Raw genomic sequence first — 144179 nt, 5'->3', positions numbered from 1 at the left:
TAAGGGTGGGCAACCCTATGACTCTTTTGCGAACTACGCGCTCTGCGCCCACAAAATGCGGATTCTTTACATCGAAATTACAATATTTGATCAAAATCTAGGCTCTAAGCCCCAAAACTTCCCTTGGGGGATCCTGCACCCAATAGGCCCCTAACACAAACATCGTGACTCGCCCTTGAGTCACTCTATTGGTGCGGAGATATTTGCTCGAAGACCTCCCAACTCTAACTGGATTGCTGCAAGTTCAGCAGCACACTGAGCGGCGGCCTACTATACTTCCTCGACTTTCATTACTCCGATATCCATGGCTTCTTCTCGTGTTGCCATAGTGTGATTCCACAAATCCCTCAACGTCTCGGGTAATTTCTCAAATAACGAATTCGCCTTCAGAAGTTCAAACAAGTCTGGGTTCGTGAATGTCTATGTGCGCAACAACTCAGTCCTCAAATTGCCAAGTGTTATTTGTTGGACAACCCTTTGTAATTTATAGTGCCTTTTGAATTTGAATTCGACTGTTCCCCCCACATTTGGTCCATTAATGCTCGATTGGCAACAGATTTTCAAGAATCTAGCCCATAAATTTCACCTTAAATGCTTGTCGCCCACTCCATTTGGTTTCAAACCAAGCATCCCATCATGAATAGTGATTATAACGGTCACTTTCCATCCGACCCTTGCGACAGTGTAGCTACCCTTTCCTTGTCACGGACCCTGTGACACTTCGCTACTACGCGCAGTCCTAACATCGCATAGTCCCCGGGCAGAGTATTTTATAGTCCCACGCCTCTTTTCAGCTACCTGGAACGCTAAGACTATGTTTTTTTCGGCTAGTCATATGGTCGAGCCCCTCTGTATGTCTTCAAACAACTGTCATTAAATTTTCCTTGGAAGAGTTCTCCATTTAAGTTTACCAACTGCACCGCGCCACCATCTGTGATCTCCTTAATAACCTATGGTCCCAGCCAATGCATTCTGAGCTTCCCTGGGAATTTATCGAACTTATTATCATACAACAACACCAAATCATTCACCTTGAAGGTGCGCAACTTAATATGTCGATCGTGCCAAGCCTTTTCGCACTGCTTTTGGACCTGCTAGTGAAATCCAGCCAAAAATCATTCTTCCTCGAGCTCCTCCAACTACGCAAGGATATCCACGATCCATCATACCTATGAGCGTTGTTATGCACAAACTAAGCACGATATATTCCATAGGCATTATGGCTTCCACTCCATAGACAAGCCTAAAAGGTGTCTGTCCCGTCAGTTTCTTGCATGTCGTCCTATAAGCCCATAATATTACAGGTACGTGTAGGTCCCAATCACTTCGTTGTGCATTGCATACTTTGGTCAGCACGGTCTCCAGTACTTTTTTGAATGCTTCTACAATCTCGTTAGCCTGTTGGTGATATGGTGTGCTCTTCTGATGACACACCTGAAACTCTTCCGTGAGCGCGATAATTGTTTCGTTCAGGAAGTGCGTACCGCGATCGCTCATTAAGATCTTCAAACATCCAAATCGCGTCAGTACGTCTTCAAACATAAACTTTGTGGCAGTTGTGGATGTGCAATCCTTCACCAGCTACACTTCTGCCCAACGATTCAAGGACTCTGTCGCAGTGATAATATATCTTGCGCCTGTTTTTCCTTGAGGTTTGATAGCTCCTAAAAAATCTATTGCCCACTTTTCGAAAGGTTGCAACATCATTTGTGGATTCAAAGGCATTTCGTCCTTCCGCGATGGCTTAGCTATTCTTTAACATACATAACATGCCTTGCGATGTGCTTTTGAATATTGATGAAGGGTTAGCCACCACAACCCGGCACGTAGAATCTTTTGCGCGGTTGCTCTTCCTGCATAATGTCCTCCCGCGGCACCCCCATGAGCGTCCATGAGGATGTTGCTTCATTCAAATTCAGGTACATACCTTTGTAGTATTTCACCATTCCCCATCTTGTATCTATGCCCAGCAATGACAGAGAAATCTGTCGCATGCACCATTAATTCGTTCTTCTACTAGACAGAGTATTCTTTCAGTGTAGTTCCAGTTGTTAGAAAGTGAATTATATCTTCAAAATGTCCATCCGCTACGCGCACAGCAAAGAGTTGTGCGTCGGGTAATCCTTCCTCCAGACTAGTAGGTTCCTCCCCTGTCTCAATGCACGACAGGTGCTACGGTCCCACGTTCAATCATCCAGGCTTCACAACAACTTCAAAATCATATTCTTGGAACAATAAAATCCATCTACATATGTGCCCTCCCAATACAGGCTTATTGACCAAGTACTTCAGTGCGGAATGATCTTTATACATCTTAAAGTGTCCTCCTAGCAAGTAGCGTCGATACTTCTAGAGCACATACACCATAACTAGTCCCTCGCGCTCAGTGGTGGAATAGTTCTTCTTTGCTTTAGATAATCTGCGACTCGCGAACACGATAGGGTGATCCAAGCCTTCTCCACAATCTTGTGTTAGTACTGCCCCCAACTCTATACACAACGCGTCAACATGGACATGAAACTCTTTCTTCCAGTTCGGGAAGACCAGAATCGGTGCAGTAACCATCTTTTCTTTCAATACATCCAAGCTTTTCTTACAGTGATCGTTCTAGCAGAACGTAAAATCCTTTTTCAATAGCTTTTCCATCAATGCAGTGATCTGGGCACAGCCTTTAATAAACTTTTTGTAGTTCCTCGTATGCCCCAGAGTAGCGAGCAATTGTTTCGCACTCCGCGGTGCTTCCAAATTTAGAATCACCACGATTTTCGTGGGGTCTACCATCAGCCCTTGTTTACAAGCCACATGCCCCAACAGGTTCCCAAAAGGAACAAGGAACAAACACTTCTTGAGGTTGAGCGCAATTTGGTATCTTCGGCATGTATCCAGCATTAAGCACAAGTTCGCTACATGGCACCTAACTAGCCCAAATACAGTCCAATCATCAAAATAGACCTCCAAGAATATGAATATATTCCCTGAATGATGCAAAAACCACACGTGAAAAGATAGCAGGGGCATTCTTCAATCCAAACGGCATGACAGTATATTGAAAGCAACCCCACTCACTCGTGAAGGTTGTCTTGCTCCTATCCTCCAGTGCGAATTTGATCTGGTGGTACCCTGAGAACCCATCAGTGAAATAATATGCTTCCTGACCGACTACATTGTCCAACACCTCATTCGTGAACAGAGTTGGGAATGGATCATGTACACACGCGTCATTCAATTTTCTAAGATCCACGCATATTCTTATTTCGTCCTTCTTCTTCTTCTCTTGTACCACCATCGGTCTTACCCAATCAGATTCCTCCACAGGCTCAATGATGCCTATCGCTAGCATCTTGTCTAATTCTATGTGGACCTTCTCCTTGTATTCCAGATTTAAGCGATACGGCCTCTGCTTAACTGCCTTCGCGTCAGGTTTTAATGTGATCTTAATTACCCCTAAATCTCTGATTATTCCCTTCAAATCCGTAAACTTGGTCGGGAATAAGTCCTGATATTCTTGGAGTAGTTCAGCGACCTTATCCACCGTCACACCATCCCAGTATTCTCCAATCTTCGCGAATTTAGGTTCCGCTTCCGTACCAATATTCACCTACTTAGTCTTCACTGGTGCAGTTATGTCAGGGTTCTCGATCTGTGGTCCCTGAACCTCGCAGTGGCCTTCCGTCTCTAGAATGTTAATTTTCCGCGGATCTTCATCTTCCTCTTCATAAATTACATTATAACATTTGTTATAGACATTTTTGTGCCTTACAGCATAGAGCATGAAATGTCAATAATCTGAGGGATCCAAAGTCCCTAAACATGTTGTTCTTACCCTTAGAGGAACAAGGTCAGCAAACCACAGCACTGCAAATCAGTTCTCCACTGAAAAACACTCAAAAACAGGTCAATTTTGGATCAAAGCAGCTGCTCCACTAAGCATCTGCGTTGAATGACAAAAGCTCCATGGTGTACCTGCGCTGCATAGCAAGTGCAACAAAGGCTACCTGCGCTGGGCGTACTTTGACATGTGGAGGAATCTTTTCTCAATGTGCCAGTGCCCAGGAAGCTTCCAAAATGACACTTGGATCAGAAGATTCACCTAAAGATGAGTAAAGAGGTTCTAAAACTCCAAGTGGAAGGTAGAAACTCCGAGTGGACTCAAGGACTGAAGAACAACTGGAGTTGAAGAGGACAACAAGTCACACATCAAGCTGACTTATCTTCACTCCAAAACTCTATATAAGGATCTCATCCCATGGGATCTAGAGGCCGGAATTTTGTGCAAAGAATTGCTGTTGGTTTACAGTTGTGAGTATTGGGTGATTGCTTGAGGGAGGTGAAGAGGAGATTTCTTTCCGTCGGGAAGGTGATGCTGGATTGGACCTCTCACGGTTGTATCACCGCCTGAACCTTACTTCCTTATATTAATAAAGCATTTGAGGTTCTTCTATTCGCATGTGTTTCAATGGTGTATTGTCTTACTTGCGTATTTGATTTATGCTAATCCTTGAATCAATTATGAATGCATGCTTCTTGTAGTTTCCTTTTCTTGTCTTGTTCGCAGGATCTCGTGTAGCTGGGCCCATGAGAAGACTCGGAGCTGGGAGCAAGCGGCAAATAGAGGAGATTGGATCGACCATTTGCGCAAGACATCGGTAAGTGGATCCCTTCCTTTCATCTCTTGCATGTCATAAAGAAGTAACTTTAGATAGCTTTGCTTCAGCTGTTGCTAAGGAACTATCACCCTTAGAGTGGGATAGGGTCATTCCATGTTGGATACTTTTCCCCACAACAGACTGGCGACTCCGCTGGGGAGCGTGTCTTGTTGGTAGCTTGTGTTTCTTGCTATTCATTTCCTAAACAAAGGGAGTACCGAATCGAACTGCATTCGAATCCTTCGAATGCAAAGTAGAGGGCAGCTACTCTAGCTCAGTGTTGGGCATGTTTATGATTTGAAGAGCTAATCCACAAGGACTCTTTTTAGCTCTTTGTGATAGTGTTCATCTTCCTTTAATCATCCTCTAGTGTATACTTGACTGATAGCCTCTGATTTGGCCAAAAACCATTGATTTTTGAGCAAACTGTGACCCTGAATCTGAGAGAGACGAGAGTTGTCTCTTCAGTGCAGCTGCAGCAAAGGCTACCTGCGCTGCAACGCAGGTCCCGAAGGGGCTACCTGCGCTGCATGTCAGATTAACAGTGCAGCACCTGCACTGATCCAGTTTTTCCTTGTGCAACTGGGGTTCCCCACTGTCTGTTACCCAATTTTCAATATTGTTTTTGCAACCTGTTGTCAACCTGTATACCCAGCTGAAACTACCTTTCTTTGCCTTCATTCCGCCTCAGTTGTATGAAGAAACCGTGATTGTTCTTATTGTATTTCTTGCTTTCATTCACAGTTTCCCGTAGCGAAAGTGAACTAGTCTTGCTGTGACCTCTTGGATCTAGACCTGTGATAAAGTGTCGTTGTGATTCTAAGAGCTAGTTTATTGTTGTTCATAGCTGCTTGAACATTTGCTTTCGTTATATGGTTCGAATTTCAATATTTCTTGTGTTGGAACGAGTGAATCTTAAGCTGTTCTTTTGATTATTGGACAAAAACTTGTTTGCTTTCGCTTGAAATTGAATTCGAAATTATACAACAACTTTCTTTTTGTAATACATCAACATTAAGGAAGAAGAAAAGAAATACTTGCATTGTGCATGTGCATTTTGACAGTTTGCATGTCGATTTAGGAAAGTGCATCAGTGTGTGCTCTATGATCTGTTTGAAAAGATGATGTCTTTCTTTTCCCTCAGTAGTTAAGATTTTCATAAGTTGAAAGAATTGAAAAAAAGCTTGCTTATCATTCTTAGACTGCATTTAGGAGTTGTATCATACATCACGTGGTGATCCATAAAGGCAAACTGCTAAGCAAGATCAACCTAAAAAGAACTGAATTTATCTAACAACGCTTTGAAACATAACGAAACACAGTAGAGGTCTAGGTAGAGACGTGAACCGGTGTCGTTAAACATAGTGACTGTCGATCTCTACGAAGGTGGGTGATTCCTCCTGAGGGACGATAGCACTAATACGGACTTGTGCCCCCGCGTACCGTCGCGTATATTGGGGGACCCCTATAGGAACAAAAGCCTTTATCCATAGGAAGCCATGTCGGCCGCCCTACTGATCGCGATGCAGTGAACACAGCATTCACGAAGATCGACCACTCGTACCGTAAAACGTATTCTGTGGTTTCGCGAAAGGTTTGGCACACCCTCTGCCTAGAACTCCAGAGTAGTTTCTTTTGGCCTTTTTCAAACTCTATAACTGAAAAAGTCCATCCGAGCATTTGTCACTTCGGGCTCGTTAATACATCGAAGGAGACTAGAGTCATCTTTAGCTTTTTCTCGACTCTTAAAAAGTGAAAAAGCAAGTTGTGTCTAAAGCGTCGTCATATAAAATTCATTCTAAATGGAACATAATCACCCCTTATTCCTGCGTTGATCTTGAGGTTGAGAACATGGAGCACGCCAACCAAGGGATTCCACATGATGGGACCCCTAGCCCTTTCTCCTCTTGGGGAGAAGTTGGTGCGCCCCACATGGCCACATTGTCGCTTCCAGGACTGACAATTGGCCTGCCAGTTTGGCTATTCTCAACCACTGTAGTTCGGACCACCACGGTTCCTGAACAGTCAAGTCAACAGTTAGACCAGTCTAGAGATACCCTCCAGCCTTCCACTTCTTATAAGCCTTCCTCCGATCCTTCTTCTTCGAAAGGTCGAGCCGCCGAAAGCGGAGCTCCCATAGAAAAGAAGAAGGAAAAGAAGAAGAAAGAAAAGAAGCAGAAGGAGCCAAAGGCGCCTGGGGGCAAGCAAAAGGCATCTAACAAAAATCCACACACAATACGGACCGGGCCCAAATCGCCATGTGTCATATGTAGAGAGGACCACCTCCACCGTGATTGTCCCAGTATTCCCCGGATACTAAGGGACTGGTCCCCTCGTTTGCCAGTTCGGAAGCGTCAACCTCTGACAACCAGGTTGAATGCTTACCGTCGACCAACGAAAGTGAAGGTCCTAAACGACGAAGGGGAATGAGATTCCCCTGCGAACTGTGTGAAGGCAATCACACCCTCCGCCGTTGTCCCTTTTTAGACGAAGCCAAGAGAGTTTTGGAAGATCAACTAGTGGCACCGTTGCTACTTCCTCCTGGATACCAAAAACTCGCGCCAAGTCCTTCGTTGGTTGAAAATACAGCTGCCCCGCTCATAGGGCCAGCTGAAGTTTCAGTCACTGAAAGTGAACCTACTGAATCCGGACCGGACAAAAGTCCAAAGGTCGAAACGGCAGTTGACCCGATTCTCCTTTCAGAAGTTTCATCTTCAAATACCACAGTCACTGAGGATTCATCTTCAGCTGACACCCCTACCGAAGAGAGTAAGGATGACACCGTCCAGATTCTTTTCGTCAACACCGATTCTGATGAACATCAGGGCATTGTGCCCACTCCTTTATCGCAGGAAGGAGCATCGTCAGGATCATACCCAGTCGTATATTCGGTCCCACCACCAAGCAACCTGGTTGTGTCCTTTGATTGGAACCAACTAGGCAGACCCCGGTTACCAGCCAGTATACCATTTAGAATTATAGTCCAAATATACAAAATGGTGATGGCTGGGACTATCATTGATGAAGGGGCATCTGTGAGTATCCTGTCCTCTATTGCTTGGAAAGCACTGGGTTGCCCAGCGCTTTTGCCTGAGATAAGGAATCTCTCGGGTTTTGACAAAGGAACCAGTCGACCGTTAGGGATTCTACCTAATGTGCCTATTACATTGAAAGGGAAGGCTGTCAAGATGAGTTTGATGGTCATCCAAGGACCCTTGGATTATAACCTACTCCTTGGATGAGACTACATATATTGCATGGAAGCAATAGTCTCCTCACTCTTTCGAATAATGTGTTTTCCACACGAAGGAAGAATGGTCAAGCTCGTAGACCAACTTTCATTTCCGGGATCACACATCGCAAATAGTCACATACCTATCCTGAATGGTCTATTTGATCAAGAAAGGTCTCCACCTCCGGTTCTTCTTCCTGATGAGTGCGAGTAATTCAGGAAAGTAGGGCCGAAACCCAGGGGGCATGCATCCTAGTCTGCTGGGGTCAGAGAAAACCTTGGGTGTAAAGTAGAATTTCTGCGGGAGAATATGACTAGTCCGTACCCCGTCTCCTCCTTCATCTTCGTAAAACAGAAGAGCCGGCAAGAGCTCTCATGCAGAGGAAGGGGTAGTTAGGAATGGGGTTGTTCTGGAAAAAGATTCTTTTGTTAAAGTTAAGTGTGTGGCGGAGCATCGTCATTCACCTTTGTCTAAATAAGTAGGCTCTGCCAAAGAAGGGGATCCGTTTGCGGCAGCAAGTAGTAACCATCTTTGGGTAAAAGGCAAGCCTCACCCATTAAAACAAATGTTTTAAAGGATAAGTAGGGGCAGCCTCCAAAGAAAGAGATTCTATTGCTGCAACAAATTGTAACCATATTTGTGTAACCTAATGATAGACATCGCCGAAGAAAGTTTCTGTTTGAAAGGATTAGCAGAACGATCTTTGGATAACCTGAAAGAGGAAAGCCTCACCCATTGAAAACAAGGGTTTTCGACGGACAAGTAGGGGTGACCTTGAAATTAGACTTACACCTGGGGGCATGCAAACCTCTTGGAATGCAAGCACGGGCGGCTATTTTGTTTTTTAGTTTTTTAGGTCCTCCCTTTAAACCTGTAGGTCTAACCCGTTAAACTCGTAGGATTAGCCGATACCCAGCTTGCATAAAGAGAGGATATGGAGCAAAGCGTAGGGAGATGAAGCTCCTTAAAAAATAGCAATCTTCCAGGAGACCTTCCTACTTTATGACTGGTAAAAACGAGCAGTTTTGGCAAAGTTCATGCTCGTTAAAAAATAAACGCAAGATCCGAGCAGTTTTAACGCGGACTTCATGCTCGTTAAAAAATAAACATAAGCATATGAGCAAGCTTTCCCCCAGAGTTCAAGCTCATCCAGAAAAAATGAACTGGTAAATAACCATTTGAGACCGTAAATTCATCAGCCATAAAAGCCTTGGTCATGTTTGTGCGCCGTCACCTCCACTTTTCATTTGGCTGATCATTCACATCCACCTGATTGTTTACCTATTTTGAGGAACAGCTGCGAAGAGTGATTTCACCTAGCCATCCTTGTGACACTGCCGTGATTGGAAAATTCCAACCTGTACCTGGAATCTGCTGCTATCCCTGTTTATCACTCATTCCTCAAAATACGAGTCTTCTTTGAGCTCTTTTCACTGACTCGTAAAATATGAAAAGTTTGCCGATTTTTGGCCTTCCAGCTCGTTAAAAGGACCGGAAGAGCTATCCCTCCTCTAGATTTTAATCTTTTTGGACCTGAGGGATTATTGCACAAAAAGATCGAGCGCTTGTCTAGTTCGGCTCGATAAAGATATCGAACATTCATCCCTTCTGTATTGTTTTATACTTTTTCGGACTTAAGGGATTAGATGACGAAAAAGGACCCCTGGAGTCCACTTTATGTACCCTTTTCAGACTCTCTAAAAATGAAAAGGACCGAGTTGTCTTTGTCGCTGGGCTCGTTAAAAATATTAGATAGCGACAAACTTGTCTTTAGACGAGAACGAGTTTCCCTATCGTTAAGCTCGTTAAAACATAGCGATGGGCTTGCCCGAAGGGCAGGTTATAGAACAAGCATATGTTACCCTCCTCAAGCTTGACAAAAATAAAGAGGTACTGGTCAGAAATGACTGGGGAAAATTGGGAAGAACCTCAAAGCTTAATGGTAGCAAGTCGCTCTTGAACATGACCCTTTTGCCTCCGTAAATATCGGGTTGGGTTATTATCATTCACCGGTCCCTTCACCATGGTCTCGCCATACCATCCATACATGGGGTAATGCTACCGATCCATCACATCAGTGTCGTTATATGTTCAAGAGATGTCATTCAGAAAGTGTCAACCGGGTCCCATCCACTACCATACATCATCTTTCATCCTTCCATGACCGCCACCCTGAATCATATTTCACAGATCGTTTTCACCATCATCACTAGCTCCGTTCCGTGTCACTGATGTGGGATTCATTAAGGCCCTCCTTTGACGAATCACTTCTTGTCGACATCAGCTCACTATCCAAGAAGTTGATCTAGGAACACCCCCTCAGTACTTTGAAGCTTGCATGCCTCAATGGCAAGTTTCTCACTTCCGGCGATAGGTATACATTAATGACCTTCGACCGGGAGACTTTGCGTGGTGTTCGACGTCAGATCCTATATTCACGCCACGTGAATTGTGCTGCAGTACCTTGAGGGTCATCATCATTATCGGTGATTCCTCTCGCGCTCGTTAACAGTTTACATTATTGACTGGTAATCAAGCGATGTCTTTCCATGTTCGACTTCAAGAAATTCTCACATGGATCGACTTGTACTAGAGTGAAGATCGGACAAGTTTGAAGACCCCGGATCTAGTTTCATCCATCCGGGCTGCGATATATATTCAGGAGATAAAAACATAGACATGTGCAGCAGATGATCATCCTACTAAAAGGATGATAATTAAAAGCAGAGAATTATCAGTCTATTATCAGACGATCGTCTGTTTATGTACAGCAAATGTATTTATAAAGCTGAGCATGGGAAATGCCCGCATCAGCTAGATCATGAAAAGAAAGTATGAAAAGATAATGTATTGTATTGTATTTTGTTACAGGTCACCTCCCGACGATTGAATGAACTTCAGATCCTCCTAATAAAGCATTTCACCCGATAAACGACCTCATACTTTAGGGGGCAACTGTTATAGACATTTTTGTGCCTTACAGCATAGAGCATGAAATGTCAATAATCTGGGGGATCCAAAGTCCCTAAACATGTTGTTCTTACCCTTAGAGGAACAAGGTCAGCAAACCACAGCACTGCAAATCAGTTCTCCACTGAAAAACACTCAAAAACAGGTCAATTTTGGATCAAAGCAGCTGCTCCACTAAGCATCTGCGCTGAATGACAAAAGCTCCATGGTGTACCTGCGCTGCATAGCAAGTGCAACAAAGGCTACCTGCGCTGGGCGTACTTTGACATGTGGAGGAATCTTTTCTCAATGTGCCAGTGCCCAGGAAGCTTCCAAAATGACACTTGGATCAGAAGATTCGCCTAAAGATGAGTAAAGAGGTTCTAAAACTCCAAGTGGAAGGTAGAAACTCCGAGTGGACTCAAGGACTGAAGAACAACTGGAGTTGAAGAGGACAACAAGTCACACATCAAGCTGACTTATCTTCACTCCAAAACTCTATATAAGGATCTCATCCCATGGGATCTAGAGGCCGGAATTTTGTGCAAAGAATTGTTGTTGGTTTACAGTTGCGAGTATTGGGTGATTGCTTGAGGGAGGTGAAGAGGAGATTTCTTTCCGTCGGGAAGGTGATGCTGGATTGGACCTCTCACGGTTGTATCACCGCCTGAACCTTACTTCCTTATATTAATAAAGCATTTGAGGTTCTTCTATTCGCATGTGTTTCAATGGTGTATTGTCTTACTTGCGTATTTGATTTATGCTAATCCTTGAATCAATTATGAATGCATGCTTCTTGTAGTTTCCTTTTCTTGTCTTGTTCGCAGGATCTCGTGTAGCTGGGCCCGTGAGAAGACTCGGAGCTGGGAGCAAGCGGCAAATAGAGGAGATTGGATCGACCATTTGCGCAAGACATCGGTAAGTGGATCCCTTCCTTTCATCTCTTGCATGTCATAAAGAAGTAACTTTAGATAGCTTTGCTTCAGCTGTTGCTAAGGAACTATCACCCTTAGAGTGGGATAGGGTCATTCCGTGTTGGATACTTTTCCCCACAACAACATTCTAGTGCGTAACTCAACTGAGTATCCCATTCAAGCTGAATCAATTCTACCGGCTCATGTGGTATCCTAAAGATGGCTTCTTTTACCTCTTGTAGCACTTCATCAATACTGTCCCACCCATCCTCAAAATTGAAGGTCATCACGAACCCTTCGCGTAGGATATCCCATTCACCCATCCCATGGCGAAGCTCTATTTTTATATACCAGTTCATTGGTATAGCATCTAGGGTTCGACAGAATAGGTGCACCTACTTGAGTTGTGGCTTTTCTCCATAGGCCTGCATCCACTTGGCTAGATGCGTGCGTGGATCATCCTGCCCATTGTACTTATCTATCAGTCGCACCGTAGGCTTCCCAAATCATGTGCACATCATTCTCCTACATTCACGCCAGTCGTCAAAGCTCCCTTAGTGCGTACCCCACCATCTCGTGGGGTTAGCACACAATACCCAGTCCAAGGCCTAGAATCGTTGCTTTTCCGGCACCTCCCTTTCAAATTTATTCAAGAAGGTATCTACCTCACTTAGACCATCATAAGTAGGTAGATCTCTTACTTCTATCAATACGCATTGCAACAACCTTGTCATCATATTACAATTTAGTGTAGTTACCTCATGTAACCGATTTTGTCATCGCTCTATCTCGTCATCAGAATCTGAAGTACAGGAGCTCTCACGCTCCCATGAAATCCGCCCATCCGCAGTGGGATTTACCAGTCTTTCTCTTCTGCTGTTATCTTGTAGATGTAGTCCAAATCATCATCAATTTCATAGTCGCGCACCAACTCCGTATAGCGCGATCCTTCAGCAGGGTCCAAGGGTATAATTACGTGTAGTGATTTCTTCTCAAAAAACATCTTATGCTTCTTCAGATTAATTACCTTGTTCATGTCAGTGGCCCAGTCAATTCCCAAGAGCGTTGGATAGGGATTGCTATCATTAACAATCTTTATTACTTCAAAGTCGGCCAGCGTGCTCGCTCCCTCAATATCCACAGTTATTCCCTGCAATCGCCCCATGGGTATTATTTTCTGTTGGTTTGCCATTCTTAGCTGAATTGGAGACCATTGTAGCGTAGGTCACCCCATTCCCTCCCATTTCTACTTGTTGGGTTGTGTTATATTCTTTCCACGTAGTTAACCAGGGGTTTGAAGGGCACCCGTAACCCCAATTTATGGGGTTTGGGGCAGCGACCTGGAAAATTTTGGTTTTGGACCCTATGTTAGGTTGGGCAGACCCACCTATGGTTTTGTGCATGATTTTAGCACATGTTTTTTGGACATGATGGTCTTTCGGTCCATGGTATTGGATGCAATGGTTTTTGGTCCATGGTATTGGATGTGGTGGTTTTCAGTCCATGGTATTGGATGCTTCGGCATGCCTTTGTAGCTGAGGGGTTTCGCTCGGGCCTGTGGTAGACCCTGTTTAGTGGGAGATATGTGAGACTGATTCTGTGGTGAAAAGAAGATGGCAAGTAGTGGAAAGATAGAGATCGAGAAATTTAATGGTCAGAGTTTTGAGTTGTGGAAACTCAAGATGGAGTATCTGTTGGTGGATAAAGACCAGTGGATTGTGGTAGATCCGGGTACTAAACCAATGGGAGTGTCCAATGAAGAATGGAAGAAGTTGGATCGAAAGGCAAAGAGCACAATATGATTGTGTGTCTCAGATTCAGTATTACTGAATGTATCAGGGGAAGCTACGACGAAGGCTTTGTGGGACAAGTTAGGGACTTGGTACCAAACTAAGTCTCTGGTGAATAAACTATTCCTGCGGAAAAAACTGTATAACCTAAGGATGAAAGATGGAGACTCGGTGACAGAGCATCTAAATGCATTTAATACTATGGTAAATCAGTTAGCATCTTTTGATATTAAAATTTTAGATGAAGATAAGTGCATCAGTTTATTGTGTTCTCTACCAGATTCGTGGGATAGTTTGGTTATTGCAATAGTTAACAATGCAATTGCCTTGCATTTTGATGAAACAATCTCATCCTTGCTGATGGATGAGATGAGACGAAAAAAATATGGAGAGCCAAAATGGTGATGCCTTGTATGTAAAATGGCGGACCCAGAACAGAAACAAAAATAAGTCATCGAGTGGGAGATCTAAATCTCCAGGAAAACCTGTAAAGGTGGTGTGCTGGAAATGTGGAAAGGAAGGGCACTACAAAAGGGACTGTAAATCTAAAGCTCCTGACAAAGGAAAGGGATCTGATGAGGCTCCTTCTGCAGAGGCGAAAACCACCTCAAATGAAGGTGGGGATGTGTACTTGGCTTCTTCAAGTACAAATGTAGATCATGAGCCATGGTTGATTGACTCAGGTGCGTCCTTTCACTTCACTCCCCATAGAGAGTGGTTCTGTGAGTATGAGAAATATGATGGTGGTGATGTCTTCTTGGGGGATGACAGGAAGGCTAGAATCGTTGGTCGTGGAAAAATAAAGTTGAAGTTGCAAGGTGGAAGGGTTAGAACGCTTCCAGGTGTTCTACATATTCCTGCATTAGCCAGAAATCTTATTTCTGTTAGCAAGTTGGATTATGCAAGTGTAAAAACAGTGTTCGAGAAGGATACCTACAAGATGGTTTGGGGATGTTATGAAACCAGCTCAAGAAAAGATAGAAAAGATAGATCAACGCCTTAGAATTCAGCCTCTTCGAGGGGGCAACCTCCTTTACATTACATAAATGAAAATTCTTCGATGATTCAAATGAAAATACCTCCTTTCTATATATAGGAGTCTAAGGGGTCATAATATAATCAGAGCCAACATAGCAATAATAATGTAAGGGCACAATAATAACAATAGTGGGCTTCTATGGGGTACAATAGTAACAATATGGGCACTATGTGGGTACATCAATATAATAAGAGGGTTGTACTAATAACAATAAGGGGTTACACTGGTAGTATAGGGGCCTAACATGCCCCTCTCCTTCAAAAAGCGTTGTCCTCAATGCTTGAGTAGTTCTCGATGCTTCTGTATAAAATTCTTGTCCTCCCATGTGAAATCTTCAGTGGGTAAGTTCTTCCACTTGATGAGATACTCTGAAATTGATCGATTTCATAGCTGTCGAGTTCTTGTTTCTGTGACTACTCCAAGTTCCAATATGATTTTTCCCTCCTCTTCAATTTCTGGCAATATCGTTTTCCCATTCGGTAAGGTCGCCATTTTTTAAGTGCATGTAGTATTGCCAAAATTTTGTTCTCATAAATAGCTTGCTTGAGATGTAGCAGTAAAAATACCCAATCACCTACATCAAAACATTTTTCACTACGATGTTGATCTACCTGTTGTTTCGTTTGATTTTGCACCAACGTGGCGTTATCCTTTAAAAGTTGGAGAACTTGTTGTTGATGCTCGATGTGATCTTTCACTGCTTGAACCTTTTTCTTCTTGATATGTCCTTCTATCTCTAGAGTTTGAGGAGTGATAATTTCTTCCAATCCTTTACAAGATATGGTCGGATTCATTTCTTGATGCTCATGTGATCTTTCACTTCTTGAGTATTTTTCTTCTTGATATGTCCTTCTATCTTGATAGTTTGAGGAGTGGTAATTTTGACCAATGAATTACAAGATATGGTTGGATTCATTTCTTCTTTCTCGATTTGATCTTTCACTTCTTGCACCTTTTTCTTCTTGATTTGTCCTTCTATCTTGAGATTTTGAGGAGTGGTAATTCTTGCCAATGCTTTACAAGATATGGTCTGATTCATTTCTTCTTTCTCTGGGGTGGGGTCCTGGCGTATATCTTCTTCTTTTGATGTTTCTTTATCCTTTTCTTCCTCCTCTTCATATTCTATGTAAAATAATTTCTTCTCAGCACACTTATGACCTTTAGTGCACTTGCTATCACAATTGTAACAAATCCCTTTTTCTCTTTTTTCTTACAATTGTTGTGGTGTAACCCTTGTAGGTTGTGGAAGGCTAGGAGAAACAACACTCCCATCTTTATAGTTGTGAGGGGTATGCTTCCTGGTTTCCATAATTTTGCTTTCCACTATGTCACAAAGCCCTTTTACTCTTTCCAATTGTTGTGGTGGTTCTCTAAAGAAGGTGTTGCTCTTTGTATCCTCATAATGTGCTATCATTTCCTCCGTGAAAATTGACCACGTAACAAGTTGTTTATGAGAACAAAGCCCTTCATACCATAAAAATTGATCTGGTTCTAAATATGAAGATGCAATACATACCTTTTGTAACAGTGGTACACCATGTAGGTGATTGGGTATTTTTACTGCTACATCTCAAGCAAGCTATTTATGAGAAGGAAATGTTGGCAATACTACATGCACTTAAAAAATTGCGACCTTACCGAATGGGAAGACTCTTCAAGGATGAGGATGTGGAAGCATTGTTTTGTGCTATTTCTATTATCCAACCAGATTGGATAAACGAAGAAAGGGATGAATGGAAGAATGAAGAAGTATGGCCACTTATTCAAAAGTTGCAAAATATCCCAATTCAAACAATATTGCCAGAAATTGAAGAGGAAGGAAAAATCATATTGGAACCTGGAGCAGTCACAGAAACAAGAACCTGACAGCTATGAAATCGATCAATTTCATAGTATCTCATCAAGTGGAAGAACTTTCCCGCTGAAGATTTCACATGGGAGGACAAGAATTTTATACGGAAGCATCAAGAACTACTCAAGCATTGAGGACAACGCTTTTTGAAGGAGAGGGGCATGTTAGGCCCCTATACTACTAGTGTAACCCCTTATTGTTATTAGTACAACCCTCTTATTATATTGATGTACCCACGTAGTGCCCATATTGTTACTATTGTACCCCATAGAAGCCCACTATTGTTATTATTGTGCCCTTACATTATTATTGTTATGTCGGCTCTGATTATATTATGACCCCTTAGACTCCTACATATAGTAAGGAGGTCTTTTCATTTGAATCATCGAAGAATTGCTCATTTATATAATGTAAAGGAGGTTGCCCCCTCGAAGAGGCTGAATTCTAAGTCGTTGATCTATCTTTTCTATCTTTTCTTGAGTTGGTTTCATAACAGGGGAGCGCTGGTATTGATGCGGGGAGTTCGAATTGGAACTCTGTACAAGCTGCAAGGTAGGACTATTATTGATGGATGCAATAGTTCTGTGGTTCCTGAAAGTGGAGCAAAAAATCTAATGGTCTATAGAGAGAAGACCATGATGTGGCATCAAAGTATTGGAAATATTGGAGAAAAGGGCCTTCGGATACTTCATGCTAAAGGTATGGTAGAAGGTATGAGTAATAGCTCTCGAGATTTTGATTTCTGTGAAAATTGTGTATATGGGAAGCAGAACTAGGTGAGTTTACCCTCTGGTAGTAAGAGGGCGAAACAAATATTAGAACTTGTGCACAGTGATGTGTTTGGACCTGTGAAGGTTCCATCACTAGGTAAGTATGTGTAATATGTATCATTTATAGATGACTTCTCAAGGAATACATGGATATATTTCCTTAAGAAGAAATCTGAAGTCTTTGACAGGTTTAAATAATTTAAGGCTCTGGTGGAAAACCAGAAAGAGAAGAAGATAAAGGCGTTGAGGACAAATAACGGTGGAGAGTTTTGCAGTAAGGAATTTGAAGAATTCTGTAAGAAGTGTGGTATATCACGGCAGAAGACTACTCCATATACACCTCAGCAAAATGGAGTTGCAGAAAGAATAAATAAGACGTTGATGGAAAGGGCAAGAAGCATGCTCAGTGGTGCCGAGTTAGGACAGGAATTTTGGGCAGAGGCGGTGGATACTGCATGTTACCTGGTCAACAGGTCACCTTCATCAGCGTTGGAGGATAAGACTCCACAAGAGGTATGGACTGGTAAGAAACCCTCTCTTTCACATCTGAGGGTATTTGGATGTGATGCATATGTACATGTTCCAAAGGAGAAACTAACCAATTTGGATAGTAAATCTAAAAAGTGCATCTTTATTGGGTATAAGGATGGTTTAAATGGTTATAAGCTTTGGAACCCAGTCACATGAAAGGTTGTGTACAGCCGAGATGTGGTTTTCAGAGAGGTGAAAGATGTTATTAAACATGAAGTCCAACGAAAGGAACTTGAGAAGATAGAGTTTGAGCTAAAGGAGGAAGAATCAGAGTCTACAGCAGAGGAGGAATCAGAAGATGAAGAGCCACAAACTTCGGCTGTGAGAAGATTAGTTCGAGAAAGAAGGCAGCCTGAAAGGTATAGTCCATCTGATTTCTGTTCAAATTTTGCTTTATCTATTACTGACGATGATCCCAGAACTGTGAAGGAATCAGTATATTCAAAGGATGGAAAACTCTAGAAAGAGGCCATGGTTGATGAAATGGCATCTTTGCACAAAAATGAGGCTTGGGATCTGGTGGAGTTGCCGGCTAGAAGGAAACCCATTGGCAGCAAATGGGTGTTCAAAAAGAAGACAAATGCAGAAGGAAAAGTGGAGAAATACAAAGCTCGGTTGGTAGCAAAAGGTTATTCCCATGTGCCGGGAATTGATTTTGGTGATATTTTTTCTCCTGTTGCCAAGGTAACTTCTATTAGATTACATTTATCTGTTGCTGCTACTTTTGATTTTGAGGTAGAACAGATGGATGTGAAGATAGCATTTCTTCACGAGGATCTGTAAGAGGAAATCTACATGAAGCAACCTGAAGGCTTTGCAACGAAGGGTAAGAAAGAACTGGTATTCAAGTTAAAGAAGTCTCTGTATGGGTTAAAACAGTCACCAAGGATGTGGTATCAGAAATTTGATACATTTATACGGGGACTTGGCTTCACCAGAAGCAAAGCAGATCACTGTGTGTATTTTAAATTAATTGGTGACCATGTTATTTATTTGGTCTTGTATGTGGATGATATGTTGCTGGTTGGAAATGACAAAGAAATTATCCAGGATTAGAAGACCCGATTATCCTCCAAATTCGACATGAAAGATCTTGGTGCTGCAAACTATATTTTGGGAATGGAAATTAAAAGAGATCGGGCAAAGAGGAAGCTCTGGTTAAACCAAAGGATGTATGTCGAGACAATACTCCAGAGGTTTAATATGTAGGATAGTAAACTGGTGAAGGTTCGTATTCCTATAGGTGTGAGGTTATCTGCTGAACAATGTCCCAAGACATAAGAAGAGGAGGAGGACATGCCCCGTGTTCCATATGCAAGTGCAGTCGGTAGCTTGATGTATGCAATGGTCTGTACTAGACCAAACATTGCACATGCAGTGGGAGTATTGAGCAGGTTTATGTCAAAACCAGGAAAGGAGCATTGGATAGCAATGAAACGGGTTTTCAGGTATTTGCGTGGCACTAGTGATTATGGTCTGTGCTACCAAGGAAGACCAGGATTGGACAGAGTGTTGGATATTCGTGGCTTTGTTGATGCAAACTGGGCTAGAGATCTGGATCAAAGAAGATCTACAAGTGGGTATGTGTTTAACCTATTTGGAGGTGTAGTCAGTTGGATGAGTAAGAAACAATCTGTAGTGGCACTATCAACTACAAAGGCAAAATACATGGTAGCCACTCATGCAAGCAAGGAAGCAGTTTGGTTGCAAAGATTGTATTCAAGTATGGGGTTAGTACAGGAAGCTATAAGGATAGACTGTGACAGCCAAAGTGCAATTTTCTTGGCAAAGAACCCTGCATATCATTCAAATACAAAGCACATTGATGTTCAGTATCACTTTGTGAGGGATATGATAGAAGAGAAAAAGGTGTTGCTGGTAAAGGTGGACACTTTGAAGAATATTGCAGATGCATTGACAAAATCTGTGAGCTCTGAGAAGTTCTCTTGGTGTAGAGAGACAATGGGCATTTCAGGGCTGGGAAAATGACTAAGCTCTCTTGTGGCCCCCTGTGAAAAGAAAACGACAAGTGGGAGAATGTTGGGTTGTGTTATATTCTTTCAACGTAGTTAATAGGGGGTTTGAAGGGCCCCCGTAACCCCACTTTATGGGGTCCGGGGCAGCGCCCCATAAAATTTTGGTTTTGGACCCTATGTTAGGTTGGGCGGACCCACTTATGGTTTTGTGCATGATTTTCGCACATGTTTTTTGGACGCGATGGTCTTTCGGTCCATGGTATTGAACGCAATGGTTTTCAGTCCATGGTATTGGATGTGATGGTTTTCGGTCCATGGTATTGGATGCTTCGGCATGTATAAATATGTATTGTAACATTGAAAGGAACATAATCAAAAATCAAGCTGGTAGTCTCGGTTTTGGGATCCAGGGGAAATCTCTGTGTATATGTGTTTTATGTGTTATGATCTCGCATTGTTTATTTTCTGTGTTTTAGAATTCATATGTAGGTAATTTCTGTACGGGGTTAAAACCTACACTGGTTCGAAAAAACATTTGCATCTGATCCCAAATCTAGAATTACTTGATCCATCTCATATTCTCTGATCTGCATAGCTAGTCTCATCTCTCTTCCAGTTCTTGTCTTATGCTTTCCGATCTTCCAGACTACACGCAGTTCTCCTGGCACGGTCCCAGCACATCTGTTAATGAGTTCCTTTAATCCTTTTACAACCTTACTATCACGCAGTAACTTCATACATGTTTCCAGGAACGTTGTGAGCATATATGGGTCCATCTTTAGCTCCAGTTTATCTTTGCTTCCTGAAGTGGAGGAATCAGCGAAGCTCTTCTTAGCTTCCATGAAGGTTTCCCGAGTGCACTCCAAATCAAACTCCGCTTCTTTCATCAGAGCTTTGCAAACCCAAGTACTATCTTCTGGTTGTTTTCCTTTGTCATCTCCCATCACGATTCCACTTCAGAGCACAATGTTCACATTCGGATCTTTCGTGCACGGCTCAGACCTCATCATCTGCAAGTTCTGAGCCGGGGGAGGTGGTATCGCTCCTTTGTCGCGTATCCTAGCTATCAGTGTAGGACAGTCTTTTGTCTCATGATCAAACAAGGTGCAATACAAACATGATGGGCACGTTGGATTCATTCAATCATGGGCATAATGTCTTGGCCCTCTGAAATTGTAGCATACCAACTGTCTGTGACCTCTTCCAGGTCCTCCTTTGCCTCGTCCTCATCTATGCCCCTGAAATCTTGTTCGCGCCATTCTTACTGTATGGTCAAGGGGCCGCGTTTCAGCCTGAAATCTATAGGTGGAAGTTCTATCCATCATTAACCCATAGCTTCTACAAGTGTGCTCATCGTGTCCCACTAACCTACAAAAGTTGGAGAACAACTATTGCGAATTTTGCGTATACTTCTGTAACAAGTGACAATTTTCCATGGCATGTTTTCCAGCTATTTGACAAATCGTGCACCACAAAGCAGGCACCACGCAAGGTCCTACTTGCGCCTCCAACCTTAGAGGAATCGATCCTCCTCCTGCGAGGTAATTTTTGAAAACCAGGCAGTGGTCCTTGTCATGACCCTGACCCTTGCATTTTATGCACCATACCTCTTCATGCACTTCTGGTTGAGTTGTCCTATCCTGTTTCAGACTCTACATCTCAAGGCATAAATTCTTCAGTTGCACGTCGATCTATTGAACTCGTAAGTTAGGATCCTGCATCAGGGTCTCATGTAGCCTCACAGAAATCTCTAAGGCCTCTACCTAAGTCGTTATCTTCTGATGTGATAGCCCACTCTTTAAATGTGGCATTAGCGAAGCTACAAACCACTCGCGATGTTGTCCATTTGTCAGATTCATATTCGCTTCGCGAATCGTACATTTCAGCCTTTGATCCAGCTCCCAAGGAGTCTCACCTGGTAGCATCGTGATATCTTTGAATCCAATGATCAACTGTGCTTCAGACTTTAGCCTGATAAATTCTCTATTTAGCGCTACTTGGATGTCCGCAATTCCCACATTTGGATTATCATTGGAGTGCTTAATATACCAGGTCAGCGCGCAGTCCTGCAGAGCACTAACTAGTGTCGCTTTCCTTATTTTCTCATCTGTAACTCCTCGTGCTTCCCATACAACCCTTATCACAAACCAAAATTGGTCTAGATCCTCATTTCCCAATCCTTTGAATATAGGCAACTTCATTGTGCTTTCCATATTGACTCGCGATGGTGGTGGAGGTAGTACGAGTGAAGATGGAGGTGATGGTGGTGAAGTTGGTGGCGGTGTGCGTGGAGGTGGTATTCACGGAATTATTTGCCTTATCAGATGGATCACACTTCATGGAGAGACCTTCATGAGCTCTTCCTCATCCCTCGCAAAGGTGAAATCAAGGGGCTATTTTCTGGTCCCTTATTTCCTTCATTCCTCTAAGCTTTTCCACTTTGTGTAGCTGATCCAAATTTAAACAGGAATGCAACAAAATATAGAGATAACCATATACACAAAGATGCAGTGGAAATAAGACTTCATTTCATTAATGGAAAATACTGAAATATGCTTACAACCAGAAATGGAAATAAACCAGTTAGGGCGATGGTAGCTTATCTCTGAGACGAGATGTGGCGGCTACATGCCTCTGAACTATGTTACAATGAGTCTTGAAGGCCTATTTATTGTTGAGAAACAATGGAAAACCCTTAACATCCTAAAACCTAACCCTAGAAGATGAAACGCCAAATTGTGGGCCCTGTTTTGGGTAAGTTGGTACATCAACTTCCCAGGGTCGTAACTTTGGCACCCGATCTCTGTTTGACGCGTACAATAGCTTGTTAGAAAGATCTATACGAGCACTATAACTTTGGGAAGAGCAACATCCATCCATGGACCCATGTTGCTCCCATATTTCCCAAAAAACGTCGTTTAGGGCCTCAAAATGGCTCCGAAAGTTCAGGACCCAAACAACTGCTAAAAATAGTAAATTGTGCTACAATTACGGAAACTGAAAAATTGAAAGAGATAGTTGTGGGGGTCTAGATGGGATAGGTGGGTGGCCACCAACATCTACCTGGATCATTCCTCCCCCCTTAGGAAGAAATGGTCCCCATTGTGTTTAGTTTCACCCTGAAATGAGGAAGCTTCTGCTGAGCTGGGTCTTTGGTGAGCTATTCTGCAATCTTTGATGTGTCCAGTAATGGTGGGAAGCATGGTCGGTGACGGTCCACATTGAACACTCGGTGCAAATGAAGGAATGGAGGAATGTTGTGCTCCAAAGCATTATTTCCCACAGCCTTGGTAATGGTGTAAGGACCATGTCGATGTGGTCGGAGCTTCTGATGGGCTCTTGTAAGGCGTTCTTTTTGCAGATGTAACCAGACTTTATTTCCCACCTGAAGCTTGTGTGTTACCCATGTGGGTGAGGAGAAGTTGTTCCTGTGTTCTTTCATGATCGTATCCCTCTGTTGTCGTTGTTGTGTGGAGGAACCTTCATGGGGGTCATGGATGTGGTGACGATCTTCCCCTTACTTTGGGAGAGAACCAGACAGATGAATTTCCTAGTCCGGGAGATGAGCTTGCTACCTTTCTTAGCAGTGATCAAAGAGGTGGTGGTAGGTGGGGCTACCTTCGGTATCCTATATAATGAATCATCCAAAGAAATAATGACAGCGCGAGGCCTTGACTCATACACAACATGTCGCCTCCACAAATATGGCTGGCCTAATAATACATCACAAACATCCAGAGGTTTAACATCACACAATACCTCGTCTGTGAAGGGCTTGATGCTGTAGGGAAGGCGACACTGCTGGCGAATTTTGAGATCTCGTCCTTCATGAAGCCACCCAATACTGTACGACTGTGGGTGTGGTGTAGTCGATAGGCCCAACCACTTCACGACCTCTTCTGAAATGAGGTTCTTTTGGCTGCCACTGTTGACAATGAATTGCAGTGGCGAACCCTTCACCCACATATGTGAGTGGAAAATACATTTCCCCTCCTCTGGATCTTCGGGCTCATTCTTCTAGATCTTAGCGATGGCAACAGTGGCGCTGCGATCCGCATCAATGATCTGCTTCCCTTTTCCATTCCCTTTGTCGGGTTCTGGCTTAGGGTCAGAACATGCATCTGATTCAGAAGCCTTCAACTCAGCCACCAGCGACTGCTTGGTCCAACAGTCAGTTGTATTATGAGCGGGACTCTTGTGGAACTCACACCACTTTCCTGTGTCCTTCTTCGGCTTTGTGGTGTTTTTCTTTTCTTGCGGCTCTAGCAGGTTGTCTTGGGTCACCCCGCCTTGGCTTTGTCCTTTGGACTTCGGATTTGTAGATCCAAAGTCTCGCTTCTTTGTTTGAACTTTTGCTCGATTTTGATAGCGTATCGGTATGTCGTGCCGAGTGAGGAGATGTTTAGGAACTCCATCTCTTCCTAGATGTATCTCTGTAGGCAGCCGTGGTATTTGAGTACCAGATGTAGATTAGAATCTTTGATACCCAACTGTGTGCGAAGGGTATGAAAATTTTTTGTGAACTCTAGCACATCTTGGTCCCTTCCCTGCCGCAGCATGGTCCACTTTATGTATTTGTCCTCGTAGCTTTTCACAGGGTAGTACTGCTCCTTGATGGCATCCTAAAATGAATGCCAAGTGGGTGTGGCTAGAAATAGTGAGCCCGTACTTTCATTCTTCTGCTCGCAGTAGGTTTCCCACCAGTCCTTGACGTGGGGGGCTGCTTTGAGTAGAGTGAACACAATCTTTTCCCGACTCGAAAATTCATGAACAAAAAAATACCCATCTAGCAGATTTAACCATTTATCTACAGCATCTATGTCTATTTGACCCTCGAAGATGGGGATTCCAAAATTAACTTGTACCTTAAATGGTGTGGCATTTCCAAAGTAGCTGTTGGAAGCCGATGCGTCGCCTCTGGGTAGCCGTTGAAGGATCTAGGCAAAATTGTCCATCATCGCATTCCTTTGTCGCTCAAGGGCTACTCCAAGTAAGATTTTGATAGGATCTCCTACCCCCTCATCTTTCTTTTCATCTGCCATGGGAGGCCAACAGGATTTGCGAGGCTAGTCTTGCAAAGGTTCAACCAGTTCAAGCCCTAACTCCTTATATCCCAACCTCGTTGGGGACATGCAAAGAAAAACAGAGAAAAAGCAGACCGCTCTGATACCACTGATCCGGATTTAAACAGGAATGCAACAAAATACAGAGATAACCATATACACAAAGATGCAGTGGAAATAATACTTCATTTCATTAATGGAAAATACTGAAATATGCTTACAACCAGAAATGGAAATAAACCAGCTAGGGCGATGGTAGCTTATCTCTGAGAAGAGATGTGGTGGCTACATGCCTCTGAACTGTGTTACAATGAGGCTCGAAGGCCTATTTATTGTTGAGAAACAATGGAAAACCATTAACATCCCAAAAACCCTAGAAGATGAAACGCCAAATTGTGGGCCTCGTTTTGGGTAAGTTGGTACATCAACTTCCCGGGGTCATAACTTTGGCACCCGATCTCCGTTTGACGCGTACAATAGCTTGCTAGAAAGATCTATCTGAGCATTATAACTTTGGGTAGAGAAAAATCGTTCCATGGACCCATGTTGCTCCCATATTTCCCAAAACACATCGTTTAGGGCCTCAAAATGGCTCCGGAAGTTCAGGACCCGAAAAACTACTAAAAATAGTAAATTGTGCTACAATTACGGAAACTAAAAAACTGAAAGAGACAGTTGTGGGGGTCCAAATGGATAGGTGGGTGGCCACCAACATCCACCTGGATCATTCCTCCCCCCTTAGGAAGAAATGGTCCCCATTGTATTGAGTTTCTCCCTGAAATGAGGAAGCTTCTGCTGAGCTGGGTCTCTGGTGAGCTGTTCTACAATCTCTGATGTGTCCAGTAATGGTGGGAAGCATGGTCGGCGACAGTCCACATTGAACACTCGGTGCAAGCGAAAGAATGGAGGAATGTTGTGCTCCAAAGCATTATTTCCCATAGCCTTGGTAATGGTGTAAGGACCATGTCGGTGTGGTCGAAGCTTCTGATGGGCTCTTGTAAGGTGTTCTTTCTGCAGATGTAACCAGACTTTATTGCCCACCTAAAGCTTGTGTGGTACCCATGTAGGTGAGGAGAAGTTATTCTTGTGTTCTTTCATGACTGCATCCCTCTGTTGTCGTTGTTGCGTGGAGGAACCCTTTGTGGGGGTCATGGATGTGGTGATGATCTTCCCCTTACTTTGGGAGCGAACCAGACAGATGAATTTCCTAGTCTGGGATGCTTGCTGCCTTTCTTAGCAGTGATCAAAGAGGTGGCAGTAGGTGGGGCTACCTCCAGTATCCTGTATAATGAATCATCCAAAGAAATAATGACAGTGCGAGGCCTTGACTTATACACAGCATGTCGCCTCCACAAGTATGGTTGCCCTAATAATACATCACAAACATCCAGATGTGTAACATCACACAATACCTCATCTGTGAAGGGCTTGATGTTGTAGGGAAGGCAGCATTGCTGGCGAACTTTTAGATCTCATCCTTCATGAAGCCACCGATATTGTACGGTTGCGGGTGTGGTGTAGTCGGTAGGCCCAACCCCTTCACGACCTCTGCTGAAATGAGGTTCTTTTGGTTGCCACTGTCGACAATGAATTGCAGTGGCGAACCCTTCACCCACATCTATGAGTGGAAAAGACGTTCCCCCTCCTCTGGATCTTCGGGCTCATTCTTCTAGATCTTGGTGGTGGCAACAGTGGCACTGGGATCCGCATCAATGATATGCTTCCCTTTTCCATTCCCCTTGTCGGGTTCTAGCTCAGGGTCGGAACATGCATCTAATTCGGAAGCCTTCAACTCGGCCACCAGCGACTGCTTGGTCTGAAACTCACTTGTGTTATGAGTGGGACTCTTGTGGAACTCACACCACTTTCCTGTGTCCTTCTTTGGCTTTGTGGTGTTGTTCTTTTCTTCCGGCTTCGACGGGTTGTCTTAGGTCACCCCGCCTTGGCTTTGTCCTTTGGGCTTTGGATTTGCAGATCCAAAGTCTCGCTTCTTCTGTTTGAACTTTTTCTCAATTTTGACAGTGTATCGGTACATCGTGTCGAGCGAGGAGATGTTCAGGAACTCCATCTCTTCCTAGATGTATCTCTATAGGCAGTCGCGGTATTTGAGTACCAGATGCAGATCAGAATCTTTGATACCCAACTGTGTGTGAAGGCTATGAAAAATGTTTGTGAACTCTGGCACATCTTGGTTCCTTCCCTACCACAGCATGGTCCACTTTATGTATTTGTCCTCATAGCTTTTGAAAGGGTAGTACTACTCCTTGATGTCATCCCGGAATGAATCCCAAGTGGGTGCGGCTGAAAATAGTGAGCCCGTACTTTCATTCTTCTACTCACAGTAGGTTTCCCACCAGTCCTTGAAGTGGGGGGCTACTTTGAGAAGAGCAAAAATAATCTTTTCCAGACTCGAAAATTCATGAACAAAAAAATACCCATCTAGCATATTTAACCATTTATCTACGGAATCTGTGTTTATTTGACCCTCGAAGATGGGGATTTCAAAATTAAATTGTACCTTAAATGGTGTGGCGTTTCTAGAGTAGTTGTTGGAAGCCGATGCGTCGCCTCTGGGTAGCCGCTGAAGGATCTGGGCAAAATTGTCCATCATCACATTCCTTTGTCGCTCGAGGGCTTCTTCGAGTAAGATTTTGATAGGATCTCCCGCCCCCTCATCTTTCTTTTCATCCGCCATGGGAAGCCGACAGGATTTGAGAGGCTGGTCTTGCAAAGGTTCGACCGGTTCAAGCCCTAACTCCTTATATCCCGACCTCGTTGGGGACATGCAAAGAAAAACAGAGAAATAGTAGACCGCTCTAATACCACTAATCCGGACTTAAAAAGGAACGCAACAAAATACAGAGATAACCATATACACAAAGATGCAGTGGAAATAATACTTCATTTCATTAATGGAAAATACTGAAATATGCTTACAACCAGAAATGGAAATAAACCAGCGAGGGCGATGGTAATTTATCTCTGAGAAGAGATGTGGCGGCTACATGCCTCTGAACTGTGTTACAATGAGGCTCGAAGGCCTATTTATTATTGAGAAACAATGGAAACCCTTAGCATCCCCAAAACCCTAGAAGATGAAATGCCAAATTGTGGGCCCCATTTTGGGTAAGTTGATACACCAACTTCCCGAGGTCGTAATTTTGGCACCCGATCTCCATTTGACGCGTACAATAGCTTGTTATAAAGATCTATCCGAGCACTATAACTTTGGGAAGAGCAACATTGGTCCATGGATCAGTCCATGGACCGATGTTGCTCCCAGATTTCCCAAAAAACATCATTTAGGGCCTCAAAACGGCTCCGGAAGTTCAAGACCCGAAAAACTGCTAAAAATAGTAAATTGTGCTACAATTACGGAAATTGAAAAACTGAAAGAGACAGTTGTGGGGGTCAAAATGGGATAAGTGGGTGGCCACCAACATCCACCTGGATCAGTAGCCCTGAACATCAAGGTAACTACATAACCCTCTTTTCGTACAATAGCATTTTAATCCAAGTATTTAAAGACTTTACGTACTTACCTCACGGTCCTTTGAGAAAGCATCACTCTGCCTCGCTATAGCTGACTGAGGTGTCGACTGCAAACTCAGTAATGAATCCTCCTATAATACGATCGAGCTAGTGATGAACGGCGCGCACGATCTTATCCTTTGATGCTTCCAACCTTCGCACTAACTCTGGGGTCCACACAATAGGACCGTCAAGTTTCCACCTTCCTTGGCTATCTGCTAGCTTCGTGATCCACTCGTATAGCTCAGTAGGGAAGGACGTGAAGAAGATTTTATGGATATCCATGTACAGGTAGCAGTCTAACCACTCTTCTTTTGATAGTCACGAGTTCTTGTTCTCCTGTGCTGCGAACTCGTGAATTCTTTTGTCCAACCAGCCTTCAATTTCCTTCTTAATTGGATTCCAATGATACTACATTAGACATCTCTATGCAGATTCTGGTCCCGACAACAGAACCATTTGTTGGCTTATGGGATCTTGACCCAGGTTCAGAGTTATTTAGCCAAACAAATCCATACACTACTGGCCCTTTCAGCAACAACCCGTGGAGCGCAAACTGAAGTCTCACCCGAAGCAGTATGGGGGGATGCTAGAACCAAGTTTCTGCACCCTTGAGATGTCTGAGATGTCGATTTAGTCCAACTAGATCTGTCTTCACGCAGGTCGTTTCACGCACTGTTCAAACTTTCAATACCTTCGCGATCTGTTATAATCATCTTTCATGCAGCGCTAACCAGGGGTTGAGATGCTTCGCACTGCTAGGGCAGCGAACTGCACTATTTCCCCAAAATACACCGTGTGTATTACTTATCTTCTTAATAGATCTTAGTTAACTTCGCGTAAACAGATATTCTATCTTGCATTCACTTAATCAATAAAATTATACATATTTGCGCATCATATAAGTATTAGAAGTGAATTTCATACCCAAGATAACAGATGCATAAAACAGGAATTAAATACACAGAAATGATAGGAAACTTCTCTTTATTAATACTTCCAACTGTTTCAGACTCGATTCGCCCTACGCACTCAACTGCAGGGGTCTGCACACTTAGCTATGTACTACTAGGCCTCTTCGTACGCAGCTGCAGATCCTTCTCCTACTCTACAACCCAAAACTATACTTTGCTCCCAAATCTATCTCGCATACATCATATGTCCATCTTTTCTTCTCAATTGATCTCTTAACTACTTAGAGCCTCGCTCTATTTATACAATCCCATGGTCCGTGGACCATGGGTAGATCTCTACAACCGACATTACAATAAAAAAACTATGGGTGGACAACCCTATGACTCTTTTACAAACTACGTGCTCCGCGCCCACAAAATGTGGAGTCTTTACATCGGAATTACACTCTTTGATCAAAATATGGGCTCTAAGCCCCAAAACTTCCCTTGGGGGATTCCGCGCCCAACAAAGGTGTTACTGAAGACGTTGGGTTACTAGAGGAGTTATATTTAGTACACATGGTGTTATTATGAGTGTTATTTCCCTCAAGAGGTGGACCCCATTGGAAAATGGACTCCCAAAAGGCTGCTAAACTCTAGGACCAAAGGATGCACCAAGAGGAAAACATTTTGGACCAAAATTTTGACCAAAGAAGCTAGGACATATCGATAGGGATAAATGACCCAACAAGAATTACAAGGTTTCTCTCCTATGTGAGTTCCCAATTAGACCTAACAACATTTGGGATAAGAGACCCATCGAGATTTTGGTTTGGCAACATTGTTTTTTGGGTGTTGTGAGATATTGAAAGATTACCACAATAGTAAATTTGTGAATTAATGTCTCACTATCTACTTGCAAAAATAAAACTACTATAAACTAAATACACATGGAAAGAGAAATGAGGACGGGAAGAGATGAGTGAATAAACATAACAATTGCTAAATCAAGAAAACAATTATTTGATTTCTCGGCATTGAATATTTAACTTATTAGTAAATAAATAATAGTCATATTTTATTCTAATCAGTACTCATTGAAGAAAGCTGTGATAAATAAAAAGTGACAATATAAGAAAAGTTATTTAGTTCACACAATACTCTGTTAGCTAGTAGTAATAAATCTCATAGAATGCACACGCAAATGGATCTACTTAAGATAATTCAAAAGAAGAATAATAAGATATACCAAGTCATAATTCCTACAGTGGCCTTCTCAATATTCTCAATACTATTTTTCAATAGATTCAAAATACACCAAATTTCTAGATCCTACCTTTTAAGATCTACAAAACTTTACAGAAGATCAAAAATCCTTATCACTAGGAGTGTTAAATCATTTATAGGATACATTGTAATTTCCTCTTGGGACTTTTGGGATTCCCTAGGGTAGTTACAATATCTTCATATTCTTATTATTTTCATATATAATTGAGAAATATTATTTGTAAAACTCCTAGGAAATGAAGCTAACACTTGCTACAAGATTGTTGGGCCATCAACTCAGACCCCCTTGAATTCATGAAGATATGCTATCCTAATTCGGTAATATGATGATATCATTTTGATTATGTTAAGTAATATCCCTTCCATGGTGACATGGTACTTATATGTGTCCTCAGAGAAGGTTTGTATATATTTCTTCAATGGCACCAATAATGAATTGAGGATTGTTTGTCGTTTGGCAGGTTTCACAAGGTGTTATTTGAGGTTGTCCTTGGTGAGCTACTTTGTGAAGACATTAAAAGATAGATCATTGGCATCAACATTTCTTCCAACTCTCTCACAACTTCTTCATCTAGCCTTGCTTCTCCTTAATCCCCAATAGCTAGCAACCTATTTATCCTTATTAAACTTTTATTGAGGAGTAATTCTACTTATATTAAGCAATAGATATGGAGATGTCTCTCTCCATATTTTCTTGAATCTTAAAGGCACTATTGACAGTAATGGATTTGTATGTTAATTCTTATTCACTAATTATGGGGACCCTTTGTGGGTCCTAGTAGTATTCCTTATGCTATCATCTAATTTATTTATTGCACCCTAAGGTAGAGTACTTCTTGCCTTAGCTAGCTCCCATAGCGGAAATATCTTGGTGGAAATTTTTTGAAGTTATTGGAGGTATGGGAACACTTTTTTAACCATAGTTTCATAGGAATCATGCAATTTATAATTGCATGCCCGATAATATTCCAATTTTGTGCCCTCCCACTCTAAAGTTCCTTTTTAGCTTTCAACAAATTGACATGTTGTTCGAATTTTGTTATGCAGACATCCTTTAGCTTTAATTGCTCTACAATATATTTCAGATTTATATAAATGGTTGAGAGAAGATTGTTCCTACTAAGACCATGGGCAATGGGCCTTTCTAAGTGTCTGGTATGATGGTACTTTCCATGGTGACTAACATTGGAAGCAAATGAGGAGTTGATAATGTCTTCTCATAATGTTCCACTGTCATATTTTGAGCAGGATCATACTAGAATTTGCCCAAGTTAAAAGCTTTTCTTATTTTAGTTGGAGTGATGCCCGTGTTTGTAAATGTTAAGTGGCCTAGACCTATGACAATGGGAGTTGCAAGATAAACAAGATCAATTCACATTGCACTTGTTCCATGGTGGGTATAGTGTTCCCCACTTTCATATTGAGTTTTGATGGCTTCTTCTTTAGCTTTATCTTTAGCTTATTGTCGTTGTTTCTTCTCTTCTTCTTCTTGTTTTTTCTTTTGTTCCTATTTTCTTCTTTATTCTTCTTCCATTCATGTATTGTCCTCTTCTTTCCTCAAGAGTTCAAGCTCATGTGAAAATTTCATCTTTTCCTCCTTAGCCCAAGTTTTGGATTGGTACTTCTACATGTACTTGCATGCTTTGCAATTATCTCTCACTACGGAATTAGGATCATATCTATGGAATGTCAGATCCCTAAAATGGAAAATATTTAGAGCATCATATCCATATTTGGCTTATTTGATATCTTTTAGTTGATATGATCTCATGTAGAATGGTGTGTGTGGCCATGGAGATTTCTTGTAACATGAGAGTTCTCCACCTACTCCTGTGTACACTTGATATGTTATTTTATGCAGTATTACCCTATCAATTATAAACTTGGGAAAAAGGTGAGGAAGCTTGGTTTCTCCAAATATTCTCATATATATTTCATCTCTATCCACGAACTAGTCTCCAGTATGGGAAATACTTGCTTGGCCTTTTCTAGCATGCATGGGGTAGATACTTTAAATAGGATCTCATAAAGGGGCATCAGGAAGGTTTATCATATCTTGGTGTAAGACTAGATATAATGGGACTCCCATAAAAAAATTGCAATATATATGAATTGTCTCCTCATAGACTATCCATTTCCATTCCATTTTCAAGAACATATGCTTTACACAAATGAAATATAAGAGATAGGATTCCATGAAAAACTAAGGGTTATTGATCCGTCCCTATATATTGGGTCTACCTGATGTTTTCCTTTAATTAAAGTGAAATGACATCCAACTAATTGAAAATATGTCATTTGATTTTCGTGGAGTACATCAAGGGAACCCACCCTCCATAGAATGTTTCTACATTTGTCTGGACATATATTATGCATAACATGGAAGCCACCAATTGAAAGGGAGTTGTTAATAGATTTGGAGGGTAATCTTTGTTCAGCTGGGACCTAAAGCTTCTCTTATGGATCCACCATGTCTTTAGAAATTCTTTGGGAAGAATCTTGAAATGTTTTAGCTAGTCCTCATCCAGGGTTATTTCTTCATAGGGGAGCTTATAGTACATATCAATATCAAAATAACTGAAAGAAATGAAGGGTTTTCCATGATTTTCCCTGATCATGGCTTCTTTAGAGTCAACATGTTTTATATCCATTTGATTTCCTCTGCATATAAGAGGATAGGGGGATAGACAACCTCCTTATGCAGCCAAGATCTTCTAACAACAATGTATACCTCTGAATCCATATTGTCCTCTAGGAGGTTATATTTCTAGAATAACTGATATACTTCTAACCATGAATATGTTGTGTATTGGTCAATAAAACATGGATTGTCAATGAACACAGGACCAAGTGAGCTATCGGGTGACTCATCATCTAGGATCTCAATCATGGGGTCTTTGCAAGCCATATTTTGTGAAATGTACATGGTTTCCCTAGATGAACTATTAAAACAACAACACTCATTATAAATATTAGCTTACAACCAATAAATAAAAAGAGATTTAAGATCTTGGATTGAGGCCATCAATTTTTCTCTTGTCTTATAATACTTCTTTTAAACCAAGTCAGAGGCCCTAGGTTTTTGTGGAGAGTGGAAAGAAAGGCTAATAAAGAGTGATCAGGGAAAGATTGAATGACACTGTAACCTTAGAATAATATTACATGAAATCACAATCTTGACAAGGATGGTTTCATGTCGCACAACAAAAGTTCTTTTCTACAATACATAATGGTAAGGATTTGGTTTCTGTGAATTGGACTCATGCTCATGTGCCCTGGAGAGAATCAACAAGTGTGTGGGTGATTGAGGCTATGGTTAGCCTTGAATGGTGAATGTTGGCTAGAGGGTGCAGTGATGTGGTACATGGGAAAGAAACCCTTGGTAATTGGATGAGTTAAAGTCCAAATAAAAATAGAGGTGGGATGAAAAGGTAGTGATGTATGAAGAAAACATGAATCTAAGGTTTTTATGGCAATGAGAAATTGACCAGGGACTATAAACAAACTTGTGGATGCTAAGAGTCAAAATTTGAGGCCCAAATATGAAATATCATGTTGTGATTAATGAGCTGGGGGTGTGATATTTTTTTACATGTTGAGGGAATTTGTTGGGGTAAATTGTGGGTCATGTCGGGCTCTTCAAGTGCATGGTATGAGGAGAAGCTAGGGCTCAATGGGTGAGAGTACTTAGTAGCACAACAATGGGGTTGAAGAGAGCACCTATATTTTCCTACTAAGGAGACAGAAGGGAGAAAGAGAGTTGGTAAAGTGAGAGGAAAATCAAAATCTTGGGCCATCAACCTAGCTTTGTCTTATACGGGGGGAGTTAATGAAAAAGAAATTCCATTCATGAAATAAATAAAATACTCAAACTAAAAATAAAAAAATTGAGAGGGAATAAATCAACCCATACATGAGTTTGTGATGTAACTGATGAGTTGTTTTACACCTAGTGTTGATGAGAAGTGATGAAGATTTTTCTCCAATAGAGGTTTTAACCTCACAAGAAAGAGGAAGAGCTAAGCGATGTGAGGAATGGTAGCAATATGTTCTCTTTATAATAAAAAAATCTCGAGCCTAGGCACTAAACAGGAGGTAATAAATGCCTCTTAACATTTTAATTTCACTAGAACTCAAGCCAACAATAATATTATAAAGAGGATGAAGGAGACAAGAGAGAGAGAGAGTGTGTGCATCGTTGAGATGAAAAACATAAAGGTCATTGGAATCGTGAACATCATGGCCCTATATCACTAGAGAGGAGTTTGTAAAGTAAGTGTTGAGTTAAGTCACTTTTTGGAGTGTCACGTCGCTAAGATGACCAAGTTCGGGGTGTTATATCGCTGAGATGACCAATTTCAAGGTGTCATATGTTAGAGAAAGCAATTTTTATGGTCCTATATTGCTAGAGAAATCAAGTTTGAAAGGTCTAAAGCTAGGTTAAGTCATTTACTTTATTGTTATGTTGCTAGAGAAACCACCTTCTAGAGCATTGTATCGTTGGAATCAACAACATTAAAAAAAAAAAAAAAAAAAAAACTTACTTGAAATTTATCTTGGATGATGAAAATGATAAAGGAAGTGTGAATTAAACTAAGGAAATAGTCAATCAACCTTGATAGGGGTGATGAGACTCTAGATTATGTGGGACCCTTATTCTCCACTAACTTTCAGTGACACTTGAGAAAAATAGGGGGTTGTTGTAGCTACTACAACAATATCCTAAGGATAAAATGCATTTCTAGGGATGTTTCCCCTAGCCCCTTGGATATTCCAAGGAAATTGTGTATTCCCTTAAAATGGTGACCCCCTAAAGGTTAACTTCCTTGTGGATTTGTGAAACCACCAAAAAAGTTTGTGCCCCTGGTTGTGTTAGGAAAACATGGATCTACTAATAGAATTCCAAACAAAAGGGAACCTAGCATTGGGAATGAATGAACTACCTATAGAGATACCAAGGCTAAGGGATGGGCATGAAGACCTAGATGTAGACACAAGGTTCAAACATCTAACAATGGACGTGAGTATACTACTCATAGTGGGACTAGATCCTCTGTTAAATGTGAGTGAAGGGAGCACGATTAATGATATCAATGCACCTTTTTTATATGCATTAAAGGGTGGAAAGAGTGATTTTGGATTAATTTTTCAATAGGAGAAGATAATTTGATTAGGTATGGTGAAAACAAAACATGTGGTAGAAGAATGTGTGAAAGTTTTCTTAGGGGAAGCTCCAATGACACTAGGTGTGGAAACATTATGTTTTTCTATCTAGTGTACACCTACCATAATATATTATTGGTACATGCCATTTTACTAAAATTATCAGGTCAATTCTACACCCCCGCCTAGGAAGATGGGTGAAGGGATATGGATCACTGGAGGATGAGAACAAGGTGGTCGACTTTTATCAACCGCTTCTTGAACTATGAGTTTGACCCCATGAGAACCAATTATAGTGGTCCCTGAGGTAGTCAATTCTATGTCAATAGTGGGTTTAATCCTACATCTACGAATAGGTTTAACCTCCTCCCTGAGTGGGAGATAATGAGATCGTCATGGAAAAAACTCAGCGACATTGATAATAAAAGATGTGCACATTAAAATAAAGAAATACCTAAGGCCAAACAGATTTAAACAAACAACACACATCTAACAAATCTAAGAGACAAGCAAGCAAACCAGGTGGAGCAAAGGAGTTTTCCCTCAATTGGAGCTTGGTTGATGATGACCCAAGTCAATTATGAAAAATATGGATGTGACAATTACCCTAGCCTCCTACTTAATGACTCACCACTCAGTGCAAGTACCCTTAATTATGTGCAAGCACCCTCTGAAGGATCCGAGTGAGTGATGACCAACGTATGTCCCAAGTACAACAAGCATGCCCCACTTGTTGTCACATGTGTAAGGTCCCTAATATTATGGCTATTATGGTTACTAGCTACAACCATCTAACTTGGGGGAGGAGTCGTGGGTCAAGTCCACACACAAAAGCAAGGTATTGAGCCCACAACCTCTTGAAAGAGACCCCATATATGCATAGACCACACCATTGAGACCCAGAAAATGTCTATATGGCACAATAAGTTCATAACTATTAATTAATTAATTAATTAATTTAAAAAAATCAAGTGATTAGGCTCTTCTCTTTGATTCAAATTTAAAATATTTCCAAGAAAAAAATTATATTCAATGGTTGGGTCCATATAAAATAGAATTTGTCTTTGATAATGGTTTTTTGAAATTGAAGACATTTAATAATGAAAGAATCTCACTAGTGGTGATGGCCATAGGTCAAGATTATAGCACAAGTCTATATCAAAAGAGAGATTTGTTAAAGTCTTAAATAAACAATCAGAACTTCATATTGTGATTAAGGAGACTATGACACCTATTACCATTTCTTGATTTTTCATGTTGTGATAAAAGGAGAGAAAAAAAAATATTAATATTAATAATAATAATAGTCTATTTGTGAAAACCTTTTTAAGACACAATTTGATGGAACATTGATTGAAAATCACTTTAGACAATATTTTATTAAATTAAGGGATTTCAAAAAAATTCTCCACAATAAACATTTCAAATCCTTATCAAGATTCATCTTTTGTCTTAAAAATGAATAAAAATAAGGATTTGACACATCAACCATCAAATATGCCTACTAAGGAGAATTCTCTGAAAAAACATACAATCTAATGATACATCTCACATGAAATTAAATCAGACAATATTTTCTTAAAAAATATATTAAAATTCAATAGTGAAAAAAAATTAAAGCTACAATTAAATTATTTTTTTATCCAAAACCTACCTTTTAGTCCATTGTTTTATTCTTTTTGTGCAAAAATGCTACAAGTTTTGGGTATTCATAAGTTGCAAACTACTACAGTTTTTCATAAATTATTACAAAGTTAAAAAAAATGGTCTATTGTTTTATTCTTTTTATGCAAAAATGTTACAAGTTTTGCGTATTCCATAAGTTGCAAACTACTATAGTTTTTCATAAATTATTACAAAGTTTTAAAAAATTAGTCTATTGTTTTATTCTTTTTATGCAAAAATGCTACAAGTTTTGGGTATTCCATAAGTTGCAAACTACTACAGTTTTTCATAAATTATTACAAAGTTAAAAAACTTGTATTCCATAAGTCGCAAACTACTACAGTTTTCATAAATTAAAAAAATAATAATAATAATAATAATAAATAATAAATAAATAAAATTAGTCTATTGTTTTATTCTTTTTATGCAAAAATGCTACAAGTTTTGGGTATTCCATAAGTTGCAAACTAATACAGTTTTTCATAAATTATTACAAAGTTAAAAAACTTGTATTCCATAAGTCACAAACTACTACAATTTTTCATAAATTATTACGAAGTTTAAAAAATTCCATTGTTAAAAAAATAATATGTTCTACAAAACAGTCAATTGGATGTAGCTCCGGTGATTAGGAAAATTATCACCCCACTTACTTTTAATCCCCATGTGACATGTTGAGCTCATAATGAGAATATTTTCATAATAACTTAGAGCATTATTATTTTGAGAATCCAACAACTGAAACATGTGAATTCCTCACATGAAATGGAAAAACACTTTTTTCACGAAAAAATAAATAAAAAAGAGCTATAAAATAAGAAATACACAAGACATTTAGATGTTCACAAACTTGTATGAAGATATAAGAATTTCCTGTAGAAGAAGCAAAAAGGAAAAATCTACAGACTTTTTGGGAGGTTGGGCTGAGAGATCAGAGATTTAAAAGGTAATATTTTCGTTTTCTGTTTATTTTTTTTAAATTGAAAATATTTGTAGTCATAGTGTTATATTTTTACAATGAAGGCGTTTCTTTTTGAAATTGGTCAAGCTAGGCATTGTCTACCTTTTACATCTCCATTTGACATTTGTTCGTCTATTGTTTTTACATGGGTCGACTTTAACTTAAGAAAAAAAAAAAGAAATTACACAGCTTGTTGTAAAATGGTCCATTTTGCTAAATAAAAATTTTTCTTATATATAAATGAATGTTATAAATAATAACGAGGAACTTATCATGGAGGAACTTATTAAAATTGAAATAATCTCAAATTCCTAGGAAATTGGTGGGTGGGGAGCCACATGGCACAAATCTAATTTTTTAAATTTATTAAAAGTAATGGACCATTTTGCTAAATAAAATTTTCTTATATATTTACACTGAAAGTGTCCCTTTTTTAAATTGGTTAGGCTAGGCATTGTCTACCTTTTTCATCTCCATTTGAGATCTTGTCTATTGTTTTGACATAGGTCAACTTTAACTTAAGAAAATAAAAGAAATTACACAGCTTATTGTAAAATGGACCATTTTGTTAAATAAAATTTGTTTATATAATTGAATGTTATAAATAACAATGAGGAACTTATTAAAATTGGAATAATCTCAAATTCCTATGAAATTGGTGGGTGGGGAGCCACATGGCGCGAATCTAATTTTTTTTAATCTAATTTTTATTAAACTCAATGTAACCTAACAAACTTAAACTAAATAACTCACTTTCATTTAAACTAAATATTTCTATTTAAAAAATATATTATAATTATTTTTTTTTTAAATATATTTACTTTTTAAGTTATTTATTAAAAAAAAATTATAGTTAATCAAATTCACTTTTAATTAGCATTATTAAAAAAAAAATCACATTTAAATCTTTATATTAATAAAAACTTGATAACCTTACTTTTTACAATTATATTACATATTTAAATTACTAAGAAATAAATATGCATCACTATAATATGACATTGAAAATAAAATAAATACAAAAGAGTTCTTATTTTATTAAAATATAATGAATTATCTTCATCTTAGAACTAGGAAAGGTACAAGGGTTTTACATAGGTTGATTATGATAGGTGTAATGTGCAGTCAAATAGTTATTTATATATCATAAATAAAAACTAAATATATTCATTTTTAGGATGTGGTTATGGAACTTTATGTTTAAAATCCATGATACCTATGATGTAGTGGGGAACGAACATCTTAAATTTAATTTGATTTAAACTAGTCAAATATTTATTTATATATCATAAATAAAAACTAAATATATTCATTTTTAGGATGTGGTTATGGAGCTTTATGTTCAAAATCCATGATACCTATGATGTAGCGGGGAACGAACACCTTAAATTAAATTTGATTTAAACTAGTCATCATGTGCATTTTACACTATTCTCATGCCAGCATATTAATAAATATGATAAGATTTACATTAAATTGTGTCTTTTTTAAATTTTCCTTTAAGTGTTTTAAGGGATTTTTTTAGTTAGAACGATATAAAATGTTTAATTGAAAAATTAAATGGGCTTAATTTTGATTTTTTTCAACCAATTTATAACTAGATCATAACTTAACCAAATTTTTTATATAATAGGAAATGTCTAATTTTTTGGTCAAGTTCATGTAAAAAATTTGGCTCTAGGGATCCATAACTCCCACACAAAATTGCTTTAACTAATTATGATAAAGTCCCACCTTAAATTGTGTTCTTGGGTATTTTTGTGTTTACTAATGACCATCCTTGACATAAAGACTTCTTCACTAGCGTTAACTTACATGGTCACCAGTTACTGTGGGACTCCACCAGTTGTGCAAAGGCAACCTTAATTACTTATGGAAAGATGAGAAAGAAAGAAAATTTTAACATCCACAAAGCTAAAGATAGCCTATGGGACCTCTTTTAGAGTGCAAAACTTGAAAAAAAATGTGCACCTCAAGAGATTTAATCCTCTTCAAAATGGATCTATTGGTACTATATATGCATATAACATGTGTAACTTTTCATTTTTAAATTGTATGTTGAATACATAAATGGATATGATGCTTTGAAAGTTTACTTGGACACTTGGATTGTGTAAACTACACCACAAAAATTTGCAAATACAACAAATATTTGTTAGAGAAAATTTAAATTTAAACTTAAAACTAGAATTAATGGCTCCAAGAAAATGGCTTCAAATTAATTTAAATTTTTTAAAAGGAAATAGCTAAAATTCTAAAACAAACCTCCTTCTTTAAGTTGATTGCAGAATATCCTCAAATCTGAAGATCACTCCAATGAAAGATGCTATTTATTTAATCTCATTATCAACACACTCTGACTTTAGTCATTTCCTTTGTGCAACTACATTTTTTGTGCGTCAATGCCCAAAAAACCTATTGTAATGTTTCTCCTCATTACCTTGCATATGAGGACCTATGGTAATTTTTCTCCTCATTACTTTGCATATTATAGTTGTATATAATATTTTGACATAGTGGTATGATTGGAAAAAAATTATTTAAGAAGTGGTTCAAGCAATATCTATCAACAGAGATCCGCACAAGTGTGATACTATTGCAAGCTTGAACGCATTTCTTCACCTCCATCCTCCACTCTTTAAATTGTTATCTTTTCTTCGTTACAACATTTTTACAATAACATCATAAACATCTTTAGTTTTTTTATATATCTTTACACCTTTAAAAGCAATAACTAATCCTATAATTCCTCAATATGATAATCATACTACAATTATCCAACTCTGTTTCAATCAATTATCATGATGACATAGTCATATCATTACCACGATATACTGCAATTTCATAAGTTTGAATCATTTTCTGTGAAAACCAATTTGTGATATGTATATGCATGAATTGGTTATAAAAAACCGTGGCGGAATAATCTAAGATCTCATAACCACTTGTTGATTAACCCTTGGTCCATTTAAATTTTGTTTTCTAATTTCCATTCTCCACTCTATATATCACTGACCATAATCTATTTTCGCTACTCTCTATTCCGAAACCCTAGTTAGACAATCGAATTGAGCCAAATTCACATCATCTATTCATCTTCCGCTGTACTATTTGAAGAGGCATAGAGGAAAAACTATCCGCCAAGAGCCGAAAGGAAGTAAATTTCTAGAAGCATATCTAGAATGCAGTGAAATTTTCAAATGAGGAGGTTAAATAAACTTCTTTGAGAAGCTTGAGGGATATAATGAGATGAAGGTAGTTTTGGAATTCGCAGAAACTTCTGATGAGCAAGTGCATGGGTTGTAAGATTATCAATACCAATTTCAGAGGAATTTATTGTTGTTGCTATAGGTTTGCCCCAAATTGGGGAATGATGGTTTAAAAACAGGGTTGTGGAATCTGCATGGAAGCAGTTTATATGCCATAATCAACCAAGTCCAAACTACAGCAAGGGAGCAACACGGAAATCAGTCATTGATCCATGGAAATATGTATTATATGCCATAATCAACCAAGTCCAAACTACAGCAAGGGAGGTACGTAACATGTGAACGAAGGTACAATTTATTCTTCTTATACCACATTAGGATTTTTCTACATTTAAAGGATGGTTAGTTGGTAAATTTTACCATACTTCTTTTGGAAAAGCATGACACAAATGGCTACTTACGTTCAAAAACAACTTGAAAATAAAGAAAGAAGCATATACCATCATGGTTTATCGTGGTTTAATTAGGTTGATTACAATAGAGAAGTTACAGAGATATAATCTAACATGGGATAGATTTATTGAAGAAAAAAGGGTTTTGGACTGATTCTGCTTCAAGAAGCAAAAGGGTCATATCCTAATACAAGAAGAAAAGGCAGAACGAGTTTATTTTTTAAAGAGGATGTGTCATCATTAAGCAAGAAGAGGTTTTCTCTTTCAAAGGTGGAAGTGCCATCATCAACTAAGAAAAGGGTTTCTAGTGAAACCCCAAGTACAAGATGATTCACAAGAAGAATGATAAGGGCTCGAAAAGTGAATAAGCATGTAGCAGTAGAGGTGTAATCCTTTGATCCAAAGGCTACACAAATTTCGTATACTCCTGAAATAAGTTTTGTCAACTCTCCAAAAAGACCATCAAAATTTTCAAAAGTAAACTCACGAAGTGAAGAAAAACCTCTAATTGAAGAAAAAGATGCAAAAATATTCCATACAAAGATACAGATGGCAGAGATTCTATACGAGACACAGACATAGAATTTAGGAAATTGAAGGAATAGAAAAGCAGAATTTATAGTTAAAAGTCCTTAATGAGCAACTCCGTATTGCAAACAGTAGACTGATAAGACCGTAGAAAATGGAAAACACAAAGTAGAAGATCAAAGAAAAAATGTAGAATTTTGACAGTTGAAAATAGAAAACACAGAAATAAGTTGAATAAAGTCAAGAGAAGGAAAAGAAATACTGTTGCACAATCAAACATGGATATGTTATTAACTGCTATAGAACAAAAGAATTCATTTCCTAACACAAAGACTGAAAATCTGAAGTCACCAGATCCAGATAGGATGAAATCAGCCCCGGACATGACTAATTAGATCTTAGATGATATTATTACAAATACGCTTGCAATTGCATCAGGTAAAATCAGTTTACAACAATGGGAAGGAAAGGATGAAATGTATAAACTAAGAGAGATAGCTAAATCAACATTTCATTAAGAAAAAGAAGTGGAAAGGAAAATAGAAGATCAAAAAGCATGAGGTACGCTGTACAGAGAGCCAGCAGACTTAAGAGAAAGAAGTGGAAAGAAAATTGCAAGATGTCCAAGACAAATTGAAAATCAAGGAGCGTGAGGTACAAAGAGCATGTAGACTTGCTCTACAAGCTCTACTATTTTGCAGGAACGAAACCCTACAGGGTATCAAATGTTCAATATAGCATTAACAAGGGTTCAATTGTACCTAGACTCCTTGAGAAGAAATGGAACCAAATGGATGGGTTACAATTCACTATTCTTTACTATGGTGTCCTGCAAAAGTTTTAGGCCCATTCAAACATGGAACGAGTTCAGAGAAATAGCTACTCGAGTAGAAGTTGAGAAATGTATGTGATATTATGAAAGTATAAAATTTGGTGTTGGATACCTAAGTTGTTAGGGTTGGTGTGAAGAAATATGAATTGTCACAAGGAGTCCAAGGGAACCTGGAATATGAACAGTCACCTGAAATTATATTTATCTGTACAATTTGTTTAATGAAATACAACACGTGCCTTATCTATCTTTGTCTTTCAGTTTTGTGTGTGCTAACAGTGGTATCAAATCGTATTAGCTCTACACTTGGGCATTCTGCCATCTCTTTTTGTCAGGTTGCAAACAGGTTGTTTCCCTAACACTGCCTACGAACCTAATGTGCGTGTTTGTTTCCTTGCTCTACCACTCCCCTTCCCCAGTCTCATTTGTGCCCGTTTATTTTCTCCGCATTCTCTTTCTTGGATGCTCATTCTCCTGTCTCTTCCGCTCATCCACCACGCCATCTCTCATATCTGTCGACTGGACACGGGAAGTGTTTCACTCTTCGGAGTCAAGTTTTGCTGGGACCATGTCTTTCCTTCCATATGACGGTATAGGAACATCTATTCAATTTAATGAAATGGGTCCAGGGCCCAGATTGAGTTGTGGAAACCCTCTATCTACAATGAATGATTTCGACCGCAACTCATAGTCCAAAGTAATGCAGTCGTTATCTAATGCATTGACACAACAAAGGTAAACGAAGAAGCGTTGGGCACAGGGGATTTTGCCGATATGTGTAGAAGCGTTGGGCACCTAGACACATTAGTGGCCAATTTACAGTCATCCCGCAGCTGCAAAGCTAAAGTCTAGTTTATAGTTGCCCACAGATGAGGATCTAAGTTGTCCTTTATTAGAACGCAAAGGATCTGCCTTTTGTTCCAAAAATGTGTATTTCATATGCAGTCTGAGCAATTCATATTTGTTGTAGAATCTTTATGACATTTTTTTGTTGCATGTCTTTGGAGTCTCATCTCCTCCACTCTTTCCAATTATTCACTGAGATATTTCGCTTGGATTTGACTATACTAGCTTGCATATCTGTGTTAGGCCTCAAATTTCTCGTTGGTTCCTCAACAAGGGAACTATCTACCCTTTGTGTGCTCCTTACTCATCGGCTCCTCAAGTATGGCACAAATCTAAATCTTAGTCTTTGATAATCCACAGAGCTTCAACTAATTGTTCTTCCTCCTTGATTTAACCAATGGTTAATCGATCTTTTGACAAATGAAGTGGCATTTATCTAAACAACAACTTGAGTCCAAGCTCTCTCACGCAAGCACAAGCGTTGTTAATAGTGCAATTATGTCTGTTGCCACAGATTCCACCCTTGGCTCTCTAAAAGATGAGAATTCATTCTTCTCTCTATTGTGAATCCCGAGGCATTTCCTAAAAGCCCCAGATGCCACTTGGTTGGAGATCATGTCCAAAATGCCTTCACTAGCCAGAATCCGACATTTGTCTAGTTCTATCCTCACGGTGAAGCTCACTTTTTACTCTACAATTACGTATGGCCTCATATAATCATCTCCTGCACCATGGCGTAGGACATGGCAAGAATCAGACTTAAATAATGTTGTTTTTGCAAGCTAACTTTTGTGACATCTATTCTATTTAGAAAACATGGAGATGATAGAAGAGGAATCAAAGCATCGAATTCACATTCAATTGTGAAGAAAAGTTCAACTCCAGCAGCAATTGTAACTTGTAAATAGTTTCTTTTCGTAAGTTTATTTATACATTCTTGAAAATTAATGAATTGCATTGTAAATAGGTGTATTTTCGGTTAAATCCAACACCTTTTATTTCCAAAGCTTGAACTGTTTGGAAATTGGCTCAAATTGTTGAGTTATTAGAGTTACTCAATACTCTAATACACTTTACTATTGATAACGCAGGCAAAGAAACTCTCATCAATGCTCGAATATGTTTACAAAATGCACAGGAAAAAATCATGTTTTTTCAGCTTGACTCATAGCGTCAACGAGATGAGCTATAGCAAAGGAATCAACATTCTATGGTTTTTGTTCAAAACAATTATGTATTTGATATTGATTCCCATTAGCAGCCAACACTTGATCATATCAATGAAACACAAATTCAAATGAAGATGAAAAAGTTCCACTTACACTTCCCAAGCCCATTATCATTGTTTGGGTAGAAGTCATCAACAAGCACAGAGGATGTCTCATATATGAAAATGAAGTGACCTTTCACATTCTAGACTCTACAAACAAATCTAGTTTCAGAGTGTTGGGTTTCTTCAAGAAATATCATCTTCACCTGCTCCACACCCACTTCAAACTCTCAAACACCAATATTGTAATTAAGTTGGCCACTTGAAAGATCAATGTTTTGATCTTCACCCTTGTGAGGATTGTGGAGAACATATTCATCGTTCAGACAGATATTTCAGACACAAGACCTGTGCAAAAGAAAAAATTCATCTTGGATGGATTGCTTCTTGGCAATGATCTTCAGCAGCCAAGAAGATATATCGGTCATAACATAGAATTCATTCTTCAGTACTAACACATCTTGTAGTGGAGAGATTTTCATCTTCTCACCTTGTATCTAACAGGGAAGGAATTGATAGTTAGCTACTAGTTTCAAAGTCATATCAAGCAAGCTTGAGCCACAGCTTAAACCATAGCTTGCACATAGAGCCTAGAGCCAAAGTCAAGCAAAGTCAGAGTTAGATTTGTAGCAGAGACAAACTTGTGTTCCATGAGCGTGATTTGGTTTTTGATCCTCAAACCACCACTTGGTAGAAGACTTATTGCTTCTACTAAACAATCGTTCTTGGTCATCTTTAAACCATCATCAGGAAGCACTTCCATTTCACAGAAGACTTCGGCTTCTAGCCAGATTCAAAATTGTTCCCATAACTACTTCAAGCCAAGTTCCAAAGTTGGTACTTAGCCTTAAACCACCACTAGTAAGAGACTTCAACTTCTTATACCCATTTGCTTTGTGTTTTTTCTTAAACCACCATCTTCAAAGAGCACATACATCCATCAGTGGTTATCCACCTCTATATTCGAGCTCTTTTCTTGGACTCACATACACCCCTTTGAATTAAGAGGGGGAATGTTGGGACACTCAATCTGTTAGAGTTGGTGTGAAGGAATATGAACTATCACAAGGAGTCCAAGGAACCCTAGAATATGAATCCAGTGGTCACCTAAAATTGTATTTATATGTACATTTGTTTATTAAAATGCAACACATACCTTATCTATATTTGTCTTCCAGTTTCATGTGTGCTAACATTTGGGCATCTAGCCTACAATTGGAGCCATTTACATGCCAGGCTCCCCAAAGATATGGAATAATTGCACAAGGGACACACAACATCTTTAGTGTGGAGGAAATGTTTGCACTTTGAATTGTGTCATTTTTTACTGCAAACTAATACTTGTTTCCATTATTCTCCAACGTTTTGCATTTAATAAGCCATGTACCATCACTTTTCATTTCATACATTGGAAAAAAACCAAATGTGATATATTAAAGCAAAAAGAATTTATATTTATTTTTTCCTAAGTTTAAATGGTTTCAAGTTGCAAAAAAGATTTAAGTATTATTACCATATTGGCTCTGCTTCAAGATCTTTTGAAATTTGTAGCAATCGTTTGCACTGATACTAGCATAGCATCAAATAGGAAAAGGACAATATGGGCAAATTCCACATTCTAAGGAAATGGTTTCTTGTCCCTCGAGGATCAAGCCGTCATATATAATTCGATCAATTCAAGAAAGCCAATTTACAGTGAAAGCAAATCCAAATGTCAAATAACAGAGCATATGCAAAGTTGACAATGGTTTCCAAATTGCATGCAAAGTCATCAACAATCTCTAGATCATGCACAGAATCACTAGCAACATCAAATTGTATGTGGATCTATTTTCTTCTTAAAGTAACACAAGGTTTGAGAGTTGGGCACCAAGTGTTGAAAAATAAAATTACATGGCACTAGAATGTTGACCATTGGATAATCCAACGCTCCCTCTGTGTTCCGTGACATGTGCTTAACCGCCTCTCAAGGATCCATTAACTTTGGCAATGTCTCTGTTTACTAACACCTGCAGGTTTTGGGATAATGACAATCATGATTCCAACAATTGGTATTAGAGCCAAAGGTCTCGAGTTTGAAACACCCTCAGCTCGCAATGGAGGAAGATTATCGATGTTACACATTATTTTGTCGCATATATGGCAAAGGATGTTGTACCCTTGTCCTTCACTATCTGAAGTATGATTACCAACAATCCATGAAGAAGATGGAAGAAACACCTCTATAGAGAAGATAAGAATTTTATGAAAATACTTTAAAAAACCATATTTTTTAAGATCAACACAAGTTTAACCATTATAGCTGCGACGACATAGGCTGCATAGCTAACTAATTGCGTCGACAACACACTTTTTTGCCTTACAAATTATGTTGGTCTTTTAACGTGGATAAAAATTAAAAAAGAACAAGAAGCTTCTATTCTAGAAGCCTCGTAGAGGTATCTTTCCATATGGTGTGGATATGAGCTCACATCCCTAGCATAGTGGATCTTAACCTCCATCTCTTATCTCCTCTTACCCTTCTCTAGTCTATAAATTCAATGGACTCTCATGGAGAAGGGGTTGGATTTTTTACTCTTGAAAGAACTTTGGCTCTCATACTTCCATTGTATCTTGCTAAAGTATCCAACCTATGATCATACTACTTTTGAAGGCAAGGCTTGGAGTGAATACAATTAGAAGGAGCTTCACAACATCAAGGCATTGGTTGTAATCTGCTTCCATATTTCATTAATACAAATACATTTTTATTTCCCACATTTATTGTTATAATGATTGGTACAATATTCCTTGATCACTTGTATAGGTTATGTTAAATCATTTATGTATCATGTGCTTTGATTATTTAAAGGATTTAATAAACTAATAAAACATTGAAATCATGAGATACTGGAGCCAGAGACATGGCGGAAAATCCCTGAAGCCTGAATGTATTATCTCACACGCTCACTCTCTGTACAAAATAATGAGAATAATACAATATTAATACATCAAGAGTATGTCTCAAGATAGTGTGTCTCTCTTGGACAACCAATCACTTTGGTTGAGTAAATATCTCAACCATCCACTAATTTAGGAGCCTAACTAGTTGGAGAGAATCACTCAACCAACTAGATCTAAACAAACTCCGAAGTTTGAGGAACTGACTCATTCTAGAATAGACAAGTAGGAATTAATCCAAGTTTTATAATTTTAATTATTTTTAATATTTTGGACTTATTATTATTTTTATGTGAGAGTGGGGCTAACATTCCCCTCCTCAATCATAAGTCCAAAGTAAGAAACTGGTACTCTCTCCAAGTCCTCGTGTTGAAACTGTTGAGTTGATCCTCAATGAAAAAATGCGTAAAAAACCGCCAAAACAAGATGCCGAAAATTCCAATATGAAGAGAACAAACCAATAAACATGAATCAATTACAAGTCTGATACATCTCTGAAAGTTTCTTGACAACTTCATCAAATGTCAAGTTGCAATGCAAAAGGATCCATTTTTCCTTTGCTTGGTCCACTGACCATCAAAGTGAACAAAAGAATGTCCACAAATGCTCTCAATCAGCACATCCCAATCGCTTGTCCACCGACAAAATTTTGTTGACGCCCATTGGCATATTTGTTGAAGTTCAGATTCCCAGTAACTTTCCCACTGGAAAATTTGACGATGCCCACTAGTTGCTTTGATGATGTTGTTGAAACTGCTCACTGGGTGCTTTTCATGATGCCACTGGCTAATTTTGTTGATGTGGTCGAAACAACCCATTGGCTGCTTTGATGACGCTCATTGGTTGATTTTGTCGATGTTGTGAAAACGTTCAGTCTAACAACCACCTTCAGTTCCATTATCCTTTTCCCCCTTTGTCAACTGAAAGGAGAGACAATCATCTGCATTGAACTCCCCCCCTTAAGGTGTAAGAGAGTTTCTCGGGAAACTTTACCTCGATCTTAAGTAGATTATAGGACTTATCCAGTTTCTTCATTTCTAGATTCCATCTCCAAGGGTTTATCCAGCCATAATTAACTGTCACTTTAGTCTATGTTTGACATTTCTCAGATAGATGAGTTTTCTTGCCACAATGGTGACAAGGATGGAGGTCAAAACATGTACTCTTCATATGATCATTTCTCTTACAATGGTTACACTTAACAAGATTCTGGGCATTTTCGATAAAACCTACTCTTGCAAACTGAATTGGTTTTGGGAAATCTGGAACATACAAAGTGTTTTCTTCGTTGTATCCCAAGCCATGTCGATCTTTGTTGAAAGAAATTTCTTCCCAAGGTCTGATCACCTTTTTGTAAAGATCATTTTCTTGTTGTTTTTCACATCTACTGTTGTTGCTGACATTCTGTGCTAGATTCATTAAAACATATGTAACACACTGAGCATCAATCATTTCTATTAACAATTCATATGTATCACATTTTGCATCAAACTTGTCAATTAGATCTTTTGTACTACTAGTTGCATTATTTAGTAGTACAACTTGTTGGATGAGATCATTTGTGTCACAACTTTCATCAACATGGTGGATTAGATCATTTGTGTCACAACTTTTATCAACTTGTTGAATGGGGTTATATGTTTCATAACTTGCATTTGATGTTTGAATGAGGTCTTCTATGTCACACATTGCATCTATTTTCTTTGTACATCTTGCATCAAGTAGATCTTGTTTTTCACTTTTAATGAGTTGTTCTTTCATATCTAGCTCAATTTGAAAATATTTTGTTGCTTCTAATGTGTTGTTCATCTGATTAATTAAGTTTTGATTTTGCTTTAACTTCCACTCAAGCACTTCAATTGTGTTGTGTAATTCATGATTGCACTCTTGCAATTCTTTGATTTGTAGTTCTACACTTTTAAGACGTTTTCCTCATTTACCCATTTTGATCTTTAACACGCTCATTTGTACTTGTTCGCTTGATTATCACGCTCGCTTGATTATGTGACCTTGGGGTGTCAGATACCACCGAAAATGCACCCAAGAGAATGTTTATAATGATTTAATGACTTGATTTACTCACTTGAAAAATGACAATGATTGACTCACTTGACTTAATGATTCAAGGCTTGGCTGTCGGGTTCAACCAAGAATGCACCCGATACAATTTAATGACTCACTTTGACTAATTCAATATCAACTCAAATTCCAACTTCAACTCATTGCATTAATAATTGATCTTGACCTTGACTTGATAAACCTTATACTCAACTCATGACTCACTAACCTTTTAGACTTGCATGACTCTTCTGAAACAAAAATTCGACATGCACTTTATATTCTTTTGAGCTCCAAACTTAGTTCAACCAGACTTTGTACATCAATAGAAACTCATTTTGTGACTAAATCCCAACCCCTTGCATCTACAATTTGATTTCAACCTTGATTTCAATACACTTATATATATATATATATATATATATATATATTTGCCCTCTTTACACAAAACCTTTAAGCAACTCAAAGTAATCTTCATGAAAGAACTTAAAAGAATGAATTGAAGTGCTATGAGTTTACGAATTTGTTGATGGAGCTCTTCTACGACCTTTGCTTGTTGATGCACAAACCTTCACGCAAAGTTGTGCAATAGGGCTTTTCTTCCATGTTGATCATGCAGTTCTCAAAACAAATTTAGTCCAACATAGGTTCTTCCATGAGTGCAAATTGGTCTTTAGTTGCTTCTACACTACTAGTCATAGATTCTTCACCATAAATCTACTCGCTCCACACTATAATTGAATTTAATTCTAGAATTGCCTTCACATTGCCTGAAAAACCGCCAAAAAAGTTGTCGAAAACTCCAATCGACTAAAGCCAGAGACATGGCGGAAAAGCCTTGAAGCCTAAATGTATTATCGCACACACTCACTCTTTGTACAAAATAATGAGAATGATATAATATTAATACATCAAGAGTATGTCTCAAGATAATGCGTCTATCTTGGACACTCAATCACTTTGGTTGTGTAAATATCTCAACCATACACTAATCTAGGAGCCTAACTAGTTGGAGTGAATCTCTCAACCAACTAGATCTAAACAAACTCCCAAGTTTGAGGAACTGACTCATTCTAGAATAGGCAAGTAGGAATTAATCCAAGTTTTATAATTTAAATTATTTTTAATATTTTGCACTTATTATTGTTTTTATTTGAGAGTGAAGCTAACATTATTGGTCTATTGGTGTATTTGCATATCTTGGCTTGGAGCATTAAAGACGAGATTGAATGCTACAACAAACGATAGTGAGGAAAAACATCGATAAAACAGTATGAATTATCCATACCATTCCTTGCATCTATGATTTAATGGTAATGAACCTAGAGAAAGTTTTATGTGTTTGTTTGTTTGTTTTGTTCTAGACTTGGTTTCCAAGTCTAAGGAGACTTGACGTGTTTGCAACATAAAATTTGTCCATCAACAGTTGAATATTGGATAATCCAGCACTTCCTGTGTGTTTCGCGACATATGCTTAATTGCCTCTTGAGAATCCATTAACTCTATCAATGTGTTTTTATACTAATACCTGCAGGTTTTGGTGTAACGACAATCGTGATTCCAATATAGAAGCCCTATAATCATCCAAATTACAGGCTTTTAGTTACAATTGTAATTAAATTAAAAATCCAATCAAATCTTATATTCATTTCTGGTTAAGAACTCTATATGCTATATAAACAAAGCAATTTGTATGAAACCAAAGAGTTATTCTGTGAATACTTTATGAACATAGAATCACTTGTTTGTTGTTAAATACAATTTCTCAATCTTCATGAAGTACAATTAAATTAAGTTTAAATATAATAATTAATCCTTTAATTTGGAGTGAATGTACAATGTTATTTATGAAAAGGAAGGACTCCTTGTTTGCTAGTAATACATTCGTTTTAAGCATTTTCTTGTTTTCATTTAGTCTTCGTTTTTTTGTTCTTATAGATTGATCATTTAAAATTGTTGAGGATGATACACAGATATTAATTGGCAATTCACAATTTTTAACTAAGTTGTATTCTATGCTAAAAACATAGCATTATTTCAAAAAGTTTCAAACCTTGAACATTAGAATGCAATCTAACATTTCAATAATTATGGATAAAGTAGGATATAATTCAATGAAGAAATAGCAATGGTTGTGAAGTCGATTTATGATTTATAATTTTTTCATTAGTTAAAAATCCAATTCTTAAGATATATTAATTATAATTTATAATAATTATGTTTCTACATTAGATATGGTAAAGTAGGCATTTAGGTTACATATACAATAATGAATTTCACTCTAAAATAAAGTATTAAACATATTTAATTAGTAATAGGCATATTTAAGTTTACATCATAAAAACTTTGAATCTTCATATATTATGTCCAATATTTCATAACATTACACACCCAAGTTGATAACTAAATGAACATTGCTTAGATGTGTTGATTTTGGAATAAACATGGCGTATATAAATCAACCATGATTCTAAATCTATGAAATATCATGACCTTAAAACTTATAAAAGCGGAGTTTTTTTATTAAAAAACTCTTTATTAAATTTTTGAAAGCATAATCAATAAATTTTTAGACATATTGATTGGACTACAATAGTCCACTGGATTTTCAAACAATGCTATTATGCCCTCATACTGCATTTTTTTATTATAAATCAATGCATCATAAATAGTATTAACCAATATTTGGCACTCGTCAATATTAACTTAAAGGGACTAAATCCCATGGTAAGGAATAAAGAGAACACCAATGACCAAAGTTCAATACCAATGAACATTTCTTTGGCCCTTGAAAGTAATGGTTGACCGTGTAAAATTTTGATTATAGTCGACAAATCAAAGCCCACCTCCTTGTCCTCAAAGCTAATCAATTTAGACTCTTTATGAGTAGTGGTCTAATCACAATTTGTTCAATCCCAACATGCATAGTCTAGAAAATAATTGCATCCAAGACTAATCAAAACCTTTAACAAGCACTCGCAATGCATCGCTCCTTGAAATATATGTATCAAGATCACCATTATATTATCATCTATATATTTTGTCTAAAATATTGTGTGTGTGTGTGTGTGTCAATTGGATGTGACTCTTAATGAGTTGTGGTCTAGTCATAAGTTGTTGACCCAACTTCAAAGTAAATCCCAACATGCATGCTCTAGAAAACAATTGTAACCAAGACCAAGTGTATGCCTTAGCAAGCATTTACAAACCATCACGACTTGAAATAATTGTAGCAAGATCACCATTATATTATCATCTATATATTTTGTCTCATATTATAGTGAATATACATGTTTTGGTCATCGAGAGACTCATACAACAAGTCTCGAAGCCATTACAAGGATATACTTATTATGAGTTCAACATGTCTTGAGCCCCAGTTGAGGAGGTTCAGCGATTTTTCTTCCAACCACTCAAGCTATATATATAACATTTCACATGTGGGAATTGAGCTTGGTTGGGGAGGTTAAAAGATATTCTTCCATATATATATATATCATACAATGACATCCAAGAGGTCATTGTTTGTTACCAATGTTACTAAGTATTTAGCTAATTGTGCACGGACAAGGACTTATTTCAATTTTCAATTTGCATCCCCTAGATTCAATGCACTAGTCTACATTAATGAGTTTATTAGGAATGCCATCTAAAAATGTAAAGTATCACTTGAAATTTCTTAAATAAGATTTTCCTTCGAAAAAAATATCACAATGATTGCTGCCTCAATTGGTAAAAGTGAGGAATGCCATCTACCAAGTTTTAGAACTCACCAAAATCTCAATGTTGTCTTTAAGCACGATGTAATAAAACTTCCCCCAAAATAACTTGAAAAAAAATCACTTTGTTTCTGTGTTTTACATCCATTTGAACAATATACACATCACATTTCGAATCCGTCGTGTGAGAGCTTGAACAAATTAGAAACGCTAAAGCCTATCAACACTTTCTATTTAAGTAAATATACTCGCTACAAAACTTGAAAACTAGGTATAAGCATTTTTATTTTATCCAACATGCAGTAAGCAAAAAAATAGATGAATACGAACGACCAAAGCAAAAAATATAGATGAATACGAACGACCAAACAGCAATATTCTAGCAACCAAACGACAAATACCATCATATGTCTACATATGAGAAAACTTGCAATATTTTAAATATAACGTTAGAGACTAATGAAATAGTGCAACTATGATGAAATTGTCCAATAATAATGAATATTTACCAATTTTAGCTATGAAAGAAGATTTGGCAGAAAACCCTTGGAGTAACCATAATCCATGGATGATAAACAAGATAAATATTCAACCTTATTATAAAACTTATCTCTAATAAAAAAAAATCGAGAGAGTCGAACTCATGACTCCAAACCTTGAAAGAGAGAAAAGTTTCTGACCACCTAAAGTAACCTCGAGACTATCCCCTTACTTTTACTTATCAACTTAGTAAATGTTTAAATTATAAACTCACAAATCACCAGCCTAGTCAATGTCAATAGTAGAATAGAAACAGAAACCAAATAGGCAAATATAGCCTTGTCAATGACAATACGTTATAGAAACAGCAACCCAAATAAACAAATATAAATTGTAAATTGACAAACCACCAACCTCCTAAACCAAAATGATCGAAATTGATGACTTTGATTCCATTCCAATGAAATAAAATCACCAAACACAATCAAATTTATTTGTAGGCCACTGAATTTCACATTTTACCTTTCAAATTCGGTGAACACGGTGTACAGTATAGGTTAAAAGAGTAAAAATCAAGCAAAACAAAAAGCCAATGAAATCATATATACGAAGCCTCTAGCAGTAATGATTAAACCGGCGTCAGCCGCGATTGCATCCAATTGCTAACAAACTGAGGTACATAGGCCTTCAAAATGAATCTTCTGCTTATCTTCAGTCCCAGCATAGCATCCATGCTGATGTGACGCTGGAAAGAAATGGATTGACAAGAAAATGTTAATTATATAAAACCTAAGTCACCTGGTTGGAGCAATGTAATTCGAAAAAAGTTCCTCCATGCATGTCAAAGATAAAATTCACCATTTTCACATTTTGGTTTTAAGTTTTATAAATAATTCGGCTTCCATCATTAAATTGCCAGCAATTGAAGTTTGATAAAATTCGACCTTTATCCAAAATAATTGGCCAACGCGCTGACCAAATTTAAAACAAAATGGGATCAAAATAAGTTTACGTTTCTTCTGAACATGTATAAGCAAAACTGCCGCCATGGGTTGCTTTATGATTCTTGGTCTTTTTGGAATATGTATTTTTTTTCCATGATCGTTACTGTGTAATTAGTGCACTTTAATTGCGTTTCGTTTTCCACAGTATTAGGCCAGCATATAAATTGTTAAGTGTTCGTTGTGAAACCAACTAGCCATAGTTTAACTATTCTACATTTTAAAGTTTTTTTGGTATATTTTTAGTCAGATTTACATGAAATTCTATGGATATTTGTCAAAATTACAAATTTGGGTAGTGTAATCTGTACTGCAAAATGCAATCCAAGAGCTTCAGGAATTTTTCAAAATGCTGAATCTTATTTGCATATTCAAAAATGCATTTTAAATAAGCAAAGATGACAATCTCACCCACAATTTGTATCACCTTATTCGAGCTAAAAATACCCAAAATGTAGAATAATTAGACAAAACCTTTTAAAGTCACCTGAGAAAAAAATGATGAACCGGACACCATTAAACCACATTTACTAGATATATGCATCGCAGCCTCGATAATGCGTGAGGTAAGGGAAGACCAGAAATAATGCAAAGCAGGAACCAGATACCATTATACCACATTTATTAGATAGATGCATCGTAACCTCGATAATGCGTGAGGCAAGGAAAGACCAAAAGTAATGCAACGCAGATCAAATGCAATCATGATAAGAACAATAGACGGGAATATTTCACTGAAAATGGTTGAGTTTGCTAACACATCTCGAGGTATAACAAAAGCTTACACCAAAATTCAGCTCTCAAGAATGTTCCCCCTATACAGAGAGATCACCTACCTCAAGCAAACGGGTGCTGGAAAGGACAACAAACTCAAACCTTTGAATTTTGCTCTCGAAAGAAATGCCTCTCCCCCACTCACCTGGGGCATAAATTAGCTGCCTCATATAGACAGGTCATGGACCAGTACAAACTGTGTACAAACCTATCATCCAATAATAAAGAATGCAAGCCGACCATCAATTAATTCTATATAGCACTGGAAGAGCCACAAAACCTTGCTTCAAACTCTGGGAATGCTCAATTGAAATCCAGAAAAGCTCGGTTCCTTTTGCACTCTCTAATTTCTTCCCAACCTACAAAATGATCTTGTTTTCTAATATGCATGGAATACAAAGGAACCTCTAACTTCTTCCCAACCTACAAAATGATCTTGTTTTCTAGTATGCATGGAATACAAAGGAACCTCTAACTTCTTCCCAACCTACAAAATGATCTTGTTTTCTACTATGCATGGAATACAAAGGAACCTCGAGTACTCCTGATCAAATGAAATTTTTACAGTAAAATGGTAACAATTTATTTACCACAGCCAAGGCATCATTGAAAACCATCAATACCATCATGCGCATTTCCTCTCTTCTTTTCCCTCCAATTCTCACCCCACATTTTAGCTTCAGCAACTGCTCGCTCACGGTCGACAGAAGTTCTGGAAGTTCTCCCAGCACTTCCAGGGCTATCTGTCAATCCTTCAGATCTTCCAGACTCTCCGAAGTCTCCATCATGGCCTTCTTGAGAGTGAATAGCATCAACCAAGCCATTGGTAGTCCTCTTCCAAGCATCCTTCGCCCTCTGATCAGGAGAAGCCTGCGCATGCATGATCAGATTCCTCGCATCACCGCGCTTAATTGTTTTATCTTTTTCTCTTTCTTTGTCAGATCTGTCACTCGGCTTCGGCTTCTTCTCCTCCTTTTTGTCACGGGAAGGAGTGGGAGGAGCAATGCGAGAACTTTGAACAGGATGCACCCCAGGATCATATGTCTGAGATGCAAGGTAGCTAAGAGCTGTTACAACATCAGCAATCAGGGGACGGGTAGCAGCTTCCTCCTGGAGGCACATTGCTGCCACAGCCAATGCTTGATACAAACCTCTCATAGGATAGCGGCCTTGAAGCAATGGATCAGCCATCTGTGAAAACTTTCTGCGGTCTTTAAATAACGGGCGTGCCTGTCCGATTCATGAGAAAACAGATGTAGTATTAGTTGCAAAGTTCATTTTGCTAGCAATACAGAGGAAACAATAGCTAATTCAAAACTCAATTTTGCAGCTGTTACAAGGGCACAACCAGGCTGTGTTAGCTTTCTAACAAAAATACACACAGCAACAGCCTCAATATAAACAACAGTAATGCGTTTACCCCAAACCCATGAGCTCAGTCGTGTAAAGACAACATACCCAAGTAACAAGATTGTGCTCCCCTGCTGCCCTGTTATTGTCAATAGCTTTCCTTCCTGTGATTATCTCCAATAAAACGACCCCAAAACTGTACACATCTGACTTTATAGTCAACTGACCAGTCATAGCGTACTCTGGTGCACAATATCCATAAGTTCCCATCACTCGTGTGGAAACGTGAGTCTTATCTCCAACAGGTCCAAGTTTGGCCAGTCCAAAATCTGATAATTTAGGATGAAAATCTTCATCCAACAAAATATTAGAGGATTTCAAGTCTCTGTATATAACTGGTGGATTGGCTTTATCATGTAAGTATTCCAACCCTTTTGCAGCACCTGCCGCTATTTTCATTCTCCTGTTCCAATCCAACGGCTCTTTATCTGGTGAAAGATCTGCAAGATGTAGCAGATTTATTAGGTCCATTGATAAGGAGATCTCCCACATAAAGTGGCTAAGTAAACCAATGTTAAAAGAGCATACAAAGGGAAAAACATGGGGTATTATGATAAATCCCAAGTGCCAAAGAGTACGATGCTAGAAACCAAAATACCATGCAGATGGTCCTCCAGTGATCCCAGTGGCATGTATTCATATACTAAAAGCCTTTGATCCCCATCAGCACAGTATCCAATAAGGTTCACTAGATTAGGATGATGAAGCAGACTAAGCATCAGAACTTCCACAAGGAATTCCCTGTTACCTTGCAAGCCATTTCTGTCAAGTTGCTTTACAGCCACAACCTACTCCATAATTGAAAAGAATTAGTGCTTGAAAACCATCATTTTGCACCATGTAAGTAAAAGCAGAGTACTGTTTATCTCAATCACCTGTCCAGTGCTGTCAAGCCTTCCCTTGTAGACTCTTCCAAAACCACCTTCACCTAATAAGCACTCAGGTCTGAAATTCTTTGTTGCTGCAGCCAACTCACGGAAAGGGAATGTCTGAGCGGCAATATGTCCTGTTCCATCATTGGGAGCCTCCCTTTTGCTGTCACATGAAGACTTGGATTTTGCCTTATCTGCAGCGTAGAGAAAATGGAGCATTAATTCAATAGTAACATCGCGCTATCCAATTTTTAACCAATACTTCCATCTAATATCCACCAAAAATTTACATTTTTGTTCTGTTATGTCATGCAATTGTCCTCGAAAAAAATATCTATCTTTTCTTCTGATTGCAAAGTTCCATAATATTAAATGAAAAACAAAATCTTGTTCTGCTAAAATCCATGCTTATAATTTTACAATAAATTAAGTAAATTGAGAAATGACACCATTAATGGGATGCGATTTAATTTTTTCCATTGTGGACATTAACAGGCCGTTGTGCAATAAGCAAATTACAAGAACGTAATTTGAAATTTCTATGTAAAGACGGTCAATTTTTTTCTACTGTTTAGAGATTGTTCTGTTAATTTGCTAAGTTGTACATCATACAACAAAAAAGAAGCATTATAGCACCACATCTACAACAATGTGCACCACATCACAATGAAAATATCAAACCAATTTCCTTCAAGCAAAGTACTCTAAAAAGGCACATAAATGTACACTTCTTATCTTGAGGCTAGCCCAACAACAAAATACATGATCAACTGAAAAGAACCATAACAAACAATACACAAACATAATACCCTGGAGGACAAGAGTTGTGCCAAAAAATGCCTTGCAGTTTCATCAAGAAAATCTTTTGGCACCATGTAGCTGGAAATCCTCCCCGGCATCCATCAACCCAAATGTCATGAGTGCCCTCGGATATAGCAAATGGAATATAATTGATTGTCACCGTGGACGACAATCCATTCCTGAGGACTCAAATTCTTAACATAACCTGTTTGTGCTCCTTCAAGGGTAAGCTCCTCAATTATCTGAACCAAACATAATGTTCATGCAAAAGATCCCTACTGATTAACTGAGTTGAACTACTTGCTTTGGAGAAGTCAGAAGTCCATATTTGACCAAGACCATGGTGTGAATCTGAATATAAACTATGCACTGAGTCACTTCTCACATAAAAAAAGTGAACTCATTTGCCATGTAGAGGACAACCAGAACTCTGGCATTTTTTCCATAGTCATAGACTCAGGGCCTAAATCCCATCAAATTTGCACAGAATGTTCATTTTTGAGGTTCTCTGAAAGGGTTTCCACCATTCCTAGGGGTGGCTTTATCTGATGTGGGGTGCATGGTGTGTGGATGAACTTTGGTTGTACAATGAGGAACATACACTTTGGAGTTGGCTTACTCATTGATTGTTATGCCTTGTCTTAATGCTCCTGTGGCATTCTTCGTTGGCGCATCAAAGACCTATGGAGCTTGGTGACTTGTTCATGTAACAAACACATTGAGGTTGGTTGCTCGCTTCAGAGGATGACTTGCTTTGGAGGAAGCATTGGGCATCTTGGAGAATGACATGGGCACACGTAGTTGCTAGAAAAGCAGTTGTACTTGACCTGAAAATGCCTGATTAGAGAAGTGATCATGGAGGTGGGTTTGACCTGAAGGTACACATAGATTAGGAAGGAACATTGGAACTTTAGAAGCCTTTGGAAGAGGAGCATGAGTCCTTTCTTGAGGCACATTCAGCTTTGTAGGCTTACTTGTTAGACGCACATGCCTCAAAGCTCGACAAATCTCACGTATAGTTGGAGCACTCCACATGTGGTCTTATCTTGTGTAAAATTAGGTTGCTTGTAGTGGATTAAATTCACCTTGTATTGTAGGTCTCCCTCACCTTTCACATAAATAGAGGGAGAAGAGTCATTTGATCAAACTTGTACTTGTTTACTCCTATCATTTACATGCTTGAGTTACATGAGAATTATATTAATGATCAACAAATGACTACAAGAGTAGGTTAATGGGACTGTTGAGTATAATGATGTCAATACAAAGCAGGAGTACTAAGAAGTCTTCTATATAAAGAACAAGTAAGGTAGAGACATGAACTCTATATGCAAAAACATGAGAAAACCCTCGAATCTAAGTGTAAGAAACCACAAAAGGAGGGAGATGCGCAGAGGAAAAGGATCTAGGAAGTAGGTCACGATTCACGAGATTGACCTCTACTAACATCCAAGGCCAAATGAAGAAAACTCAAGATAGGTTGATGCCCTGAATGTAACGTCTCTTACTAGGATTTTACCAATCAGCCATTAAGATATTCCTAAGTTTGCCAATCTGCCTTGTGCAACACCTTAACTGCTAGTTAGAGCATTTTGACAAACAGTTTATATGCATGAATCTTACAAGTAATCTTGTGGTTGATGGCATATAATCATTATCTCAATCATCACGCAATTAATATATCAGCATTTCTAGTAATAGACGTAGGAGTAAAACCTTATTCATATGAAAGCAACACAAGGGTAAAAACATTAGCCAATTAATTGTTATCAATATTGGCATACAAGACCAGTTTGGAACCTGGCAACGTGACTGTAGGAAACTGATGGGAAATTATTCATTGCTGTAGCCCTCATAATCTGATGCAAGTTTACCGCTGGTACAGAAAATAACAACCCAGAGTACTTGTGGCCCTCTCAATGATTGCACTCTGATCAGAGTCTTGGCCCCCGTTTGATTAATTACCTGGCAAGTGGCAAGATTTGGGCTGTAGACGTTTAAAGAAGATTCTATAACTACACTCCTCGAAACTCAGTGCAACTGCAAACCCTTCACTAAATTGTGTTAAAATAAATACTTGGAGCTTCAACTCTACTTAGCTGCCAAAAAGATGAACTGGGCCCTCTCGGAATGTAACTATACTCAGCCCCCAACACCCATTAATCCACATGAAGAAATTGGTCCTCCCAATAAATGACAGAAATAGGCCTATAGGATGGTATACAACCTCTTCAAACAAATTTGGCTGTTATATAAATATAGTTGCTTCCCTTGATGAATTATCCACGGCTTTCTTCAGGAATTGATGTCACAACTTATCATGCAGCCTGCCATATAAATTTGGCCTTCAACCTACAGAATTGCCTCACCAATCAAGACACCGAAAAAAAGAAATTGCTGGCATGAATGCAGTCCTCAGGATTATTCATTCTTCCGGCTATAAATCAATCTCTCAAGAATAAACATTGTTATCCCATTGCAAATTCAACTTAGGGAATATACAGTTCCTCACTGAATTATTCAGGCCGTTCTAGACTGCATACAGCCTCCACTAATTCACAATAGAACTCGGTTTCCCAGCAAGTATGTGACCATGCCAAAATAATTAATTATCGTCGCTGGAATTTGGGCTCCAAAAAGAACATTAATTGAAACCCCTGCAATAAAATTCCTTCTCAACAATGGCTCAGTCCTGGGTGTAAATATAGAGATCTCCCCATGAAATACTCTGCAAAACAAATGGAATCTCCCAACAAAATTAAACTCCAAAATTTTGGCAAACCTATCTTGCCAATCAATCTGCGCCAATGAGAAATTCACAATGATTCTTCCATAGATTGGCTAGGGTGTATTGTTTCAAGTTTCAACACCAAACCCAATTTTCCTTAAGGGATAGGGTATTACCCTTTCCTTAGCCACAAAGGGCCCAAAATCAAATAAGGAATGATCATGACCTCCCCTTTATAATATTTGGCCATCCCAATACCAAGCGTAAGTATTCCATGAGTGCCATGGGCACCAATACCATGGGCAAGTAAATACATAATAATGTGATTCTATAAAGTTTCGGGCAAGTACATACATAATAATGTGACTCTATTAAGTTCCCCCTGTTCTCCTGGCCACATTTTAATCTAGTTAAATCAATCGTTTCCCCTGCAATGATCACTTGGAAAAGGGATCCTGCCGCGCTATACCTCTAGCTAAAAGTATCTTTCCAAACATCACTAACTCGGTGGGATAGCAACTCATAATCTCTCTCAATTCCATCCGAAATGGACTTTTGAAATAGGAAGTATCAACAAGAATGAGATTAGTCCACAACCTCCCACTGAATCTGTGTTCCATCATCTTTAGTTATCAACAACTCTTGAAAAAAACCTCATATATAAATGCCAACACAAGGAATATTCCCACCATGTTGATGTTGAGCCTATTAATTTTTCTTAGGGCTATATTGTTCTTTGCTTTGATAATTGCATTTCTTCATTTACACATTAAATTCACCCCATAACATCATAACATTATTCAGCAACATATACAACTATGTAGAAAGAAAAATATTCACACATAGAGACACCAAGATTGATCGAAGATCAAGGCAAAACCCACTATGGGGAAAACCCTTTCAAATTCTTCTTCTTGTTAGATTGTCATTGAATGATTCAGCAAAAGCGAGTACAATGATCCATATCTTCATCCATACAACTATCCAGCAAAAATCAACTAAACAATATCCATGAGATGAACCAACAATGCTAATAACTCAAAAACCCTGATTCAGAAGCCTGCGGTCCACTGTCGAACACTGTGTCAACGAGCGAAAACTTCGGACAACTGAAATTTCAACCTTTATGTCTCGGTCGCATCAAGGAATTGTCATGCGTGCAACTAAGAGGTTCCAATCACTCCCTTGAGCCTGTAAGCTAGAGATTGCAGTTGAAAGTATCATTTGTCAAGCCAGTGACTATAATCCAAAACCCTAGTTTCCAATCACATGGAAAAAGAGTTGTGTGAGCGACTGAAAAGCTTCAATCGCACGGATGAGCTGGCTAGCGAGCGACTGCAGTCGAGATCTCTCCGAGTCATGCCTACGATTGAAGCCCAAAACCCTAAAACAACAATGTGAGCTTTGGACCCTGCAATTTCTCTTTTGTGCAAACCAATTCTCGACGGCCATGTCTCCTTTGATGCAATAGAGCAACATGTGCTCAGGAACCAAGTGATGTCCCATATGACTGACATAGAGCTCATGTTAGGCTTTTACCCATGTGCTAATCTTTATGTTCCTAACCATCTTTTGCATTTTGATTTTTCTTTCTTTAGTTTTGTTATAGCCAAGATATGCTCTTTATGTTTCTTTTAACTACATCAACCTCTTAGGGCAAAGTTTCCAAGCCCTACCTAGGTGTGTAGACTAATGGATGTCAAATCCCAAAGAACTCATGACAAGGTTGAACTCGAAGAATGGAGGTGATATAAGGGCTTCTAATGTGAGATAGAAAGTGTTAAGTATGACATAGGGGTAGATGGAATTACACTATCTCAATCAAGGCTTCCCAAGTAGTGACCCTCCTATACCCATTGGGCCATTAAGGGAGGTCCCATTGGACTAGGATTAAAAATTAACCCCCTATTTAAGGTGAGAAAACAAGATCATGGTCAAAGCCCATCATTCTTCCAAATCACCCCATAATCCATAATACATATCAAATGCCCAAAAACAAGTAAGTATAAGCACCCAATTACAAAATGACCAAAGTACCTTTTGAGTGGAGGCCCACCTCCGTCCATGTGCTCATGTCGAATGGGGAGAGACAAATGGTTGATGCAAGTGGCAGAAATATAAGGCATATCATCAACTAGTGATTGTCAGGGACTCCTGATTGTGTGGCTGAGTGACTGGCTGTCAAGAATAAGAGAAAAGTTTTATCCTATGGGGTTACCCATTTTGGTATTATTGTACATCCCAACTTCTATAACTTTCACAAATGATTGGCATTGTTATTCGTAATAACCATTGGATATTTATCATTTTTTGGGTCTGACCTGTTACCGCTCAAACTAGCAGGGGACCTAAAGGGGATCCCTAAAGGAGAAAATGCTAGACCATGGGCAACAAATGGAAACTTAGCCCACTGTCACCTCAGCTAAGGCTCCCTACTATTTACAGATTTTCACCGATGGGAGGAAACCCGATATATATGGAGTCACAAATGAAGGATAAATCAACAAATGGATATACAGTGACCCAAATAATCCTTTTCTAGAAGAGGTTGAAGACTAGACCTTGTTTGCTTTCTAAGCAAGGTACAATGTCTTTTAGGAGGAGAATTTGAGGGTTAGGTTTAGGGAATATGACTTGTGAGAGAGTTTCCCAATCCCTAAAATCCTTATTGAAATTGGTATCCCGGATGGTTCTCGAAGAATTGTTTTTCAAAGGAATGGGACCACATGGGACCAAGTGGACCCAGCCTAGGTTAGGAGGTAAGATTTTAGCAACCAACGATATTCTTAACCCAGACAAGGAGGGGGAAGGGATCAAAGAAAGGATTTTCACTTAAATGTGTTGATTTGATATTATGAAGCACTAGCCTTGGGGATACTAAAGCAAAGTTTGATCTTGGAGCTAGGGCTTGGATTTTCTCACAACTCCACCATCGGAATGGCTTCAAAATTGGAGGAAGCCTTGAAGAGACACCAACACAAGGAATGCTAAGAGATCAAACTTTTTGGAGGGCTATTTTGTCGGGAAAATGATGCCCTAGGTGACCCAACTTGGATAGACCTAGGAAGAGGTGAAAAAGAACTGATTTTGGACGACCACCTCTTGGTAGATCAGCGCCTTAGTCTTGGGAGAATGGAGTCTATGAAAAATATGAATGAGGACTTTGTTTCTTAGTCAAGGAGGCTTTAAGACTACCTCGCTAGCCTTCTAGGGCAAGGGAAGCAACCTTACAACTTTTATACTTCGACTAGTAAAAAGAGATGGCTTATCAAGATGAATTCGTTGTTAGAATTATCCATAGGAAATTTCATTCAAATTACATGGCCCATACATTGGAGATGCTAAATAGATACAAAATTCCACAATTTATGCAGTAAATGCATGCAGCAATCAGCCTTAAAAATAGCGAAAATCCCAATCCAATGAATATAAGAAAGTAAAACAAGAATAACATTAAAAGCATGTACTTACATGTAATAGAACATATCCAACCATCCACAATTTGACAATAGAGAAGCTCTTAGATAAGATAAACCAAATCCAAACATCAAAATTCATTCATAAAGTTGCAATTCATCCTCCAAGAAAAAGTGTGAAATTTTCAAGAGAGAGAAGAGATCCAATCCAAAGTGATGATGAGCAAATGAACTCATCTCACTTGTATTTATAAACTAATGAGGAGTTCGAATTAGTCTCCTTGGCCTAAATAAGTCCCAACAATAAAATAATGTGCTAATAATCTAACTTTTGGTGACAAGCCCACCAAACTAGCTCACAAATGAAAGAATAAGCCTCTTAAGAGGTTAGATGATGAATAATACATGTTGTAGGGCCCTCCAAGAGGCCTGATGAGGTCCATAGGTGCCATAATGAAGAATAGGACCCTCAAAAGTGATGGACAAGGGGTTGGCCCCTTGTTCTTCAAACAATAAACTTGTGGTGCTCCCGGTGGTTGTGGGGGCACAATAATAACCTCATGGGTCTCCGAATGAGTAGAAGATGCATGTAGATCATCTACAAAGGCTTTGATGATGGTGTAGATCAAGTCCTGGGTCAGCTGCCAAGTGTATGGTACATCTGTGGGGCTGGCAGAGCAAAGTTGAACCAGGGGCATTTTCTTCGTCCAATAGGTAAATCTAGAGCAATCTTTGAACATCTTCAGGGATTCGTGGAGTATTGTCTACTGTTGTGGAGGCCCATGGCTCTCAATACACACCCTATATGTGTAAATGTAGCCCTTTGAAGGATTAGGACCCCGTATAGGGAGACCAAACCCAAGATAGAGACCATCTGCAATCCTGCATAAAATCCAATGTGTCTCCTGGCCTTCTAATACAACTGTAATTATAGAAATTGAGTAAATGAGCTTACCAACCATGGACCACAGGTGGGGACTTCATAATAGCCTGCCCTTCCATAATGGGCTTCAAGATTTGCCAATATCTCCTAAACTCCAAATGGGGTTAATCAAGTATCCTATTAGGTGGTTTCTACTTCTAAAGGGGATAATATGTTCAAAGTACATCCTTCAAAAGGTGGTGGCATATAAAAAATAGGTGAATGAAGTAGGGGATGAGAAGGTGCATCCTTGGGCCACATACTAGGGTACGAGGGTAGCTAATAAAAGGGAAGCCCACGTTTGGGTTTATAATGTATAAGAGGGAGCAATCGTGGTACATGATGGGCCCCGGCCTTGATATTTCCACCCTTCTTTATATGTCTTTTCCCTTTTTATGATTTTCTTTAATTAACTGCTCGACACTGAAGAGGTAAGAGCATGATGTATAAGATATAACAGTGAATACCCCCTTTTAAGGAAGAGTGATTCATTGCCCACCAGGGGTTGGGACAATCATGGGTTCCTATATGATGAAGGGGGCTCATAGAAACTGTTGGAACCAAGGTGATGGCCATGATGATGGGGTAGAGCTCATGTATTGGTTTTTGCCCATGTGCTAAATGTGTTTGTCTCGACCATCTTTTGCATTTTGTGATACATTTTCATGTTGAATGTGCCCAAATATGCTTTTATCTTTCTTTGTATCTGCATCAACCTCTAGGGCATCATTCCAAGCCTGACCCAAGGGAAAGGGGTGAGCTAACCCTATGTGGACCCAATGGAGTGTGGACCTAGGTGGGAAAAATGATGAATGGGGTAATAATGAGTGGAAAGGGGCCAATAATGCAGATAAGGGAGTGACACCACGCAACCAAAATTGGGGTTTCCCATGAAATACCATCCCTAAATCCAAATGGTCAGTAAAAGAGATCCCACTGGACTAGAATCCAATGTTAATATCTCAAAGGAGTCTAGGGGACAAGAGGACGGACCTAGCCCATTCTTTCCGTCGAATCCCCCCATTAATCCATGCTCAGAAGTGTCCATGATAAGCAAACTACAAATTACCAAATGACAAGTCATACATTTAGGTCCGGGAGGCCCACCTTCAAACATACGATCATGGGAAATGTGCAAGGGACCACATGGCTGCAAGGGGCTATTAGCTATCAGCTACGAACCATCTTAGAGAAAAAAATTCTCTTAGGGTATCACCCACAAAATGGTGGGTAACGTCTAGCTCCAACTAGGACGTGATTTCTTGAAGCTACTCGAACGGGAGATCATGAGAACTACAAAAATCTCTTGGTTACCGTAGACCTGTCACTTGACATAAAATAGATGAAAAACAGTGCAACATGCTTTCACTACGTCTCATGATTTCACATGCTATATGTTAGGCCATAAAATCAACAGAAAATAAAATATGCAAATATGCATCTATCTACCATGAGATATATCATATGACTTTAATTCTAATGCAAAAATCATCATGCGATGCATCCTACTCTACCATGCATATGATTCAATGTTACGTCTCAAGGAAAGAGGTGATACAACTTAATTTGACCGGCTCAGGCCAAAGTTCCTCATTAAGTTTAGCAATATATTAATAATCATTTCCAACCTTTCCATGAATCCTGACAGGTATGGGAACTCTATCAACCAAGACTAAATCCCCAGCCTTATATTTTTTCTTAAGCTTCCACTTTTTATTTGTTTTAGAGATTGGTCGCTTGAGGATATGGACTTCTTGAGTCGGGAGAATAGGAGAAGGTTTTTCGATCTCGCATGTTTTATAGTAAGGTCTAGGCTTGATCACATGAGCTAAGTAAGTAGGTTCCCTATAAAAGGATAAAAGGGGTGCCATCGAATTGCGGAATGGTTGCATATGATAATTCCATTTGAACATGCCCCCAACGGTAGCCCCCCATTTCCTAGATAATAGCATTCCCCACACATCAGGAATATCAATGACAATAACATCCATGAGGAGGGATATATCGGGATTCCTAGCTAAAGAAACCTTAAAGTCCTTGATGATACCTTCTACTTCCACAGATTTGGAGTTAAAACCACAGGCCTTCTTGCATGGTTGAGTGATGTTGAGGCCCAATTGCTTCATAATTGTTAAAGGCATGATATTTGTGGAAGCCCCTGGGCCTAACATAAAATTGTGTAAGAAGAGGTCATTGATAGCCAAAGTAAGCAAGAAAGGTTCATGCCCAAGGTTTCAGTCAAGAATATGAATGTTTTGCAATTCTTCAGGTAGTTCTTCTTCCTAAATTCCCAAGGATTTCTTAATTTGTTGTTGTTGCTCGGGAAGCTTAGCAATCTCCTTCAAAGGAACGGGTTTCTTCCAATGACAGTCCCTATGTCAATGTCAAGTTTAACTTCTTTCCCCTTTTATTCTTCTGGATGTATTCTTTCCTAGGAGGATCCTTTTTTTCGGATTGGCTTTCGTTGGGGGATCCTTCTTGGGAAGAATTTCGAGGATAGATTCTTTGGAAGGGGCTTGCTTAGGTGATGGATCTTCTTTAGATGGTTCCTTAGGAGTTGAGGGGTCTTTGCTCTTTTCTTTTCACGAGTATTGGACCCCCTTGAATCTTCCCTGGCTATCAGAGTTAAGAATGAATTCTTCCTTTTCCTATTTAAGGGCGACCTTACTAATGGGAGGATGTGTATACGACCCCCCAACAAAATGTTGAAAATGTCAGATTCCACAAGGTTGGCCTACTCATCAGTTTGTTCATCCTCACTCTCTTCTCCTTTACTTTCCTCATCCTCAGATGAAGACTCTAGCTCAACATCATTAGTTGGAGCCAAAGTGTTTGGGATTTGAAAAGAGCTTGGCCTATCTTCTTCACTTTGCTTTTTGGAAAAAGGGTTTCATTTAGGGATATATCTAGATTTTTGGGCACTTTCCAAGGCGGTGATTTTGTTCATGATAACCCTGTCACATGCATTGGCTTCTTTGGTGAACTTTTCCATCCTTTTGAGAATGGCAAGGACAGTTTCCTCATGTTGATCCTTGGATTTCTCCTTCTTGACTTCAACTTTAGCTCTAGGGTGGTCATTGATATCAACCTTCCAGATTCGTATGTTCTCTTTAACTTCCATTACTATCTCTTTAGCTTCAGCCAAAGTGGAAGGTTTCTTGTCCCTTAACACATAGGTGAAATGGCCACCCACCGCCTTTATAAATTTATCAAGGATATTGGCTTGAGATGGCTTCAAATAATCAAGTATATCCTTGACTACCCTATCAAACTTTTGAATGAATTGTCTCACATCCTCCCTTCCCTTGGTTATTTGGTAGAATTTTTCGATACTGAAAATCCCTTGGGCATTGTATGACCACCTTTTCATGAATAGGTCTTCAAATTCATCGGAGTCTTGGATGCATGCAGGGGGGAGGCTAAAGTACCTATCTCTTGCTTCTCCCTCAAGTGATAAAGAAAAAAGAACCATGAATCTATCTATTGGAAATAATACTGAGAAGGGGGGTGAATCAGTATTAGCAACTTAACAATATTTCATTTCCATAAACAGATTTATATACGCTACTTCAGTTAATGCAACTTGCGTATGTACGCAACTGTGTTTAGAGCAACCAGCGTACACTTTGTAAACTTATTATTTAGTCAGTTGATCTTTAATCTGTGTATCAGAATCATATAAGCAATAACAAGTACAGTAGAAACAGAGCAGACAATCACACACAAGAACACAAGATATAAGGTGGAAACCCAATGTCGGTGAAAACCACCTGTTGCAATTCGTCTCTATCTTCTTTTAATAAGAAACTTCTTTTTACAATATTTCTGTACTAGTGCAGTCTTATACCAGTACGCAGGGTTCTAGCTGCAGAAGGCTACAACCTTCTCTCGTTCTCCAGCTTCTCCTGAAAAGGAGCTACAACCCCCTTAGCTTTTGTACTAGCTGATGTACTAGTATGTAGGTGTTGCCTACAGAAGGCTACAACCTTCTCTTTTTTTCCAAGGGACCACGTTTCATAAATTTTCAGATTGGATCCATCAATAACATCATTCAAACATCAAATATATCTACATCAATCAATCTCCCTTGCACTAACCAAATCTGAATCAAACAATCACTTCTCTGAAAGCTGTAACTAGAATACAATAACAGCACCAGAACCCAGAACACTGCAATCAGTAAACAGAAGTAGCTAAAACATATTTTATGAGACGTACGCTACTTTGATATGTAGAACCTGCATGCATACGCTACTATATGAAGGCAAACCTGCGTATATGTTGTTTTAACTTGTTGAACCAGCGTGTATACGCGCCTTTTCTATACTGAACCTGCGTACAGATCTGTAAAAGATGTTTTACTCTTTTCAACTATTCCGTTATACCCAAATCATCAGATTTACAGATCAAGACAAGCGCCAAATATAAAAGATCAAAATCACACAAAGATACTTCTCTTCAAGCCTTAAGATCTTGACCCATCAATAAAACTTATCCTTCTTCCAGCGCTCAGGTTCCTCCTGATTCAGATCCAGCTATGCACCATAACCCAATCACCAGTATTCTAGATCTTGCTCTTCATTAGATATTCAAATACTTGAGTGTCTTTTCAACTATTCCGTTATACCCAAATCATCAGATTTACAGATCAAGACAAGCGCCAAATATAAAAGATCAAAATCACACAAAGATACTTCTCTTCAAGCCTTAAGATCTTGACCCATCAATAAAACTTATCCTTCTTCCAGCGCTCAGGTTCCTCCTGATTCAGATCCAACTATGCACCATAACCCAATCACCAGTATTCTAGATCTTGCTCTTCATTAGATATTCAAATACTTGAGTGTCTTTGCCTAATGATCTCGTCCCCCTTTTATAGTCTTAGGGCTTATTCAATACCATGGTCCAAAACCACTTAGAAACAATACCTTGGACCAAATAACTGGGGTCAACACTTCGGTCAAGATACCTTGGATTAATACCACGGGTCAAATTACCAGGGACCAAATACCACGGACCAAAACCAAGTTTTCCAATATGTACGTGCTTTTCTTTGCGTGAAAGTGCGTGTATACGCATGCGCGCCTTCTGGACTGCGAACCCGCATGTATACACGGCTTGGTCAAGGGGAACCTGCATATATCTCTTTTCCTTCATTCTGAGAGCCTGAACTGTGATCTGTCATCTAAGTGAGTTGCCATCAAGGACAACACCTGTGTCATAGCGCCAAACCTGTGTCATAATGCCAACAATCTCCCGCTTTGGACTTGATGGCAACAACCACACCAAGTCACTCTCCCCCTTTGACATCAAGGGCAAAGGGTAAACTAAAATATTTTCTCCCTTGACATATATTCTGTTGTCCATGCTCCCCCTGAATACATGTTGAATCTCTGATTGAGCTCCCCCTTTGTAGATGTCGAGATGTACCAATCCGTCCATGCTCCCCCTGAGCACATGCAGAGTCTGCAAAGATATTAAAAAACAACATGACTCTACAACTCAACTGAGTATGACCTTTCTATCACCAACGACTCATACATACATCCATCTCCCAACCAAGTGGGGATATTTGACTCATCCACCCAACCAAGTGGGGATACATCGAAAGGTTATATAAGATAAGAACATTACATCATCCATACCAGGCATAGTGGGGAAACAAAATAGGTCGTTACATGAACTTGATAATAAAAGATATACATGACATAGAGACAAAAATCGAAAACAAGACTTTGATAGTCATCAGCAACTATCATCAACAGCATCTGTCAATCACATCCAGACCAGCAACCATGATCTCCCTCTGCACCTGTTCCATCTGAACCAAAAACAATTGTGAAATTTGTACCAAAATCTTCTAAGATAATGCCAACAATGTATTATTAGAAGTATATGCTCCCCCTGAACCTGTGCCAGATGATCACTGTCAAACCCATATCAGACTCTGTCCCACTAATATTCTTCAAATCAACATATACGCGACTATATCCACTGCAACTGGCGTATGTACGCAGATACGCTTCATGAAACTCGCGTACACCCACTTTTCTCTGAAACAGATAAGAATTAATGGCAAGAAGATGAATCAACTACTCCCAGCTTCTGTATGAGGTATTCAAATGTCTCTCTGGGCAGTGGTTTGGTGAATATATCAGCAACCTGTTCTTTGGAGGGAACATACTCCAATTTGACCTTTTGTTCAAGCACTTGTTCCTGGAGAAAATGATATTTGATAAGTATGTGTTTGGTCTTGGAATGCATGACAGGATTCTTTGAAATACTAATTGCACTTGTATTATCACATAAAATGGAAATGGGTGGAGTACAAGTGATTTGAATGTCTTGCAATGTTTGCATCATCCAAAGAAGTTGTGTGCAGCAAGATGCAGCAACCACATATTCTGCTTCAGCTATAGATAATGCAATTGAACTTTGTTTCTTGCTGAACCAAGACACTAATCTGGAACCCATGAAGAATGCACCACCACTAGTGCTTTTTCTGTCATCCACGCTTCCTGCCCAATCTGCATCTGTATATGCATGAAGTGTAAAATCTGTATTTCTGGGATACCATAAACCAAAGTTTTGTGTCCCTTGAAGATATTTAAAAATCCTTTTGATTGCCTGAAGGTGTGCTTCCTTTGGATTTGCTTGGAATCTTCAAACTATTCCCACTGCATGCATGATGTCTGGTCAGGTACCTATTAGATAGAGCAGACTACCAATCATAGATCTGTAGGTTGGTTGATGCACTGCTGCTGATTCATCGTTTGCGCCGACATTGCATCCTGTTACCATAGGGGTACATATTGGTTTAGCATCTTCCATTCCATAGTTCTTCAAGATCTGCTTGAGGCACTTCGTTTGTGATAGAAAAATACCATCTTTATTTTGTTGAACTTGTAAACCAAGAAAATATGTGAGTTCACTAAGCAGGGACATTTCAAATTCTTTTTGCATTACCAAGGCAAAATTCTGACTCATGGCTTCTTCATTACTACCAAAAATGATATCATCAACATACACAACAAGTATTAGCAATTTATCATTGTCAATTTTTATATATAGATTGCTATCAGCTAATCCTTTTGAAAAACCTTGTTGGTGAAGGTATTTGTCAAGACGATAATACCAGGCCCTTGGAACTTGTTTTAGACCATAGAGAGCCTTTCTGAGTCTGCATACAAGTTTTGGATCATTTTCAAGGATGAATCCGTCTAGTTGCTCAATATATACTTCTTCTTCTAAATCTCCATTAAGAAAGGCAGATTTCACATCCATTTGATATACTTTGAACTTCTGAAAGCTAGAAAGAGCAAGGAACATTTTTATTGCTTCAAGTCTAGCAACAGGTGCAAAAGTTTCTTCAAAGTCTATACCTTCTTGTTGAGCATATCCTTTACAAACAAGTCTAGCCTTGTTTCTAACTACTTCCCCATTTTCACTCAACTTGTTTTTGAATATCCATTTGGTTCCAATGATATTCTTATCATGAATTCTAGGAACTAATTCCCAAGTATTATTCTTTTCAATTTGCTCAAGCTCTTCATTCATGGCCTTGACCCAACACTAATCTTTGCATGCTTCATGTACATTTTGCGGTTCGATGGAGGAAAGCAATGCTAGATAGCTTGAAGCTTCTGTAATAGTTCTTCTTGTCTGTACACCTGCCTCTTTTTGTCCCAAAATTTGAGTCTTTGGATGATTTTTCTGAACATATCTGGATGGAGTCTTTTCTTCTGCCATTATCTACTCTTCTGGTGCTTCATTGGTTTCTTCTTCAGCATTAGTCTAATTTGATGTGGAAGGATAATCCTCATCTTCTTCCCACTCTTCTGTTTTTACCTGCTTTGGATTTTTGCCTGCTTCATCAACCACAACATCAATACTTTCAACAATTTTCCCTAGTCTTTAATTATAACATTTGTACCCTTTAATTTGGGAAGAGTAACCATGGAGAATGCCTTCATCTGCTCTAGGTTCAAACTTGCCAAGTTTTTCATCAGTCCTTTTGATGTAACATTTGCTTCCAAAAACTTTGAAGTATTTTACAGTAAGGGTCTTACCATACCAAAGTTCATGAGGAGTTTGAGAGCTGTTTACCCGAACATTTGTTTTGTTGAGAATAGTGACGGCAGCAAATGCAGCTTCACCCTAGACGGTTGCAGGAGTTCCAGACTCATCTAGCATAGCAAGAGCAATTTGTTGAACAGTTCTGTTCATCCTTTCTACCACTCCATTTTGCTGATGAGTCCTTGCAGTAGAGAATTCCCTTCTTATTCCATGTTCTTCACAGAAGTCGAAGAATTCATCCGAGGTAAATTCCCCTCCTCGATCAAACCTGAGGCACTTGATTTTGCGATCTGATTCATTTTCAACCAAAGCTTTGAATGCTTTGAAATTTTCAAATGCTTCATCTTTATGCTTCAGAAGTCCTATCCAACACATTCTGGAAAATTCGTCAATGAAAAATATAAAGTATTCTTCTCCACGAGGTGACTTTTTCCTTGATGAACCACATAAATCAGTATGGACAAGTTCAAGCGGCTTACTAGCTGATCCTTCCTTCTCAGGGAAATGTGTTCTGGTTTGCTTACCAAATTGACATGATTTGCATATTGTATTTTCTGGAATTCTGATGTCAAGAAGATCGCGAACAACCTGGTATTTGCATGCTTTCCTTATCTGAGGGAAGCTTAGATGCCCCAATCTTCTATGCCATAGCCAGTGTTCATCATTTTTGCTTAGATAGCATTGTTGTTGTCCTCCCTTGAGTATGTATAAATTATTTGGAGTTCTTATGCCTTTGATCACTGTTTCTCCTGTATCAAGCTCATGAACAACACATCCATTTGATCGAAATACTACCTCATTTCCTTGATCACACATTTGACTAACACTCAATAGATTATGCTTTAAGCCATCAACATACATAACATTCCCAGCATTGACCTTTTATTTTAAGAGAACAGAGCCTTTACCTTTTATGACTGCAGGGGTGTCATTTCCAAATGAGACCTTCCTTTCCTTTTCTAAGGCACTATATGACTGAAGTTTTTATTTATTTATATGACACTCAATAGATTATGCTTTAAGCCATCAACATACATAACATTCTCATCATTGACCTTTTCTTTTAAGAGAACAGAGCCTTTACCTTTTATGACTGCAGGGGTGTCATTTCCAAATGAGACCTTCCTTTCCTTTTCTAAGGCACTATATGACTGAAGTTTTTCTTTATCACCTGTCATGTGTTTCAAGCATCCACTGTCGATGTACCATTGATTTTCTTGTCCTTCTGCATATAAGGCTATACCACATCTTTCGGTTTGTGGTTCTTTCTTTTTCCATGTTTTGGGACCCAATGAAGCTTGCTCCTTCTGAGATGTTTGCCAAAATTTACTCCTGCATTCAGAGTCTTCATGACCGAAGTTGTTACAGATAGAGCATTCTATTTCATTTTCAAGAGCAGAAAAGTTATTGTAGGTCCTTTTCATGATCCCAGTCACATTCCTTTGATTTCGTGCTTCTCTAGTCATGATGGTCTTGTAAGCAACACATTGAGCAGCTTTGTGTCCAAAGTTATGACATGAAAAACATTGGCCATTAAAGAAATTCCTGCGATTATCGAATCTACTGACCTGATGATTGTAGTTTCCATTGACATTCATTCTTGAAGCAAATTGAGAATGATTTACCTGTGGTTGGTTATAGCTTCTGTTCATCCTTGAAGTAGATTGAACTCGATTTACCTGGTGATCTGCTTTAAGCCTCTGCTGACGATTGTCAACCTATTCATTTCTCCTTGCTGCATCAAGATAGATTTTAGAGGTTGATGGCTTTTGTGCTTGAGATGGTTCTTCAGTATATCCAAGACCTGTCTTTATCAGAGGAGAATGCTGCACTTTGATAATTTCATCTAAAGTTTCTGATCCTTTAGCAAACCTAAGATTGAGAGCTTTTGTTTTCTCAATTTCTTTTCATAGACCCACAATTTCACATTCTAACTTTTCATTGTGTTTTTCCCTTTCAGCGAGTTGGAATGTAAGAGTATCTATAATCATACTCTTTTCTTCTAAACAGATTTTAAGTTTAGAAATTTCTTCATAGAGACCATCTTCATCTAAAGCATCCAAGAAATCATCATCTTCAAAAGCCATCAGAAGTCTATAATCATTACTATTTTCATCTTCATCACTATTTGATAAACCATCACTATCTTCATGCGTATAGTAGCTCTTCTTATTTACACTTTGTTTTCTATTCCATTTTGTTGATTCCTTACCTTTATCAAGCTTATCTTTGTGAGGACATTTGGCAGCATAATGACCTACTCTTCCACAAGCAAAACATTTGAAAGGTAGTTTACCTCTGAATCTTCCAGAACCCCATTGAAGGTTCTTGACAAAGTTTGATTCTTCCTCTCCTTCTGACGTATGTCCTGACTCATTGAGTTCTCCTTTTCCTGAAGCTTTGAATGCGACTTCTCTCATATCTGATGGACCCCCTTTTCTCATTTCGAAAGCAGTTAGGATTCCGTGCAGCTATGACATAGTAATACTCTGAAGATCTTGCTTTTCTTCTATGGCAAAAACTTTTGATTCAAATTTAGAAGACAAGGATCTTAGAACCTTTTCAACTAAAGTAACTTCTTTTATCTCTTCACCCAAGCTTTTCATGCGATTAACAATCTCATCTATACGTAAGAAATAATTAGCTACACTTTCATCATTGTGCATTCTGAGAGTTTCATATTGAATTTTGAGAGATTGTAGTTTTGCACGTTTTACCTTATTGTCTCTTTCATAGCTTATAGAATGATCTTGTCCCATATTTCTTTGGCGGTTGAGCTGCATAACCTTGACGAATTCTGATTGTGATAGACTCCCCAATAGAGTATTGACAGCCTTTACATTTGTTTCATACTGCTTTTTACCTGCCGTATCTGTAGGAGTTGCTAATGGAAATGTGTATCCTCCTTCTACGATATCCCAAACTTCTGTTCCAAGAGATTGAAGATAGGTTGTGGTTTTTACCTTCCAATAGACGAAGTTGCTCCCATCAAAGATTGGTGGTCTGATGGATGCCTATTTTTCGTAGTTGCTCATGATGATAGATCTTCCTTCAAGCGATCAAGCTTCTTCTGAAGGACCTGCTCTGATACCAAATGTTGGAAATAATATTGAGAGGGGTGAATCAGTATTAGCAACTTAACAATATTTCATTTCCATAAACAGATTTATATACACTACATCAGTTAATGCAACTTGCGTATGTACGCAACTGTGTTTAGAGCAACCAACGTACACTTTGTAAACTTATTATTTAGTCAGTTGATTTTTATTTTGTGTATCAGAACCATATAAGCAGTAACAGGTACAGTAAAAACAGAGCAGACAATCACACACAAGAACACAAGATATAAAGTGGAAACCCAATGTGGGTGAAAACCACCTGCTGCAATTCGTCTCTATCTTCTTTTAATAAGAAACTTCTTTTTACAATATTTCTGTACCAGTGCAGTCTTATACCAGTACGCAAGCTTCTAGTTGCAGAAGGCTACAACCTTCTCTCGTTCTCCAACTTCTCCTGAAAGGGAGCTACAACCCTCTTAGCTCTTGTACTAGCTGATGTACTAGTACGTAAGTGTTGACCTACAAAAGGCTACAACCTTCTCTTTTCTTCCAGAGACCACGTTTCATAAATTTTCAGACTGGATCCATCAATAACATCATTCAAACATCAAATATATCTGCATCAATCAATCTCCCTTGCACTAACCAAATCTGAATCAAACAATCACTTCTCTGAAAGCTGTAACCAGTATACATTAACAGTACCAGAACCCAGAACACTGCAATAAGTAAACAGAAGTAGCTAAAACATATTTTATGAGACGTACGCTACTTCGATATGTAGAACCTGCGTGCATACGCTACTATATGAAGGCAAACCTGCGTATATGTTGTTTTGACTTGTCGAACTAGCGTGTATACGCACATTTTCTATGCTGAACTTGCGTACAGATCTGTAAAAGATGTTTTACTCTTTTCAACTATTTAGTTATACCCAAATCATCAGATTTACAAATCAAGACAAGCGCCAAATATAAAAGATCAAAATCACACAAAGATACTTCTCTTCAAGCCTTAAGATCTTGACCCATCAATAGAACTTATCCTTCTTCTAGCGCTCAGGTTCCTCCTTGATTCAGATCCAGCTATGCACCATAACCCAATCACCAGTGTTCTAGATCTTGCTCTTCATTAGATATTCAAATACTTGAGTGCCTTTGCCTAATGATCTCGTCCTCCTTTTATAGTCTTAGGCCTTACTCAATACCATGGTCCAAAACCACTTAGAAGCAATACCTTGGACCAAATACCTGGGGTCAACACTTCGGTCAAAATACCTTGGATCAATACCACGGGTCAAAATACCACGAACCAAATACCACGGACCAAAACCAAGTTTTCCAATATGTACTCGCTTTTCATTGCGTGAAAGTGCGTGTATACGCATATGCGCCTTCTAGACTGCGAACCCACATGTATACGCGGCTTGGTCAAGGGGAACTTGCATATATCTCTTTTCCTTCATTCTGAGAGCCTGAACTGTGATCTGTCATCAGAGTGAGTTGCCATCAAGGACAACCCCTATGTCATAGCGCCAAAGCTGTGTCATAATGACAACACTATCTTCATCAAAGATCATTTTGGGGGACATTTGCCAATAGAATTCTTCAATAAAACCATGGGCAGTCCAAGCAGCATCCCCTTTGAATTTGGGTAACTATCATTTATATTTTCAGGTACGGTCTTGGGCTCATCACTCAATTTCAAAGGGACAAAGACACTAACCAAGTGTGTTTCACTCTTGGTCGTTTTAGGTTGATCTTGTTTTGGGTCAGTGTCAAAACTAGATGGCATCTTTAGGGAGGGATCACTGACCTTCTCAAATTCAAGGAAAAGAGCAGTACCAACAAGTGATGGAGTTCGCTCTCCCTTTTTTGCAACAACCCTAGTTAACGGAGGAATGTTGTTGCCTTAGAGTAAACTAGGGGTTTGGAACAAGGTTGCGAGGGAGTGGCTCCACCCCTCAAACCCACTTCAGAAGCGCGCTTCCTTCGAGAGAGACCCCGGGAGCGAAAATTTTTCTCCCTAGACTTTTTTGCGATTTTTTTTTGCATTAACATTCCAAATGCAGTTTTTTTTCAAAGAAACAAATAATTTTCGAGTGGGGCAACCTAATAATCAAACCTATGGCCCTAGTATTGATATATGATTCATGGTAATGTTAAATTCTCTAATAAAAGTGACATTCTCTTTAATCGTCATTTTCATCCTTTTACTTAAATTTTTAACATTACCATGAAATGACTCTAGATGTTTGAGAGTGGTTCCAACCACATTGTATTTCATATGGAGAAAGTAGAATTTTAGATCTCATTCAAAATCCAACAGACTTATCAGTTTTTTAGGATTTCGAGATTAGGGGGATTGCAATGTTTCCATTGGATTTTGTCATGTATTAGGTATGGAACTCGTATTTAATCAAGAGCACCAATTCCTCTATGTACCTTGATGTTAGTGACATTGGTTGTCGAACTCCTCTATCATGACCCTACTAAAAATGTACCCATCACTCAAACAAAAAACTTGACTTGCCATTCTATGTTTTTTCTATTTTATGTTAATGCTTAAGAGGGTATTAATGACAAAAACCCTGATTTTCCAACGAGACTCAAAAATTAGACATTTCTCGTGGCGGCAAGATGCCCAAGCATTAGCAATAGATAATAGACTTACTTGTCTTTTCTAGTAGTTTTTATAATTGTTGACTCTTTCATATTTATTATGATATTTTTTGTAAACAATATATGACAATTTAAATTTGAAGTTGGCAATTATAACTCATTGGTAATGAATTATGAATATGATGCTTCGTGAAAGTTGACAGTTGTTGCATTTCATTTCATTTTATAACATTTCATTTCATGTTAGATATTATTTGTTGTAATGGTTACACTTACCTTACAAGTACAACTTTGGTGATCAATGATGATAAATGTTATATATTGAATTTTGAAAGCTTGAAACTTTAAGATTGATGAATCATGAGACTCAATATGTTGTATGTTACTAACTTGTGGACGTGATTGATGAAGATTATAACTTCTAGATGATTGATGTTATATGGTTCAATCTATGTTTTTTATATCTAATTCATCATTCTACATGCTTTTGTTGACATATATGCATCAATATATATATATATATATATATATATATATATATACTCCCAGATTCACTCCCGAACCGGGAGCTTCTAGAAATGTCGCTCCCGCTCCCGCTCCCAAGTAACCTTGGTTTGGACAATGAGTAGAGTCGCCAAAGGAGTACTTTATAGATGTCATCAATGAATCAACCCCTCATTGATTCACTAGGGAGGTAGACCTGCTTCCTCCCCGACAACAGCGCCAAATGCTACCGCTCAAAGTAGTAGAGGACCTCAAGAGGCAAATGCTAGACCAAGGGCAACAAATGGAGACTTAGCCCAATGTCACCTCAACTAAGGTTCCCTACTATTTACGGACTTTCACCGATGGGAGGAGACTCGGCATATATGGAGTCACAAATGAAGGATAAATCAACAAGTGGATATAGAATGACCCAAATAATCCCTTCCAGAAGAGGTTGAAAAATAGAGATTGTTTGCTTTCTAAGCAAAGTACAATGTCTTCTAGGAGAAGGATGGGAGGATTTGAGGGTTAAGTTTAGGGAATACGACTTGTGAGAGAGTTTCCCAGTCCCTAAAATCCTTACTGAAATTGGTATCTCGGATGGTTCTTGAAGATCTTTTTTTTTTCAAAAGAATGGTACCAAACAGGACTAAGTGCAACCAACCTAGGTTGGGAGGTAAGAGTTTAGAAACCAATAATATTCTTAACCCAAACAAGGAGGGGTAAAGGATCAAAGAAAATATTTTCACTTAAAGGTATTGATTTGATCCTATGAGGCACTAGCCTTGGGGATACTAGGGCACAGTTTGATCTCGAAGCTAGGGCTTGGCTTTTCTCACAACTCCACCATCAGAATGGCTTCAAAATTGGAGGAGGCCTTGAGGAGACACTAGCGCAGGGGATGCTAGAAGATCGAGCTTTTTGCAGGGCTATTTTGTCGGGAAAATGATGCCCTAGGTGACCCAACTTGGCTAGACCTAGGGAAAGGTGAAAAAGAATTGATTTTGAGTGACCACCTCTTGGTATATTAGTGCCTTAGTCTTAGGAGAATGGAGTCTATGATAAATATGAATGAGGACTTCATTTCTTAGTCAAGGAGGCCTTAAGACTACCTCGCTAGCCTTATAAGGCAAAGGGAAGCAACCTTACAGCTTTTATACTTCGACTTGCAAAAGGAGATGGCTTATCAAGATGAATTTGTTGTTAAAATTATCCCTAGGAAATTTCATTCAAATTACATGGCCCATACATTGAGAGATGCTATATAGAGACAAAATTCCACAATTTAAACAGTAAATGCATACAACAATTAGCCCTAACAATAGCGAAAATCCCAATCTTATGTATATGACAAAGTAAAACAAAAATAGCATTAAAAGCGTGTACTTACATGTAATAGAACATATCCAACCATCCACAATTTGACAATAGAGAAGCTCCAAGATAAGATAAACCAAATCTAAACATCAAAATTCATCCATAAAGCTCCAATTCATCCTCCAAGAAAAAGTGTGAAATTCTCAAGAGAGAGAAGAGATCCAATCCAAAGTGATGATGAGCAAATGAACACATCTCACTTGTATTTATACACTAATGAGGAGTGTGAATTAGTCTCCTTGGCCTACATAAGTCCCAAAATAAAATAATGTGCTAATAATCTAACTTTTGGTGACAAGCCCACCAAACGAGCTCACAAATGAAAGAATAAGCCTCTTAAGAGGTTAGATGATGAATAATACATGTCGTAAGGCCCTCCAAGAGGCCTAATGAGGTCCATAAGTGCCATAATGAAGAATAGGGCCCTCAAAAGTGATGGACAAGGTGTTGGCCCCATGTTCTTCAAACAACAAATATGTGGTGCTTCCATTGGGTGTGGGGGCACAATAATAACCTCATGGGTCTCTAAATGAGTCGAAGATGCATGTAGATCATCTGCAAGGGCTCTAATCATGATGTAGGTGATGCCACATCGTCTTACAAGTCATGGGTCAGTTGCCAAGTGTATCGTACATCTATGGGGTTGGCTAATCAAAGTTGAACGAGGTGCATCTCCCTCGTCTAATAGGTGAATCTAGTGTGAAAATTCCTAGATCTAATAGTCTCAAGGATCCTACTGCAACAAGTTGAATCTACTTCACCTAGATTGTAAATTACATTACAAGCTTATTTCAGATTTCTTCATGAAACTTTGAAGTAAATTACTGAAGCAACCTACACCAATTAAATATGATTCTAAAACATAGAAACTGAGCAAGGAAAATAGAAACACATAGGACATAGTTATTTTGGGACAAATGTCCACGGAAAATCCCAATGCGAGAAAACCAGTGCAGCAGCTCTAAGGGTTTATTATTATTAAGCAGTAGCAAAATCTAAATACATCACTAAATACCTCACAAGGTTATTCAGTTACAGAGAGATACTGGCAGAAGCTTTGTGAGTTTTACCTCACACAATCACTGAGAAATCCTGGCTGATCGAGCCCCAAACTGACTGCCCCCTGGCTTTTCTGGTTGTCTCTGCACTTCCTCTGCACAGTGTCTGCGTCAACCCAGAGTCAAGCTCTTTGGGTGTTGCGTCACTTCTCTGGCTAGTCAATCTGTTGCCCAAGAAATTCGATTTCTGCCTCTCGGTCGCACACCACGGCTCCCGGTTACTGAAAATCGAATTCCTCTGCAGATTTCGGACTCCTCCCTCCCTCTGCATTGGTTCTGCATGGCCCTTCTGGCCCTGCGTCAACCTCTATGTCAAGGCTTCTAGATCACTCACTACCTCTCTTTGTCGATGTATCTCTAGCTAAGAATCTCTCTCCCCGGAAGCTGCTATCCCTACCCCTCAACTGCAAGAGATCTCCTCAATCGATTTTTCCTCCTGAGAACTTCTCACTTCAGAAAATCGATTTTCTCTATCTCTTTGTGTGTTTTCCAAATGACCCTCAAGCCCCTTTTTATATCTTCCTGTTGGACAACCAACGGCCTAGATTAAAACATAATCAAAGGCTCAGATTGTTTTGGCTTGATCTGTGGCTTTTTCTAGAAGTTTCACACCTGATTAGATTAATACCCATTAATATTTTAATTTTGCTAAGTTTAGACTTAGGAACCCCATTAAAAATATTAATTATTTTAATAAAATCACTTATCGGTGGAATTTCCCAAAACGCTTTTTGGGTTCTTTGGAATACCTGTGCCCAAGCCTCCCTGCAAAATTTGAGGCTTAGAGCACATCTGATGCTACCCCAAATCAATATCTCGAGCAATCTCTGAACACCCTCGAGGATCCATGGAGTATTTTTTACTGTTGTGGAGGCCCATGGCTCTCAACACACAACCCTATATGTGCCAATGTAGCCCTCTAGAAGATTAGCACCCTGTATAGGGAGACCAAACCCAAGAAGGAGAACATCTGCAATCCTGCATAAAATCCACTGCGTCCCCTAGCGTTCCAATACAATAAGTCATTAGAGAAATTGAGTAAATGAGTTTAACAACCATGGACCTCAGGTGGGGACTTCATAATGGCCTGTGCTTCCACAATGGGCTTTGGGATGTGTCAATGTCTCCTAACCTCCAAATGGGGTTGACCAAGAATCCTATTAGGTAGTTTCTACTTCTAAAGGGGATAATATGTTCAAAGTACATCCTTCAAAAGGTGTACATCCTTCAAAAGGTGGTGGCATTTGATAGACAGGTGAATGAAGTAGGGGATGAGAAGGTGCAGCCATGGGCCACATACTATTGTACGAGGGTAGCTAATAAATGGGAAGCCCACGCTTGGGTTTATAATGTAGAGGAGGGAACAATCGTGGTACATGAGGTGCCTTGGCCTTGATTTTTCCACCCTTCTTTATATGCCTTTTGCCTTTTTATGATTTTCGTTGGTTAATTGCTCGGTGCTCAAGGGATAAGAGCATGATGTATAAGATATAGCAGTGAATACCCCCTTTTAAGGTAGGGCGGTTCATTGCCCACTAGGGATTGATCATGGGTTCCTATATGATGGAGGGGGCTCATAGAACCAGTACAAACCAGGGTGATGGCCATGATGATGGGGTAGAGCTCATGTATTCGCTTTTGCCCACATGCTAAATGTGTTTGTCTTGACCATCTTTTGCATTTTGTGGTACATTTTCCTATTGAATGTGGCCAAATTTGCTTTTATCTTTCTTTTTAGCTGCATCAACCTTTTAGGCATCATTTCAGGCCTGACCCAAGGTGTGGGCAAGAGGAAGGGTTGAGCTAACCCTATGTGGACCCAGTGGAGGAATGTGGACTCAGGCGGGAGAAATGGAGAATGGGGTAATAATGAGTGGAAAGGGGGCAATATATGCGGATAAGGGAGCGAGACCACGCAACCAAAATCAGAGTTTCTCGTGAAATACCATCCATAAAGCCAAATGGTCAGGAAAAGAGATCCCATGAGGCTAGAATCCAAGGTTAATATCCCAAAGGAGTCTAAGGGACAAGAGAACAAAGCTAGCCCATTCTTTTTGCCAAATCCCCCCATTAATCCATGCCCAAAAGTGTCCATGAGAAGCAAACTACAATACTCAATTACCAAATCACAAGTCATACCTTTATGTTCGGGAGGCCAACCTTCAAACATGCGATCATGGCAGATGGGCAAGGGACCACATTGTTGACTTAGGTAGCGGAGAAATAGCACAATGATCTAGCTAGTGGCTGCAAGGGGTTGTTGGCTGTTGGATGAGGACCATCTTGGAGAAAAAAAAAATCTCCTAGGGATATCACCCCCAAAATGATGGGTAACATGAGCCAAAATCCGTGATGAAGGTTGCCTTATTCCACTAATTGTAGTAACTTATCTATGTTAATTTTTGGACAACAGTTAGAAAATTTTACACTTACATAGAATAACCTAAATTCTAGGCAGCTGAAAACTTGAAAGCTTTTATGAAAACAATAGATTTAAGTATGATAACCTACAAACACCTCATGCTAGAGATTTAAGCAATAATTGTAAAGATCTAAACTCTCAATCACTGCTAGCTTCTACTAAATATGAAAAGAAGAAAATGCATTGAAATAACTCAAAACCAAAAACTTGCTAACACAATGGTGTGCCTTGCATCTCCTTTATACACAAAAAAGAAAAGGGAAGACACAATATATCTAGAAACATGCAAGAAACAATTGGCTTCATTGTATCAAGCCCTAGCCCTAATTTTGACATTCAATTCACTCTAGAAGCATGGGTAAGAGTGCCAAAAGAAGTGTGCCTCGCACAAGAAATAAATTGCACCAAGCAAACCTACCAATGCTTCCTGAAGATCTATGCCCTCAGCTTAAATAGACAGTTTCAATGAAAGTGCCCTAGTCAATCCAGGGACTTGTGTCATTCTCTAATAATAGTAAATACATGCTCAGATTTAACAAAAGTAAAACCTTGAGAGTATACTAACTCATTCTAGAACTAAACTTGTTAAATTTGAAACTAGATATGGAATTGTGATGGTAAATCGGAAATATCCTAAGTTTGGCATATGCACGTTGAGTGCATGCATGCACCCTCTTTACTCTCCTACATAACTACTCCACTACTTCGCTACACCTATTGTGCTAATTTGCTCACTACTACACCATTCTACTCTTTACGAGACTATCACCAAGGTGCCTAGTTCTTGTTTTACAAATCCAAATAGTACATCTGTAATGGTCATGAACGGTACATCATTGTGCACCCCCTAGTTTAGTGGGACATGAATGCAAACATGAAGATAGTGGAGATTCAAGATGTGAAGGTTGATGAAGATGCATGGTCTTCAAGGTCACAAGGACCTCTAATTGGAGGGTTCAAGCTTCATCCATGGACATCTTGAAAAAATAGATCAAGAATCCCTCTTGATCTTTCCTCACTACTTGGGAAAGCTATTTTGGTATGCTTGTCAAATGCACATCTCTTGCACACTCCTCGACTCTCCACATTGAAATCAAGAAACCAACAATCATATCTTTCAAAAGAGGCAAAGATCCATAGCTTTGATCACCAACTGCTCTATGCCACAAATTGTCATTACTAATCAACAAAGCTCTCTACTTCATGTGATCTACTAGAAATCTCTAATGTCCAGCCCCTCTAACTCCTATAGACAAAATTGGACACAAATCAAGGCTGTGACTTCCAATGATCATTGTTGAAATCATCAAACTCAATCTTGCAGTTCAAACTCAAATCTACTAGACAAGAAACTAAAAGTAGATTTTAAGTTATACGAGGAACATACGACGCCTCATTGAGCTTCAAAACTTCTCTTGTTGGCATGTGGAATGAGATAGAAACCAACCTACTCACTAGATGCTCACCATCATTACCAAGATCCACTTGCATGCCAAAATCCTATTCCTCAAGCATGAAGAAAGTTGTTATATTTGTTGTCATATTGCTTGAGGATCCATTGTCAATATATAACTCAACATCAAAAACTTGGTGGAAAGGCATGGCATCATGGCAATAGGTTGTGTTAAGCATGGCAGTCAACTTGTCCACACTGGAAGTTTCTACAGTTCCTATAAATAATTCCTATTGTCGATGTTGCTTTCCCTTCTCTTTCTTATCAAGACACTAAGATGCATACTAGCCATGCTTGTTCCACTTGAAGCACTTGACATGGCTTGAATCCACTCCTGAAGCGCGCTCCGGGTTGGAGCGCATCGAGAGCGACCCTAGAATGCACTCCAACAAAAAAAATCACTTTTGGCTTTCTTCACAAAAAAAATGCAAAGATGTTCCAAATGCAATTTTTTTAAAGAAACAATAGTTTTTGTGTGGGGCAACCTAATTTTTGAGCTTATGGCCCTAGCATTGATATGCAATTTGTGGTAACATTACCATGAAATGACTCGGGATGTTTAAGAGTGGTTCCAACCTCATTGGATTTCATATGGAGAAAGTAAAATTTTAGATGTCACTCAAAATCCAGCAGACTTATCAGTTTTTTTGGATTTCAGGATTGGGGGGATTGCAATGTTTCCATTGGATTTTGTCATGTACTAGGTTATGGAACTCGTATTTAATCAAGAACGCCAAGCCCTTTATGTAACTTGATGTTAGTGACATTGGTTGTCGAACTCCTCTATCATGACCCTACTAAAAATGTACCCATCACTCAAACAAAATCTTGACTTGAAATGCTACATTTTTTCTATCTTATGTGAATGCTTAGAGGGTGATATTAATGACAAAGATCGCAAGATAGGCAATGATTTTGATGATATATAAGTATTTGTTGTAGCATGATTTTTTTGGATGCCAGAGGTCATCTAGAACCTATTTGTTGATGTATTTTCGGTTCAGAGATGGATTGCACTCGATGTTATTTTGGTTATATACGCCCTTACATGTTATATAAATGATAACTTGTGATTTGTGGACTTGTGGATGATGAAGATTATAACTACTAGATGAACGATGTTATATGGTTTAATCCATGTTTTTATGTTTTTTATCAGTGATTCATCATTCTAGATGTTTTTGTTGACATATATGAATCAAAATATATAAAAATATATATTATATAAAATTCGCTCCCAAAATCGCTCCAGACCCAGGAGGTTTTGAAAATGTCACTCCCTGCTCCCGCTCCCGACCCGGGAGGCTTTGAAAATGTCACTCCCTGCTCCCACTCCCGACCCGGGAGGTTTTGAAAATGTCACTCCCTACTCCTGCTCCCGCTCCCAAGCAGCCATAAATAGGACAAATAGCCATTATGAGGTTATCAAGTTCAGCAAACAAAAGGCTCCATGAAGTTTTCAAAGAATCCCTTCTATAGACCAAGGAAAGGAATGATACCAACTCTTCTAAGAAATCTACAAGATATTGTTTCTATATTTAAGGTAGCCCAAGTCGTAGCCAAAGGCACAACCCTTGAGAAATATTAAATGAACAAGAAGATAGTGTTGGTTTTTTAAGAGATGATCAAGATACCCTAAATCCACAACCATTAAGGTAGTGCCTCTAGGCAAAAACCCCTAGATCACCTATAGATTTAAAGAAAGAAAAAATATGTGAACCCTTGTCCTACAGATCCTAGGAAATCCCACTAGCAAAAAATTCCGAAAAATGGGCGAAAAAAAGCTTCAACAATCAGTGAATTAACTGCAATTCTGGGCACACCAATCTATGGGCACAATCTTTGTTATTAGTGTTGAAAACAAGCTCCGCCCCCAGCTAGCAAAACATTAGGAAAAACAACCCTAATCCAATTCTCTTTCAGACGCCCTTATTTAATCATAACAACATGAACAGCAAAATAGAAACCCCAGCAGCCGCAAAGTATGTAGGAAAGATTCTCACACACTCAGATACCAAGTTGGGATCATAAACAAATAGGTGATTGAATGGAACAAAACACCAAACCAAAAAACCTGTAGTAAAATGAGACAAACAGCACTAAAGAAGTGCATCGAGGATGAACCAAAAGTGCACTACAGAGAGAAGATAACCAGTCATGAGTGCGCTACACATGAAACGCACAAAATTACATAAATGAGAAAATATACCAACTACAAATGAACACCAAAGATTTAGTGCATGTAGGCTTAAAAACACTTGTGTTAGAGAGCCTTAGCTCAATGATAAAAAAAAAAACAAAAGATTAACATATAAGGTCTGAGTGATGGGCATCCTCTCAAGCAGGGTTATGGGCCCACATAAGTAGGGTGCAAATTCCAAGATGGTTGTGTAGCCTATATCTCAAAGTTGATTAGGTAGACCTTAACAACAACCCAGTAATACAATAATAGATCATGTGAATGACACAATACAAGTTGGCAGTAGCCAAATGTGAAGATTACATCATTCTCAACAAAAATGAACAAAATAAAAAATGGAAATTCAGAAATATCATTGTTCTACTGAAATATATGATTCCATTATTTATTGTCTCAGCAACAAAAAGTCACACAAGTAGGCGGCAGTAGCAAATAACAAATGTGATCATGTTAATCAAAGCATAAGAAGCCATGGATCAATACACAGCATATGAGCCTAATATTGAAAATCTACAGCTGAAGAAATTAACAAGACGAACATAAATGTGAAAAAGAAAATACGCCATTAAGAGGGCTCATGCAGCACACAACAATAATCATCCCAACCAATGGGCCAAAACCCATCTTGTTGAGCTAATGTGGTTCCAAACGGAAAATAAAATAAATAAATAAATAAAAGTAATTTCATCGTGGTGACCAAATCACAGTGATATGAACTTATAATACTAGTGTTGAACTTATAATACTAGTGTTGCTTTCTTCCAAGATTAGAAAGGTATAAAATAAATATGCGAACTCATAAAAGAAAAATGCAGCAACAAAATTATGTATATACCACTCAAAAAGAATCAATTATCGTACTAGGTATAAAATAAATATGCGAACTCATAAAAGAAAAATGCAGCAACAAATTATGTATATACCACTCAAAAAGAATCAATTATCGTACTAACTGTTGGAAAATGGGATTAGAGCAGCATGTTTAATTTAGTATTTTCCTTCTTTGACATTTACTTGTGATTTTTAGGTTATTCTTAGTTTAATTATGTTTATGTTCTTATCATCAAATAAATGCCAAACATAATGAAGATCACATGAACACAGGATATAGGCTCCATGCCAAGGCAAAAACCCTCCAAAGGGAAAACCCATAAAAAGCTTCTCTTCTATAATCAACTTCAAATGAGACTTCCAAAACTTAAAACAAGATCTCTCCACCAAGACGACCAGCCAGAGATTTTAAGAGTAACGAATCATTCTTTTTTTCACAAGCAGGCTTCTTCAAACCTTCTTGGATCTGTAATAACTCATGCAAAACAGACCTTTCATCTTCGCTTATCATAACAGTCTTCATAAGATATCTTTTCTTGTCTTCATAAGATATCTTTTCTTGCCTTAACACTCTTCAACGACACCTTCGCTAATCTCCCTTGACCATAAGCTGCATCTCAGGATATGCGAGCTATGTGTGTGTACTTATGAGGGATGAAGTCACAACTTTTTATATCCATCAAGTGGCTCTTCAAGCTTACTCTTGGGCCGACTTTAACTGCCTGGCCGACTTGGTCATAGAGGTCTTTGGACACAACAAAAATTACAATAATAATTTTCTTTTTTCGATACAAGTGCCCGAAAGGGCCTTTTACATAATGACAAGGACCTTGACTCATAACAGAAGCCTAAAAAGCATTCAATGGATGCTTGACCAAAGACTCAAGCATGAAACCCATGTTCATAAATAATTTTTCTTTTATACTTTTTTTTTATAGTTTTCTTTCTTCTTTTGATAATAATAATTACATCATGACATGAGAACCAATAACAATTATGAAAACCGAAACTAGTTACATTTTCCAACACTAACCATATCATGAAAAGCAATGAGTCACCCCTCAACTTGTAGTCTTGATGTTGGAAATATCCAAAAGCAAAAATAACTGATTAAACATGAACCCTAAGAAGGAAAAATGGAGAAGAAAGATGCCACATCTGCCCTGCAATAATAATACTGCTAACTGAAACACAGCAACAGATACAGAGACAGTTAATCTATCTGGGCATGGATGTTCTTCTCCAAACATCTTGTTTGAGCCGCCAGATTTGTGTTTCTGATTTCTTAGCATAAATGTCGGGGCAGAAAGCAAAATGCACCATTTAAAGTGCAAAAATAGAGCGGTAAAAATGACAAACAGTTCAAATACATGGCACATGCTTGGCTTGTAATTTCGAAAATAAAGGGCAAATAAATAAATATAAAATTTCAAAACAAATTGCAGCATTGGGACTCGGGAGCCAACACGTAGCACACAACAATAACCACAATGACAGAATTCAAGGCAGCCAATACGCCGAGGTACAACACATAGGCCGGTTGTTGAAAATACCTAAGAGATATAGCTTGCACATAATACACAACCGTTAATCACCCAAAACAGCAATGGTTACCAATGGGTTCGTAAATAATCTAAAGGTCTAGTCTTTGATATCCACAATAACACAAAGAAAACAATATATATGGAAATTCAGTGATTTCAGCCTGGAAAAATATTGCTTCCCCTCTTCAGCAGTGCATTGGACAGAGAGTGCTCTATGTGTGTGTGTTTTTCAGTGTTTTATCACTTAAATCCGAGCACAACAAACACACTGCAGATGCTGAAATAGCAGTGAACAATCCAGTCTAATACTGTTGAGACGTTGATTTTCTAGAACCATACTATTTATTTAACATCCTATAAAATTTTACGAACTAACCTGAAGGCACCCGGGAGATTTGCTGCGCAGATGAAGCCGGACTTGCACCATCTTTGCTACCCTCCAACCTCTTCAAAACCCTCTCCCCTTTAAAGGTCCCATAACATGAAAAGCAGCTCATCTCTGTCTCCCCCTCTCTCTGTCTTGGCGCAATGCGAGACACTAATAGCGTCCACGCAAATTCCTAAAGACCTCGACCTCTGCACGGTCTAACCCATTTCCAAAACCTCTCTCTGGAAGTCACCTATCTGGCCGCAACAGCTCAGTCTCAACGAATTCGAACCTGGGCCGCTTGGACCAGTGCCAGGACAGCTACCCGGAACTGTCCATGTAGGGAAAAGGACTCCGATTGAAAAAATTCCAACGATTTCAGTCGTGACAACTTCAACAAAAATCGCATTTACCTTCGCCCGTGAAGATCCACCATGGCAGGAAATCAAAAACCACTTTGCAGTCACAGGCACAACAGCTGTATCTCTGCTCTGCGGGGTCGCGATGGCGTTTTCCAGCTCTTGGGGCCTGCAAGAAACCGCCTGGCAGACACTACTGAGTCAGTCCTATTTTTACTCCGTTCATTTGCATTTGTTGGGGACGGGGGGACCGCCGCCCGGTTAACTGCTCGGTCCTGCAAGCAGGAAACCAGAGGTTTGCTGATTTCACTCCAGTTAAATGGACAGGTTACCCCAATGCTGGAAGTTTTTCAACGGCGGTAACTTTGACGCCACCTAACGCCGTTTGATACCATTAAAATATTAAATTAAATTTAAAAGTGGAAAAAAACATCCTATTCTCGACGACGTCAGGATGCAGAAACACATGATAAAGGTTGACCAAAAGACAAGAAAACAAAACAATATTCCCACACCAAACCATGTCCAGCCATGTCATGGATTTTTTTGCTTTTGTTTAATGTTGGGTGGACTCAACAAATGCCCTTTCTCCTCCCACATCTTTTTGACCTTTTCCACCCTATCTTACCTTAGAATATGGGTGAATTTATTCACATTAAGATGCTTTAAATGTTTGAATAGGTTAGGATGCTTTTGTGAGGGAGGGTTTAAGGGTGATAGTTTAGAGTTTAGATTCATCTTCGTGTCTGGGGGATTTTTTTTAGGTGCAAATTTTTATTGTAAAATTTGAAAAAATGTTTGTATTTCAAGAAATTTGATTTTTTCAATGCTTGATAGATTCGGGATTTAGATGGATCTAAGCTAGTTTTAGTCATGTATGGTCACACAAATTTGTTGAACATCTAATTATTTGGATCATTTTAAATGTGCTAAATGTGTCTAATATTAATATCCACATTTTAATTTTAAATTTGCCCACTTACTTCAAGTTGTTGAGATGATAAAGATTATTAATAACTTGAATGATGAACACTGATGAAATAAAAATCTTGATTGCAATAACAATGTAATAGTGTTGAGTGATAGAAAATATGAATAACAAGGCGGCATAGTTGGTGCTCCCTGCCACTTAGTTTAGATATAGCCAAATTAAAATAAAAAAATGAAAGAGTAGCAAAGAAAACCAAATTTATTTGATTTAATGTTTAATAAATATTAACCACTTAAAAATAAATTATTATACATATATATGATTTTAATTGTAGTTAATTTTCTTTTATGTAGTAATTTTTTTTGATTTGTTAATTTTTTTACTCTCTATATTAAAATACATATTAGAATTGTTAGAATAATGTTTTTAACAACTTTTTAAATTTAAGAGTATAATTGTTTTTGAAAAAAAAAATTATTTAGTAAAATAAATATTTCTATTTATAGTATTTTTGTGAACTATAATGTGGAAAGATGTTTTTATTTACAAACATTTTAAATTCTAAAAATACTGAAATTAAAAAACATTTATGAATAATATTATGAAATTGAATGCATAACAAAGTAAAAGCAAAAATAAAAACATAAAACAGTGAAAATGCACTTTAAAAAATCTATAGTTACTTTATAGCATTAATTGCTCTTAATCTCATATGCCTTTTACCCATTACAAAAATTCATTAAAACCTATCTAAGATCATCGTAGAAAAATCTTTTTGAAAACTCCAAGAAAACCTCCTCTCTATGAGGAAAATGACAAAAACAAAATGGTTATGAAAAGGAGTGATACACACCAAATTTTAGTATACACATAGGTCCAAGATAAAAAAATTTAGATTTCAAAAATAATTTATATTTTTAATATTTTAAGGAATGAAAATTATTCAAATTTGTTTCTTATTTACTTGTAATTTTACTATAAATTATCAAAACATTGAATATATTGTATTAATTAAAAGAAAAACAATTCAATATATTGTTTTAATTAAAAGACAAACAATTCAAGTTAATTACTTTATAGCATTAATTGCTCTTAATCTCATATGCCTTTTACCCATTACAAAAATTCATTAAAACCTATCTAAGATCATCGTAGAAAAATCTTTTTGAAAACTCCAAGAACACCTCCTCTCTATGAGGAAAATGACAAAAACAAAATGGTTATGAAAAGGAGTGATACACACCAAATTTTAGTATACACATAGGTCCAAGATAAAAAAATTAGATTTCAAAAATAATTTATATTTTTAATATTTTAAGGAATGAAAATTATTCAAATTTGTTTCTTATCTACTTGTAATTTTACTATAAATTATCAAAACATTGAATATATTGTATTAATTAAAAGAAAAACAATTCAATATATTGTATTAATTAAAAGAAAAACAATTCAAGTTAACCATATTTAATAATGCAAGGATCCAGTAGACACAAAAAATATGTTTTTTCCTTCTTTACTCACCTTCTTAACTCGCCTTACGTTAATTGTTGAAATTGGACGTCCAAAAGCAAGCATTGTTAAAGCAAAAGTGAAAAACGTTTGAAAATGCCAATATTTGTGTCTGTAGCGTTACTTTGTGGGTTCCGATGAGTAATTGTGTGCCATGCTTTCTAAGGAAGTTTTGTTTATAAATATGGATTGGGTCGTCTTAGTTCCTAATAGCCTATCGCCAGGCAGGTTCATTTTGGTGGGTCTGTGAGGTACTTTTTTCCCCCGTCTGTTGTAAAACCATATATCGAAGTGTTTTCAATCAAAGGTAAAAGCATCTTGGGGTTCCTTGCCCGTTGAGCACATCGTCCCCGCTATGGCGTAAAGCAGCTTGATGGTGAGTGTAAACTGCAATCCAATATTATGGACAAAGAGGCTTGAATATTCTAGACAATCCGAAGATGTGATAGCTGACAATGCAAAGATGTGATAGCTTAAATCTATTGTACAAAACATTTTAAGCCAACACCATTAAAAATATAAGATTTTATTTCAAAATTGGTTGCAAAGTAAAATATTTGTATGTTCATATCTTCCATGAATCTATATGCAGGTTGGATTGTATGACAAGTCCATCACCCGACGAGTAGAAGTACAAGCCAGTATGATTACACAATAAGAACAACGAACCTCCAACCAATGAAACCATGATAAATGTAATAAAATATTAAAAAAAAACATATTTTATATTATTTTACCAAAGTTTACTTTAGGAATAACACGCTAATTTTTAGTCAACCTGATAAGTAATTCGAATTCAATGTAATTTCGATTGCGTATATCCACTATCGCGGCAAGGATAATAAGAATGTAGTCAATTACAAATAATCTTCATTGTGATCAATCTCAAACTATTTTCTTCTACTATTCTTATTGTCACACATGTTAGTTTTGTCATCTTTTCATATCGATCATGTGAAAAGAGCATTTGAAATTGTAGACCATTCAAATCTTTAACTTGAGTTATTGTAGTAAACGCCATACCTTGTCTTTCTTGCTCTCTAATACTATTAGTAGCTTTCTCAAAGTCAATCATTGTGACTAATGCAGTGTTGAAATCCAAATGTTTCAATGCTAGTTGTTTTCTATTACCGAGTTTGAATGCAAAGTGGCTAACAATGTTGAATGGTTAAAAATGGGAATAATAAGAATATAGTCAATTACAAATAGTTTACAGTTTCAAGTAAGAAACATTTCAGGTAAGTGAACATTTTATTTAAAATGAAAATTCAAGTATTTTATTTATGTTTGAATTACCATGACACAAAAATCAATGCACGTCGTCAATTATTTTTTCGTGTTTATACTGAAATCAATGCATCTAGTGCAAGCAATCAAACAGGGTTAGAAACCAATAACTACACTAAAATAAATGCATTGAGTTCAATCAATCAATAGGATTTAGAGTCAACATCTATACTATAATCAATGCATATATTTCAGCGAAAAATCAAAATATTCATGGCTTTCTAAATCCAACTTCTTTTACCTTCTGTAGAAACCTTACTTCCTCTTCCTCCATGATTAATAATGTTCAATGTTATATAATACTATGTAATATATGTATTTGTCTCTATGTGTCTCTTTCTTCTTCCATCTCTCCCCCCCCTCTCTCTCTTCCTTTTCTCTCCCACCACCATTTGTATCTATATCTCCCTCCATCTCTCCTTCCTTGTCTCTCTATCTCACTTCCTCAAACATAAACTCTCTTTATCCATATTTATCTCTTTCTCTCTCTCTCTCTCCATCTATATCTCTATCTCCCGCTACCTCTCCTTCTTTGTCTCTTTGTCTCACCCCCAAAACATACACACTCTCTCTCCATATCTATCTATTTCTCTCTTCCTCCCTCTTCCTCTCTTCCCCTTCTCTCTCTCTCCCCCCCTCCCCTTCTCTCCCTCCCTCTTCCTCTCCCTTTCTTTCTTCCCCTTTTCTCTCTCTCTCTCTCCCCTCCCCTTCTCTCCCTCCCTGTCTCCTATCTCTCTTCGCTCGTGGTCGCCTCTCTCCCTCGCTCTCTCTCTCTCGTCATGTATGGTCACACAAATTTGTTGAACATCTAATTATTTGGATCATTTTAAATGTGCTAAATGTGTCTAATATTAATATCCACATTTTAATTTTAAATTTGCCCACTTACTTCAAGTTGTTGAGATGATAAAGATTATTAATAACTTGAATGATGAAAACTGATGAAATGAAAATCTTGATTGCAATAACATTGTAACAGTGTTGAGTGATAGAAAATATGAATAACAAGGCGGCATAGTTGGTGCTCCCTGCCGCTTAGTTTCGATATAGCCAAATTAAAGTAAATAAATGAAAGAGTAGCAAAGAAAACCAAATTTATTTGATTTAATGTTTAATAAATATTAACCACTTAAAAATAAAATACTATACATATATATGATTTTAATTGTAGTTAATTTTCTTTTATGTAGTAATTTTTTTTATTTGTTAATTTTTTTACTCTCTATATTAAAATACATATTAGAGTGGTTAGAATAATGTTTTTAACAACTTTTTAAATTTAAGAGTATAATTGTTTTTAAAAAAAATAAAATTATTTAGTAAAATAAATATTTCTATTTATAGTATTTTTGTGAACTATAATGTGGAAAGATGCTTTTATTTACAAACATTTCAAATCTAAATACACTGAAATTAAAAAACATTTACGAATAATATTATGAAATTGAATGCATAACAACATAAAAGCAAAAATAAAAACATAACACAGTGAAAATGCACTTTAAAAAATCTATAGTTACTTTATAGCATTAATTGCTCTTAATCTCATATGCCTTTTACCCATTACAAAAATTCATTAAAACCTATCTAAGATCATCGTAGAAAAATCTTTTTGAAAACTCCAAGAACACCTACTCTCTATGAGGAAAATGACAAAAACAAAATGGTTATGAAAAGGAGTGATACACACCAAATTTTAGTATACACATAGGTCCAAGATAAAAAATTTAGATTTCAAAAATAATTTATATTTTTAATATTTCAAGGAATGAAAATTATTCAAATTTGTTTCTTATCTACTTGTAATTTTACTATAAATTATCAAAACATTGAATATATTGTATTAATTAAAAGAAAAACAATTCAAGTTAACCATATTTATTAATGTAAGGATCCGTTAGACACAAAAAATATGTTTTTTCCTTCTTAACTTGCCTTACGTTAATTGTTGAAATTGGACGTCCAGAAGCAAGCATTGTTAAAGCAAAAGTGAAAAACGTTTGAAAATGCCAATATTTGTGTCTGTAGCGTTACTTTGTGGGTTCCGATGAGTAATTGTGTGCCATGCTTTCTAAGGAAGTTTTGTTTATAAATATGGATTGGGTCGTCTTAGTTCCTAATAACCTATCGCCAGGCAGGTTCATTTTGGTGGGTCTGTGAGGTACTTTTTCCCCCGTCTGTTGTAAAATCATATATCGAAGTGTTTTCAATCAAAGGTAAAAGCATCTTGGGGTTCCTTGCCCGCTGAGCACATCGTCCCCGCTATGGCATAAAGCAGCTTGATGGTGAGTGTAAACTGCAATCCAATATTATGGACAAAGAGGCTTGAATATTCTAGACAATCCGAAGATGTGATAGCTGACAATGTGAATATGTGATAGCTTAAATCTATTGTACAAAACATTTTAAGCCAACACCATTAAAAATATAAGATTTTATTTCAAAATTGGTTGCAAAGTAAAATATTTGTATGTTCATATCTTCCATGAATCTATATGCAGGTTGGATTGTATGACAAGTCCATCACTCGACGAGTAGAAGTACAAGCCAGTATGATTACACAATAAGAACAACGAGCCTCCAACCAATGAAACCATGATAAATGTAATAAAATATTAAAAAAAAAACATATTTTATATTATTTTACTAAAGTTTACTTTAGGAATAACACGCTAATTTTTAGTCAACCTGATAAGTAATTCGAATTCAATGTAATTTCGATTGCGTATACCCACTATCGCGGCAGGGATAATAAGAATGTAGTCAATTACAAATAATTTTCATTGTGATCAATCTCAAACTATTTTCTTCTACTATTCTTATTGTCACACATGTTAGTTTTGTCATCTTTTCATATCGATCATGTGAAAAGAGCATTTGAAATTGTAGACCATTCAAATCTTTAACTTGAGTTATTGTAGTAAACGCCATACCTTGTCTTTCTTGCTCTCTAATACTATTAGTAGCTTTCTCAAAGTCAATCATTGTGACTAATGCAGTGTTGAAATCCAAATGTTTCAATGCTAGTTGTTTTCTATTACCAAGTTTGAATGCAAAGTGGCTAACAATGTTGAATGGTTAAAAATGGGAATAATAAGAATATAGTTAATTACAAATAGTTTACAGTTTCAAGTAAGAAACATTTCAGGTAAGTGAACATTTTATTTAAAATGAAAATTCAAGTATTTTATTTATGTTTGAAATACCATGACACAAAAATCAATGCACGTCGTCAATTATTTTTTCATGTTTATACTGAAATTAATGCACACTATTAATTCAATTACTTTGAAATTAATGTACATCATACATCTAGCTACATTAAATCATAAATCAACATATACATTGAAATCGATGCATCTACTACAAGTAATCAAATAGGATTAGAAATCAACATCTGCACTGAAATCAATGCATCTAGTGCAAGCAATCAAATAGGATTAGAAATCAACATCTACACTGAAATTAATGCATCTAATGCAAGCAATCAAATAGGATTAGAAATCAACATCTACACTGAAATCAATGCATCTAGTGCAAGCAATCAAACAGGGTTAGAAATCAATAACTACACTAAAATCAATGCATTGAGTTCAATCAATCAATAGGATTCAGAATCAACATCTATACTATAATCAATGCATATATTTCAGCGAAAAATCAAAATATTCATGGCTTTCTAAATCCAACTTCTTTTACCTTTTGTAGAAGCCTTACTTCCTCTTCCTCCATGATTAATAATGTTCAATGTTATATAATACTATGTAATATATGTATTTGTCTCTATGTGTCTCTTTCTTCTTCCATCTCTCCCCCCTCTCTCTCTCTTCCTTTTCTCTCCCACTACCATTTGTATCTATATCTCCCTCCATCTCTCCTTCTTTGTCTCTATATCTCACTTCCGCAAACATAACCTCTCTTTATCCATATTTATCTCTTTCTCTCTCTCTCTCTCCATCTATATCTCTATCTCTCGCTACCTCTCCTTCTTTGTGTCTTTGTCTCACCCCCAAAACATACACACTCTCTCTCCATATCTATCTATTTCTCTCTTCCTCCCTCTTCCTCTCCCTTTCTCTCTTCCCCTTCTCTCTCTCTCTCTCTCCCCCCCCTCCCCTTCTCTCCCTCCCTCTTCCGCTCCCTTTCTTTCTTCCCCTTTTCTCTCTCTCTCTCCCCTCCCCTTCTTTCCCTCCCTATCTCCTATCTCTCTTCGCTCGTGGTCGCCTCTCTCCCTCGCTCTCTCTCTATCCATCTCTCCCTTGTCACTCCCTCTTCATCTCTCCACCTTTTTCTTTCCATGTCTTTATTCTTCCCTCCCTCTCTCTCCCCCTCTAACTCCATCTCTCTCTCCCTCCCTTTCTCCTCTCTCTCCCTTTCTCTCTCTATGTCTTTTTTCTCCCCCCCCCTCTCTCCCCATATGATCAGTAATTGTCACTCTGTATAATCAATAATACATGTAAGGTCTAATATAATAATACTTATAATAGAGATTATTATAATTATAATATATTGGAATATAATAATCAATATTATTGATTATTACAACAAAAACAACATATAAGGAAATAAATTGTTAAAGAAGCAATAACATGTTAAATTTACATTATAGACAAACCAATTTCTTGTGGTCAAATTGGTATCTTTGCCTTACATTTTACATTTTACACTACATTTCATTTTACATTTATATGTGTTTTAATTTAAATATTAATTAAAACATGTGAAGTCGACATTTAATTTTATTATTATTGACATTTAAAATATGTTGACATACTTACATTACGCCTCAACATCTCCCCCATACTGAGTTGGAGAGCACCTCTTGACACAATTATCATTTGTTTTGATGGGGTATCTATGGTATATGGTGGACAATTTATTAATTTATGGATAGGTTATAAGTTTGTTACTGTCTAATGGTTATTGCAAAAAAAAAATGAAATAGGTAGATTTGAGTTCTTTTTTAGGGTAGTATTTATCTTAGTTGTCGTTTCACATTTGCAAAAATTAAGGATAAGATCTAATTATTTTTTGTGTTGAATTTTTATGTTAGAATTGTTATTGTCGATCAACATTGAGTCATTCCACCAATCAATTTGCAAATAAATAATTGGTTCATTATCTCTTTCAAGGGTCTAGGGCTTTAAAAAGGAACATTATGGTTACACCCATCAAAGCTAAGGAGGAAGCTTTTGCTTCTCTTCTTAGATCTTCGAAATCTATAAGAGAGAAATACCCAATGAAGAATAAATTCATCAAAGGGACATAAGACATTCCCAACCTAGAGATATTGACTCCAAAGACTAAATGGAAAGCCATAATTCTCCATGAACAAGCACTAATTGGTAAGTTCAAAGACATGTGGCACAACCCTCAAACAACTCAAGTATGGACTTCATAAAATTGGGATTCTTCTCATTATTTACTTTGGAAATGGTTTATTTTAGTTTATATTTGAAAGTAAAGAGGAGAAAGGTATAATTTTCATATTAGGCTCGTATTTCATGGGTTTGAGGGGATTATTTCTTTCTCACTAGATCATTAATTTTGATCCAAATGTGGAAATATTGGTTAGCCCTATATGGGATAGGTTTCTACATCTGCCTGTGATCTTTTTGGGTAAAGCCACTCTAAAAATTAATAGAGACAAGTTAGGACATTTCATTGATCATGTTGAGATAAAATGGGGTATATATACCTACACCAGAGCTTGTGTTGAAGTGGACCTACAAAGAGGTCTCTCAAAAGCAATTAAACTCAATATGAAGGGTCTGAATCATCTTCAAGCCGTTGATTACAAACAAATTCCTTTCAAGTGTAGTGTTTGCCATGAATGTGGTTACTTCACAATAAATTGCCCAAGTATACAAGAGTAAGGTACGAGCAAGAAGAATTCAAACCTATGCTCATAAGGTCCTAGAAACAATAATCCAAGGGATCTCAACCTATAAAGAAACCTTAGACATAACCATCAAATTCATCAAGTAATGGATTTAAAATCATGGAAGAATAAGGGGAAGTAGATCAAGAGAATTCAAAGGCTCGCCTTAATTCGATGTTTGGGTTTGCAATCAAAGATCAAGAGGAAACATAGAACAATGTTCCAAATATTAAGGATAGAACCTTGTATGTGGTAAGTTCGACAATGCCACAACCAAAATTAGAAGAAGGGGAGGCATAAGAAGAAAAGGAGAAAGAGGAGGCAATAATGGATGAAGTCCCTAGTGCCTCTAATTATTTTTCCTCTATATAAGTTATAAAGAAAGAGCTACATCCCTCTCCTCTGCTAACAAGGGAAATGAAACCAAGCCAAGAACAAAAAGAAAAAAAGAAGTAAAATCACATATCAAATTGGGTAGGGTGTGGGGGTGGGATTTTACATAAAAGAAAATAAAGTTCTAATTTTGTATTCTTTTGTGAAAGCAAAATTCTTAATATTTATCTTTCTACACGAAAAATAGTAAAAATAAGTTATGAAAAGTAAGAATTAGATCTCTCCCTCTCATTCTTTTCATGGAATAAGTATTGTTTTATGTTCTATTTTTGTCCATGCTGAAATCCTCTTAAGCATCAATTTGTTATTTGTTATAACTTTCTTAGAAATTTTTTAATAGTTTTTTTATAAATATAAAATATTGGATATGATTAAATATATATATATATATATATTTATAAATTTGTTTAGTGTATATTGTATACGATTTTAAATATGTTATGTATACTAAGTATGTGCACATATAAATGATAATATCGAAGTGAATATAATGTGAATTATTTCCGGGGAGGAGAGTGGTTTTACAACTTTAAAATTTCATATCTCTATCCATATCCGTATCATCATGTCCTTCATGTGATATTATGACTGAAAGTCGAATGTTTCCATTGTAATGTTAAAAGTCCAACATGCTCATTATATATGTCTTAGAATAATTTTTAAAAATTATAACTTTAATCACTTTTTAAAAATCCTTTAATATATTCAATTAAAATAGAATATATTTAATAATAATATCTTTTATATATATCTATATATATATAAAATATTGAGACAAATATAAATCTCTAATTTAAAATATATAATAAAATTTATATTTTATTAATTATTTATTCATAAATATAAAATTAACGCAATTAAAAAAACCACAAAATATTTAAATTATCAAAATCTGAAATAGAATTAAATATATAATACACAAATAAAACTTATAAAAAAAAATTTAACTCTATTAAACCTAGTTATTATTCATAAGTAAACTTGCCCACCATCTTAAAGCTCTTTTAAGAAGATGCACCAACAAATGATTAAGTGCATTAAAGACCATTGATTATGCTGAAATTAATTTTTGTATTGAGACAAATATAAATCTTTAATTTAAAATATATAATAAAATTTATATTTTATTGATTATTTATTCATAAATATAAAATTAACGCAATTAAAAAAACTACAAAATATTTAAATTATCAAAATCTTAAATAAAATTAAATATATAATACACAAATAAAACTTATAAAAGAATAATTTAACTTTATTAAACCTAGTTATTATTCATAAGTAAACTTGCCCACCATCTTAAAGCTCTTTTAAGAAGATGCACCAACAAATGATCAAGTGCATTAAAGACCATTGATTATGCTGAAAAGGACCAAACATGGAAGTTATCATAAACCTTAAAGAGGATTGAATTATTTGCATCAGAAGAGACAAGCCACCCTTCCTCCCTCACATGTTGGATTTGTATGTAGCCATTAGGTGGTTGTTGTATCTGTTGTGTACTTTTAAATTGGCAAAGGCATGATCGATGCCAAAATACTCATGGTGGTATTGGACAAAATCCAACAATATTTATGGTGGTGCCCATCAATATTTTTATTAATGGAGTGTTCATCAATATCACTAGGTTTGCTCATCATTATTTTTATTCATGGAGCGTTCATCAAAATCACTAGGTTTGCTCATCAATATTTTTATGAATGGAGTGTTCATTAATATCACTAGGTTTGCTCATTTATTTGTGTTTCTTAAATGGTACAGGAGATCATTGTAATTTCGTGTTTGTTTGAAATTCTTAAACACGGTTGAAATGTGACAATTAAATTTATTTTGTTTATATATATATATATATTTTTTTGATATGTAGATTTTAGCTGGCTTGATAACAGAAGAAATAATTAAAGAAGTGTAATGAGTGAGTACAAATATTAATGAATATAGTGTGAAGCTGGTTATTGAAAACTTACTATTTCGGGTAAAAAAATTAAATATAATTTAAATGTTTATTTTTTTTTTAATTTAAAATATAAATTTTTATTTAAAGTATATTTTGATGTACACTAATTTTAATTTATTTAAAATTTATAAAAATAATATTAAATGGATGGAAATAAACATTATTAAATATACTGTGAATTTATAAATCATTATGTTTATGTTGTATGGATTTATGTTATAAGGTATATATTGGAGTTTTATTTGCAAGTCGGTTTTGTAAAATTGTATGACAAAGTTCTACATTTTCTAAAGAAATTTTATTTGCATTGTTATCATGAAAACAAACACATGACAAATGACCATGTGATAGAGATAATAGAAAATATGCAACTTCAAACCACATTAAATGTGGATTATCTCACTATTTGCATAAGATTTAGTTATGTTATTTTTTGTGTGAAACAAGTTGATATTAACACTATAATATGAACAACATACAAAAAGATGATTGAGTTTATCAATTACAATAGAGATTTTCTTACATTAAATATTTTCAATGTCTATTTCCTCAAAAGTAAGTGTTTGTGCCCCTTTAATTTGTAATTAATGTCAATGTTGCCCTATATTATTGTTCACTCTTGAATATCTCATTCAATGTTTAAGTCAAAATGTTTTATGGAAGTTAATACTTAAGAGAGAGTACAAGAGCTAAGGGAAGTTTTGTTCATTTAAAGGATAAATTTATAAGTTTATTCAAAACTTCAAAATGGTGAGTAAGGATGAATCAAGAAATTTGCACTATTTAGAGGGGTGTCTTTAGGATCTATTTTAAAAGTTCAATAAGGGGTAATCAAAAAATTGGCTAGTTTAGGGGGGTGTCTTTATATATATTCTAATTGTGAAAGAAAACAAATCATTACCCAAATCGACAACATAACCAATTTATAAATACTTGTCTTCAATTCACTACATATACATTGAAGGGCATGAAAAGTTTTAACGTAGACATTTAAGTTATCTTAGAAAACCTCAAAGGGCTCATCCCCAATGTTGAAATAGCAAGTATCCTCTACACAAAAGTTACTAAAAACAATTGCAATTCAAAACCACCACCTATTGTAGACACAATAGTTCAAGCCATATTTGAAGAAGAAGATGAAGATAACAAAAATCCTTTCATCCAAGGATCAAAGAGGCGAAGAAACAGAGCAACCTCTTAACTTTATCAAGGAATTTGTGTATGCAACGGCATGTTGATAGAACAAAATCCTTCCGGAAATTGTTTCATTCACAATGACTCTTCATTATTGGGTTTAAGAGCCTTTAAGGCAAGCTCCATGTTTTAAGATCCAAAAATGTTTTTTTTTAGACCTTGGAGGATTTACATGGACAAAGACCTCATTAAAGTGAACTTCAGTGAATTAAAATAGAACATGACTTGTTGGCGCACAGAGGGAAAACCCGAGTTGGAATGAATTAGCCAATAAAACCCCTCAAACATTGGCCTTTTCGACAACAAATGCAAGCAAGTGAAGTCTCACCTAAGGCATCTACGAGGGACTTCAGGAACCTGGACAATTTTGCAGTGATGAAGGAGATATTGATCTTACATTATCATCATTATATTCAACATATTGTTACTTCTTGTTATTCATAAAAATAAATTAAAGGCATACCCTTATTATGCACAGCAACCCATCATTCCCAAGTAATTATCAAAGTTATAATATGGAAAGCAAACAAATCGTCACATAATATGCAAACACACAAGATAATCCAAAACAGATTCTTTCATTGTAACTATAGAGTCCTCATTACATTCTCTTTGGTTGTGGCTCGCCAACCTAAAGGATTAACTCATTAGAGTGTAGACATCAAGTTAAGTATATGCATAAGCATTAAAAAAAAAAAATACTCCCTTTACATTACAACTTGATCTATTTATAATATTACATTTGGGTGCAAGTTGACCAAAAGCCCCATTTACTATGGGTGGTAAACATTACAGTGAGAAAAACATACAAAATAAGCCTAATGACTTTCCTTATTCCCCATAATTCTATGCGTGGACCCTTAACTGACCTTCCTATGCAATATTCTTCTATGCAGTGCTCCATTTCATGATTCACAAAACCGGTACCCAAAACATTGCTCCAACAGGTCCCCCGCACTCACTTGTGGCTCATCCTCGAGCCATTGTTGTTCCATCAAGGGCATTGTTTGCTTCATTGTTGCAACAAATATTTTGAAGGTTTGCCTTACGGTCATGGCCTTCATCTTCTTGTCCTCTGCCTATGTGACATTCTAATCTAATACTTCCACTAGGACAGGGGTCTTCAACTTCTCTTATGCTTCTTGGGCTGCTTGTTTAACGATCTGTTGTGTCATGCCATTCTCATTTGTCACCTTCAACACTTTGTCCTGCATTGTTTCAATCTTTTGCAGCATTTTTTATTAATTATATCTCATTTGAGTTATCTATCTTGTCAATTGCACACTCTCCATCATTGTAATCCTTCACTCATTTAGTGGCAAAGGTATTTAAATAATTTTTTAGCTTCTTCTCATTCTCTTGCAAAATTTGGATCTTTTGTGCCATTTCTTTGAGTTCTCAATTTTCTAGCAACCTTGTCTAGGTTTGTACCCTTTCTTCATAAAACTTGTTGCATTTTTCATTAAATCCTCTAACTTGTCTTACATTCATTGTGGTTGTTTGTTCCTTCTCTCATCTCTTTTGCTCTTTTGGTGGAGTGCTTGGCTTAGATTGTGACTCCAACTCGACAACCTTAGCCTTGAGACCTGTAACGACCTCTCTTATCTTTGTAAATTTCCCCTTTTTTGGTGTGCCCACCTCCATTGGGGCCTTTGGGAGGTTGTTGTAAACCTCCTTCATTGCTTTCCTTTTCTTCTCTTCCCTTTGCATCACTTGTCCTTTTTATGTTATCAATTGTAAGCCTATATTGCTTCATGTGATGACATTTTTGCCAGCTCTATTATCATTGTTGTTGCGTGAAATCAGATCTCCTGTGTAACACTTGCCTATAATTGATTCAATGTTTCCAAAGGCAATTGTGGCAGTACTAGCTCTACATGACTAAACCCTTATGCACACTATTGTAATTCAGGTATTGGAAACTCCATCGCCTTGGGTGAAATATGAACTACCTAACATTCCTTCAATATGGACGATGGCTTAAATTCCAGTGTTCATGGCTCTATTAGCCTTGTTGTACTCTACACCTTTGTTTGTTTTGTCCCTACCGATTGTGTTGTCGACAACATATTCGATTATAATAACTGGCGCAGTTGTTATGATTGTTCTTGTGTTTTCATATGTATTTGTTGTTGTTGTTGCATGACTCTCTATAAAACTTCCTATGCTTTCTCCTTCACTTAGTCCCTAATTTTCTCCAAGTCGCCATAAGACGACAACTAAACATGGGTGACCCCTAGCTCAGTTTCTTTTCTTTTTGGACGTGCGGAGGAGGTCCATTCTTCCATTGTTTGAGTTTGCTTCCTCTTCTCTCTAACCTGTGCAATTTATACTTCTTGGGAATCTCTTCCACCATTCCCCTGTTCATTCTAATGTGCATAATCATGAGCTGATTGTTCCCTGTCGCTTTCTATGTTCATTGCCTCCCTTGTCTCCATCATTGGGACCTTCCATTGTGTGTCCCAATCATTGATTATATTGTTGACTTCATGCTCCATCAACCTATAATGACTTTGCAATCATTGCTTGACCGGATCTCTTCACGGTTATATATATATAAAATGTTTGTTCACCTTAAAGTACATGATCCCCTTGTACGCTTCTACTATTTTAGGTGGTATGCACTCTACTGTATGTCTGACGCCCTCCTTATACACATAAAAAGTGATGTTATTATCCAATTGCCTATTTTTATTCGCAATATGCCATAAGGACGTGTACCGAGGCACCAAGAAAGGTTTATGCACCATTTCTGTGGATTGTTTCCCTTGGTTCCCTCCATGTGATGAGCGTAATTAGTATTAAAAGACACACGTAGTGGAACTTCACATTCTTGTCTTGCACCTCCTAACAATCAATAAAAAAATAGTTTAATAAAAATGTGGCCTAGTTCATCTAGACCCCTGTTACACACCCTTGTTGTCGCTTCTATGACTCTTGCTAGCACTTGGTCCTTTCAAAATTTTTGTAGAAGCTTGCAATCCATGACATGCGACGTGAATCTGAACCCATCGTCATTGATACTAGGGATGTCAAATCTATGCACACCTATGTGTGTCATATTTTTCTTTGACCTCCTTTGTTATAGCTTTCTCCTTCCTCTTATCTGAAAAGAATGGGTCTGGGTCCTCTCCTACCATTAGTCTCCCTATAATCTGTGTAATAAGGCTGGTGTCTATGGAAACTAGTTGGTCCAACTGGAGTAACCCTTTGTAGACATAACTCAACAAATACTTGACACATATATTAATTTATGCACTATGACCAAAATGTGGAATTTCTAACAAGTTTAGAATACCTAATTATTTCAAGCTATGCGCCCACTGCTATGGATCCACCGTGACGACTGGGTCATCTAGGCTCGTGACAATATAGAGTTATTTGTCTGGTGTGAGATCTGGAAATTTCTTGGTATTTGTAATATCATGATTTGAATACTTCAAATTTTCCATTGTGTCAGTCTTACTCCCTTTTATGATGGTTGTTGATTGGGTGAATAGTGTCACCATCTAATATTTCAGATACTTCTTAAGGTGGATCAATGGTCCATTGGGTTTTCGGTGGTACATATGCTTTCAAAAATTTCCCTATTGTTGGCCCAATCGATGCTACTGCAAGTGCTTGTTCTATTGCTTCTATTTGCGTAGGGGCAAAGGCACCTTTAGTGTCTTAGTTTTAGATTTCCTCTTTGGGGCATACGCTCCTCATCTAGTAGTTGTCATTGTGGTTACTCTCTTGTTTTATTTAGCTTGGTAAGTTTTGTTGGCTATACACTCGACTCTCTCAGTTTTCTCCAAATGTCTCAGACAAAATGATCCCCTCTAACTTATAGTTGAACAACTTATACCTCCCTATCATATTATGTGGCTTTCTTGTTGTCATTACTCCAAGCATATCACACATGATCTGATATTCCTTTGCATTTACTTCTCCAAGTGGATAACACATTGGTGCGTAGACTTAGGTAGGTGAGTGTCTTGTCATGACTACTCTTGTTAGATCCGCCAATATGTAAGGATTTTGTCATTAAAATGCATATGATCCATCTTTAATGAAGTGGATTTCCAACCTCTCTATGGCCATGTTGTTTGCGTTACGTGGTTGACACTGACATTTTTCGACACTGCTTTCCTTTTTGCTTTCTCGCTTTTTTCCTAGTGCAAGTGCTTGACAATTGTCTGCTACTCTAGTGGTCTGCGCAGTTCTGCAATGTTCTCCTCCCTATCTTTTCTGCACGATTTGGTTTCTGAACAAAGCATTAACACACACACACACACACACATATATATTATATTTTTTTTCCCAAAATTTGGGCAGAAGGTCGACTGCTCTTATAGAGTTTCAACCGACTTCTATTGAAAAAACCTTCTAGAGGTTCTCCATTTAGATTTTCTAATTAAACAACTCTTGCTTCTGTCACACATCTTGTCACATAAGGACCCTACCAATATATTTGAAATTCCCTGGATGTTCAAAAACTTACTATCATACAACAAAACCAAATCTCTTAGCTGAAACTTTTTATGTTTTACACATTTATAATGCCTAGATTTTTCGTGCACTTTCTTGACATTTTGATGAAATCCTATCACTGCACAATGTTCCTCTAATTACATAAGCTATAATAGTCTATTTTTCTACTACGCAAGAATCAATTTAAGTTTCTAAGGAAGTAATGCACAAACTTGGTACCAAAAACTCCTTGGGCACTACTACTTCTTGTCTGTATACTAATATGAATGGTGCTTGCCTTGTCAATTTATTACATTTAGTCCTATAAAAATTTTGGTATCCCTGGTACCAATCATCTTGGTTTACATTACATATTTTCGTCAGAGTATTCTCCAAAATGTTGTTGAATTCTTCAACAATACCATTTGTTTGAGGGTGATAAGGTGTGTTTTTTTATGGTAGATTTGAAATTCTTATGTCAAGGTAGTAATGGTCTTATTCAAAAATGAGCACCTTGATCACTCGTCAGTATTTTAGGACAACCAGACCTTGTAACCACATTTTTGAATAAAAACCACGCAACTGTATCTATGTTGCGATCTTTGACATGTTTTCCTCATCCCCTCTGGTAAGGTAATCTATCTTAGTGATTGTATATCTAACTCATGTTCTTTTTTCTAGTGTATTGATAGGTCCAATGGAATCTATTGTCAAATTTCCAAATGCTTGTAATGTTACTTGTGGAAATAATGGCATTTTATCCCTCCTAGATGGTTTCCTGACTCTATAACATACATCATAGTTCTGACAAAATTCTTTGGCATCCTTATGGAGAGTAGGCCACCATAGTCCTGCGCATGGGATGTTTTGCGTGGTATCCTTCCCTACATAGTGACCTCCTATAAATCCTTCATGATATTCTGACAATATCAAGGGCCTTTCATGTTGTAAAACAAAACTACAAAGGATTCCATTTGTACCTAACTTGTATAGGCACCTTGCTATGAGTTCATAATTTGTTGCCTTTACTACTAACTACTTCTTTTGTGTGACTGTATAATCTGCTAGGGCTAACCTTGTGCCAAGGAACCGAATGATGTTTGTGAAGCAGTCATCCACCATTCTTACCACTAATAGTGTCATCTGGCAACGTTTTTTGCATTTTCCCTCGTCAATATGCATGAAAAATGGTTTGGGTCCGCATTAAGCCTCCCTGGTTTCACAATGACCTTAAAATCATATTCTTGAAAGATCAACAACTGTCTGCATATTCTCCTCCCTGAAACTAACTTGTTGACTAAGTATCTCAACACATAATGGAGTGTACATTTTGAAGTGCGACTCGAGCAAGTAGTGTCTTTACTTCTATGGTGCATATATCGTCACCAATCCTTCTCATTATGTAGTGGAATAATTTTGTTCAACAATTAATACTTTTTACTAGAAATTGAAATAGAGTGATCTACGCCCCCTTCTCCCGAGTAATCAATGATTGTGCCCAAGGCTATGGATGATGCATCTACATGGACATGAAACTCCTTCGCTAGATCTAGCGCAATTACCAACTTTTCCTTTAAAGTGTCCAAGGCCTACTAACATTCCTCATTCCACTAAAACTTAATCTCATTCTTCAATAATCTTTCTAAGAGGGATGTGATCCCTGTATATCCCCTTATGAACTTTTTGTAGTACCTTGTATGCCCAAGAGTTTCACGCAATTGTTGAACTGACGTAGGTGGAGGTAAGTCTGCAATGATAATAATATTTGTAGGGCCGATCAACAAACCTTGATTGCATACTACATGGCCTAACAAGATACCAAATAGTGAATAAATATACATGCTTCAAGTTTAATGATATTTGTAATCATCTACATCTAACAAGCATCAAACACAAAACCTCAATATGCTTCTCTAAGAGACTAAACAATGTCCAATCATCTAAATATACTTCCAAAAATTCATGAATGAAGTCACTGAGTTTGCTACCACAACTCTAGAAAATATTACAGGTGCATTTTTTAGACGAAAAGACATGACAATATGTTGGGCATGGAATCCCCCCAAGGCATGTTTTTGGGCTTAAAGCCCAAGTTTTGACCAAGTCCTTTGTAAAGATTTCGCAAATTGTGGGCGCGGAGCGCGAAGTCATAATAGAGTCACAGGGTTGTCCGCCCTTGTTTTTGTAATGTAATGTTAGCTTGATAGACCTACCCATGGTCCGCAGGCCATGGTATTGTATAAATAGAGCGAGGCTCTAAGTGTAGAAGATAGCTAATCAAGGAATAGAATAGAAGGATGATGAGTCTAAGGGATTGAGTCGAAGTGTAAAATTGTGTCTTTGGGTCATAGAGTAGGAAAAGGTTCTGCAGCTGTGTGCGCAAAGGCATAGTAGTCTGCAGCTGAGTGTGCGGACCCTTGTGGTGAGCTCCAGTATTGTAGCAATAGTGCTACAACTCCTGGGGCTTCCTGTCTCTCATTTTATCAACCCGGTAGTTCGTACAAACTTGGAAGCGACGGTGCTATATGCACAAGTACTAGCTCTTGTCGCAGCTGTCACTTGGTCAGCTGGCACAAGTCCGCTAGGGCTCAAGCCAACTTCTATAGGCTCTCAGAAGAAGCTTGCTAATTGATGGACGAAAGCTATTCTCAAGGGAAAGCTACTCTACTTGACAAAATGGACTGAAAGCAAATCAAAGCATGTAAACCTAGGAAACCCTAATTTAACTAGTCTAACCTCTATAATACAAAGAATGTGAATGAAACCTCTACCAATGCTGCTGCTACCTATAATAAGTGGAAATGCATGGATCTAAGCTACTTGCATCATAAAAGACATGTTTTTTTATTTTTCCTTTAAGTGGATGGAATGATTGTGATTTTGTGCTAACTAGGGTTTGGTTGTGCAGATGGGATGGAGAAGGAAGGAAAGCGTGGGACAGGTTGGGGAGGCTAGGAGAGGTCCCTAGGGATCCTTAGCATCCATCCACAGAGGTTCCTCGCATTCAGAAGCTCAGCAACCGAGTGAGTGGCCTCCTACAGGATGTCTGCAGGGGATCCTACAGGATACGCAGAGATTTCTACAGGATGTCTACAAATTGCTACAGGATGACCTACTATGAGTGTTTGAAGTGATGGAGGAGTGATGGAATGGTAGGGGGAGATGTGTAAGGTAGGAATAAGGCTGGTGATGGCTCAGAAGTGGAGGAATAGGATAGGGAGTGAGTGTAGGGAGTAGGTTGGAAGATAGAGGACTAGGTCAACAAAAAGGGCTAGAGAATGAAGCTATGTGAGGAGTGAAAGACTTTGGGAGATAACAGAGCGGAGCAGGGGTCAAAGATGTGTTTGCATGCGTGATCAAGATGGAGAATGAGGTAATGGAACGAGAGAGAGCAGTGTAAATGAAACAAATGCTTATGACTGTCACCAAACCAAAAATGCATTAACCTAAACTACCTGTGCGTATAAATTCAATGAACAACAATCCAAAACGTGAAGGAGAATGTGCATGAAGTTGTGATGAAGGTGTGTGGCGCAGGTGTGAATCATGTGGAAGCATCTAACATAACCGTGACTGTGTTGCAGCAATCATCAAGTAAAGAAATGCGTATTTTTGGTGGTTAGTTATGGACTGCACCCCAATCCCAAATGAGATGGCAGTGAGCCTTAACAACCTTTTTGCTGGAGCTCCAATAGATTATTTCTATCCTCTGCTAACCTAAGCAACTGGAAACAAATTTACCATAAGCAAATCCTATCTAAACTCATGAAAAAGACTAATTCAACAACCTGTAATTCAAATTGCATGTGAAAATGAAAACTCAGAGTGCTGAAACGAAATGCAAACAACACTACAACAGAGGGGATCTATGGCTCTCAGGTTGGGCCCTAACCTGAGAGCTATAGTCTCCTTAAGAAAACTCAGAGCTAGATCAAAATCTGCCTTCTTTATTCATAATCTGATGTTATGCCAAAACTGGCTTACAACAAGAACTAACACCGAGCTGTGCTCAAAAATTACAATAGTAATGCGAAAGTTTCAACAACCTATCAAAGGCTACGGCCTCTATACTTATGCAAAAATGATCATCCAACAGGTCTCCTTGATTTTAGGAACTCGGCTGTCCAACTGAAGTTTAACTTGGTGATCCTGTAGAACAGTTATGACTGCTGTTCCTGTAGAACAGTTGGCTGCCTCTATGCTCGGTGCTCTATGCTCGGTGGGGAGATTGGTTGGAGCTCGGAGCTACGGTGGGAATCACGAGGAAGGTCCCCAAGACTGTGGACATCCTCTCCTAAAAACCAGCAGTGCCACCTCATTGTCTCCTTGTCTCCTTTTTTGTGTCTTTTCTCCCTTTAAATGCAAAAAACCTGAAAGCATCATGCATTAGTCACGTAGATAATATGTCTACCCTTCTTCCTACAAACAACACGAACAAACTAAGAAATGCATGCATAAGCAATAAAATATGAATGGTTTGAGCAAGTAGAATAGGCCAAAATGAGCCCAAATTGTACCAAAATTGGGGCTCATCATCACCCCCCAGCTGAACCATTTGCTCATCCTTGAGCAACCTTGCCCCTGCTCCTTGTCCTTGGCCGAGGACTCGGGACCGGAACAGGCTCTTTCTTTTTCGCTTTTGATGGCCCTGCCTTCTCTGCCCCTGGTGGTGACGAGGGTGGAACTTCTTCCCTCTTTCCTGTTTCTTTGAGCTGGGCTTCGGAAGGCGATTGGCCTATCTTTCGTGTCCAGGAGGTGACCTTCGGGCTTCCTTTCTCGGGGGTGGCCGGTGTCTTAGAGGGAGTTTTCTCACTGGGTGAAGTAGGAACACTCCCTAAAGTGGTTTGGCTGCTGGGAGGAGGCTGCGACATGTCTGATTTCATCCTCTGACTTCTCCTGGTTTCGGAAGGTAGAGGGATCTCCCTCTCCCTCTTTTCTGTTGGTTTCACAGGTGTGCTGAGGGCGGCCAGCGCAGCTGCCGCCTCCTTCTCGAGAGGATCAGCCTTCTCTCCCTTGCTTTTTACTTTCCCGGTGCTCCTTGTGGAAGGCCCTTCCCTTTCTATTTTCAGGCTTCCTGTAGAAGACCCCTCTTTATCCACTTTCGGCCCTCCTGTAGAAGACCCTTTCTTTACGAGCTGTGGGCTTCCTGCAGAAGACCCCTTCTCTGTTTTTGGGCTTCCTGTAGAAACCTTCGTCTGCTTTCCTGTAGGCGTAGTTCTTGGGCTTCCTGTAGAAGCCTGCTTTTGTTTTCCTGTAGGTGTTGCTTCCGGGCTTCCTGTAGAAACCTGTTTTTGCGTTCCTGCAGATGCAACTCTCACCACCTTTTCTTGCTTGGCTGCATGGATTTTGCTTTTGGCTTTGACTGCAGAAGCTGACGAGGTGCTTGGGCTGGTAGGGACCACCTCAGTTTTGACTGCCCTACTTTTCAACCTCTTTTCTCTTGCCGACAGGATGGGGGTGTCCTCTTTTGCTCTGTCATCCTTTCCCTCCTCCTTCTCCTTTCGTTCTTTCTTCTGTGTTGGAGTCGGGATCTTTTGGCTTTTCCCTTTCTTATTCTTGGCTACTGGCTCTTCTTCCTCACCGCTAGAGGACCCCGTTTCTTCAAGCAACATCTTTATGTCCCCTTCTCTTGTTAAATTCCTAAATGATTCCCATGCGAGGGGGACCTTATATGAGTGGAGAGCATCCTCCACAAGAAGCTTGATTAACCCATGGTGGGCTACCTGATCCGGAATGTCGTCCTTGAGCTTTGTAGCGCACTCCATCAAGGACTGTAGTAAAAAGTAAGGAATGCTCAATCTCTGTTCTGCAGGAAGATCAATTCGGTGTCTTAGTTCACTGAGCAGCCGGAAGTGATATGCATACACAATGCTGTAACGACCCTCACAGGTGATATATTTCATGATTTGCAAACTGACTTCGTTCCATGGTGGCAACAGGCTTGTCCTTCTCACCCCATTTTTGTCCTCTGTGAATGATTCTTCAGGTGGGAAGAACTCTTTCTTGGCTTGCTGGGTTAGCTTTCGTTCTTCTTTATCCCACGGAAGACCCATAGGAAGCTCAGTGATTCTGCTGATAGACTCCGGGGTGATCTTGAAGCTTAGGCCTCTGAAATTGACTGTGGCCAGCACCTTGGATTTTGGCCTCAGGGCCTGCAAGAATTCCTCGGCCACTTCCTCATCGTACCCTTGCAACTTATCACAAAAAGACATCCACTGTGCTCGTGTAAAAAGCTCTACCACGGCCTGATTTCTCCTCAATTTTTCTGAATCTGTGGGTTCTCGCCTGATAAATCCACCCGGCATGATGCACAATTTTCTTAACCGGAGGTGGTGATGGTGGAGGAGTGTGAAGTCTCGGTGACAGAGTGCAGAACAACGCGTATAATCCACAAAATTTTACAACACAGTCTAACTACTTCAACAATCCTGTAGAATGACAGTATAGGCCTACAGACAGCAATTTCACCACTTTCTCTATACCCAAACAGTAACTGACAATTCTACCACCTTACATGACCATTTGCATGAGAAGTCCAGGGTTACCTCGTTACTCGGCCACCTTTTTTTACGTGAACACCCGCGTTCCTGTAGAAGACTGCGTTCCTGTAGACTGCGTTCCTGTAGAACTGTGTTCCTGTAGGAGCAGTGCGCAAATTTCCGGGAGGACTGCAATTGGACCGCGGTTGAGGTGCGCTTCACCGGTGTTCTGGTAGCCAACAGCTCGGCATATCAAGGTGCAGAGACGATCGGAATAGCCACTCGAGTTTGAAGTGGTGGTTGATTGAATGCATGTCAAAATCTAGCCGATTAGATTTTGAATCGGCGCGATCCGTGGCGCGGGGGACAGCTCATCCCCCGCCGGACCGTTGAGCGATGTCATCAACCACTCATCGGCGTATTCACTTGCTGCCACATTCATTCCCACAGATCTGCCGCCGCCTTTTTCTGCTGAACTCATTCCCACGGATTCTCACGTGCGTGCTGCTGATTTTTTCGTGGCCGCCACCCGAACATTCAACTATACCATAACTAGCCGACATGGCCAGTCTACTTGGCCATATGGCTGCTCAACCATTCACCTTTACGCCATGCAAACAAATCAAAGTAATATTCATGCGATTTGATGGAAGGAAGGGGTTAGACGCTTACCTGCGTGGCTGCACACGATTTTTCCAGTTTTTCGATGATGGTGAGCGGATCTACCTGCTGCATGCGCACTCACACAGACCCGGAGGCTCATGGTTACAGGTTGCTGATGATGGAGGGAATGTTGTGGTTGCATGCGCTCGCATTACCTTGGAGATGGCGGTGTTGTGGACGGTATCCACTCCAGCAGGTTGAACTGTTACAGGATTCCCGCGGGTGTCTCGTACCAGTTCTTCTTCCTTGGGTGTATGCTGCACGGCGGAGGATCTGGTCTTTCAATCCCGCTTCCGGAGCTTCTGATGCCTGTGGTATAAGATCTCCGCGCTTGTTTATCTTTGAAAATGCCTTTTTCCGTGAGAACTCATTGATCTGTTTTGCTGGTGCAGGGGACTTGGATGCATGTTGACGAGGATGGTGGAGCAAGGTAACAACGTCGTGCATGGGCCCAAAAGAGTCTTGCATGCGTCCACACCAACCCGTAGTCATCAGATCTGCTCATGAAATGCATTCTGGCCCGTTCTGAGCTTCTACAGGAAGTTTCCTGTAGAAATACAGAGCTTCCTGTAGACAGGCAGCTCTTCCTGTAGAAACTGGCACCTTCCTGTAGAAACTCACACCTTCCTGTAGAAAATCTGTGTCTTCCTGTAGGAGACTCAATCTATAATGAAAGTGCATATACCTTGAAGAACATAAGCATTCTTGGAGGAGGTGCTGGTGAGGTGTCCTGGCTGCATGATAAGGACCTTTGACCTTGAGTTGAGAGGCTTCCTCTCCTCCATAGAACACCTGCAATCTGCATGCAAATAACTTATGGATCTTGTTTTTTCTTTTTTTTTGAAAGATAGCAGGGGCGCCTCAAGGAGGTTTTCACCCGTGCCATCTGCCCTGAGCGCCTCAGAGAGGTTTTCACTCAAGGATCTTTTTCAACTTTTTCCTTTTTTTTTAAACAAAAGCAATAGGAGCGCCTCAATGAGGTTTTCACCCCTACTACCTGCCTTGGGCGCCTCGGAGAGGTTTTCACCCAAGGATCTTTTTTTTTTTTTTTTTTTTTTTTCAGATCTTCTTTCAGGGTGTGCCAGAGGCAGAGGCAGAACCCTTCTCTATGACCAATACAGATTTCTCCATAGTTTTGATAAACTCTTGTCTTGAGAGAGGTCTCCTATAGATCTTCAATCGATGCCCATTGAAAAGCATGGGAATGGCTTCCTCATCAATGGTTCGAATGAGGACAGATCCATTGTCATGGCATTTCTCCACTGTATATGGTCCTAGCCATCTGGTTCTCAACTTCCCCTTGAAATCTTTGTATCTGGAATCATACAACAAAGCCCAATCTCCCGGCTGAAATTGCTTGTCATGGAGATGTTGGTCATGCCACACCTTCCTCTGAAGTTGAACCACTTCTGAGTGAAGGAGGGCCTGCATGCGGTGCTCATCCAGTCCATTCAGCTGCAATAACCTTTCTTGCTGTGCATGGCTGAGATCTAGGTCCAGCTGAGCTGCCATCCTCAAAGTGTTATACTCAAACTCAATGGACAGCAAAGCTTTCTTCCCATAGACCAGCTCATAAGGTGTGAAGCTGGTGGTGGTCTTCCAAGTGGTGTTGTAAGCCCATGTGGCCTCAACCAGGCGATCTGCCCAATCTTTTCTGCTGCTGCTCACCACTTTGGTCAAGATCCCCTCTAATGCTCTATTGGTGACTTCCACCTGCCCATTTGCTTGAGGATGATAGGGAGTGGAAGTCCGATGCTTGATCTTGTGGTGAGCCAGTAAGTCTTCAACCAAGTTGGATGTGAACTGGCTCCCTTGATCGGTGACCAGCTCTCTTGGATAGCCAAACTTATAGAAGATGTTCTCTCTTAGGAACTCGGCCACCTTCTCTTCTGTTGCTGCTTTGATTGCTTTGGTCTCTGCCCACTTTGTCAAATAGTCAGTACACACAATGATGTAGGATCTTTGCCTCGAAGAGGGATTGATTGGACCCACAAAGTCCATGCCCCACTTCTCAAATGGCTCAAGAGTCACTTGAGGTTGGAGAGGCATCTCATCCCTTTGGGTCGGTTTCCCCATTCTTTGGCATTGGTCACACTGACTGACATATCTTCTGACATCTTGATGAAGTGTGGGCCAATAGTAGCCTGCCTGCAGGATGTTGAAGGCAGTTCTCTTTGCTGCAAAATGCCCTCCACAAGGCCCATCATGACAAGTGAGGAGGATATCAAAGACTTCCTCCTCCCTTACACAACGCCTTAAGATCTGATCGGGGCCAAGCTTGAACAGGTTGCCCCCGATCCAAGTGAATGAGGCACTTTTTCTGATGATTCTGCTCTTCTCTTTTGAAGAGAGGTGCGGAGGGAACTGAGCCGAAACAAGGTAGTTTGCTATATCAGCAAACCATGGAGAGAGTACTGAGATAGCAAACAGATGCTCATCAGGCATCTGGTCATCCACCGTCCCATCTTCATCTGCAGACAAATCCAATCTAGACAAGAAGTCAACAACAACATTTTCTCTACCTGGTTTATCAACAATGGTTAGATCAAACTGCTGCAATAAAAGTAACCATCTAATAATACGAGCATTCACATCTGGTTTATTCATCAAATATCTAATAGCAGCATGGTCAGTATGTACAAAGGTCTGGTAACCAGTAATATAATGTCGGAACTTGTTTAGTGCATGGACCACAGCCAAGAATTCCTTCTCGGTTACAGTGTAATTCAGCTCAGCTTTGGACAAGTTTTTGCTAACAAAGTAAATGGCATATGGAAGCTTCTGCTCAACTTGTCCTAAAGCTGCACCTATGGCTTTGTTCGAGGCATCAGTGTGGATGTGGAAAGGTAGGGCCCAGTTTGGACCTCTCAAGATTGGTGCTGACACCAACTTGTCCTTTAACTCATTCAAACTCTTCTGACAATCGTCAGTCCACTTAAACTCCATATCTTTTGCCAACAGACCAAACAATGGCGAGGCTAGCTTGCTGAAATCTTTAATGAATCTCCGATAGTATCCTGCTAATCCCAAGAAACTCCGGACATCCCTTACCTTTTTAGGAGGTGGAACCCTCTTGATGAGAGCAATTTTGTTAGGATCCACCTGCAATCCTTGGGAAGAAATGGTATGGCCTAGCACGGTCCCCTCAGTCATTAGGAATTCACATTTTTCCAGACTAAGGGACAAGTTCATCTCGGTGCATTTGGTTAGGACTTTCCCAAGGTTGGACAATGCTTCCTGGAAGTTGGCCCCATAAGGAGTAAAGTCATCCATGTATATTTCCACTGCATCATGGACCAACTCCGAGAAGATGCTCAAGACAGCTCTCTGAAAGGTAGCAGGAGCATTGCATAGCCCAAAGGGAAGGACTCGGTAGGCAAAGGTACCCCAAGGACAAGTGAAGGTGGTCTTATCTTGGTCTTCCGGGCTGATTTGGATTTGATTGTACCCGCTAAACCCATCCAGGAAAGAGAAGAACTTCTTTCCTGCCAGTCCATCCAACACTTGATCTATGAAAGGTAGAGGGAAGTGGTCCTTCTTGGTAGCTTTGTTCAGCTCCCGGTAATCCACACAGATTCTCCACTTCCCATTCTTCTTGGGAACCAACACTAAAGGGGACACCCATTCACTATCTGAGATGGGGTAGATGAATCCGGCATCCAACAATTTTTGCAATTCTTCCTTGACAATGTCCTTAAGGGCTGGATTCATTCTCCTCTGAGGTTGCCTAACCGGTTTACAATCCTCTTTGATGTATATATGATGGGTACAGACCGAAGGATGGACTCCTTTCATTTCCTTATAGCTCCAAGCAAAAGCATCTAGGTGGTTGGCCAACAGACTACACAGCTCCTTTTCCTGAGAAGGAGATAAGGAGGAGCTGATCTTCAATGCTTTCTCAGGGCCGAACTCCACATTCTTGACTTTGGGAGTAACAGGGTTGGTTGTACAGAGATCCACTAAGGTGCTAGCTTGGGCATCCTCCACCAATTCCTCTAAGGGTAGTGCACTGGTAGGTGGATCCTGGATCAAGGTCTCGATCAAGTCATCCTCGGTTAGGGGGTCTTTCCTAGTGGTATCTAAGGTGCACAGAGGTGCTGAGTACACCTCGTCTTCTTCTCCTTCTTCCAACCAGAGTGGTAAATCATGCTCTAAGGAAGGTTGGGCAGGAGGGTATAGGACTAGCTGCTTGGACATGGGACCATTTTTGATGGTCATGTTTCCTGCCCGACAACTTATGTAAGCATCTGCAGTAGCTAACCAAGGCCTTCCCAAAATGAGAGGATATCCAGTAAGCTTGGCCTTTGGTTGCAGAACCAGGAAGTCAGCAGGGTATTCCCAAGAATCAATGGAGACCATGACATCCTCCACAATCCCTTCGGGAGTCACGGTGGAGCGATCTGCTAATTGCAGTACTGTCGAGGTCTTCCTCAAGGAACCCTGAAGATTGAGTTTAAGCATGGTATCCCTGGTCATCACATTGATGGCCGCCCCCAGATCAATCAAGGTGTGAGGTATGATGGTGCCATTGATGTGAACATCTACTACAGGACTTCCAGGATCTAGGTACTTTGGGCAGATGACTTGTCCTAGCATAAGGTCAGACAGTTGTCCTATGACATTGATAGTTGAGGCATCTTTCTTCCGTCTGCCTGGGTGTTTGAAACACTTCTCCTTAATCAGCCTATTATATATTGGCACATCCTTGATGGCTTGGAGAAGTGGGATTTTTACACACAACTGCTTGAGCTCACCCAAAAGCTCATCTTCTTCTGGGTTAGGCTGTGTGGTGGCTGTTAGTCTCTCAGGAAAGGGTGGAATAGGCTTTGGTTCACTTTCCTGTTTATCTTCCTCATCCTCTGGGGGAGGAGGCTGGCGATCTGGAAGAGTCTTTCCAGATCTAAGGTTGATCTCCTGGATCTCCACAGCATAGGTAGGGCATGAGGTTTCCCCAGTGTATACCTGCTGGGCCTGTCTATTGTTGGGGTTCGGGTTCGGTTGAGCAGGCATTTGAGGTTGCCTTGAAGGAGCAGGAGGTAAAGGTTGAGGTTGAACTGGTGGTGGAGGCAAAATGGCAGGAGGAGTGTTGTATTGGGGCCTCCACCCCGACTGAGGAGCACTCCATTGAGGCTGTGACTGGGCATGTGAATGATATGGATGAGAAGTAGGTTGAGTGGGGTACTGGGGTGGATAAGACCATGGAGGAGGCATGGACCATGAAGGATGAGCAGGGGGACCCCAAGAAGGCATGGGAGTCGACTAGTTGGGGTTATAATAAGCTTGTGGTGCCCCTTGCATTCCCTGCTGATAAGGTCTAGATCCTTGTGGCCTCCCTTGGTTGATGAAGTAAAGAGGTTCAGTGGGGGCTTCGGTTCCTTGGTACATGGCTTTAAACCCAGGTAAGGTTGGACACTGATTTGTTGGGTGGTCCTCCTCACAAACGAAACACACTTCAACCGAATGCAATGGGCATTCGTTCTTAGGGTGTCTTCTGGTGCACCTAGGACAGAAGACAGCCAAGGCTCTCTCAGCTTCTTCTTTCTTCTGCTGGATCCTGAATGTGTCCAGCTGCATGGCAATGGTCTGTCTCACCTCACTCTTAAGATCTTCTAATTGGTTTGTAAACTCATGTTTGGAGAAAGGGACACCAGTGGAGAGGAGATTTCCTCTACCTCGTTTCCTAGCTGCCCTGGAATGATTTCTAAACACAGTCTTGATGTCCTCATAAGGCAGTTGGTAAATGTCCCCCCCAGCTAACATGTGAAGGGTGTCTAAGAGATCTTCAGGGACTCCTCGGAGTAGAACCAACTTGAGGGATTCAGGGTCAAGTGTGCACCTGGCCCGCTTATAGCTAAGTTGGAACCTCTCCTCATAATCCTCTAAAGACTCATCATTCCCCATGGTCATCCGAAAGATCTCTCCCTTGGTTTCCTTAGACCTACAGTAATCCCGATACTTGGTATTGAAGGCTTGCTGCATCTGAGCCCAAGTAGCGATGCTATTCCCAGGTAATCCCATGAACCAGCGTAGTGCTGCATCCTTAAGAGTTGAAGGGAAAAGCTTCAGCTTTTGCTCATCTTCAGTATAGTCATAGGTTCTACAAAGGACAACAAACTCAAACAAGAAGGTATCAGGATCCTCAGTGGTCAGTCCATGGAAGTGAGGCAAGGCGGAGGGGCTAATGTTCTTCATTTTCATCTCTCCATTGGTCTCTCGGATGGGGAAAGCTCCTTCTATTCTCTCATCTTCTCTTCTATTATCAGCCATGGCTTCAGATGGAGTGGTCTCTAACTCTTCTTCTTCTATAGGGTCTTGGTATATCTCAGGATGTTCACCTATAGGTTCCTCTGGGTCACTGTCACCAAAGAAGAGAGAAGGGTGACTTAGTGATGTGGTGGGGGTGTTGGGTAGGAATTTGCCTGATTTATCTCGGTTCCTACGAGGCATGAAATGGAAAGGACTTTTCTTTTTTTGAGTGCTTTTGCTTTTTCTTTGGGTACCTGCAAAACTGAAACAGAGTGATCTACAACTAACTATATTTCTCAAATGAAATTGCGGAATTGGAAAGCTAATCTAGGAAAGCAGGAAATATTAATCTAGGAAAGCAAGAAATATTAATCTAGGAAAGCAGGAAATACTAAGCTATGAAAGCAGGAAATACTAAGCTAGGAAAGCAAGAAATACTAAGCTACTTTTGTAGAATGAAAATGAAATAAACTACTGAGCAGAAGTAAGAGTACGAAAGTAGAAGAAAAGCAACAATTACTAATACTCTGACGCTTCCCCGGCAACGGCGCCAAAAAGATGGTGAGCTCCAGTATTGTAGCAATAGTGCTACAACTCCTGGGGCTTCCTGTCTCTCATTTTATCAACCCGGTAGTTCGTACAAACTTGGAAGCGACGGTGCTATATGCACAAGTACTAGCTCTTGTCGCAGCTGTCACTTGGTCAGCTGGCACAAATCCGCTAGGGCTCAAGCCAACTTCTATAGGCTCTCAGAAGAAGCTTGCTAATTGATGGACGAAAGCTATTCTCAAGGGAAAGCTACTCTACTTGACAAAATGGACTGAAAGCAAATCAAAGCATGTAAACCTAGGAAACCCTAATTTAACTAGTCTAACCTCTATAATACAAAGAATGTGAATGAAACCTCTACCAATGCTGCTGCTACCTCTAATAAGTGGAAATGCATGGATCTAAGCTACTTGCATCATAAAAGACATGTTTTTGTATTTTTCCTTTAAGTGGATGGAATGATTGTGATTTTGTGCTAACTAGGGTTTGGTTGTGCAGATGGGATGGAGAAGGAAGGAAAGCGTGGGACATGTTGGGGAGGCTAGGAGAGGTCCCTAGGGATCCTTAGCATCCATCCACAGAGGTTCCTCGCATTCAGAAGCTCAGCAACTGAGTGAGTGGCCTCCTACAGGATGTCTGCAGGGGATCCTACAGGATACGCAGAGATTTCTACAGGATGTCTACAAATTGCTACAGGATGACCTACCGTGAGTGTTTGAAGTGATGGAGGAGTGATGGAATGGTAGGGGGAGATGTGTAAGGTAGGAATAAGGCTGGTGATGGCTCAGAAGTGGAGGAATAGGATAGGGAGTGAGTGTAGGGAGTAGGTTGGAAGATAGAGGACTAGGTCAACAAAAAGGGCTAGAGAATGAAGCTATGTGAGGAGTGAAAGACTTTGGGAGATAACAGAGCGGAGCAGGGGTCAAAGATGTGTTTGCATGCGTGATCAAGATGGAGAATGAGGTAATGGAACGAGAGAGAGCAGTGTAAATGAAACAAATGCTTATGACTGTCACCAAACCGAAAATGCATTAACCTAAACTACCTGTGCGTATAAATTCAATGAACAACAATCCAAAACGTGAAGGAGAATGTGCATGAAGCTGTGATGAAGGTGTGTGGCGCAGGTGTGAATCATGTGGAAGCATCTAACATAACCGTGACTGTGTTGCAGCAATCATCAAGTAAAGAAATGCGTATTTTTGGTGGTTAGTTATGGACTGCACCCCAATCCCAAATGAGATGGCAGTGAGCCTTAACGACCTTTTTGCTGGAGCTCCAATAGATTATTTCTATCCTCTGCTAACCTAAGCAACTGGAAACAAATTTACCATAAGCAAATCCTATCTAAACTCATGAAAAAGACTAATTCAACAACCTGTAATTCAAATTGCATGTGAAAATGAAAACTCAAAGTGCTGAAACGAAATGCAAACAACACTACAACAGAGGGGATCTATGGCTCTCAGGTTGGGCCCTAACCTGAGAGCTATAGTCTCCTTAAGAAAACTCAGAGCTAGATCAAAATCTGCCTTCTTTATTCATAATCTGATGTTATGCCAAAACTGGCTTACAACAAGAACTAACACCGAGCTGTGCTCAAAAATTACAATAGTAATGTGAAAGTTTCAACAACCTATCAAAGGCTACGGCCTCTATACTTATGCAAAAACGATCATCCAACAGGTCTCCTTGATTTTAGGAACTCGGCTGTCCAACTGAAGTTTAACTTGGTGATCCTGTAGAACAGTTATGACTGCTGTTCCTGTAGAACAGTTGGCTGCCTCTATGCTCGATGCTCTATGCTCGGTGGGGAGATTGGTTGGAGCTCGGAGCTACGGTGGGAATCACGAGGAAGGTCCCCAAGACTGTGGACATACTCTCCTAAAAACCAGCAGTGCCACCTCATTGTCTCCTTTTTCGTGTCTTTTCTCCCTTTAAATGCAAAAAACCTGAAAGCATCATGCATTAGTCACGTAGATAATATGTCTACCCTTCTTCCTACAAACAACACGAACAAACTAAGAAATGCATGCATAAGCAATAAAATATGAATGGTTTGAGCAAGTAGAATAGGCCAAAATGAGCCCAAATTGTACCAAAATTGGGGCTCATCACCTTGCAGCTGGGTGCGCAGGGCAGGTCGAGCCTGTAACCGTGGGAAGAATTAATAAAGAGAAGTTTTACTATATTTCTGTGTATCTTTTCCTGCTTTATGTATTATTGGGTATAATTTGCAAGTGTGCGGTTTATTTGTTGCACGAACTTATATGAATGTGTTGTATAAATAAATATAACACAAGGCTTCTATTTATGCGAAGATAACTAACTGGTGTAAGAAGGTAAGTAATATCTCGAGTGTGATTTAGGGGAATAGTGCAGAACGCTGCTCCAACAACGCGGAAGCCCCTCAACCCCTATTTAGGGTTGCGCAAAGGCGAATCTAACAGGGCACGAAGGCCAGGGAAGTGTGTGCAGGGACTAGCAGTTGGACCAAATCAACCCCTTAGACATCTCAAGGGTGCAAAAACTTGGTTCCAGCACCCCCCCATACTACTTCGAGTGAGACCTCAGTCCGCACTCCGCGGATTGTTGCCGAAAGGGCTAGTAGTACAGGGATTTGCTTGGCTAACTAACTTTGAACCTAGGTCAGGCCCCAACAAGCCAACAAATGGTTCCGTTGCCAGGACCGAGATTTGCATAGAGATGTCTGATGTCGTATCACTGGAATCCAACAAAGAAAGGAATTGAAGATTGGTTGGATAGGAAGATTCACGAGTTCGTGGCGCAGGAGAATAGGAATCCGCGACTATCAAAAGAAGAGTGGTTAGACTGCTACTTATACACAGAGATCCATGAAATTTTCTTCACATCTTTCCCTACCGAGCTATATGAGTGGATCGCGAAGCTAGCAGATAGCCAAGGAAGGTACAAGCTCGACAAACCTATTGTGTGGACTCCAGAATTGGTGCGTAGATTGGAAGCATCAGAGGATAAGATCACGTGCACTGTTGATCACTGGCTTGATCGAATTATAGGAGGATTCATCACTGAGTTCATGGTAGATACTTCAGTCAGCTATAGCGAGGCAGAGCGACGCTTCCTCAAAGGACCGTGAGGTAAGTACGTTAAGTCTTTGAACACTTGGATTAAAATGTTACTGTGTGAAAAGCGGGTTATGCGAATAAATTGATGTTTGGGGCTACACAAAGTGGGAGAATCTACAGAAACGAAGGTAGTGCAGAACTAGAAACTAGCCCCTTGATTTCACCTCTGCGAGGGGAAAAGGAAGAGCTCGCAAAGGTCTCACCAAGAAGTGCAATCAATTTGATAAGGAAAAGGATTCTGCGCATACCACCCCCACCCACACCACTGCCAATTTCACTGTCTTCACCCCCATCTTCACCCATACCACCTCTACCACCACCACGAGTCAATACGGAAAGTGCGATAATGTTGCCAGTGTTCAAGGGAGTAGGAAGTGAAGATCCGAACCAGTTTTAGTTCGTGATAACGGCTGTATGGGAAGCGCCGGGAGTCATGGATGAAAATATAAAGAAGGCAACGTTGGTCAGCACTCTGCAGGATCGCGCGCTGACCTGTTACATTAAGCATTCCAATGAAAATCGGAACGCGGGGATTGCGGATATCCAAACTGCGCTAAACAAAGAATTTATGAGGCCGAAGTCAGAGGTGTAGTCGATCATTGGGTTCAAGGAAATCACAATGCTACCAGGCGAGACCCCTTGGGAGTTGGATCAGAGACTGAAGTGCACAATTCGCGAAGCTAACATGATGTTGACGGACGGATAATGCTGCGAATGGTTTGTAGCATCGTTAACGCCACATTTAAGGAACGCGCTGTCACAACAGAGGCTAAAAACTCAGGCCGAGGCCTTGGAGATTGTGATGAGACTGCATGAGACCTTGATACAGGATCCCAACCTAGGAGTTCAGTAGATTCACGCGCAATTGAAAAACTTGTGCCTTGAGATGCAGAGTCTGAAACAAGACAGGACAGCTCGCCCAAAAGTGCGCGACGAGGTATGGTGCGTAAAGTGCAAGGGTCAGGGACATGACAAGGACCACTGCCTGGTGTTCACGAATTACCTCGCGGGAGGAGGACCAATGCCATTGAGACCGGAGGCACAAGTAGGACCTAGCGCAATGCTTGCGTTGTGGTGCGCAATTTGTCAAATAGGAGGAAAGCATGCTACAAATAACTGCCATTTATTATAGAAGTACACGCAGAATTCACAACAGTTGTTCTGTAATTTCTGTAGATCAGTGGGACATGATGAGCACACCTGTAGAAGTTATGAGTTGATGATGGATTGGACTCCTACCTATAGAGTTCAGGCCGAAATGCGACCCCTTGACCAGAACATAGGAATGGCGTGAACCAAATTTCAGGGGCGTGGACGAGGCCGAGGTGGAGGAGGACCTTGAAGAGGTCACAAACAACTGATATGTTACAATTGCAGAGGGCCAAGACATTATGCCCGCAATTTTATGAATCCAACGTGGCCATCATGCTTGTATTGTACATTGTTTGATCATGAGACGGAGGATTGTCCCACACTGATAGCTAAGTTGTGCGATAAAGGAGCACTCCAAACTCCCCCGACTCAGAACCTGCAAATGATGAGGTCTGAGCCGTAAGAGGAAGACCCTAATGTGAATATTGTGCTCTGAAGTGGAATAACGATAGGGATGACAAAGGCAAGCAACCTGAAGAGAGTACTTGGGTTCGCAAGGCTCCTACAAAAGAACCAGAGTTTGATTTGGAGTGCGCTAAGGAAACCTTCATGAAAGCCAGGAAGAGCTTCACAGATGCCTCCACTTTAGGAAGTAAAGATAGACCGGAGCCAGAAATGGACCCATCGATGATCACAACGTTCCTGGAAACATGCATGAAGCCGTTGCGCGATAGCAAGGCTATAAAGGGGATGTAGGAACCTATAAATAGATGCGCAGGGACCGTGCCAGGAGAACCGCGCATAGTCTGGAACCTTGGAAAGCACACGACGAGGACAGGAAGGGCGATGAGATTGACCGCATAGATTGGAGAATATGAGATGGACCAAGTGATTCTAGACCTGGGGTTAGACGCGAACGTTCTACCGAAGCAAACATGGGAGCGCATGGGAAGGCCTATGCTACAATGGTCTCCTATCCAACTGTGAATGGAAAACCAACAAAAGGTCCTACCTCTGGGAAGATTGCAGGGAATCACAGTGGATATCGAAGGGGCAAGCGCACTAGTAGACTTCGAAGTGATAAAGATTGTTGATGACAACAGTCCTTACCCTACACTATTAAGAATAGATTGGGCTACTGACATGAATGGGGTGATAAATCTGAAGAAGCGCAAGATGATCTTTGAGAAAAAGTCTCTGCGCATAGTTGTACCTTTGGACCTTGCAGAAGGATCGCGCTACACGGAGCCAGTGCGTGGCTACGACAACGATGACGATTTGGACTACATCTACAAGATAATCGCACGAGAACAAGACTGGGTGAATCCAACCATGGATGGATGAATCTCATGGGAGCGTGAAAGCTCGTGCACATCGGATTTTGATGAGAAGATAGAATGATGGGAAAACCGGTTACACGAGGTAACCACGCTGAACTGTAACATTATGACGATCGTTGCACTGCATATCAACGGAGGTAAGGGAGCTGCCTATGTATGATGGGTTAAGTGAGGTGGATGACTTCCTGAATAGATTTGAAAGAGAGGTGCCGAAATAACAACATTTCAAGTCTTTAAAATGGGCATTGCGTGCGACACCCGCGAGGTGGTGGGGTATGTACCAAGGAGGCTTCGGGGACTAGCGCGAATGCAGGAAAATGATGCGCATACGAATTGGGAAGCCTCAGATGTGATTAACAAACAAGATGGTTGGACAAAACGGTCCGCGCGCTCACCTGTCCAGATGGATATAGGCATATGGTACAAAACCTGTGCGGATGCACATAGTCTTCCCGTTAGGTGATATGGTTAGTAAGCAGTTGTGGGCAAGGCAATGGCACGAATGACCCCTCCGATTGGAACCACAGAGTATGGAAAGACCAAGTGTGTAGAAGGTTATCCATGCAGAAGCCTTTAACGAAGTATGTGAAGCGTTGAACAAGGTACACAGTGCGCAGCGGACTGATTGGGACCTGCACGTACCAACGGTTCTATGGGCTTATAGGACCACGTGTAAGAAACTGATGGCACAGGTACCTCTGAGGCTGGAGTATGGAGCGAACGCTATAATCCCCATAGAGCATAAAATGCCTAGTCCGTGCATAGCAGCACCGACAGATACGACGGTTCGCGGAACCTTGAAAGAAGGGGTAGCGCAGCTGAACAAAGCAGAATACTTGGGACCTGACGAGGAAATCCGACAGGGTGACCTTAGGCTCCAAGAACTTATGAAATATAGGGTGCGATTAAGGGAGAAAAGCGCTCTAGTGGAAGTGGAAGTCAAGAAGCTTGAGGACGAGATAAAGGAAGATTTTCTCGATAAGAAGACTAGGGTGATAAAACAGGGTGCGCACAATCACGTTGACAAATTTGGGGGCTATCGCCGCGAATTGATCAGTCTGATGCCTTGGCTTGGACCGCATATTACTAAACGAATCAACCATGGTGGCATGCTGCAGATGATAAAGTGCGCGATGCTGCCAGTAACAATAAAAGGTGGGTATTTTCTAGGAAAAGTGATGGATGACTGGATGAAACCCTATACAGGTGGCGTGACCACTTGACTAGCTGGGGGAAGTACAGTCTTAGTGCTCCAAGCAGTTGAAAGGAGGCGTGGGACTATAAACTACTCTGCCCGGGAGTTGCGCGATGTTGGAGTTGTGCACAGGAGTAAAGTGTCACAAGGTCCACGATCGCGCAAGGGGGGCTGCGTTGCCACGTGGGTTTGCCAGAAAGTGACAGTTGGAGTCACTATTTACGATGTGATGCTCGACTTGAGACTAAATGGAGCGGGCGACAGGCATTTAAGATGCAATTTATGGGAAAGATTTGGGAAAATCTTCCGCCAAGGGAGCATTAATGAACCATATTTGCGGGGAACGATTGAATTCAAATTCAAAAGGCACTATAAATTACAAAGGGCTGCCTAGTAAACAACAATTGTTCATTTGTGAACTGAGCTGTTGTATACCTCGTGCATTCTGAGCAGAGTCCTATTTGACTTGTGCAGAGCGTTGATTGAGCCCCTGATTACGCGAGTGATAGATTTCTAGATGGACACGATGGCAACATCTGAGGAAGTTATGGAAATTGCAGAGATGATTGTCGAAGAGGCCGCATAGGCCTTAATTATGGGGGATGCCCTTGAAAGCGCCGAGATTGTGGTGGAAATCCCTAAATCACTGCGCACACCGAGGCCGAAGAAAGACAAACATTCAATGATTCTAGTGCGTGTATCCCCGAAAAACCCGCTGCGCACTAGGTTAATGATGGAGGAGAAAGGGAAAGTCGTTAACTTGGAAACCGACGAGGAGGAGGAAGACCTAGAGGACCTTATCATTGAAGAAGACGAGGATGAAGGCATGGAGGAAGAAACTGAGCCTGCACACCCTCCAACAAAGCTTCCCACCTATATCCCCCTGCAGAAGGGGAAGGAAAAAGTGCCCAAGGATCTCGACGAGAGCAAGAGCTCTCTCCAGACTCCGCTCCTCTCGGACAACATCATCTTTGAGGGCACACACCTGGGGTGGGTGCCTAGCTTGAAATTTGAGTATTGGGATCTCGCTGACCACGAGAAGTTCCCTCATCTAGAAACCGCACAGCTCATGAAGCCCAAGCAGAACTCCGCAAGGGGGGTTATCGAATTGGAGCCGCGAAAGTGGTTATGAGGAGTGAAAAAGGCAAGGTTACTAAACATGCTTTGGGTGTCGCGTTTCCACCGTGCCCCAATAATAATATTCATCATTAGGTAGATGCTCTGCCTAGTGCATGGTGGGTGTTTGTGGCTGGAGGAGCCCACCCCCATCACGGACCACTTAGTCCACCACATTACCCGGCTCCCATGCAAAGGAGAGGACCCTGCAGACATCTCGGAGGGAAAGAATAGTGACTTGGCCATTTTGGAGGCCATGAAGAAGAAATACAAATTGGAGAATAAGAAAAGGCGGTACGACATATCCAACATCAACAACAAAGTAGTTAAGGTGGCGACCCAGATATTAGAAAGTAAAGTTATGCGCAAGTGCCACGCGGACGAGGTACTCGCGCTGGTGGTGGCACTTGCTGAGCAGTGCGTGGAGGGGGTCCAGTTCAACTGGTCTGAGTTCCTATGCAAGGAGTTCTTGGAAAATTGTTGCGAGGCCCAGGAACAAGGAAAAACGTTCCACTATGCATGGCTTCTGTTGTCCATAGTGCTCGTGGCAGGGGAATTTCTGGAGGACAGTCAGTTCCCCACAATTGATAGGGATTTTCCGGAGGCCGTGAAGTATGCTTCACTCTGGGCCACGAAGGACGTGAACCAGATCCGCAACAATAAGATATTCTGGGTGTTCATGGAAATGAACATCAAAATGGGGATTAACCACAAGCCGCGGTTATCACCCACTGTCTACAACAGCCTGCAAAGTTTTGCAAAGTTTAAAGCGGACCTCCACAACATATATATCAGAGCGCGTAAGGACTTGACCAAGCAATGGAGAGAGATACCCTTTGTAGCCATAGATGACGTGATTTTTTATGTACTGGAGACATGGCCGCTGGAGTGGCGCGCCCCAAACATCGCGACAATGGAGAAGTTTGCAGCGCAGAAGAAGAAAGAGGAGGCCAAACTGCGCATGGCATAGTTGGCAGAGAAGAGAAGGCAGGAAGCCGCAGCAGAAAAAGCGCAGGAGGTGCGGGACACTGCATAGACAACAGCAAAACAAAAAAGGGCAACAGTAGCAACAACACATGAGGCAGCCGAGAAGGCGCGTTAGGGCCAGAAGTCACCTTTGCATGGGCAAGAAACATAGGAAGAGGAGGGCGGCATGGACCCAAAAACTGCTCAACACAACTGAAGCACGAGCGCCCAAGCAAGCAGACGGGGCCGCGCAAGAAGTTCAAGGCATCAAAGTTGTTTGTTGACCCGATCACCCTTACTGAGGGTGATCTGCACGACATCCGCGATACAGTGCGCGATGTCACCTCTGAGGCCCTCCAGAGCTTCGCGCAAGAGAACCAGATTATGTTGGGGGCCCTCAAAGCGCAACTATAGGAGTTGCAGGTGTGCACTCCTCAGGCTGGTACCCTTTCGACCAGCTTCACAGTAGGGACAAAAGCAGCAGAGTTGATGGTGCGCGCTTGGAAAACAAATACAATAGTGTTGCTAGAAGGGGCACTGGTGACAACAAATGAGGCCGACAGGGCTACGATTAGCCAACTGAAAGGTATCGAGATCAACATGGCTGCACTCCCACAGGAGATGCTATACGCTCTGCAGGATGGGATTATTGCAGAATTGCGGGCTAGGGAAAGCCGCATGCTGCAAGTGTTGAGCGAGCAAAAGATCAACATGGAGCAGTTGAGCTTGTAGCGCGACGAAGTGCTGTCACAGAACAGGCAGATGGTACAGGTACTAGAAGAAGCCTGTCAGATGGTCCTTGAGTTGGCCATCCCAGCAGACGCACCAGCAGAGGCGCACATCCACAGACTAGCAGCAGGGGTGCGCGAGGCGCGGGAAGAAATGACTAAGGTTCAGCTGGAGCTGAACCTTCAGATAGCAGAGTTGTGGTTGAAGGCACAACCGTCCACCCCTCCGGAAGTAAGAGAACAATGCGCCAACGCTATTACATCAGGGCTGGAAGAGATCGACAGTGTAGTAAGGGACTGCACCAGAATGTTGGAGGAGTCATTTGAGGTCCTCACGAATCTGCAGGAGGACCCTAACATCTAGCACTTAGAGACAAAGGCGTGCGAACTCCAGTAGCAGTACGACAACGTCAAAGGGACCACACAGACAGTGGCCCTCACTCAGAGGCTCGTGTGAATGCAACAGGCCAAAGCGCTGAAAGAGCAAGTGGACGTCGCATGACACCGAGAAGCAGTTCTGAAGGTGTGTGTTCAACCTTGGATTGAAGAGGCCTTCACCATTACCGCAACAATTGAAGGAAATCTCACACAAATGCAAGGGACACAGGAACAGATGCAGGGAAGCAGTTCTAACATGTGGTCTTGGAACAACGGGTACAAGAGATTCAGTAGGAAACCGCTTAGTGCATTGCCGACCTTGCAGCGGTTCGAGTAGAGTTGGAGGGACTCCACGCAAAGATCTCTGCACTGATAGAGTGACTTGAGGGCAAGTCACGATGTTTTTATTGGGGGCATTTTGGGCATGGAATCCCCCCAAGGCATGTTTTGGGGCTTAAAGCCCAAGTTTTGACCAAGTCCTTTGTAAAGACTCCGCGAATTGTGGGCGTGGAGCGCGAAGTCATAATAGAGTCACAGGGTTGTCCGCCCTTGTTTTTGTAATGTAATCTCGGCTTGATAGACCTACCCATGGTCTGCGGACCATGGGATTGTATAAATAGAGCGAGGCTCTAAGTGTAGAAGATAGCTAATCAAGGAATAGAATATAAGGATGATGAGTCTAAGGGATTGAGTCGAAGTGTAAAGTTGTGTCTTTGGGTCGTAGAGTAGGAGAAAGCTCTGCAATTATGTGCACAGAGGCCTAGTAGTCCGTAGCTGAGTGCGTGGAACCCTGTAGTTGAGTGCGCAAGGCAGGTCGAGTCTGTAACCATGGGAATAATTAATAACGAGAAGTTTTACCATATTTCTGTGTATCTTTTCCTGCTTTATGTATTATTGGGTATAATTTGCAAGTGTAGGGTTTATTTGCTACGCAAACTTATATGAATGTGTTGTATAAATAAATATAACACAAGGCTTCTATTTATGCGAAGATAACTAATTGGTGTAAGAAGGTAAGTAAGATCTCAGGTGTGATTTAGTGGAATAGTGGAGAACATTGCTCTAGCAGCGCGGAAGCCCCTCAGCCCCTGGTTAGGGCTGCGTGAAGGCCAACCTATCAGGGTACGAAGGCCAGGGAAGTGCGCGAAGCAACTTGCGTGCAGGGACTAGCAGTTGGACCAAATAAAACCCTCAAACATCTCAAGGGTGCCAAAACCTAGTTCCAGCACCCCCCCATACTAGTTCGGGTGAGACCTTAATCTGCGCTCCGCGGACTGTTGTCAAAAGGGCCAGTAGTACAGGGATTTGCTTGGCTAACTAACTCCGAACCTGGGTCAGGCCCCAACAAGCCAACACAACATACTAGAAGGACCCTCATTTCGTCGTAAAGGTGGTTTTGTGTTTGTCTTCTGGTGCAATATTGATCTGACAATATCTTGAGAATCCATCTATAAATGAGTAGGCTTCCTATCCTCTGACAGTCTTGAGTACTTCGTCTGTAAAAAGGGTAGGGAATGAGTCATGCACATGAGCATCATTCAACTTCCTTAGTTCCACTGAATTCTTTATTTCCCTTGTCTTCTTGTCTTAGACAACCACATGGCTTATCCATTATAAGTATTCCATTAGTACAATGATCCAAAATTCCAACATTCTATCTAGCTCTTTCTTCATCTTTTGCTTATATATTGGGTTCAGTCGATATGGCTTTTGCCTAACTAATTTTGTACTAGGTTTCATTTTTATTTCTCCTAGTTCTCCAACTATCTCTTTCATTTATGAAGAAGTAGTTGGAAATCAGTCCTAGTATTCAAGCAATAAATCAAGAATCTTGCCTACTGTTTCCTCATCTCAAAAGTCTCTAATGATTACAAGCTTAGGATTCTCCTTGGTTCCAGTGTTAAATTTACATGTTATGATAGATTTCGCATGGTCTGTAGATTCTAGTTTTGGACTTGCTACTATGTACTCCCCTTCTATTTCCAGTACTTGCAAGTTCCTTGGGTCATCTCCCTCTTCACATTCTTCTATGACATTATAGCACTCCATGAATTGTTTAACAATCTGGGAATGCCTATGCATGAAGCATAATGGTAGTTACTTATGCGCAACATGGTCTTCTAGTGCAAAAATATTATCTTTGACAATATGCAAGGCTACATCAATTGTTAGAACATTTGATTCAAAACTAAAGGCCACCTTGAAATTTCGAGTCATGTCTCCCCAATCTTTTGTACCTTTGCACATCTCTAGTTTTGTATATTAATTCCTAGGAATGGTACGTAATGTATGGATAAACATATGCACCCATTCTTCTTTTGGTATCTTCTTCTTAGTCCATTTTGCAGCACAACCCTTGAGATGAGTAGTAGGACAACTTAGTCCAACCTACTTTGGCTTAGTATTTCCAAAATTTAGTCTGAACCTAATCTATAACAAATGTCTGCAATTCTGCCAATTCTCCATTTTGTCTTTATCTGCAACCCACCATCGTGTAGGTGTTGCTTTTAGAGCTACATCCAAGTCTCGCAATCTAAGTTTTTCAGGTACCTGTGACTCAAATTGTTTCACAAAAGAACATACATCTATCATTGTTGGGGGATCACATAGCTCTACTCCAAACTAGCACACTGCGAGTGTAATATGAGTGTGTCTTTTAGTGGATACTTCATGCAGCCTCTGATCTAGTTCTCAAGTACTTCATCTAAATCTAAGGTGCAAGAATTAGTTCTTCACTAACTCAATACACCATCAATAATCAAATTAGCATAGTCATCCTGGCATGTAATTACATTATAGATGTTTTCAAGATCTTATGTGTGGAATTTGTCCCTTACAGGTTCCACATATCAGGTCTCCTTTTGTTGGGTCTAATGGCACAATAACTTTCAAGTCTCCTAAGCCAAATATCATGTGCCTCTTCTTCAGGTTGATTATGACTTGATTATCGAAAGTTCAGTTAGTTCCTAGTAAGGCTAGGTATATATTGGTATCATCCACAATCACTATGACTTCAAATAGAGCAATACTTCTGATTCCATCAATGTTGGCTTCTACCCTTGTCAGTCTAGCAATAGGGAAAATCCTATATTGGTTTATTAACCTCAGCTAGATAGATGACCAAGTCAACTTTGGCCTTCCCATTATCTCCCAAGGTCTTCTTAGGGATAATATTTACACATGAACCTAAATACAAAATAATATTATTCATGACATTATCTCCAATTTGTGTTTTGAATCTTAATTCTCTATTCGTCCTTTTCTTACACATAACCTGCTTAACTGTGTCACTCAGGGTCTCCGCAGTAGGTACTTCCCAATCTTACATGCACTGGTGAATCATTCCGCACAACTTATCTAGTGGCAATCTATCCTTCATTAGTTCCAAGCAGTCCTTCAATAATTTTTTAATGGGGCTTACCTCTTCAATAGTTTCTCTAGGCGTAGACTTGTCATATACCAAAGGCATGTCATATATAGGAAATCCTTGTTGTGTGGTTGAACTTGATGGATCCTATTCGATTGTAACCAATTCCCTTTGACCTTCCTTGTAAGGGTTTTTTTTTCATTGGATCAGATCTTGGATCTGGTTTTGTGGATTTTATTACCCATTGGTGTATCGACTCCCTTTTCCAACTGTGTATGCTCTTGTCCTTGTTCCTATGCACATAATTTCTACTTTGTGCATGATTTCTATGCACTTCAGTGGTTATCATTTGTACGTTTTGTAGAAATATTTCGTAACAATATCCAATTGTTTATATTATGTGCATGTTGTTGTTATGTAATTAATTAATTATGTAATTGGGGCATGATCAAAGATCATGCCCCTTCTCGAAAAGGTGCCCAAGGGCTTATTTAAGCCAAGGCCCTTCTTATAAAAAAAAATCATCATTCATTCATTCAATTATTAATAACATTATTTTTTTGTCTATTACTGAGCATGTTTTCTCCAGGTGATATTAGAGTCAACCGTTGATGCAGCTCATGTGCATTGTTCAACCATTGTTCGTTTCTCATACAATTGTGCACCACCACCACCATCATCCCCGACACCCTTAGCCACATGATCGTTTCGCTACTACGCTCTATGTCTGTTCATCTGTCCCCTCTTCTCCACTATCAACCCCTCCCAATCATTCACGCATTTTTTTCCTTTTCTTATCTGTCGTGTGGTGCGTTTGAGCCACATATGGTCAACAACTATCTTGACCACTCGTCCCGTCGGCCCTGCCATTTCACTCGTCAACCATTGTCTCGATTCACCTTCGCACAACTGTCAATTTCGTTCGACTGTTGACTGATTCCATCCAGCCGCTCCCTTATCTTTCTCGTTCACCAATTCCCCACGTCTTTCGTCGACTGACCCTTACGCTTCTTCTGTTGCCTTCATTAATTTTCGTCATCCGTCTCCTTTATATCTATATATATATATATATATATATATATATATATATATATATATATATATATATATATATATATATATATATAAAGGTCAAGTTGAGAAAAAAAGGTTAAGTTGGATAAATATACACCACCACATATCCGATCAATGTCTTTGTTAATGTCAATGGCCAATTTGAGTAAAAAATTGATTGATCTTGAGGATAAGGTTACCGGGCATTCCAATGAAATCAAGGAGCTCCAAGATACTACAAAGAGAATAGAAAGGCATCTTGAGCATAACCATAACAAATTTAAAAAGGATCATGCAATCCTTTCAAATACGCCGAATCTAAATCATAGTCAAGCAATGGTGATGTTGACTTGTCTTTGTGACAAGTTAAAGATTACACCCGATCAAATACCCCAGAATAATGAAGCTACTAAACATCTCAATTCTCCGGATTCGTCAAACTCGTCGAAACCATATTAGAAACTTGAGTTTCCAAAAGCATCGTTCATACCCCATCAACAAAATAGTAACACAAATTTTCGAAATATGCATCTCTGGAATCAATTTTCAAATATGCAGGTTGTGAATGAATACCCTCTCTTTACTCCAATAATTGCGACATATCAACGAAGAGCAAAACTTGAACTCTCCAAATCTGATGGTAACGAGAAGTGCAATGTTGCATGGTTCAATAAAGTAGAAGAATATTTTAAGATTTAAGGTATTGACAGTGATGATGAAGATATTAGGCATGCATCCATGCAAATGGAAGGCGAAGCATATAATTTGTATATGTGGTGGAAAAATACGACACTTGTTATAAGTTGGAGGAAATTGAAATATGCATTCTTTAAAAGGTTCCAAGGTGTCAAGGAAGAAGAATTCTTTTAATTTAGTAACTGGAGAACCCACAGTAATAACCATTTTTCATCAATGCTTCAAATCCCAACAGGGATTAATCATCAGGACATTCTTGAATGATGATAGTAGAAGAGCTTGAATGAGGGTATTAAATAGTTTTGAATAGTTTGAAGTGGGAAGATTAAATGAATGTCGACTGTTTTAATCATTTTTATTTATTATTATCATATTTATTTATTTCTCGACGCTCACCAGACTGCAACAAAAAGGATATGTGGACGAATACACTCGAAAATGGGAAACTTTAGCTACACGAGTACCTGGATTATCAGAAACTCGTCTCATTCAGTCATACATCACGGGGCTCAAACCCCATACCTAGACTGAGCTTGAGCCTCAAGACATCACCTCTATATGAGCAGCAAGACAGAAGGCAAAAATTTCCAAAAAGAAGCACGAAAAGATGCAGTGGCCAAAAGTTGAAAGAGTATATTCGAGACAAAGATTTTCCCAAGCTGCGAACATGGATAACACAAAATATGTTCCACCACATATTTGTGAAGGAGGAAAAACTAACTTGGAAATGAAAAAATGAAAGAGGGCAAGTGCAAATGTTGTGGCAAAAAATGGGACCCTAAACATAGATGTGCTAAAGGAAAAGAGACCAAGAACCTGTATAAAGGTGAAGCGACTAATGATTCAGACAGTGAAGAATGAGAGGGAGAAGAAATCAAAGATTCTCCAAATTTTTCTCCAGAACTAGATAACGAGAATATTATGCAAGTGTCATTGTCAACCATGATATGTGTATTGCAACCCAAGGATTAAAGTTAAAAGGACACAGCAAGAAGAGCAACCTAATGGTTTTGATCGATACCGATAGCACCCACAACTTTTTAGACTCAATTATGGCGAAAAGACTCAACATTTTCACATTTCCCATGGCCAACATGAAAGTTATGGTGGTTGACGGTAATAAAATTGAAAAGGTAGGGAAATGTCATAAAGTCAAACTACATATTCAAGACTATAATATAGAGTCTACATTCTACACTGTACCATTTGGAGGAGTGGATGTGGTCCTAGGTATCCAATGTATTCAAACCCTAGGTACTTACTTTGCCAACCATCAAAAGAAATTTATTAAATTTAAATGGGAAGGGCAGAAATACAAGCTATATGGGTTCCAGCCCCCTAAGAATCAAATTGTATCATTATCCCATGATGAAAATGATCTGGAAGGGAGCACCAACTTATTTATTACAGTGTCATCAATTAGAAATTTTAACTTCAGATCTGGTCAATGAAGAAGCACTAGAGGTCCAAGTGCTAATTCAAAAGCATGGAAAATTATTCCAAGATCTTCTAATGAAGTTGCCTCCTAAAAGATAAATCGAGCATACAATCGAAGTCAAATCAAGATCAAATCCCATCAACATCAAACTGTATCGATATCCACATCATCAAAAAATTGAACTTGAAAGATTAGTCCATAATATTTTAAAATGTGGCATTATCACAAAAAGTAGAAGTTTGTATGCTGCTCTAGTTGTACTAGTTCGAAAGAAAGATGGATCGTTCAGATTATGCGCCGATTATCGAGGAGTAAACAAAATAACAATTAAAAACAAGTTTTCAATCCCTTTTATCGATGAAATGTTTGATGAACTACATGGAGCTAAATACTTCTCTAAATTGGACTTAAGGTTAGGGTATTACGAAATCAGAATAAGGTTGGAAGACATAGCAAAAACTGCGTTTCGAAGACATGAAGGTCATTATGTGTTTAAAGTAATGCCTTTTGGTTTAACCAATGCACCAACAACATTCCAAGCGACTATGAACGAGCTATTTTTTCCACATCTAAGGAATAAGGAATTTTGTGTTAGTGTTCTTTGTTGACATTTAATTTATAGTCAAATATGGAAGGATCACCTACAACATTTGGGCAAGTTCTTACTATATTAGAAGAGCATATGTTCTATGCCAAGAATTCCAAATGCACCTTTGGGAAAGAAGAAGTAGAGTATCTAGGACATATAATATCCAAGGAAGGAGTTAAAGTAGATCCTAATAAGATCAAGGCTATAAGGGAATGGCCGAAACGAGTTAATATCTCCAAGCTCAGATGATTCTTAGGATTTACTAGGTATTATCGAAGATTTATAAAAAACCATGCCCATATAATCTAACCCCTAACGATCCTTCTAAAGAAGAAACCATTGTGATGCAATGATGAAGCAAAAAAGTGTCTTGAAGACTTGAAGGAAGTTATGTCGAATGCTTCAGGTTTTGGTATAGGAGCAATACTAATGCAAGATGGCCACCCAATCACATTTGAAAGTAGGAAGCTCAATAAGCAAGAACATTTCAAGTCTACATACAACAAGGAAATGCTTGCTATTATGCACACATTAACCAAATGGAGACAATATCTCTTGGGAAGTAAGTTATTAATACAAACCTATCATAATAGTCTTCAATATTTCCTATAACAGAAAACGATATCTATAGAACAACAAAAATGGATCGAAAAAATCATTGCCTTCGACATGGATATATTACATAAGAAAGGGAAAGATAACGTAGTAGTTGATGCTCTGTCTAGGAAAGACGAATAACCATCATTACTTGCAGTTTAAGTTGTTGTTCCTGAATGTCTTAATGAGATTTAAAGTTAACATGCAAAAGATCTAGAAAAAAGTGCTATAATAAATAACCTTCCTCATGATTCAAAATCTGAATGGAAAAACGATATTCTATGGTACAAGGGAATAATTTATCTGAGTTGAAATTCCAAATTTAAAGCCAGTATTCTCAAAGAGTTGCATGATTCACTGTCATCCGGACATGTAGGATTCTTTAAAACCTACAATAATGGACGTCAATCATTCTTATGGAAGGGTATGAATAATGATATTTAAAAATATGTAGTAGAATGTGATCAATGTTAGTGAAATAAAAGTGAGAACATTATGACCCCAGGGTTGCTCCACCCCTTACATATCCCAAACCAAAAATGGGAAGAAATATCAATGGATTTTATTGAAGGATTACTTATGTCAGACGGGAAAGATAAAATTCTTGTAGTAGTAGACAAACTCACAAAGTATGAACACTTCATAGGAATGAAGAAATCAAATTTAGCAAAGATATTTTGCAAGAATGTCTACAAATTACATGGATTTCCTAAATTCATTGTTAGTGATAAAGATCCTAAGTTTAAGGGGAATTTTTGGAAGTAGCTTTTCAAACATATTGGAACATACCTCAACATGAGTTATGCATATCATGATCAAAAAAACAATCAAACATAAATGGTCAATAAGTGCTTAAAAGCTTACCTTCGTTGTTATGCAACACACAAACAAAACAAGTGGCCTTCGTGGTTACATCTTGTTGAATGGTGGTACAATTCAACTTATCACAATTCCGCAAAGATAGCCCCATTTCAAGCTCTTTACGAATATGAACCTCCCAAATGGAAGGATTTGGACATTTCCAAGACAAAAGTTCCAACGATTAAGGAGAAATTAGAAGAAACCCAGAATGTTTTTCAAACATTAAAAGGAAATCTAAGTATTGTAAGAAATCATATGAAGCAACAAGCTGATCGACACAGAATAGAGAGAGAATTTGAAGTTGGAGAATGGGTATTTATTAAACTTAAACCTTACAAGCAATTATCCCTAAAACAAAAAGGAAAAAAAAAAAAAAAATGGCGCCAAAGTTTTATGGACCATATCAGATTAACAAAAATATCATCCAAGTAGCATACAGCTTAAGCCTTCTGGGCAATAGGCGAGTTCACAACATTTTCCATGTACCTTGTCTTAAAAAGGCATTGGGAAGATACCAATCAACACAAACAATGCTTCCAATATTAGATGATGAAGGCAAGTTCATCTTAGAACGAGAAGGAATTGTTATCACTAGGGAAAGGAAGTTGTGATCTCGAGTAATTAAAGAATACCTTATCAAGTGGAAGAATCTACCAGAAGAAGAAGCCTCCTGGGAGACAATTTTTCTTTTTTCCAAAAACACTTGTCGTTACGTATGCTTTGAGGACAAATCATATTTTCAAGAGGGAGGCAATGTTATGTAATTAATTAATTATGTAATTTGGGCATGATCAAAGATCATACCCCTTCTCAAAAAAGTGCCCCAGGTTTTATTTAAGCCAGGGCCCTTCTTGTAAAAAAATGACCATTCATTCATTCAATTATATTTAATAACATTATTTATTCTGTCTATTACTGAGCGTGTTTACTGTAGTTGTGTAGGGGTTATGGAAATCCCACACAAAGTGTCCTCGATTCTCGCGGTTATAACAAATTATTAGACCCTTACATCTACCAATCCTCATCTTCCTCTGCCTTGGAATCCTTGTCCTCTTCCTTGCATACCTTGGCCTCTTCTATCTTGAATATAAGTTTTGTGATGGTTATAGGATTGTGAATTTGCTTCATATCCCTCTTCCTCCTATACAATGTTTGCATTAGTCGTGCACTCTCTCATTAAATCCAACACACGACATGTATGGATGTCGTGCCATACTAACTAACAAAAGTGGCAGAATAGAGTTTTGATCAAGGTTCGGTACTTTTGTATCATAGGATAGGATGTTGGTATATGCCTTATACTCTAAAATCTTCGCAATGTAGCCCTCTGCCTTGAGACAAAGGATTTGCAGCCCCTATGGCCATGTATTTTATCACATCCAGACATTCATTCCTATGATGGTCTTCTTTCCTACATATAGTACACCAACATTCCTCACATTTTTCCTTACCTTTTGTTAGATCCTAAAATTATATTGTCAAGGTTGTTAACTACGATTGAACTTGCACCATCCCTACGTTATTGTTACTTCCTACAAGGGATGCTTCCAACTTCATGGCAATTTCTAGAGCCTCAGACTATGACAAAATATTTTGCTGAGTTGGTGGGATGCATATATGATCTGTTGTTGAATGTTAGTTTTGATGTGCTAATTTCAACTTCAGAATTAAAAAACAATTGCTCATAATTTGATTCATGTGCATAGGTTTCCCTATGGTGTATGTGAATGTAACAGGT

The 144179-nt window shown here is 39.1% G+C and overlaps 1 protein-coding gene across 2 annotated transcripts; it reads right to left on the bottom strand.

The window, feature by feature from the left end:
* Positions 1 to 55112: 55112 nt before the first annotated feature.
* On the bottom strand, positions 55113 to 92659 carry LOC149229160 (putative serine/threonine-protein kinase PBL7). 2 transcript variants are annotated; one of them, XM_089378510.1, is made up of 6 exons: positions 92028 to 92659; positions 58658 to 58848; positions 58381 to 58570; positions 57831 to 58222; positions 56963 to 57602; positions 55113 to 55342 (listed from the first exon to the last, which is right to left on the bottom strand). In XM_089378510.1, the coding sequence occupies exons 1-5, from the start codon at positions 92146 to 92148 to the stop codon at positions 56976 to 56978; spliced, it is 1521 nt and encodes a 506-aa protein (XP_089234636.1). In that variant the 5' UTR covers positions 92149 to 92659; the 3' UTR covers positions 55113 to 55342; positions 56963 to 56975. The 2 variants fall into 2 exon arrangements, with proteins under 2 accessions (XP_089234636.1, XP_089234635.1); XM_089378509.1 differs by lacking the exon at positions 55113 to 55342 and having other exon boundaries at positions 56307 to 57602; positions 92028 to 92658.
* Positions 92660 to 144179: the final 51520 nt, after the last annotated feature.

This window comes from Pinus tabuliformis, chromosome J (assembly GCF_031772625.1).
Source record: "Pinus tabuliformis cultivar Carrire ecotype Pingquan chromosome J, CPIR1, whole genome shotgun sequence".
Classification (NCBI taxonomy): domain Eukaryota; kingdom Viridiplantae; phylum Streptophyta; class Pinopsida; order Pinales; family Pinaceae; genus Pinus; species Pinus tabuliformis.
Note: the sequence above shows the minus strand (reverse complement) of the source record. Positions and strands in the feature narration are given on the sequence as shown.

What these genes read in the sequence shown, in the direction of transcription:
- LOC149229160 (XM_089378510.1), bottom strand. Translation starts at nt 92,148, where the DNA reads ATGAGCTGCTTTTCATGTTATGGGACCTTTAAAGGGGAGAGGGTTTTG. An exon ending in ACTGGAGGACCATCTGCATG is followed by an intron (nt 58,223 to 58,380) that starts GTATTTTGGTTT and finishes TACATCTTGCAG; the next exon opens with ATCTTTCACCAGATAAAGAG. An exon ending in AGCACAATCTTGTTACTTGG is followed by an intron (nt 57,603 to 57,830) that starts GTATGTTGTCTT and finishes TGAATCGGACAG; the next exon opens with GCACGCCCGTTATTTAAAGA.